Source organism: Protomyctophum parallelum (assembly GCF_964188405.1).
Source record: "Protomyctophum parallelum genome assembly, chromosome: 11".
NCBI classification, from domain to species: Eukaryota; Metazoa; Chordata; class Actinopteri; order Myctophiformes; family Myctophidae; genus Protomyctophum; species Protomyctophum parallelum.
In genome coordinates this window covers 4,787,567-4,931,745 of record NC_139707.1, presented here as the reverse complement: position 1 = coordinate 4,931,745, position 144,179 = coordinate 4,787,567, and the positions used below count along the sequence as shown (strand labels likewise).

General features: G+C 43.3%; 3 protein-coding genes and 1 long non-coding RNA gene across 7 annotated transcripts; 2 read left to right on the top strand and 2 right to left on the bottom strand.

The window, feature by feature from the left end:
* Positions 1-33,532: 33,532 nt before the first annotated feature.
* LOC310867363 (1-phosphatidylinositol 4,5-bisphosphate phosphodiesterase delta-4-like) lies at positions 33,533-73,158 on the bottom strand. Of its 4 annotated transcripts, none has more exons than XM_083777367.1 (17): positions 72,809-73,158; positions 67,440-67,484; positions 67,113-67,208; positions 66,750-66,908; positions 63,303-63,531; positions 62,381-62,510; positions 60,876-61,107; positions 58,670-58,871; positions 56,898-57,042; positions 55,605-55,757; positions 52,510-52,668; positions 51,083-51,236; positions 44,564-44,680; positions 43,872-44,050; positions 43,119-43,251; positions 35,343-35,492; positions 33,533-34,975 (listed from the first exon to the last, which is right to left on the bottom strand). In XM_083777367.1, exons 2-17 carry the CDS (start codon positions 67,450-67,452, stop codon positions 34,869-34,871), a joined length of 2,358 nt encoding a protein of 785 aa, XP_083633493.1. In that variant the 5' UTR covers positions 67,453-67,484; positions 72,809-73,158; the 3' UTR covers positions 33,533-34,868. The 4 variants fall into 4 exon arrangements, with proteins under 4 accessions (XP_083633493.1, XP_083633491.1, XP_083633492.1 ...); XM_083777365.1 differs by having other exon boundaries at positions 51,083-51,239; positions 72,809-73,157; XM_083777366.1 differs by lacking the exon at positions 72,809-73,158 and adding an exon at positions 68,921-69,080 and having other exon boundaries at positions 51,083-51,239.
* Positions 73,159-83,691: 10,533 nt separating this feature from the next.
* cnot9 (CCR4-NOT transcription complex subunit 9) lies at positions 83,692-93,058 on the bottom strand. The gene is made up of 8 exons (XM_083776381.1): positions 92,613-93,058; positions 91,774-91,953; positions 90,806-90,921; positions 89,710-89,819; positions 88,474-88,583; positions 87,897-87,995; positions 86,956-87,047; positions 83,692-85,006 (listed from the first exon to the last, which is right to left on the bottom strand). Exons 1-8 carry the CDS (start codon positions 92,628-92,630, stop codon positions 84,838-84,840), a joined length of 894 nt encoding a protein of 297 aa, XP_083632507.1. The 5' UTR covers positions 92,631-93,058; the 3' UTR covers positions 83,692-84,837.
* Positions 93,059-93,964: 906 nt separating this feature from the next.
* On the top strand, positions 93,965-124,944 carry cwc22 (CWC22 spliceosome associated protein homolog; the record flags this gene model as incomplete). The annotated part of the gene is made up of 20 exons (XM_083776077.1): positions 93,965-94,014; positions 95,889-95,940; positions 96,487-96,725; positions 98,149-98,405; positions 99,825-100,025; positions 100,131-100,259; positions 101,131-101,299; positions 104,417-104,470; positions 105,550-105,685; positions 106,174-106,380; positions 107,885-107,947; positions 108,047-108,148; positions 109,637-109,718; positions 111,077-111,137; positions 114,319-114,396; positions 114,744-114,896; positions 116,635-116,762; positions 117,113-117,214; positions 117,791-117,960; positions 123,728-124,944. Exons 2-20 carry the CDS (start codon positions 95,889-95,891, stop codon positions 124,942-124,944), a joined length of 3,600 nt encoding a protein of 1,199 aa, XP_083632203.1. The 5' UTR covers positions 93,965-94,014.
* A 786-nt stretch (positions 124,945-125,730) lies between these two features.
* LOC310867368 lies at positions 125,731-126,571 on the top strand. Its single transcript, XR_014570001.1, has 2 exons — positions 125,731-125,930; positions 125,963-126,571. It is a non-coding gene; the product is annotated as an uncharacterized lncRNA (long non-coding RNA).
* The last annotated feature ends 17,608 nt before the right edge of the window (positions 126,572-144,179 follow it).

Genomic DNA, 144,179 nt, shown 5'->3' with positions numbered 1-144,179 from the left:
CTCTTTTTTCTCTTTCTCCCTTTCTCTCTTCTCTCTTTTTCTTTTTCCTACGATTACGCTCAACATCTCATCACAATCCACATGATTGGAGAAAGAATCTGGAGCACTAGTAGATTGCCAGGGCATGAATGAATGGGGCACCGAGTTGCCATGTTGGAGGAGACAAGCGCCAGGTCCGCAAAAACAAGTCACGAAAACTAACTTGAATCATTATGAAAACGATCCGACAGCGTCAGATAATTTACCAACATGTAACACTGAGGGTGCTTCGAATGAACCGTGGGTTTAAACAACGGCGTCCACCTGGTAAGTGATTAAATAAAACAAGCCTGAGACGCTTATAATGAGCGGACGTGGCAACCTGACGGCACCGGACATGCTCAGAGTAGTCTAGGAGTCTAAGATACGATAGTGGTGACGCTAGTGTAGCGCCGGCCGCAGCTAGAAGAAAATGCAGGCTTTAGACTCTCTTTATAAGGATAGATGACGAGGAGTTTATCATTGGAACGCCACCGGTCGCTCCGTTTATTATTATTCCATCCAACAGCTCATCACAGCCAACACTGGCGCATCACAACACTGCGTCATCAAAGCACGCCAGCCTTCAGGCAAAAGCAAACGATCCTCGAGCCTACACTAGTGTTGACTCTCGTGGCAACAATGGAATGCGGAAGTGCTCGTTCTATCTCGGGGGAAAGTTCCGCCAAGGAACAAAAAGTTTGGAACTAGACAAAGCGTGTCGCCACTCTACACTGTGGACGAACTAAAACGCCGTGTATGATTTTAGACCTGCAGCCTGATCTATGCTACGTTCACAGGATGACCAGTAGCTTACTGCCGTGAAAGCAACGTTTAATGCATGATCGCCCAGACGCCACCTGAAGCAGTGCGAGACTGGTGGCATGAGGCATTAGCAGCAGTATACACTATACAGCATAAGCAGCCTTGTAACGGCAACGCACGACGTACAAAGCACTGAGCAGCAGCAAGCAAGCAGGGTAAAAAGTGGCTAGTGCGGAGGCAGCATCGGAACGGAATCGAAATTAGGCTGTTAGCAGTTACGTTTGTTTTGAAGGTTGAACCATTCAGGTGGATAAATAGCAGTGACGAGCAATTAGAATGATACTGTATCTGATGGAGGCATGCAGGGCCTGGGACGCTGGCGAAACACCCGACGGTGTGTCCTGGGATGAAAGCTGCGGCCGTGGAGGAGTTTGTTGACTCTTGAACTTGGATGGAAATGACGAATGAAGAAGGTGAGCTGTGAGCTCTCGAACGTGTCTGTGTGCTACCTGAACGGAAGCACAGATGAGCGAAGGGAAGTGAGGACCGTTTATAAAGGGGTGCGGACAAGGTAACGCAGATCTGATTGGAGCAGACGGATGATGGAGCATTACAGCTCTAAGTTGAACTATCGTTAACAACTAAAACTTCAAAGTAATAAGGTGACGCCACGGTTCAGGTAGATACAGTCCATAGAACAGATAGAGTCCATAGAACAGATAGAGTCCATAGAACAGATACAGTCCATAGAACAGACTACCAGCACTCACATTGTATCCACTATAGGATGCTTGTTCATTTTTTCATTTTTCCCCAGCAGCAACATTTTATACCATTATGCGCAGTGTGCACTGCACACAGAATGCTCTGTGTGTGTGTGTGTGTGTGTGTGTGTGTGTGTGTGTGTGTGTGTGTGTGTGTGTGTGCGTGTGCGTGTGCGTGTGCGTGTGTGCGTGTCATGCTGCAAGCTTGTATGTAGACAAGCTTAACACTGGTGCTCCACAGGGAACCATCTTATCCCCCTTACTTTAACACTGGTGCTCCACAGGGAACCATCTTATCCCCCTTACTTTAACACTGGTGCTCCACAGGGAACCATCTTATCCCCCTTACTTTAACACTGGTGCTCCACAGGGAACCATCTTATCCCCCTTACTTTTCTCCTTATACACAAATTAATTCCAGTTAGACCAGGATATGTTTAGTTTGTAAATTAAATTTACTAAATTTACATAGATTGTGCATTACATTCACCCACTCACACACACATTCACACATGCACCTTTACATAAAGAGATTGTGCATTACATTCACCCACTCACACACACATTCACATGCACATGCACCTTTACATACAGTAGATTGTGCATTACATTCACCCATTCACACACATTCACACACCGATGGCAGCGGAAACCATGCAAGGCACCAACCAGCACATCAGGAGCAATTAGGGGTTCAGTGTCTTGCTCAAGGACACTTTGACACTAACTCTGGGGGAGCCCAGGTTCGAACTAACAACCTTGCGGTTACCATCCAACCACTCTATCCCTGATCCACTGACCGCCCCTGTTTAATATGCGGATCACTGTATTAAATAGAGGAAATCAACCGTTATCAGGATGTTGGAATACAGCCAATATGGCCATACTGGGCATACTAGACATTGTGGTGTTTGGCCGAACGTGTCATTTCCAACTCTATGGTGGCCGTCGCAACACTCGGCGCGGCGCCTCGCTCGGCGGTGCCTCACGTGGCTCAAGGCCATCAGACACGGCGCGCCTCCGTCATTGACATCATTGACACAAAAATACCATTATCACCACCGTCACAATAGCTGATAATGACATACTGATATGTGGAAAATGTCCATACTGGGCCCATTGCATGGTCCTGATGACGCATATTCTATGCACTGAAACAGTGGAATGGGGGTGATAATATGGCCTTGGTTCAGCCTTACTGAAGAAGGGGGACACAGAGGAAGCATACAGAGTACAAGTGATCTTAGAACTGGTGTGATAAAAGCTCCTTAGAGGGATCAAAGGGACTTGTCATTCATGAAAAAGAACCTGCAGTCCATTAGGATTAGTGGACAAATAGTGGAGGTAGTCGACCATTTTAAATACTTAGGCACATATATTGACAGCAAACTCAATTTCAGTGAAAATACTGACCAGATTTTTTAAAAACTTGTAACCAACGTGTGTGTGTGTGTGTGTGCCTGTGCGTGCTTGCTTGTGTGCCTGTGCAAGTGCCTGTGTGTGCGTGCGTGCGTGCGTGCGTGCAGCACATCTCATCTACATTGGAGAACGTGACGTTTTCTGTTATGATTCGTACATCAGTGACCAACCACGGATCGTCAGGGCAAGGTCACACTTTTTTGTTTGGTTAAGTGTTCATAAGTCCAACTCCTTATTCTATATTGCATCAGGTTTACATTCATCTCAGAAGCAACGAGCCAACAGGACAACAACTTTGAAGCGGTGAGTCCTGCATTTTCTGTCCACTTTAATGTTATTTTATATAATGTTGTTATGATTCAGCAAGCCATATAGTTGATTGTAGTTTGCCATACAGTACACCACCACCACCACCACTATTCTCGTCTCAAAGGGCTCCTACGGACGGCTGCAATTCCAAAAAGGCCCCCGTAAAGTCCCCTTTTTCCCCTGACTGTATACGTTTCTTTTCCCTTTTTAAAGGGAAGGGTCTCTAAATGTTTTGATGAATTGAACAGGGTGGAGCCTCTTGTAAACAATTGTGTAATGCTTAAATGGGTCGTCCACTCACAGTTAACAGTTTTTGTATAGAGTTGTGCTTGAAATGTATACTGTAATTCTGCAAACGTCATCAATACTTAAGTACATCAATACTGTAAGTAGCCTTGCCGAGTCATGAGGCCCATAAGGGCCTATCTCCTGTTTCTGTAGAGTGAGGCAGCTTGATGTACAAGTACACCCCCTGGACATGACGCTAGTATGTCGCAGGGACTTACCCCCAATCCAACCCTTGATGCTGAGTGTCAAGCAGGGAGGCACTGGGTCCCATTTTTAGAGTCTTTGGTATGACCCGGCCGGGGATCGAACCCCGACCTCCCCCAGTCTCAGCTGGGCGGACACTCTAACCACAAGGCCACTGAGCTGGTATAGACATCAATACTGTACTTAAGTACAATTTTTAGGTATTTGTACTTTACTTGAGTATTTCCAATTTCCAGTACTTTTACTTCTTCTCCACAATACATCTCAGAGGCAAATTTTACTTTTACTCAACTACAATTGTTTGAATTTTTTAGTTACTGTAGTTACTTTGGAGATTTAAAATTTGATTAGAAAACATGCATTATCCACTTCAACGCTATAGATTTTGGCAATTTGGAAATATTTGCGCCGCATTGAGAGCTTGTAGATTGGCAATTTTCAATAGATTTTGTACATCTTTTGAACTTGTGAAGTGGGACATTCTGCAAGATGAGAACTTTTAACATTTTGATGCTGATACTTTTGTACTTTTACTCAAGTAGATTTTCAATTCCGTACTTTTACTTGTAACGAAGTAGTTCTAAATTGCAGTATTGGTACTTTTTACTTAAAGGGATAGTTCAGATTTTTTGAACTTAAGTTGTATGAAATACTTGCCATTAATATAGTGGTTGCAACTGTATTAATTGATTGCCTGAGTCCTGTGGTGGGAGTTCTGCTCTGGTTTTGGTCAATTTTAAGTAGTTCCGGTCATTTTGTGGGGGGCACAGTAAAAGTAAATAATCCACAAAACGAACGTAATTTGTATTGTTGACCTATTTCTAAAATATTAGTGCGACTTTTGTTCAACTTTGACCCCTCTATCACATTGAACTATTTTTTGGGCGTAGTGATATGGACACAAAAAACATAGTTCTGGGTGATAGAGGGGTAAAAAAAGAACGAAAGTTGCACTCATATTTTAGAAATAGGTCAACAATACAAATGACCGGAACTACTTAATATTGACCAAAACCAGAGCAGAACTCCCACCACGGGACTCGGGCAATCAATTAATACAGTTGCAACCACTAATGGCAAGTCTTTCATACAACTTACCGGTAAGTTAAAAAAAATCTGAACTATCCCTTTAAGTCAAACTTTTTCCACCTCTGGCCTGCTCTTCATGCCTACTTTCAGCAGATGAAGCTGTGTCTCCTGATCTGCGTGGCCTCCATGTTGGCTCCAGTTGTGCCGGCTCCAGGATTAACAGATTATGAGGTGTACTTGATCAACAGCGCAATTGTGAGTCAATAATGCTGGTCTTCAGTTTTTAATAACTAGTCCTTACCCGTTCTGATATATTTCAACTTGTATAATATATTTGTGTGTGTGTGTGTGTGTGTGTGTGTGTGTGTGTGTGTGTGTGTGTGTGTGTGTGTATGTGTGTGTGTGTGTGTGTGTGTGTGTGTGTGTGTGTGTGTGTGTGTGTGTGTGTTTTTTTATGAATAAAAACAGCAGTATAACATTAAAGTATTCTTCCAAATGCATGGTAGGGAAACGTTTTCATGGCAAGAGCAAGGACCGCAACATTTACACTAATTAGCCCACAGAGCCCCATTTGAAAAGTATCAAGGACCCCCAGTTTGACATGCACCTATATATGGACAGTCGCACAGATCCAATTTGCAGGTGGATTTGCGTCCAAAACGGTCTCAATTGTGAGCTTTGGCTTGAGAGAACTCATGGCTTTTGCAACCTGTGATGTTGTGAGCTTGTAGATTAGCTGTTTTCACCAGAGCGTGCGCTGTAGCCTCTTCACGCTGTGTGTGTGTGTGTGTGGCTCATGTTCAAGACTGCAGTTGTATCTCGTGTTGTGTTTATAGCGAACTGAAAACGGCCACGCGCACACATACGCACGTGCGCACACACAGCTTAAGTAGTTTACACACACACGTTCACAGCGAAAGTAGTCTACACACACACTGACACACGGGTCACACGCACGCACGCACACACACACACACACAACCTCCGTGTTGGCTGGGGGCGGTGTGAAAAAGGGTAGGTGCGTGGAATAATGCGCTAGGGTCCTTGAGGCTGTTCTTCGTGGCATGTTGTTTATTGTATGTATAGTAATTGTGTCGATGCGTAGGCTACTGTTGGGTCCGAGTTGTTTTCCTCGGGCCCCCTTGAGGATTGATCAAACTCTTCGGCTCTGATGTTGAGCCTTTATAACTCCAACTCTTCATTCTGTTCTCAGGGGCAGATCAATGCTAATGTGGTGAGTCAATAATGCTGCTGTTATTATTACATTTATTATTATTATTATTATTATTATTATTATTATTACCCTTATTGCTGTATTATGTTGAGCCTTTATAACTCCAACTCTTCATTCTGTTCTCAGGGGCAGATCAATGCTAATGTGGTGAGTCAATAATGCTGCTGTTATTATTACATTTATTATTATTATTATTATTATTATTACCCTTATTGCTGTATTATGTTGAGCCTTTATAACTCCAACTCTTCATTCTGTTCTCAGGTGGAGATCGAGATCCTTAAGGTGAGTCAATAATGCTGCTGTTATTACATTTATTATTATTATTACCCTTATTGCTGTATTATGTTGAGCCTTTATAACTCCAACTCTTCATTCTGTTCTCAGGGGGTGATCGAGACCCTTTATGTGAGTCAATAATGCTGCTGTTATTATTACATTTATTATTATTATTATTATTATTATTATTATTATTATTACCCTTATTGCTGTATTATGTTGAGCCTTTATAACTCCAACTCTTCATTCTGTTCTCAGGGGGTGATCAATGCGAATGTGGTGAGTCAATAATGCTGCTGTTATTATTACATTTATTATTATTGTCTCCACCAGGCCGAAGGCATGTGGGGAGAGTATGTTTTGCACTCCGTCCGTCCGTTTGTGTGTTCGTTTGTGTGTCCGTCCGTGTGTCCGTGAACAGCTAATCTCGGCCACCGTTAACCCGGTCGATGCCAAATTTTGCACACACACTCCCTGGATGCCAACGATGAACCTCTGCCCCAAACTTTCCAGAACGGCCTGTTATAGCGCCACCAGGAGGCCTCTTTGTGCAAAACAAGTTTTTGCACAGTACACCTACAGATTTTGTCCAAACATCACGCAAATTGGTACACAGTCTCTCTAGAGCCATTCAACCAAACCGGTCTTTCAGATTTCTCAGACTCCATCCTGATTGGTTAAGATTGGCTTCCAAAGTTCACAGGAGTGCTCAGTTTCAAACAAAATGCTGCAAATCATGAACACATCGCGTGATTTCCGTCAAATTGTGCACCCACATTCCCACTAGGCCCAGGACAAAATGCCACATGAACAATTTCAACTCAGCCTCAAGGTGGCGCTATAACTGGCCGAAAAGTGTTTTTACCTCTAACTGCACGGATCTGTGGATAACCTGGTGGAGACCTGTGCCCAGAAGGGCACTTTTTCTAGTTACATTTATTATTATTATTAATATTATTATTATTATTATTACCCTTATTGCTGTATTATGTTCAGCCTTTATAACTCCAACTCTTCATTCTGTTCTCAGGGGGTGATCGAGACCCTTAATGTGAGTCAATAATGCTGCTGTTATTATTACATTTATTATTATTATTATTATTATTATTACCCTTATTGCTGTATTATGTTGAGCCTTTATAACTCCAACTCTTCATTCTGTTCTCAGGGGCAGATCAATGCTAATGCGGTGAGTCAATAATGCTGCTGTTATTATTACATTTATTATTATTATTATTATTATTATTATTATTACCCTTATTGCTGTATTATGTTGAGCCTTTATAACTCCAACTCTTCATTCTGTTCTCAGGGGGTGATCGAGACCCTTTATGTGAGTCAATAATGCTGCTGTTATTATTACATTTATTATTATTATTACCCTTATTGCTGTATTATGTTGAGCCTTTATAACTCCAACTCTTCATTCTGTTCTCAGGGGAAGCTCCAGACCCTTGAGGAGGTGAGTCAATAATGCTGCTGTTATTATTACATTTATTATTATTATTACCCTTATTGCTGTATTATGTTCAGCCTTTATAACTCCAACTCTTCATTCTGTTCTCAGGAGGTGATCGAGACCCTTAATGTGAGTCAATAATGCTGCTGTTATTACATTTATTATTATTATTATTATTACCCTTATTGCTGTATTATGTTGAGCCTTTATAACTCCAACTCTTCATTCTGTTCTCAGGGGGTGATCAATGCTAATGTGGTGAGTCAATAATGCTGCTGTTATTATTACATTTATTATTATTATTATTATTACCCTTATTGCTGTATTATGTTCAGCTTTTATAACTCCAACTCTTCATTCTGTTCTCAGGTGGAGATCGAGACCCTTAAGGTGAGTCAATAATGCTGCTGTTATTATTACATTTATTATTATTATTAATATTATTATTATTATTATTATTATTACCCTTATTGCTGTATTATGTTGAGCCTTTATACTCCAACTCTTCATTCTGTTCTCAGAAGGAGATCAGTTTTCTGCTGACTCCGCTCAAGATCAAAGCTAATGAGGTGAGTCAATAATGCTGCTGTCCAGTTGTTACGAATGACTATCAACTAACTACTTCAAGAACCGTGTATAGTCATGTAAATTATTATACTACTAATAATAATAATAATAATATATATATTTTTTATTAGCATATGCATTCCATGCACTCCATAGGCCCTAGACCATCTGGACATATGACATCATTAACTTGCGACAGGGACAGGTCCTATTGAGTGAAATTTGCTTCATTTATTATTTTATCTTTAGGAATAGCCTACCCCATTGAGATATAGTATGTCGTTTTTGAGAGGGTCCTAACTGTACAATCAGTATTTTAGTTTTAGTTGTAGAGAGCAAGTAATGTTTTAAGGCATATTTGTCTTATTAGCTGCAGGGTTCCTTTTAAACTCTACCAACGAGACAAGGGAATTAAAGCATCCAGCTAAGGCCTATAACACCACAAACACAACTAACTGACATCAGTAGCACACAGTGAACTGACACAGCAACACAACACAACACAACTAACTGACATCAGTAGCACACAGTGAACTGACACAGCAACACAACACAACTAACTGACTGACATCAGTAGCACACAGTGAACTGACACAGCAACACAACACAACACAACTAACTGATTGACTTCAGTAATTATTATTATTATTGCTGGATTCTGTTCAGCTTTTATAACTCCAACTCTTCATTCTGTTCTCAGGAGAGGATCAAGAACCTTGAGGTGAGTCAATAATGCTGCTGTTATTATTACATTTATTATTATTATTTTTTTATTATTACCACCCTTATATTGCTGTATTATGTTGAGCCTTTATAACTCCAACTCTTCATTCTGTTCTCAGGGGAGGCTCAAGACCCTTGAGGAGGTGAGTCAATAATGCTGCTGTTATTATTACATTTATTATTATTATTTTTTTATTATTACCACCCTTATTGCTGTATTATGTTGAGCCTTTATAACTCCAACTCTTCATTCTGTTCTCAGGGGCAGCTCGATATCAATAATGAGGTGAGTCAATAACGCTGCTGTCCAGTTGTTACGAATGACTATCAACTAACTACTTCAAGAACCGTGTATAGTCATGTAAAATATTATACTACTAATAATAATAATTATTATTATTGTTATTATTATTATTATTATTTTTATTAGCATATGCATTCCATGCACTCCATAGGCCCTAGACCATCTGGACATATGACATCATTAACTTGCGACAGGAACAGGTCCTATTGAGTGAAATTTGCTTTATTTATTATGTTATCTTTAGGAATAGCCTACCCCATTGAGATATAGTATGTCGTTTTTGAGAGGGTCCTAACTGTACAATCAGTATTTTAGTTTTAGTTGTGGAGAGCAAGTAATGTTTTAAGGCATATTTGTCTTATTAGCTGCAGGGTTCCTTTTAAACTCTACCAACGAGACAAGGGAATTAAAGCATCCAGCTAAGGCCTATAACACAACACAACTAACTGACATCAGTAGCACACAGTGAACTGACACAGCAACACAACACAACACAACACAACACAACACAACTAACTGACATCAGTAGCACACAGTGAACTGACACAGCAACACAACACAACACAACACAACACAACACAACTAACTGACATCAGTAGCACACAGTGAACTGACACAGCAACACAACACAACACACTGACTTCAGTACCACACAGTGAACTGACACAGCAACACAACACAACACAACTAACTGACATCAGTACCACACAGTGAACTGACACAGCGCACAACACAACACAACACAACTAACTGACATCAGTAGCACACAGTGAACTGACACAGCAACACAACACAACACAACTAACTGACATCAGTAGCACACAGTGAACTGACACAGCAACACAACACAACACAACTAACTGACTGACTTCAGTACCACACAGTGAACTGACACAGCAACACAACACAACTAACTGACATCAGTACCACACAGTGAACTGACACAGCGCACAACACAACACAACACAACTAACTGACATCAGTAGCACACAGTGAACTGACACAGCGCACAACACAACACAACTAACTGACATCAGTAGCACACAGTGAACTGACACAGCAACACAACACAACACAACACAACTAACTGACATCAGTACCACACAGTGAACTGACACAGCAACACAACACAACACAACACAACTAACTGACATCAGTACCACACAGTGAACTGACACAGCAACACAACACAACTAACTGACTGACTTCAGTAATTATTATTATTGCTGGATTCTGTTCAGCTTTTATAACTCCAACTCTTCATTCTGTTCTCAGGAGATCGAGACCCTTCAGGTGAGTCAATAATGCTGCTGTTATTATTACATTTATTATTATTATTAATATTATTATTATTATTATTATTACCCTTATTGCTGTATTATGTTGAGCCTTTATGACTCCAACTCTTCATTCTGTTCTCAGGGGCAGATCAGTGATCTGCAGGAAAGCATTGCTAATTTGGTGAGTCAATAATGCTGCTGTCCAGTTGTTACGAATGACTATCAACTAACTACTTCAAGAACCGTGTATAGTCATGTAAATTATTATACTACTACTACTAATAATAATAATATATATTTTTTTATTAGCATATGCATTCCATGCACTCCATAGGCCCTAGACCATCTGGACATATGACATCATTAACTTGCGACAGGGACAGGTCCTATTGAGTGAAATTTGCTTTATTTATTATGTTATCTTTAGGAATAGCCTACCCCATTGAGATATAGTATGTCGTTTTTGAGAGGGTCCTAACTGTACAATCAGTATTTTAGTTTTAGTTGTAGAGAGCAAGTATAATGTTTTAAGGCATATTTGTCTTATTAGCTGCAGGGTTCCTTTTAAACTCTACCAACGAGACAAGGGAATTAAAGCATCCAGCTAAGGCCTATAACACCACAAACACAACTAACTGACATCAGTAGCACACAGTGAACTGACACAGCAACACAACACAACACAACTAACTGACTGACATCAGTAGCACACAGTGAACCGACACTAGCCTGGTTAATAAACCAGACCGAATCAGCCGTTGGCAAAACATTTTTTGCCTGTGCGATATTAGTCTGGTTTATTAACCAGGCTAAACTGACACACAACACAACACAACTAACTGACTGACTTCAGTAATTATTATTATTATTATTGTTGTTGGATTCTGTTCAGCCTTTATAACTCCAACTCTTCTTTCTGTTCTCAGAGGGGCGTGCCGTTCATCGCATGATCTTAACGCACCTCAACATTAAGGTGAGTCAATAATGCTGCTGTTCAGTTTTTATGAATGACTTAAAAAACCATGTACAGTCATGTAAATTATTACAGGGTAATGGGGCACGGTGGCACAGTTGGTAGTGCTATTGCCTCACAGCTAGAAGGTCCTGGTTTTGATTCCCGCTTGGGACGCTGTGGCCGCTGGCGGAGTGTTTCCTCCTCCGCGTCATCAGTGCCTTTCTGTGTGGAGTTTGCATGTTCTCCCCGTGTCCCCTATAGGGTAGGTAGTGTGGTACCCTCACAAAAAACATGCAGTAATCCTGGGCTGCATCCGAATTGCTAGGGTTGTTCCCTACTCCCTACTCCCCATACGGGGATCCAGACTCTAGTGGACTCTATAGTGATGATTTCGGACAATACTCCCTGTTTGGGGAGCACCGACTCTGACGTCAATATGTTTGCAGGCATTTAGGCCTATATATGTCTATGATAAAAAGGTTATTTTAAAATAACATAGGCCTATGATTATTATCAATAAATTAATATTATATCCATTATCCAGCAATATGAAAACAGTGCACCCACCTTGACAATATGAAAATATCAGCAGCATGATTGATATTAACCACATGAACCCCCGCTAATCCTGGGGCGGGGGGATACGGCAAAAATAGCCGATCTGTAAGCAACGCGACGTCCGTGTTGTGAGCTTGTATCGGGTTAGCTCTGATTCATAGCCATCCTGATACGATTCTGCGAATTCGCAGAATCGTATCAGGATCGCTATGAATCAGAGCTAGTATCGGGTACTTTTGGTAAAGAATTACCAAAAGTAGCCGATCTACAAGCTCTGCTCACAATACGGACGTTTGGTGTTAACAGAAACAGCAGTCCAATAAATGACTGCCTACATAATGAAGTTTTAATGTATTTATCGCAATTCAATGAAATAATGTTAGATAGCATATTTTTCATGGCAGGAATTAATTAATATTAATAAAACATATGTTCGGACACAATTAATATGTTGCAAATACATGCATGTATACATGCATGTATTTAGCCTACGTTTGTGATAAAGAATCTCACAAATATATTCTACAGCAAGCAACTCCCAACGTCATGCACTGGGCTTAGTCCAGTTACCCTGGGTAAACATAGTACCTTTCCTTTCCTTTGGGCCTGGGTGACAATGAATCAGATTAGTAATAGCCTAGATTTATTATAAATAAAATAAAACAATTTCAAATAAATGCACAGATCATTTGTCTCGAGATCTGTAGCTTCGAGATCCGCCAGGGAAGAAAAGAGGGGAAAACGAAAGTTTAAAAAGTACATTTGTGTTGAGTTCTTTCGCTGGTTCAACTTCTGCCTGTTCTTCTGAGTTGGAGCGCTCCGAGCGCAATGAGCGCATGCATGCAGAAGCAGCGCACGTGCGCAAACGCGTGCATGTGCGCTCAAGAGCGAGCTTGCGCAATGCATTATGGGGCAGATTTGCTTCGCTGCATTTTTGTAGTGACCATCGGGTGCTCCCTACAATTCCCGGTGCATTGTGGGATACTTCAGTCCACTACGTTAGGGTGCAAAAATGCTCACTACATATTCGGACACTATAACAAAATGGCGGAACCCCAAAGTAGTGCACTATATGGGGCATAGGGAATGAATTCGGACGCAGCCCTGGTCTCTAAACTGCCTCCCCCTGGCCAGCCGGGACGCCTGATGGAGGGGAAAGGAACTGGTTGGAATAACGTGTTCCTTCCACGTGCTACGTCCAACCAGGGAAACTCCCCCCTGTCAGGTGTAAAGGAGCAACTTGGACACTCAGGCATGAAGGAAGCATGAGTTCATGGGGACTAGGCTGGCGGAGGGTGTGTAGAGCCCAGGATCACATTAGAATCACATTAGAAATGGGTTACAAAATCGTGGGATAAAAATTATAAATTTATTATAAATAATGTTTTTTTATATTAATAAGGGTAATAATAATATTGTATCTTAAATCTTATATTATCTTATTTTTTGCTGGATTCTGTTGAGCCTTAACTCCAACTCTTCATTCTGTTCTCAGAGCAAGATCGAAGACATAATCCAGAGCCTTATTTAATGTGGTGAGTCAACAAGGTTGTGCTGTTCAGTTTTTACCAATGACTATCAACTAGTACTTGTACACATGTACGGTTAACATGTTTTAGTACTTCTAATACCATGTACACATGTACGGTTAACATGTTTTAGTACTTCTAATACCATGCCTTTTCGTGGAGGGGTCAGAATACATTTTTAACTTGAACATGCAAACTCCACACAGAAACCTGAGGACGATTCTACGAATGTCTTCTAAATCCTGAGTTTTTCAGTACAATATAATCTATCAAACTACTACAATGTGACCTATATCACACATGCATGTCATTCAGTACAATATATATATAATATTTATTTCAGTCCATATCACATAAGATCAACGTACAAAAAACATAAAGACAAACAACATGGGGAAAGGATAAAAGCGAGCAATTAGTACAAAACAAAGTACAGTGGTGCATATAAAAGTACTGACCTACCTAATCAGCAGAAATGTTAGCTATATCACACAAATGGTTGTCATTCTGTACAATGTTAGCTACACGTTTTAGTGGTTGTTGAACCAGCATGGAGGCACAACGTATCAGTGGTGGGAAAAGTACTCGGGTAGAAGTATCAATACTGCACTATAGATTTTACTGGGACCAGTTTCGAATTGCAGCCGTCCTTTGTGAGCGGTTTTGAAGGAGTCAAGTGATTCGCACGTCTTAATGACTGTTGGTAGGGCGTTCCACATTTTGTTGGCATAGAAGCGAAAATGATTTAGTCCTTTGTTTGTGCCGAATCTGGGTTGTACATGGTTTGTTGCACTTCCTCTGGTGTTGTAGGTGTGGACTTCGTTAACATTAAGGAAGTATTTAGACAGGTACATGGGTATCTCAGTGAAGTATTTAGACAGGTACATGGGTATCTTAGTGAAGTATTTAGACAGGTACATGGGTATCTGTCTAAATACTTCCTTAATGTCAACGAAGTCCACAGATATCTACTGTAGTTGTCTTTATTTCTCTTTAAATGTATTATGTATCTAAAACACTTTGAATTGTCTTTGTGTACCAATAGATGAACAAAGCCATAGTGCTCCTGACCTGTGCTGACCTCATGAGACCCCTAGTGGACACCAACCAGATGACCACGAGGGACGAGGAGGATGGATTGCAGTGATAACTGAATTGATCTAAGTGTTATCTCACAGTGTTCTGTCAAGACAGCTCAATAAATGAGAAATTCACAGAAGAGTTTTTTTTTAATATATATAGTTAGTGTGTGAATAATCCCCCCCCCCCCCCCCCCCTTAGCTACTTTAGCTATTGAAAAACAGCAGATCTACAAACTCGTACTACGAGCTTGTAGAAAATGTGGCACAAATCTTTGAATACATTATATATTCAAAGATTTGTGCCACATCTTCGAAAAACGTTCACCGTGAAAGAATATATAGAATATATATTCTTATATTATATATATTCTTTCACGGTGAACATTTTTAACTCAAATCTTTGCTTCTGGGGGGGGGGGGGTCTCTGGAACAACATATTTTCAGATGGGGGTCCGTGGCCAAATACGGATAATTCTGGGGGTCCTTAGTTTGACATGAAAATGTTTGAGAACGACTGACAGAAACATGAGGTATTTCAGAACGACTGACAGAAACATGAGGTATTTCAGAACGACTGACAGAAACATGAGGTATTTCAGAACGACTGACAGAAACATGAGGTATTTCAGAACGACTGACAGAAACATGAGGTATTTCAGAACGACTGACAGAAACATGAGGTATTTCAGAACGACTGACAGAAACATGAGGTATTTCAGAACGACTGACAGAAACATGAGGTATTTCAGAAAACTGTCATGATTTGTAGAATCGTCCTCAGGTCAAAACGGGTTAAGAGTAAAGGGCTGTATTTACTTAAGACCTGGAGGCGTGATCAATGCCATTTGGCTATTCTGAGTGGCCAAAGAGCATTGACCACGCCTCCAGGTCTTAAGTTAAGTAATAAGAACTGGTACTTAAGACACGCAAAATACAGCCCATATGTCATGTTCAAACGTACTGCATGTCATCATCAAATGATCGGGTTAGGAATAGGACAAAAACAAACAAAGAAATCTCCAAGAATTCAAGGCTTCGTGGGGCGTGTAACTGATAGAAAATCACTACCTTTTTGGGCGAACTATCCCTTTAAGAAACATATTGATGAAATGTGTACATATGATTGTACTTTGGAGATTTAAATTTTTATATGCGTTGTGACACACATTGTGAGCTTGTAGATCGTCTCTTTTCAAATGATTTCGTGCACATTTTGACCTTATGCAACTACAGCTACATTGCAGTATTGATACTAACATTTGGGACACTGCCCCAAATGTTTAAAGTTTAAATTCACATTCGGTTGTATCGATAATTGTATATTTGTTGTATTGGTCAATTAGGTCTTATATATTACCACCACGTTCTGACCAGCAGTGTTGTTTTCGTCGACTAAAACTAAGACAAAAAATGTTCGTCATCTACCTTTTTAGTACTGAATGGAAACTACATTGCATGGAGGAGGTAGCCTGTGTCCATACATGATGATCGGCCAACAAAAGACATTAATCTCCCTCCCAGTGAGTGAAGAGCACTGATGCCTGATTTATTCTTCGTCGTACAAAGTGTGTGCTGAAAATGGCTGATCTACAAGCTCACAACGCGTTGCGTGCGCGACATGTTGTGAGCTTGTAGATCAGCTATTTTCAGCACACAGAGATATGCAGGCTCTGAGAGCATTCAGAAACATTTGCCTTCACAATAAACGTATGCAGCTTTCACAACTTGGCCAACTTGGCCCATGAAGACAAGGAAAAGGATTAAGAATTCGGTGGCATTTCACATTGCAAAAGATTTTTTCCAAAATGTAAAAATATTATAATAAGGAATTGATTTGGATAATGGTAATGGGATATTGTACAAATTGTCACTTTATTAATCCCAAAGGTTTGGACTGCATTTAATTTTCAACACAAAACCTTAAACTGACTTTCTGTGTGTGGAATATAAATATTGCCTTTATTGACTGAGTTACTTTGTGTTGGGTTCAAACCATCTACAGTGTTTTGAAGTATAACCAGGTAGGTTGCTGTTTTTCACACAGTGACCTTTGTAGGGGGGTTTTATGATTCAAACCACTACGAAAATAAATGGCGCCCTATGTGTAATACCACGCTATACAAAGAAAAAAAATGGTGCTACCTAATTTCTGGTGGCGCTACCAAATGAAAAGGTAGGTGGCACCAGTGCTACCTGTGAAAAGGTTAGTCTGGAGCCCTGTGTCTGTGTGTGCACGTTCCTGTTGGTGGTGAACAGTGTCTCACCTCTCTTTGTGATCCACGCCTCCTAGGATGTAGATCTGTCCGTCCACCACAAGGTAGGAGGGACTGATGAGAGGAAGACGGATGTGCTCTAGTACCTTAAAAATAAAATAAAGTGGAACACCCATTATTTATTAGTTCAACTTGGGTAAAACAACAATTATTCAAATGATTGTTATAAGACACAAAATCTTGTGTCAAAGGTTTAAAAAAAAAGGTTAAAAAAAAAAAAAAATGTTCCAAGACGGGCGCCGTCCAAGTAATAAAAATAATAACAATAAAAAAATTAATAATAATAATACATATTATCAATAAGTAGTAGTAACAGGGGGCACGGTGGCACAGTCGGTAGTGCTGTCACAGTGCCTCACAGCTAGAAGGTCCTGGGTTCGATTCCCGCTGGGAACGCTGTGGGCGTGTCCTCTCCTCCGCGTCATCAGTGCCCATAACCGAGGTGGGGTTGGCAAAAGGGCCTTTCTGTGTGGAGTTTGCATGTTCTCCCCGTGTCCCCTAGGGTAGGTACTCTCACAAAAAAGTAATGCAGTAATCCTGGTCTCTAAACTACCTCCCCCTGGCCAGCCGGGGCGCCTGAAAGGACCTTCCTGTTCCTACCACGCGCTACGTCCGTCCGGGGAAATCCCCCCCTGTCAGGTGAAAAGAAGCAGCTTGGACATAGAAGGAAGCATGAGGTCAGTCCGCTGCCCCCCCAGGTTGGCAGAGGAAGTGTAGCGCCCAGGATTACATTAGATAATTGACACTGGGTGAAAAGAAATGGGATAAAGATTATAGGTAAAAAAAAGTAGTAGTAGTAGTAGAAGTAGTATCAATATTATATAGGTCCAGGATGTGAGAATAAGAAAAGACTGACCTTTCCAAAGCTGTGCCTGCAGGTAGCAGGACACTTGTCTAACCACATCATAGCAGCCTCAAACACCATGTCCTCCTTGGGAACACTCAGGTGATCACTGGAGAGGATCTCTGTCAGTCTCTCCACAGAGAGGGAGAGAAACTCTGGCTGTTGGTAGAAGAAAACACAGGTGGTTAATATCTAAAAGATGAACTGACTCTGGGACCTGTTGGTAGAAGAAAACACAGGTAGGTTAATATCTAAAAGATGAACTGACTCTGGGACCTGTTGGTAGAAGAAAACACAGGTGGTTAATATCTAAAAGATGAACTGACTCTGGGACCTGTTGGTAGAAGAAAACACAGGTAGGTTAATATCTAAAAGATGAACTGACTCTGGGACCTGTTGGTAGAAGAAAACACAGGTAGGTTAATATCTAAAAGATGAACTGACTCTGGGACCTGTTGGTAGAAGAAAACACAGGTAGGTTAATATCTAAAAGATGAACTGACTCTGGGACCTGTTGGTAGAAGAAAACACAGGTAGGTTAATATCTAAAAGATGAACTGACTCCAGGGACCTGTTGGTAGAAGAAAACACAGGTAGGTTAATATCTAAAAGATGAACTGACTCTGGGACCTGTTGGTAGAAGAAAACACAGGTAGGTTAATATCTAAAAGATGAACTGACTCCAGGGACCTGTTGGTAGAAGAAAACACAGGTAGGTTAATATCTAAAAGATGAACTGACTCTGGGACCTGTTGGTAGAAGAAAACACAGGTAGGTTAATATCTAAAAGATGAACTGACTCTGGGACCTGTTGGTAGAAGAAAACACAGGTAGTTAATATCTAAAAGATGAACTGACTCCAGGGACCTGTTGGTAGAAGAAAACACAGGTAGGTTAATATCTAAAAGATGAACTGACTCTGGGACCTGTTGGTAGAAGAAAACACAGGTAGGTTAATATCTAAAAGATGAACTGACTCTGGGACCTGTTGGTAGAAGAAAACACAGGTAGTTAATATCTAAAAGATGAACTGACTCTGGGACCTGTTGGTAGAAGAAAACACAGGTAGTTAATATCTAAAAGATGAACTGACTCTGGGACCTGTTGGTAGAAGAAAACACAGGTAGGTTAATATCTAAAAGATGAACTGACTCCAGGGACCTGTTGGTAGAAGAAAACACAGGTAGGTTAATATCTAAAAGATGAACTGACTCTGGGACCTGTTGGTAGAAGAAAACACAGGTAGGTTAATATCTAAAAGATGAACTGACTCTGGGACCTGTTGGTAGAAGAAAACACAGGTAGTTAATATCTAAAAGATGAACTGACTCCAGGGACCTGTTGGTAGAAGAAAACACAGGTAGGTTAATATCTAAAAGATGAACTGACTCTGGGACCTGTTGGTAGAAGAAAACACAGGTAGGTTAATATCTAAAAGATGAACTGACTCTGGGACCTGTTGGTAGAAGAAAACACAGGTAGGTTAATATCTAAAAGATGAACTGACTCTGGGACCTGTTGGTAGAAGAAAACACAGGTAGGTTAATATCTAAAAGATGAACTGACTCTGGGACCTGTTGGTAGAAGAAAACACAGGTAGGTTAATATCTAAAAGATGAACTGACTCCAGGGACCTGTTGGTAGAAGAAAACACAGGTAGGTTAATATCTAAAAGATGAACTGACTCTGGGACCTGTTGGTAGAAGAAAACACAGGTAGGTTAATATCTAAAAGATGAACTGACTCTGGGACCTGTTGGTAGAAGAAAACACAGGTAGGTTAATATCTAAAAGATGAACTGACTCTGGGACCTGTTGGTAGAAGAAAACACAGGTAGGTTAATATCTAAAAGATGAACTGACTCTGGGACCTGTTGGTAGAAGAAAACACAGGTAGGTTAATATCTAAAAGATGAACTGACTCTGGGACCTGTTGGTAGAAGAAAACACAGGTAGGTTAATATCTAAAAGATGAACTGACTCCAGGGACCTGTTGGTAGAAGAAAACACAGGTAGGTTAATATCTAAAAGATGAACTGACTCTGGGACCTGTTGGTAGAAGAAAACACAGGTAGTTAATATCTAAAAGATGAACTGACTCTGGGACCTGTTGGTAGAAGAAAACACAGGTAGGTTAATATCTAAAAGATGAACTGACTCTGGGACCTGTTGGTAGAAGAAAACACAGGTAGGTTAATATCTAAAAGATGAACTGACTCCAGGGACCTGTTGGTAGAAGAAAACACAGGTAGGTTCATATCTAAAAGATGAACTGACTCTGGGACCTGTTGGTAGAAGAAAACACAGGTAGGTTAATATCTAAAAGATGAACTGACTCTGGGACCTGTTGGTAGAAGAAAACACAGGTAGGTTAATATCTAAAAGATGAACTGACTCCAGGGACCTGTTGGTAGAAGAAAACACAGGTAGGTTAATATCTAAAAGATGAACTGACTCTGGGACCTGTTGGTAGAAGAAAACACAGGTAGGTTAATATCTAAAAGATGAACTGACTCTGGGACCTGTTGGTAGAAGAAAACACAGGTAGTTAATATCTAAAAGATGAACTGACTCTGGGACCTGTTGGTAGAAGAAAACACAGGTAGGTTAATATCTAAAAGATGAACTGACTCCAGGGACCTGTTGGTAGAAGAAAACACAGGTAGGTTAATATCTAAAAGATGAACTGACTCTGGGACCTGTTGGTAGAAGAAAACACAGGTAGGTTAATATCTAAAAGATGAACTGACTCCAGGGACCTTTCCTCCTCTGAGGTGCTCACAGTCAGTGTTGTTTTTGGCAGCAAATTTAGATTTTTAGTTTTAGTCATTAGTCTCTTGAATAGTTTTCATTTCGTTTTAGTCCCATTTTAGTCACCTGGAATGTGTCTAGTTTTAGTCGACAAAATATCATAAGATTTTAGTCGACTAAATCTACAGTTGATATAGTCGAAGAAAATGTATTTTGGTGGGCCTTGATGCCGTCGTAAGACTGTTTTGATGCCGTCGTAAGACCACGAGCTTGTAGATCGTCTATTTTCAGAACGCAACCAATTGTAAAATTACTTTATTTGTTGACGAAATTGTCAGTATATTTAGTCATAGCCTCAATAGAGCACCGAAGTCTGACGTAAATATCGGTAGAGGGAGCAAATCCACGGGTTCATGTACTTTTTATTTGCATTGTAATCCCCATAGGTGGATTTTAGATCGCCTCATATAAGAACTGTGAAAAATAAACAGGCCGTTTCACTCATATGGATATGAAGAATCAACTGACTGAGAGAAAACGCTACTGTTGTACTGCTGCTGAATTAGTTACATTTTCGCTAGAAACAGACTATCATAATGAGTGACTGACTGTCATAAACCTCCCTGACAATAACGCAGAGACAGCTTGTATATTTTTGGACCACAATGCTTATAGAGCGTCGCAGTCCTGCCCCCTACCAGGGCCCAGAAAATGATTCCCCGTTCATTTTCCAAAAAGTATTTATTTAAGATTAAGTGTCGTACAATGCCAACTCTTGTGGCGACAAATCATGACAACAAACACAATTTTTTGGGCCGAACAAAGAATTAGAAAGAAGAAAAAAAACAGCAGTTTTTGTTGTTTTTCTTCTTTGTATTATTTGTTTGGTCCAAAATATTGTGTTTATTGTCATGATTTGAGGAAAATGCATTGGGAATCATTTCCTGGCCCTGGCGTCGTCATGAAAGGGGGCGGGACTGCGACGCACGACATTAAGATCACCCCATGCTATTCTCCATAGAGAAATTACTTCCGTGAACCAGGGGGATGGAGGGGATGAGCGACTGGCGTCAGGACTTCGGCGCTCTATGACTGACCTGTTGGTAGAGAACACAGAAGTGTTCCAGAATGTAGCCCAGGCGGTGGCGTAACCGTCTGGGCACCCGACTGGCAATCCAGTCGCAGTGTGCCGCGGGTTCGACTCCCGAGCCCGACACGGCCTTTGCTGCATGTCTTCCCCCATCTCTCTCCCGTTTCCTGTCAGCCTACTGTCTGTCCCTTCAAAAAAAAAAACAATAAAAGGCGTAAGCCGCAAAAAAATATCTAAAAAAAAAAAAAAAAAAGAAATGTTCCAGAATGTAGTCCATGCTGTGTTTCTTCAACGTGTCACAGCAGTGGTCCTCAGAGAAGCAGAACATCTCTACACAGTTCTTCCTGTCGATGTGAGGCTTCATGAAGTCACCGCAGGCGTTTCCAACGGCCGTGATGTCCCACAGGTTGGCTGCTGCCAGCAGGGCCTAGAGTAGACCAAACACACATGTGTTTATTAACCCATTTAGACCTGAGAACAGATTCTACAAATGTTTCCTAATCCTGATGTTTCTATGTCAGTGGTTCTCAAACATTTTCATGTCACAAGGACCCCCAAATATATATGTAATTGGCCGCCAACCCCCATCTGAACATTATGTCATTCCAGGGACCTCATCCACCAGAAGCAAAGATTTGAGTTAAAAATGGTCGCTCTGAAAGAATATATATTCAAAGGTTTGCGCCACATTTTCACGATTTAAAATAAATAGCAGATCTACAAGCTCGAACAAATGAATAAGGTTCAAGATGATGATGATAATAATGCAGTACCTGCACATTTGCTGTGGAGATGGACACCTTTGCAGTGTAGGCGTAGTTCACCAACATACCAACAAGCTCAGGTTCCACGCCACTGAGGGACACCCGGTCCTGTGTGAACTCCATCATGCCAGATGTAAACATGGCCTGTGCAGGGTGAAAAGGTGATGTTTTCAGGGTTTAGGCCTTTCTCATTTCAATTGTGTCAACAATGAATACATTAGATATAGCATGTTAGGTTCACTTTATAGTATAGTATAGTATAGTATAGTATAGTATAGTATACATGTATAGCTTATATGTATAGTTTAATTATATAGATACTCCACTGTTACGTTCTTAGCTTACGCATGTTTCATGATAACTACTTTTTATGTATGTGATGTATGCCATGCTTTTTGTTATTGCTCAATGTAAATCGCTCTGGATTAAGAGCGTCTGCTAAATTGTAAATGTTGTGAATGCCAAGGTAAAATTTAGCAAATGTGTGAAATGACCTCAAAGTATGAGCAAAAGGAGGCCAGTACGTATCGATGGCAGGGGAACTCCTGTCCCTCACAGCACAGAATCACATCACACAACAAGGCCCTCTCTACGTCCTTCGGCCTTTGCTTGGGTCTCGGTCTCTGGGTGTTGGGGGAGGCAGAGGGACTTCGTAACGCAGCCATGCGGATAAGCTGCCTCCATCCTCCACCTGCCTTCACCACCCCCCGCACAACTTTATCAGCCTCTGCAACTCCCTCCTTGATCCCCGACGTGTGTGTTGAGCCTGGAGTACGGCACAGCCTGTTGAGGCCCTTTAACACCTTCTGGGGATGGACGGAGTCCTCAAACATCTCAGCCTCCTGTGAGGAGGTGCTGGACTCCTGAAATGCAACGACAACATCCCAGAGGGAGATTTATAAAGCAGACAAATTACAACTATTCACCTGTGATTGTTAATGTTGATCTGTTAACGTGGCTTTTTAAAACTGCCCTTGCGTACCATGTTGAAATGCCATTTTCCCTTGTATAGAGGGTATGCGCGTGACATCGTACCTGGAAGTTATGCGGGAACGCCCACTGAGTGGCAAAAAAACTAATTTCTGGCCTTGACAGCCCATCCATCCAAACAGAAAAGTCCCGTCTGATTGCATTAAACAATGTTAAACTCACCAACATTGCAGCTGTACGAAAAGCTTCAATTATCCTCTTTCTACCTGCAAAGTTTTTGTTTCATAAAAATCCACCATAGAAATGTTATGAGCTACTTTCTGTCAAGAAATACGCTTCCAAACTCCAACACTCCATGCTGCTCTCTAGGTCGTCCTCAGACGAGCCCTCCATCGTCGTTTCCAGTCATCTCGATTCTCCATACATCCGGCCAGTTCGTTGGTACTTTGCACTCCTGCATCGCTCTTGAGTACATCCACGTATGTTAGCGTGGGGCGTCCTCGTGATCGATGCCCGTGTGTTGGTTCCCAGAGCACCAGTTTGCTGGCTGGCAGTTCTTGATGCCTTTGGCAGTGTCCTGCTATAGTCTCATTCTCTTGGTGTCTTTGGCAGTGTCCTGCTAGACTCATTCTCCTGGCTTCTATTTTCTGGCTCACTCTTGGTAATCCCTCATACAGAGTCTTGTTAGTGACATGTACAGTCATGCTGATGTTAAGCACTGCACGCAGCATTCTGGTGTAGCACCCGTCAAGGGACTTCTGCAGGGTTGGTTTCAGGGTCCAGCATTCACTGCCGTATAGGAGAACAGACTCCACTGTTGCGTAGAAGAAGCTGAGTTTGATTTGTCGGGGGCTCAATGTTTTGCCACTCAGTCTAAATGAGGGGCATATCAGGTGTCCTGATGGGAAAATCATGCATGTGCATAGTCAGTGACAGCTTAATAGAAATATTAAACACATTGGTTTCCTATTGCTATCGTCAAGATAAGATTGTTGGTTTTCCAGCTAGCATGTTGACCTGTCTGGGTCCGGGTGAGTTTCTCCAACATTCTAAAAGGAGTGGTCCTCCTCAGAAAAGCAGTAAATCCCTACACAGCTACTCACATCCATGCCACGCTTCAGGAAGTCGCGGCAGGCATTTCCAACAGCCGTGACGCCCAACATGCTTGATGCTGCCAGCAGGGCCTAGAGTAGACCAAATAAACAACAATATCTGTCATGCATCACCAATGTTATGTAGAGCAGGGCTTCTCAACCCGTGGGTCGCCAAATTATTTTTGGGGGGTCCCCAAATTATTTTAAAAAAAAAGTTGTTTTCTTTTTGCAACTGAATGGCTGAAAAATGGAAATGTGTTATGCATAGTGCACATAGAGTACATGCATAACCTTTCCTTAATGATTATATCTGCTTTCGGTATTCATTTATGATATATTTTGGAGGGGTCGCGAGATATGGCCAAAGCATTTCCGGGGGTTTCCCCAGCCAAAAACGTTGAGAACCCCTGATGTAGAGGGGAGACAACGGAGACAATGAATAAGGTTCATGATGATAATGCAGTACCTGCACATTCGCTGTGGAGACGGACACCTTTGAAGTATAGGCGTAGTTCACCAACACACCAATCATCGGAGGTTCCACTCCACTGATGGTCACCCTCTCCGCTGTGGACTCCCTCGGGGCAGATGTAAACATGGCCTGTGCAGGGTTTGCCTGTAGTGTTCAGGGTTTATTAGGACTATCTTATTTACATTGTGTCAGCAATATTAATTAGACATATATAGCATGTTAGGTTCATGTGAAGCAGTGTCGTTTACGTCGACTAAAACTAAGACGAAAAGTGTTCGTCGACTACCTTTTTTCACTGACTAAAACTAAATAAAAACAAAATAAAAATGAATCTATGATGACTAAAACTAAGACTAAATATATTGACAATTTCATCAACAAATAAAAACTAGACTTAAACGTTAGGGAGGAACTAGTGCACAAGAGAACCACTTTTATGCTAGGTTGCATGCTGAAAATAGCAGATCTACAATCTCACAACGTGCTGCGACGCTGTTATTTTCAGCATGCAACCAAAGTGTAAAATCTGCCATTACGGCGACATCAGGGCCTGTCAAAACATCTTTTAGTCGACTGAATCAACTGTAGATTTAGTCGACTAAAATAGTTGACACGTGATGTGAAGCCAAGATAGAATTGAAATACCATTCCCTAAACAGCAGGTGAGTGTGTGCTTGTCTTACCTCAAAGTGTGAGCTGAAGCAGGCCAGTACGTATCGATGGCAGGGGAAACTCCTGTGCCTCGCAGCAGAGAATCACATCACACAACAAGGCACCGTTGAGCCGCAGCCTGTTCCGGCCCGCTAAGACCTTCTGGGGATGGCCGGAGTCCTTAAACATCTCAGTCTCCTAGTGAGGACGGTGGTACGCTGGTGGTGCCGGTCCTCCTGAGATGCAACGACAACATCCAAGAGGGAGATTTAGTAATCAACAGACAAATTACAGTAACAACTATTCACCGGTGATTGTGAATAATGTTGTTGATGTGGCTTTAAAACAACTGCCCTTGTGTACCATGATGTGAAATGCCATTATTTCCATGAGTCTGAGGAAGACTAACTTGATATGTTAGTTACACTTGCATAGTAGCGGTACATGCAGTAGCAGTGATGTAAATCGGTTTTCAATGTAATGAGTCCCAGGAGGCAGGGATGGTCTTTTAGAAATGAGTCCCAGGAACATTTGATGAGTCCCACTTCTAGGAGTCACATTTTGCCATTTTTACAAATCGCAGCATTTAACTCCCATTTAATTTGATATGGTTATAATGTGGTTATATTCATGTAGAAAGCAGAAGAAGAAATGATTATTATAACTAAAGCTAGCAAAATAAACTAGAATTAAAAACAGTACAGTATAGTGCATCCTGTGGATGCAGAGGTTGTTTTAATGCATCCCTTAACTATAAACTGTGTTTTGGGATGTAACATGCACCCTATTTTAATCTCTGCAGTAGTGTGCAAAAAGGGTGAAGTTTCCCTTTAACAGTATGCAGAATAGTTACATTTCAAAAGCTGTTAACTGTGGACGACACCATAAAGCATTACACTTGTTTCCAATAGGGTCCACACATGCAGTTTTCAATTCATCAGAATGAAATGTATTGAATGTTTAAATCCAATCCAGGCTGAGCATTATCAGCCCCCAACTGGTTCCCAAAGTGGGGTCCGGGGACCCCCAGGGGTCTTTGAGGGAGTTCCAGGGGGTCCCCAGCTAAATGATAGTTTGGAAACCAAATGGACCCTTATGGGTCTGTAACTCTTGAGAGTGTACAAATGGAACCAAATGGACCCTTATGGGTCTGCAACTCTGAGTGTACAAATGGAACCTAAATTAACATTGATTTTACAATATAAATGGGGGGTCCCAGAGATAGAAATGCCATTAAATGGGGGTCCGTAGACTATAATGCATGTCCAAACTGGGGGGTCCTTTTTATAATTAAACGACTTGAGAATCACTGCTAGAGCCATAACATTATTCTCTTGTGGGGGTCCCTCCCTGCATGGCATATCTTTTTCAAATGGGGGTCCGAATTAGTGTCAATTTGGGGGTCCTTGATGTGAACAAGTTTGGGAACTAACTGCACAATACAAAGCAAACATGAATAGCCACAACAAAATACTGTACAACAACAAACCGTTGCATTGATTGATTGAAGTATTTATTAACAGCTGTTAAGTTGTGCTTGAAATGTTCTGTAATTCTGCAAACTAGTTTGCAGAATTACAGTACATTTCAAGCACAACTCAATACAAAGACTGTTAACTGTGAGTGGACGACACCATAAAGCATTAGGCCTACACTTGTTTACAAGAGGGTCCACCTTGTTCAATTCATCAAAACATTTAGAGACGTACATATACACTTCTATTTAGTCAAAGAGCAGAACAGGAATTCATCATAAAGGAGGTAAAAAGCACTAAAAAGTAAACATACCTCGTCGTTGTCTGCATACAGAAACAACTCTAAAGGAAATGAGTCCAATTCAAACAGTGTACACAACAACGCAGTCACACACAAACCAAACGGTAATGGTATTATAGTCCGTCAACCAATACTAATGATTTAATATAGACATTTGGACGTTTAAACTGAAGAACAACAACAAACTGTCCGCGTCGCCCGCTTCTGCTCTTTAAAGGGACAGTGTCACCACTAACTGTGTGACAATATCCCCTCCAAATTTCTCAGAGACTCAGCCTTTCCCATAGCTCCAGTCATCACCCACATAGTTAACCTCTCCATCAAACAGGGACAGGTCCCCCAAGATTTTAAACTGGCCAAAGTAACCCCCTTGTACAAAAAAGGGAGTAAATTAGAACCCGGCAACTACCGCCCTATTTCTATTCTAAGCTCCATCTCGAAAGTGATGGAAAAAATAGTCTATGAACAGGTTGAAAAGTATCTTGCCACTAATAAATTGCTGTACGAGTTCCAATCTGGTTTCAGAACATCCCACTCCACTGACACATGCCTCCTCTATTTGAGCGACCACATCAAACACGAGGTGGACGCTGGAAAATACTGCGGCATGGTCATGCTGGACCTCCAAAAGGCTTTTGACACCGTGAACCACTCCATACTGGTTAACAAGCTTAAAGCTATTGGTTTTGATAGCACATCAGTGAGCTGGATGCAATCCTACCTGGAGGGGAGAGAACAGATGGTGGAGGTGAACGGAACACTGTCCCCTCCCCTCCCAGTGAGCTGTGGCGTCCCACAAGGAAGCATACTAGGGCCTTTACTGTTCCTAATATATGTTAACGACATGACTTCAGCTTGTGACTGCAACTTGTTCCTGTTCGCAGATGACTCAGCACTGCTGGTCTCGGACAGGACTGCAGGTTGAAAAGACCCTCAGCTCTGAACTCGGTAGAATCTGCACCTGGCTCGCTGATAACAAACTATCCTTACACCTGGGAAAAACTGAATCCATCCTCTTCGGATCAAATAGTAATCTCAGCAAGGCAGATGGCTTCTTGGTTAGAGTGGGTGACAATATTATCACACGAAAAGATCAAATTACCTACCTAGGTTCCATCCTGGAGGCCAATCTTTCCGGTGATAAGATGGCCACCAACGTAATCAAAAAAGTCAATCAAAGAACAAGATTCCTTTACAGGATCTCCTCACTGGTCAGCAAAAACACCTTGAAGACCTTAACAGGAGCCCTCGTACAAGGTTTCTTTGACTATGCATCCACCTCTTGGTACCACAGCACATCAGCGCTGGAAGGGGGGTGCGGAGGGTGCTCCAGCACCCCCTGCTGGTGGAGAGGAGAATTTTTTGACATGTCTATCAGAGCGTGCTGAATGCAGAATGCACAGTGAGTTGACAGATAAACACAACATGACGAGACAGCAAAAACCTATTGTAGTTTTACTTTCACCTGCACCAGGTTTAAAGAAATCTAACCCAAACAACAACACAATAAGAGTCACATACTGTTATTATGATTAACTTGCTTAACTAGGTCCTAAATAAGTCATTATTAGGCCAATTATACCCGAATAAGACCCGAAATCTTTCGCGCGGCCTCGCTGTGCTCGGCCGCGATTTCCCTCCCACCCTTCAGCCCCCCCTGGTATAAATACCTTCCAGCGCCCCTGCCACAGCACCTCAAAGGCCCTTAAAACAAGGCTCCAGACCTCCCAAAACAAACTGGTCAGGCTCCTACTTGGCCTCACCCCCCGAACCCACCTCACCCCTGCCCACTTTGACTGGCTGGGATGGCTTAGGGTCGACGACAGAGTACAGCATCTTGCAATGGGTCTGGTCCACAAGATTCGATACACCACCAAGATACCCATGTACCTGTCTAAATACTTCCTTAATGTAAACGAAGTCCACACCCACAACACCAGAGGGAGTGCAACAAACCATGTACAACCCAGATTCGGCACAAACAAGGGACTAAATTCTTTTCGCTCCTATGCCACCAAAATGTGGAACGCCCTACCAACAGTCATTAAGACATGTGAATCCCTTGACTCCTTCAAAACCGCTCTCAAAGGGCACCTACGGATGGCTGCAATTCGAAACTGGCCTCTGTAAAATCTGAATCCCCCCCCCCCACCCCATTTCCCCTCACTGTATATGTATCTTTTCCCTTTTTGCTTCCTATATGATGAATTCCTGTTCTGTTCTTTAGCTACATAGAAGTGTCTATTTGTATGTCTCTAAATGTTTTGATGAATTGAACAATGTGGACCCTGTTGTAAACAAGTGTAATGCTTAATTGGGTCGTCCACTCACAGTTGACAGTCTTTGTATTGAGTTTGTGCTTAAAATGTACTGTAAATTCTACAAACTGTTAATAAATATTTCAATCAATCAATCAATTTGTTTTGGTTATTTCCTATGTGATTTATTTCATGGACTTTGTTTTGTTAGCACCGTAACGTGGCGGGATTGGGAAGAGTATTAGTTTAGTTTGTGCCTGGGTTAGTGTGCTAGGGCGTACCTTAGGGTTTGGCGGCTGGCGCCCCCTTGTGGCCCCTGGGAGAATTAAAAAAATAAAATAAAAAAAGCTTTTTTTAAGATCCCAGATATAAATGGCGTCAGTATAGCCTAATGCATGTCAAACTGGGCATCCTTCAAATTAAAATGAGAATCACTGCTAGAGCCCTGGCATCATATTCAAGGATTTTTGGCACACACACACACACACACACACACACACACACACACACACACACACACACACACACACACACACACACACAAACACACACACACACACACACACACACACACACACACACACACACACACACACACACACACACACACACACACACACACACACACACAAACACATGATAGTATTTATCGTCATTTACAATGACTATCAAATTAAAATCTCAGACCGAACAGTCTTGCCAATAAAGTGGTGTTCATTTAATGTTACATTCTCAGTGTGGGAGGCTCTCACTCAGTGGTGGGAAAACTCAAGTACCATACAGTATGTATGAATACATTCAATTTTGAGGTATTTTTTGAGTGGTGCAACCACTCCAAGGAACAGCAATGTCTGTGTTCTTAACCTATGTGACTTTAATGAGTACCAGTAGGGGCGCTGTTGTGCCAGAAACAGAGAGAGAGAGAGAGAGAGAGAGAGATAGTGCTGCACTGTTGCCTGCTAATGAGAGAGAGAGAGAGGGGTGGAGGGGGAGTTGCACCACTCAGTTCACAGGTGTGGTTTTTACTTTACTGGAGTGAAAAGGAAGGGATGTCCGCCCACTCTTTCTCTGCTCCCAGGGAAATTATTTATTGACCTTTTGACCCTTGTGGGTCTTCGTCAGGTATGAAGACACACGGGTCGAAACGTTGTTCAATAAATAAATAAATAAAGATCCTGGGAGCAGAGGAACGGTGTGCGGACGTCCCTTCCTTTTCATTGAACGTATATCTTTGACCAGCAGAATTGTGCGTGCTTCCTGTTGGATCTTACTTTACTGGAGTACCTCACATTTTTTTAATAATTCTCATCTCAAACTAAGGCAAATATTGTATATATATATTTTACTTCACTAAAACTTTAGTCACAAAACCACTTCAGACGAGGCTATTTTCAAATCTAGCCTATATCTACAAGCTCACAACTCGTTCACAACTGTGAGCTTGTAGACCTGCTAATTTCAAAGGATTTGTATACAATTGATACCAATTTGAAAATGTGTGAAATGGGACATTCTGCATAAGGATTACTTGTACTTTTGGTACTATAATGTTGATGCTAAATAATAGTAATACAGTGTACATTTTGAATACCGAACTTGTACTTGTAGCAGACTATTTCTACAATAGGGTATTACTTTTACTTAAAGACCTTGTCTGAGTTGAGCGTGCCTTTTCCCCTGAAGTGAGCGAGCAGACAAAAGGAAAGGAAAGGTACTATGTTTACCCAGGGTAACTGGACTAAGCTCAAGAACTTGTTTACAGCCAGGCCCTGCTCATAGAACATTTCATGGTAGAGGTTCAATGCCTTGTCCAAGGGCCCTTCAGCGGTGACAATGCTTGTAGGACTAGGAACCATTAGAAGAGAGGCATTATTTAGATTATTTCCACTTCCAGTATTATTTTTGACCACTTGGTGGCAGGCTTGAGAAGCACAGCACTGGATGTGCATTTATAAAGTGACACAGGTGCACTGAGCAGGGCTAGACACACACAGGGATTGGGGTGCCAAACCGTTCCTACCAGCAGCACTCGACAACCACAGAAAGGAAAGAACCATTCAATGTAACTGCATGGTATGTTTGGTATGTTTATGATTTCAACTGCTCACTTCTGTTCAATAAATAACACTCAAACTGGATCAAAGACTGGACATCCATCTGTTACTGCTTTCTGTTATTTGTCTAACCTCTTTAAGGCTTCTAAGTAAAAAACCATTGGATATTAAGGGCCCATCTTTTAGTATGTTATATAGCTTGTCAAGACGAACAATCTGATATGAGGTTCATATGTGGTTCTCCACACACGGTCGTGTGGTTCCTAACCCTATAGGTTACACTTTGAGGCGCGATAGCTCCTCCCACGCATAGCTATGGATAAAGACGAACGTGCCGATATGTGTCTCCCCGCGCACGGATGTGTGGTTCTCAAATTTAGGATTTTCATTTCACTGTAGGGTTTACCATGTCTATAAGGCTTCCGGATTACAGATCAGAGTTGGAGAACTCTTGCTACGGGTGTCGCACGACAATGGTGGACCTATCGGAGCGTAGATCTCGGACAGCTGAACGCGGCCATGTCAATTACTTGGCTGACGGACCTATCGTTCTCGAGCTATCACGCGTTGAAAACTAACCAATTAACTAGCCAATTAAGATAACCGTAAGTCCGTGTGCTTGGAAACACAAAATGGTAGGCCTATCGGTTTTTTTCAGACAATTTCTGGGGGCTGGGGACAGGAAGTAGGCTTTTACACTCACTTCCTGACATCGTAGAGAGACAAGTAAGACGCGCAAACGCGGGAAGCGAACGCAGCTCGTAAATGGCAATAACAACAATTAGAATAAATTACATACTTTTTTTTAAAGTTCTCTTTTTTGTGTTTTTTAAGATTTTATTTTTAAGTTAAGTTTTTTTAAGTTAAGTTTTTTGTGTTTTTTTAAGATTTTATTTTAAAGTTAAGTTTTTTTAAAGTTAAGTTGTGTGTGTGTGTGTGTGAGTGCGTGCGTGTGTTTTGTGTGATACAGCTGCGCCCTCTGGTGGCGGGCGGGTGGTGTAACAGCGGGACAGACAGACACACACACACACACACACAGACACACAGACATGATCTGCAGGGTCTCATAGTTAGTGCTCACTGAGTTCGCAATAAGACCCCCACCGTTGGAATCGGGGCAAAAAAGTAAGTGGGAATACATGCCCCTTGATTAAAAAAAAAGGAAATATGTTGTTTTTGGATGCATTGGTGACATTTTTACAAACAAAATGAGTTACTTTGACCAACGTATTACCAATCTTGTACACCATTGCTCACGAAAGCAACACCCTTCTGATCAAGCACCCCTCTTTTCTTTAACCCATTCTGACCTGAGATCAGATTCTAAAAATGTCTATTACATCCTGACAGTTTCATTATTAACCCATTCTGACCTGAGATCAGATTCTAAAAGTGTCTTCGATTTTTCAAAAATAGCAGACCTACAAGCTCGTATCGCGCCACTCGGTGGCGCGATATGAGCTTGTAGATCTGCTATTTTTCAATAGATAAAGCATAACATGATGCTGACACCAAAATGGGTGCCCGGTCAGATAGTACCAAAAGTAGAAAGTACTCACTATGCAGAATGTCCCATTTTAAGTTTTCAAATAAAGATATTTATAAAATCTACTGTACAAGCTCATAATGTGGCTATTTTCAAATGGCCGAAATGTATAGTGTTTTAATGTATGTTTTGTAATAAAATAAAGTTTTCAAATAAATGTAGTGGGGTAAAAGTATTGGAAATTGTAAATACTCAAGTAAAATACAAATACCTCAAAATTGTAGTTACAAGACAATGCATGTTCACATGTTTTATTGTTGCTTATGTTTTCAGAAAAACAACAAAGATAGGCTACAAGTAATGCTTAAGGCATAGTTAGTATTTCAACACAAGGTGGCATGAGTTAGTCAGTTTTTCTGATGTTCAATTCAATTGCATAACATTTGTTTACCTTAGTTCTCACCTACCATATGGTTTTAAAAGAATATATGTACATGTATTTACAGTAGGCAAACTTCATGAAATATAAATATTATAGTAGATTCATCAACATGCAGTTATAGTGCAGGCATTTCATTTATAATAAGCAAGTTATTGCAGACGTTTAACTACTTCAATGGCATTAAATACTGATATTTGGCAAGTGACACTTCAGTTTTCAGCTACATCCTGTGGTAAAACTCAGTTTACAGTTTGCATGAAAATAAGCAAAACAAAATCCAGCATTTTGAGTGTAAACACTATGTGCTAGACATGCAGCTAGGCCACATGTGCTCTCGTATACAGTATAATTTAAGATTACCCGTAACTAAACGTTTTAATGCAAGATCTTGTTCTAAGAACCATACTTTTGTTTGTTTGTTAGTTTTTTGCATATTTGCTGAGTTCAAAACACATACCGTTGGCCATTTACCAAAGCATTTTCCTACTTTCCAGAAATGATTTCCATTTATTTCAGTAGAGTAAAGACACTAAGCGAAACAAAACAATTGGCATCAAAATAAACCATTGCACACATTGGTCAAATGATGCCACCCAAAAAAAAGAAAAGAAAAAAAGTTTAAGCTTATTTCAATTGTATTTATTTTGCATTCAGAAACTTGAAAATTGGTTGAGAGAGATAATCCAACACAGTGCACTGTATGTTGGCTGTATTCGTTCAAAGTTATACTATCATGCATCGTCGTGCAGTTAAAAGTGCCGTTTTAAAAGTTTTAAAAGTCTGCCTGTGTGTACTGTATATTAAGTATACAGTATTAATGTCAGCAGTAATCTGTTCACAGTGTTAAATTGCCAATCTCAGAGTTTCAAGTCTGCTTCAGAAAATGGTCAGTAAAGTAAAGTATACACAATAATTTCATATGTGCTAAAACAAAACCATGTATGGTTTTCAATTTGGTATTGAAAAATGAAATTTAAAAAAGTCTTAAATTACAGCGGTTTCCTTTAAGAGCAGGCTGCGCCAATACCTATTTTTAAGACAAAATGACAAAAACAAAAAACAAACACTCGTTCTTGTGTGAGAAAAGTAGAACAGATAGTCACTTAGCTTTGCTTTGGTTTCTAACATGTAAATGCTTTTACTGGACATATGATTTGATCAAATACTGTAATGGCTTTGACTCAACCCACTATACTGCATTCATGGCCTCCTGTATGCTTAGGTTCCGTTCCCCTGCGTGAACTCTGAGATGGTGATGTTGACAAACAGCGAGGCTGGAGGGATGGCTGTTCCATCTTTAGACAGGAGATTTATGTGACGATATCCTTGGAATTGCACAGTTCGGGAAAAAAGTGAAGTGACATTACGATGAGCTTTGAAAACACATGAGCCAGTGTGTGACATTTTCAGCACTTAAAACACAAGACGCTGTCTCACCTGAAATGCATCCACACTATGGGATTGCTGCAATACATTATTATATAGGTTGTTGCTTGTGTGATGGCTGTTATTTATGTTGCATTTATAGGGCTACTAACAGCACTCATACACTTTGAGAAACCTTAAAAACACATTCCACCATAAGGTAATTTATACATTTATGTACTGTATGTATGGCTGCCAGTGATATTTTACTCATTCAGCTACACAGGATGACAATGTTTGGCTTTAATATTTTTTATCCTTGCTTACCTGCTTGAATGCACGTGAATGGAATGGTGAATTGTCCAATAAAGTCATTCCTGGATGCTTTGTCATAGTCTTCTGCCACAAAACGAACCAGGGCTAACTCAGGGGTGTGAAGGACAAAATTCAGAGTCTCATTCCACACCGGGTTAAAACCTACAGGTAGAGGGCAGCAGATGATTACATTTGGACCTGTGTGTCTTTGTTGTCTTAAGTGCCTCTCTCGAAGAGAGTCATATGGGTCCGAGACACTTGGTGGCGCTGGAGCACAGAACAAAACATAAACTCACGAGCTAATTTATTGGTTCGTGGAGCTGTCACTCAGGGCGGCGCCCCCGGTCCCAACCCGCAGGTATAAAACCGGTGGGCGTGAACGCCGAGTCATTCCTACATTTTTCTGCGCTTGGATGCACACAGCACAGCAAGTACACCAAAGTCTCACAACCGGCTGTTGAACTTATTTTCCCGAAAGACGGACGAGTCTAGAACTGACTTGCACCGCGGGGATTCGCAGCTGCAAGACGGTGTTCTTTCTACGAGCTACTTCTGAAGATAAGGTTAATAAGACTAATAACACAAGTGAGCCTGCCCGGCGGCTTGTTGTTCTGTCTTCCCTCTACTTTCCCGCACCTCTCGTTACCCTCTAGCTAGCGTTGTTAGCTCGTAGCTAGCTTTGTTAGCTTGTCATTGGCTTAGCTTCAGCGTTGCTGCCGCTTTTTTCTCCACCGCTAGCCTCTCGTTAGTCACTGACTAACCTCCTCCTAGCCGTAGCCCGCAGCTTCGCTTCTACAACCCTCGGTAACAGTGGGCCGACGTCACCGATCTACTGCAGGCGAGACGGGCCGCATTCTCAACCCTTCCCCACTCTCTCTCAACCCTTCCCCGCTTTGGGGACAAGAAACAGGCCTCCCTGCATTACACAGTAGGCCAGCAACAACACGTGGGGAAGCCTTCAGCCGTCGACTGAAAGCTGACCACTGTGTGTGTTCCGCTTCACGTTACCCTCCTTAGTAGGGGAGTTAAGTCAGAAAAATATTTTTTATTTAGTGGAGGAGCTAAATAATAAAAATATTATTCTTTATATATTAAAATAAATAAAAATATATAAAATAAGGGGTTTGAGAATAAGCCATCTCCACCATGGCTGCAAGAGATGACCACGATGATGGACCCCTTCCGAGGCTCTGTTTCAACAGGGTTTGTAACAACCTCTTGATTCCAGGTGATGGCCACTCCATGTGTATGTACTGTCTGGGTTTAACACATGCAAGGAATGCTTTTGAGGTCGTGGGCCTCTGCCCAGGTCTGTGGAGCCAAACCCAAGACATCAGCCAGGCCTCGCCGGCTTGCTCTGGGTGCTGCTCTCCATCCAGCGGGATCTCGTCAGCCCACCGCCTCGTCCTCTCTCTTCAGACCCCTCAACCTTGACACGTCTCAGAGACACCGTGACGAGTCCTTCCTGGGCTCCTCCCCTGCCGGGAAGGCGGCTCGGACCGCCGACAACAAGCTCCACATGCTCCTCACCGCACTGGTGAACAGGCCTGTGGAGCCAGACCCAAGACATCAGCCAGGCCTCGCCGGCTTGCTCTGGGTGCTGCTCTCCATCCAGCGGGATCTCGTCAGCCCACCGCCTCGTCCTCTCTCTTCAGACCCCTCAACCTTGACGCGTCTCAGAGACACCGTGACGAGTCCTTCCTGGGCTCCTCCCCTGCCGGGAAGGCGGCTCGGACCGCCGACAACAAGCTCCACATGCTCTTCACCGCACTGGTGAACAGGCCTGTGGAGCCAGACCCAAGACATCAGCCAGGCCTCGCCGGCTTGCTCTGGGTGCTGCTCTCCCTCCAGCGGGATCTCGTCAGCCCACCAACGAGGCTCCCCTGAGCCGGGTGGTTGCGACAACGGGATGTCGGATGCAGTCCTAGGCCTCCACCGACACTACTACTACTTCACGCAGCGGCCGGAGGCACGAGTCTCACTCGACGTGGTTCCCCAACGACCCTCGACTACCGACTGCTTCCCTCAACATTACAGGTATGTACATTGTGAAGCTAGGTTTGTTTAGCTGTTTAGCTAACCTTTTCGAGGTCGGGAGTAGCAACCTCGTTGGATGGCCGATGCCACCCTAGCATGCTTAGCATTCCAGATAGGCTGCTTTCAAGGTGCCACACCAACTCGTCTATGACATAGCCATAACATCGGAGCTACTTCGGCTATTGTTTCACGCTGCTCTCATACGGTCACTGAATGCCTCACGTTGCTGTCCAACAGCCAACATGACGGCTGCCAGGATTACGACCGGCACAGCGTCTCCGGAGGGGCCAATCGGACCCTGCAACTCCGTCTCCAGGAGGAGCGTGCTCAGACGCTCTCCCATGCCTTGGGCCCCGTCCAGGGTGTAGCAGCCCCGGGCTGCACACCGGGACCGCTCCCCAAAAAAAAAAAAAAAAAAAAAAAGGCAAAAGCTCTTGACACAGATCTCCACCATGGGTGGGTCTGTGGCCAGGCTGCACAGTATGTACACGACAAAGAAAATCACTGTCGGGGGACCACTGCTTCCCCTGTCCCAGGTTTTTCAGAGCACATTACGCGGCTAGCTGGAAGGAGCCCATGACTCCCGGCTACTCCGCGACGCTCTCGTGTCCCTCCCCCCGTAGTAACGTCTGGGAGGCATCTCAATGCTTCAGCGTTACTCCAGGGCTCCCAGAGCTCCCTTCTTCAGGAGATGGGCGACGCCCCTACTCCTGAACAGTTGGCTAGAGTTCGTCACCTACATGAGAAAATTGTGACCTTCACGTACTGACTCACCGACCTGACTGGCCTTATGGCCACCTCAGAGCATGCTAGGTGGCTGGAAGCCTCACCTGGTCTGGATCCCGTTGCCCAGAGAGAGCTTTCCGAGGGTGCTATCATCCCCGGAGGCCTCTTCAGAGGCGCACTCGAGAGGATGACCCTCAACGTGGAGGTGCAGCGTCCAGGCTGCGAGGCCCTGACCAGCAGCCGAAGTGACACACACCCTACCCTCCCCCCACGCGCCGGGCCCAGCACCGGACGTAGCAGTCTCGGACTGCACGTCCGGTCCGCCCGCAATGCGCTTCTGGACCATGGCACAGGTGGGCGTCCTGGACGTCCCTGTAGCCAGGTCCCTCGATATTGTTTGCACAAGTACAGCACTCTGGTTTTTTTCTGTAGTACAGGCTATGCCACAATACAAAAAGACAACAAAACAATATCCACGGAGGGGGGGACATGAACCCACTGCCACGGGGGCCCCATGGGCCCCCCCGACGCAGTGGGGCAGGGCATAAGGTCAGTGGCGTACCAAAACGCCACTGGGGAGACGGGTCATGCCCAATTTTTCTCCGACATGCCAGGGAACACTGCCCCCAGGCAGGGCGCGCCTCCCATGGCCGGAGAGAACCCACTAGCCAAGAACCTGGCACGGTGGGAGCGGTGTGGAGCATCCACGTGGATCCTCAACACCATAGCGAAGGGCTACAGACTCCGGCGTTTTCAGAGGTCATCTCCACCAACGCCAGGGGTCAGGAGGGTCTGGTTCTCCAACAGGAGATCGCCTCCTTGCTGGAGAAGGGTGCCGTCAGAGAGGTACCCTTGGCCCAGCGTCGCAGCGGGTTCTACTCCCGCTACTTTCTGGTCAAGAAAAAGGGGGGGGGGGGGGCTACGTCCCATCCTGGACCTGCGGATACTCAACAGGCACCTCAAATCTTTTCAGTTCAAGATGCTGACGGCCATGTCTCTGGTGCGCTCCATACGCCCAGGCGACTGGTTCACATCCATAGATCTAAAAGACGCCTGCTGACGGCCAAGTCTCTAGTACGTACCATACGCCCAGGCGACTGGTTCACGTCCATAGACTTAAAAGACGCATACTTCCACATCCCCATCTACCCACCTCACAGGAAGTTCCTGCGGTTCGGGTTCCAGGAGAAAGTGTACGAGTACACGGTCCTCCCCTTCGGGATGTCCCTGAGCCCCAGGGTGTTTGTGCGCTGCACAGAAACCGCCCTCGCTCCCCTGCGTCAACAGGGGATTCGGGTGGCGAGCTATATCGACGACTGGCTCCTGATGGCCAGCTCGAGAGAAGAGGTAACGAGGGCCACAACCAGAGTGTTGACCCACGTGTCCTCCCTAGGGTTCGTTGTGAACTACACCAAGAGCATGCTGGTGCCCACGCAGTCAACAGACTTCATAGGCATCAGGCTGGATTCAGTTGCGTATACGGCGAGGCTGTCGGTAGACAGGCTCAACGAGCTACTGAAGTGTGTGTCACTGTTCACACCGGGACGCACTCTCCAGTTACGCACATGCCTACGCATGGCAGGCATTATGGCTTCGGCCATCTCATTGGTACGTCTGGGGAGACTGCACATGAGACCCTTCCAGCGATGGCTCGGGTCCCTGCACATTCCCACCAGGTGTGTGAGCCGCTGTGTGACAGTATCTCCGGCTTGCACACTGGCGCTGAGGTGGTGGTCAGACAGACACAGACTGATGGAAGGGGTGCCCTTGGGTCTTCCCCTATCCAGGAAGGTCGTCACCACGGACGCCAGCCTCTCGGGATGGGGTGCCACACACGAGGGCAGGTCAGCCAGGGGTCTGTGGGACACATACCTGAGAAGGACCGCCCACATCAATTACTTGGAATTGATGGAGGTCTTCCTCGCTCTGAGGGAGTTCGAACCATTTCTTCAGGGACACCACGTCCTGGTCCGTACGGACAACACAACGACGATGTCCTACATCAACAGACAGGGAGGTCTCACCTCCAGACGTCTGTGCACACTGGCACACAGGCTGCTGGTGTGGTGCGACAGTCGTCTCCTCTCCCTCACAGCATGTCATGTACCGGGCCTGCTGAACTCAGCGGCGGACCTCCTCTCGAGGGGTCCACTCCACTACGACAACTGGTCTCTCCACCCTCAGGTGGCGAACCAGATATGGCACAACTTCGGGTTTCCGGAGGCGGATCTGTTCGCCACAAGAGAAGACGCGAAACGTCCCCTCTTCTTCTCGCTGAGGGGCGAACCACCGCTGGGCCTGGATGCACTGGCGCACCAGTGGCCACAGGGTCTGCTCTATGCGTTTCCGCCACTGAAGCTAATCCCGCATGTGTTGGCCAGAGTGAGATTGGAGGACGTCCAAGTACTGCTGGTGGCTCCGGCCTGGGGATCATGGAGGCAGGACGTTGTCCCCCTCCTCTACCGCGAACCGTGGCAACTCCCCCTGAGGCGGGACTTGCTCACGCAGGCCGGCGGTGAGATATTCCACCCGCGCCCCCAGGACCTGGACCTATGGGTCTGGCCCATGAGGGGGCCCCTCTTGGAATAACCGGCTTGCCACAGAACGTCATCGAGACCATTCTGAGTGCTAGGGCCGCGTCTACCAGACGGCGTTACAATACAGCATGGCAGCTGTTTGTGCGCTGGTGTTTGAATAGGCCAGAGAGGATCCTCCCGTTCCAAGCTCCGGTGGCTCTCATCTTGTCCTATCTACAGGAGTTCCTGGACAGAGGTCTAGGTTTGTCCTCGGTGAAGGTCAACCTGGTGGCTATTTCCGCCTACCACTTGGGCATAAACAACGGTCAGGTGAGCGAGCTCCCATTGGTCCGACAGTTCATGAAGGGTGTCATGCATCTCAGGCCAGTTACTAGGTCCCTGGTCCCAGCCTGGGATCTGACGGTTGTACTGGATGCGCTCACAAAGGAACCCTTTGAGCCGTTGGACACGGTGGACCTGAAGTTCCTCTCTCTAAAGACCGTTTTGCTGGTCGCATTGACGACAGCTAAGAGGTCGAGCGACATTCACGCGCTCTCGGTTAACGTGAGCTGCATGAGATTCAGTGGCGATGACACTAGGGTTACGGTCAGGCCGAACCTGTCGTTCCTGCCGAAGAATTTTCCTTCTGGCTGTGAGCCAGTGGAATTGGTGGCTTTCCATCCACCGCCCTTTGCCTCGGAGGAGGATGGGCGGTTACATCGCCTGTGTCCAGTCAGGGCACTGAAACTGTACAAGGCCAGGACAGCCCCCTTCAGGAAGGGGGATCAGCTTTTCGTTGCTTGGGCCCCTCAGGCACAGCGGAAGGGGAAACCCGTCACGAAAGTACGGCTCTCACAATGGATTGTGGAGGCCATACAACTGGCTTACGCTACCGGTGGAGTGGATCTCCCCGAGGGACTGCGTGCTCACTCCACAAGGGGCATGTCAGCATCCTGGGCCTTAGCGAAGGGCGTTCCTATACAGGATGTGTGTGCGGCGGCGAGTTGGTCGACTCCGTCGACTTTCGCCACATACTACAATCTTGATGTGGCTCCCGTGAACCTGGCCCATGCAGTCCTGGGAGCTGCCGCACATTAGTCAGGTAAGACATGAACTCTGCAGACTGCGAGGAGCACATAAGGCAGCATAGCTGTCGGCTCCTCTTGGGGATCCTTTGACCACCAGGCAGAGCCTGGTGCGGGTTCCTGGGATCCCGCCCTCTTGGAGGGGTTGCGTCTGTGGGGTTGGGGAAACTTCCTGGATGGCAGCGGACAGTGGTACTGTTGGCTTCCCAGGATTTTTTGTCCCCTCACCTCTCTATCAGTGTTTTTTAGATTTTTACCTGTTAGAGGGACTCTGGGCCACCGGGTATATGACCCGGCTAGCCTTCTCAGTCTCCCTTGCGGGAGGGACGTACATTCACCTGATGGTGACGTCTCTCTGGGAAAAGGGGGACCGTGGAGCGGTCCTGTCAGCCGGGGTGATCATACGGGAGTTTTATGATGACCCATATGACTCTCTTCGAGAGAGGCACTTAAGACAACTTCGGGTTACTTCAGTAACCTCAGTTGTATAAGTGACTCGAAGAAGAGAGTCATCGAACTGCCCGTCTGCTTTGGCAGGCGGCAGAAAAATGGTTGATAGGAATGACTCGGCGTTCACGCCCACCGGTTTTATACCTGCGGGTTGGGACCGGGGGCGCCGCCCTGAGTGACAGCTCCACGAACCAATAAATTAGCTCGTGAGTTTATGTTTTGTTCTGTGCTCCAGCGCCACCAAGTGTCTCGGACCCATATGACTCTCTTCTTCGAGTCACTTATACAACTGAGGTTACTGAAGTAACCCGAAGTTACACATAATACTTTTCAGATCAATATGCTATGCATTATTGTATTATAAAGTAATACAATACATAACTACATTGTTACATATAATTTCAATGTTTGAGAGTACATATATTGTTTTCCTTTCTTTGAAGCAATGTTTAAACTTTGGTAGAACTTTGGGATGCTCCATGATAGAAGACCTAAGGCAGTCTGTCGGTGATTGGATCTCGCTCCCACTGAGCTTTTTTTTCTCCAGGCTATTAGACGTTTAAAATACATCTAAATAGAGCGCCGAAGTCCTGGCGTAACTCGCTCTAAGATCTAAGATCCCCCTATGGGGATTATAAGGTAAAAAGTACACAAACCCGTGGACTAGCGATATTGACGTCAGCCTTTTTTTTTTAGAGATCTAGGCTTAGATTAGACGTTGAAACAACGTAGTTTCAACAGCTATATATTAGAGATCTAGGCTTAGATTAGACGCTGAAACAACGTAGTTGCTATATATAGACGGTCTGTGCCAGCTAATCGATGTCTAAACTGAGACTAGCCGCTAAACAAACGTAAACTGTTAAACCAGTTATAGCCCGGTTTTAGACGGATGTCTAATTGCCGGCTATTGCTCAGTGGGCTGTCTGTCAATGTTTCATTTCACTGCTCGGGCCACTTGACGATTCTCTCACCATTGTTATTAATGTGACTGGTCTCTTCCTTGGCCTGATCCTGTGGCACTCCATACACCTCCACTCTGACCAGTGGGTCCACTATAGAGCCCTCTTTTTGGTTCACCTTGGGAAGCTGCTGTCCACTGATCACCTGAAATAACACACACACACACACACACACACACACACACACACACACACACACACACACACACACACAAAGGTTTGAGATCCAAATCCACAGACATAGTGAAATCATTTCACAGTGAAATGAAGTCACAACAACCTGGATTGACCAAAATCTTTTTTTTGTTTTTTTTTTTTAGATGAGACAAATGAAGGACAGCATTTGGATTTGAAAAACACACAAGCTTATGAAAACTTGTGAATAGAATGCGTGGCTACTGTGCACGGAAGTACAATAGAGACATTACAAACTGTGTGAATGTGTGTGCAATATATGTTTTACCATTTAATCCTAGTACATTTTCGTTTCTGCCAGAAAATATGTATTATTATTTTTCCTTCCACCCAGATAAGATTACATTTTCATCAACTTGCATACACATGCCCACGTCACAAAAAAACCTCTTTTCCAATTATACCCTATACTTCATTGACCAGAGTCGACTATTGGCCTATACTAGGCCCGTCCTTTTTCCCCTCTACACTCAATATCTCTGCCGAAAAAAGCCAACCTACAAGCTCACAACATGTTGGCACATGACACGTTGTTGGCTTATCTGCCATTATCTTAGAATGTGGTTAAACCTGGATGGAGAGGCGGAGTGGTGTGTAACCCTCGTAGTCCTCCGGTTTTTCGGGATTGAATGTTGTGCCGCTGTTCCTCATGAAGTGGGGTTTGAGGACGTAGCCACAGCCCCCGTTCTGCCTGAACAGCCCATCATTCAGATCCATGGCCAGTCCGGCTGTCTGGAAGTTAAGTGCCACTTTGAAGAGGAAGTGAGGAGGAAGGGAGGGATGAGTAACAGACAGTGCAAAGAATTGGGTTACAATCAAAACTCAGAAACACAGACAGAAAGCAGTTGGTTTGTTGTTTGTTATAGTAATACTATTGTTTAGAAGAGAAATTAAACCAAACCAAATAAATTAGCATGAGTTGTAACTCTGTTAGATTTGGCTTTGTACCACATAGCCAATACTGTACCCGAAGTATGTTATGATGCAAGTACATTACAGTATCATATCGATGTTATTGTCCAAACGTCACTTCCTGCATTCCATGGGGCTTCACAATGCCTTCAAACCATTGTAATTGAAAAGCGACTTCACTTATCATTAATGGAAACAGCAGCATTGGCAACTAAGATGCTTAAAACATTGCAACTCATGCATTAACCTGTTGCAACCAACCGCCATACATAACATTAGAAGCTGACCTGCTGCTATGAATGCTCAGTAATGGTGGATGATGTTAGTGTGACAGAGGTCTTTCTCCATACCTATCTGACAGCCCACATTCCACAGATCATGGGGGTTGTAGTTAGAGGAGTCAGTCCTCATCCCGCTGGGGTAGATCCTGCTCAGCTGCCTCGAGTTGTGTCGCACAAAGTCAGTCCCTGTTACAGCAACAGACGTTTGAGTCACTCACCCCCACCTATTCCTTATTACAGATAACATTTACCATTCACTGCAGTCAAAAACGTTAACATGGTGGTGACGGACAAGGCTTAACCGTCTTCCTGCCATTGCCGAAGCCCTTCGGCAATCAAAGCCTCAATTTGATAATACACCTTGCTGCCATTGCCGTAGCCCTTCGGCAATTATACTTTTATAGTGCATATGATCGATCGAGCCATAATGCTACTCACGTTAGCCGGTTAGCTAGCAATGTTGTTAGCACTGCACTGGATCGTTCAGATTAGATCGCGGTCGCCATAAGAATCCATTCTATCCGTTTCTTTCAATCGCCTGTATCTCCTATTCCTTGTCCCAGATGGCATTTTTGGTCAAACCAGCGTTTCTTTGACGGCACAGAGCCGACGTTGTGCAGTGCTATATGTACCGGCATTGATTCGATTATGTAAACAAAGGTTGTCTTGGCAACGTAAAGCTGGCAGGGATAAGCTCACTTCCGGTTGAGGCAAAATGTGGCTTTTCAAAATAAGAGCTCAAATTAAAAAAATGCTGGCATGAATTAGGTCCTAATTTCTCAATAAATGGCAGCAGTAAAAGGGTTAATGGAAACACTTTATACTGTATGTAAAAAGATATATAATAAAGAACCCACATTTACACGGGATCCGGTCGTAATTCTGACAATGTGGAGATGGGTAAATACATATATATGAATTATTGCACTTATAGTAGGTAATATACAGTACAGGATATGTATTCAGCATGGAAATTGTTGTATGACAATCTGGGAGTCCATTTGGTTAAAAAAAAACTAAAGCAATGTGTTGCATTGCGACGCATTGTGAGCTTGTAGATCAGCTATTTTCAAATGGCTGAAATGTATAGAGGGCTGAAGTGGTTAATGTATGTTTTGTAATAGTAACTGTTGGGGACAGGTTAGACAGCTTGATGGGTTGCTATGGTTACTATGGTCACGTGGTGTTGGGTGGTGTCAGACAGGTAGTAAAGTCAGCTGTTCACTGGTGTCATTTCATGAATGGAAGGAGAGGGGGTGAACGACGGGGAAGTCCAACTTTGCTGACCGCTTTACAAACGCAAACGCCATGCTGCTATCTGTATAAGATTCTGCACAACGCACTTTGTTACGATGTTTTAATATAACTTTAATAAATGAATAAAAACGGAGCACACTGGAGAAGTGAGTCCTTGGCATGCAGCGCGTCTGGCAGTACATTTCCCCGCTTTTAGCCTCTCGGTGGCTTAATAAGTTCGTCGCCACCTACATTGTCAGCAAATAGTGACACAAATGGAACGATTAGAGTCATGGAAGGACCCGACAAGTCACACGTTGACGCAGAGCAAACGAGCCATGCAAACAATTGAATGAACACAGCTGAATGAACACAGCCACGGACACACACAACCGGGACCCGAGCACTTCAAATGACAAGCGGTAATGTAACCCTGTCGCGTTCTGCTGTTGAACTAAAGTTGGTTCGTTTGGATCAGTTTGAGCGGGTTATGCCGCTGAGTGGAAACTGGAAACTGACATTGTCTTTGTGATGCGCTGTGGATGCAATTGTGCGCCCGCCGGGCTAAACTGTATCGTGTGCGTGACAATTAACGTGCATTGTTCTCTGAGCGATCGCCGATCGCTGTGACTGTTTTCATGTGGCTGGCTTTGCATTGGATTCTCATTGTGTAATTTGCTTGCACATTCAAAATGAGTGTAACGAAAGTGGGATCAAATGTTGGAAAACAGGACATGGAAAAAAGGAAAATGAATCTCTCTGGAAAGGCTCTTGCAAATAAAATCGAATCAATCCAAAAGGAACACAAAAGGAAAGTGAATGAAATAAAGGCTCTGATGACCTCCATCAAAGAGCTCATGAAAAATGCCAAAAACGTTTCACTGGTTAAAGAACAACTTGATGCTTTGACGCAATTGTCTCACATTTCTAATGAACTATATGTTTCTCAAATAACTCTTATTCCACACGATGAACAAGGAAAACAAAATGAATGGTTCTCAAATGTTAACAAATATAAAGATGGTCTCATTGAGGATGTTTATGCCTGGTTCTCACAAATTATAGGACCCCAAAATAAACCTCAGCTAGAGGCTCAGTGCAGGCCTATTGAAAGGCCTATGCAGCATGAGGCTGCTGAGGAGGAAAATGGAGATCATGGATACGTGGAAAATGTGGACGTGACTTTGCCCCAGTCAAATCATGTTCATGATGCTCAGGAGGATGTTAGGCCATGGGACAGCATATCAAACGCAAACAGCGAGAGTCACGGTTCAAAGGTGTCCTCCACTGCATCACAATGTGTCATGGTTGAGGCTGAAATGGCGGGTTTAGTGGCTCGGCAAAGGTTGCTTGCACAAAAACATGCTCTTGAAGAACAGGAAGCTCAACTAAGAAAACGAAAGGAACAATTTCAGCTTGAAGCAGACATAGCCGAATCAGCTGCAAAATTAAATGTTTTGAGAACCTCTGGGTCTGGAGTAGGAAGTGCTGCTTCTCAGAAATTGGACGGAATGGAATCCTACTTCGAAAGTGGCCTCAATATTAATACAGAGGCATTATCACACAAGGATGGGATAGGAAGAGGACAACCTACAGTTGTTGGAGGGGACACAAGGCCACAGGAAAGACAACATGATGGAGTCAAACATCTACAGAGGCCCTCAGCGCCCGCACAGGCACGGAGCATGGCCCCAGAGGCTAGAGACATACATACTTCTAGGAACACCACCAGTGAACAGAACAACATGACGGCCATAATGCAAAACCAAAATGAGATAACTTCAATGTTGGTGCATCAGCAATGCATTGCTTCACTACCTAAAAGAGAGATCCAACTGTTTGATGGCGATCCTCTGCAGTACCATGGTTTTATACAGTCATTTGAACAGACCATAGAAAGGAGGACTGACAACGCTGTCGATCTCTTGCACTATCTAGAGCAATTCACTAGGGGGCAGCCTCAACAGCTAGTCAGAAGTTGTCAACACATGACTGATGGCACTGGATACGCTACAGCAAAGGCTTTGCTCCAAGAACATTTTGGAAATGAACACGTCATAGCATCTGCTTACATGGATAGAATCTTCTCATGGCCAGCAATTAAGTCTGAGGATGGTAAAGCCCTACAAGCATACAGCCTATTCTTGCGAGGCTGTTGCATTGCCATGAAAAATGTGTGCAGCCTATGTGACTTGAATACATCTGCAAACATGCTCTCTGTGATTAAGAAGCTGCCCTACGAGTTAAGAGACAAGTGGAGAACAGAAGCATGTAACATCCAGGAAAGGCATCACAAACGAGCTTTGTTTGCTGATATTGTAACTTTTACTGAGCGACAGGCGAGAATCGCTACAGACCCTGTATTCGGAGACATACAAGATGCTCCAATGATGGGGGCTTTCAAGGAAACTGGCAGGGCTAAACCTGTGCCCCATTTCCAGGCAAGAGGGAGCAGTTTTGCCACAACATTATCTACTGTTGAAAGAGACATTCATTTGAAACACGAAGCCAAAGATGGACCCGAGAAGACTTGTCTTTTCTGCAAGAATAGTGCACATGCACTGGAGTCATGCATTTTATTGGAGGGGAGAGCTCACAGTGAGAAGATGGAGTTCCTGAAGAAGAATGGAGTCTGCTTTGGTTGCTTGTGTGCTGCAGGGCACATCAGCAGACTGTGTACGAAACGTCTGTCTTGCAAGACATGTGGTGCACGGCACCCCACCTTACTCCACATCCACCCTGAGAATGGAGATGCAGAGGAGGTCAGGAATGACTCAGACAGAGCAGTGGTTGAAGTCCATACCGGTGGTCTTACTGGGGCCGGTGATAGAAATTGTAAGCTTGCCATCGTACCAGTTAAGGTGAAGGAAAAGGGAGGTCAAAGGTCAGTGGAAACGTATGCCTTTCTAGACCCAGGGAGTACAGCGTCCTTCTGCACAATGGGTCTGATGGATAAACTGGGACTCTCAGGGAGGAAAACAAGGATTATTTTACGCACCATGGGCCAAGAAAGGGTGGTTGACAGTTGCATTGCATCTGACTTGGAAGTCGCTGGATTGGACAGTGACTGTTACTGCGAAATGCCTCAAACCTTTGCACAACACCAAATGCCTGTTAATAGAAGTAACGTCCCACGGCAGCAAGATTTGGAAAAATGGCCTCACCTGAAGCACGTCTATCTGCCACAGATAAATGCAGACGTGGAGATGCTGATTGGCTTGAATGTTCCCAGAGTCTTGGAACCACTGGAAGTCATCCGAGGTGTGAATGGAGGACCATATGCAGTAAAGACTATGCTCGGATGGACTGTAAATGGATCACTTGGAGGAGATGGCAGTGATGAACCTATGACCCAACCTGCCATCAGCATTAACAGAATCTCTGCTGTCACTCTTGATGAACTCTGGAACCAGCAATTTAAGTCAGAATTCCCTGAAAACAACCAGGATGAACTGCTGGAATTTCTGGAAATTGCTAACAAGACAGTGGAGCTGGTTGGATCATTACTGAAGACCATGGAGCAAACGCCTGCATTTGAGGAAGCTCGACAGCCGCAGCTGGATGCCCTAACCCAGCAGCACCTTACTACTATGGGGGACCCCAAAGAAACACATAGAGCAGAGTTGCTGAGCATCCTGAAAGAGAGAGATCTAGGACTCCAGGCACATGTGGAAGACACAAACCAGAAACCCTCGGAGAGACTGTACATAAAGCAGACTGAGTTGGAGACACTCTCTGCTGAACTGGCCGAGGTGTTGAGCAGTAAGCAGCTTCTGGAGATGAATCTCAAGATTCTTCAGATTCATGAGCATTCACAAGGCGGACTGGAGAAAGCTGTGGAGAAGGAACTCTCTGAGAAACAAAACTCTCACACTGGAGAACTGCATAATAAGCAGTTACAGAAGCCACTCGACGATCAAAAGTCTGCCCAGGAGAGCACCGTAAAGGACATAGAGCCGGTGAAGTGGAAAGCGCAGGAACGACAGAAATGGACGAAGATCAAGCAGAACTTCCTAACTTAACTCATGCCAGACAGGAATGGACTTGTGTGACAGGTTCGGATTAAGACCCGGACCAGCTTCTCTGCAGATCTGCCCTCTTCAGGAGTTGTGAGGGCGTCGCTTCTTTCCATGGATTTGGATTACAAGTGACTTTTTCTTGACATTGGAATACTTTGACTTTTTCATGACTTCGGATTATTCGTGTTTTTGCGTGTTGCTCGATTCAAGACCTGCAATGGTCTACTGAACTAGGAACTCAATCGCAAAAAGGACAAACGGTTGGAGAAAGAATGTAATGTGTTTTTCTATATGAATTAATGCCTTGATAATTATTACTGTGTATTTATGTGTAATAATTAGGGGCCGGAATGTTGGGGACAGGTTAGACAGCTTGATGGGTTGCTATGGTTACTATGGTCACGTGGTGTTGGGTGGTGTCAGACAGGTAGTAAAGTCAGCTGTTCACTGGTGTCATTTCATGAATGGAAGGAGAGGGGGTGAACGACGGGGAAGTCCAACTTTGCTGACCGCTTTACAAACGCAAACGCCATGCTGCTATCTGTATAAGATTCTGCACAACGCACTTTGTTACGATGTTTTAATATAACTTTAATAAATGAATAAAAACGGAGCACACTGGAGAAGTGAGTCCTTGGCATGCAGCGCGTCTGGCAGTACATTTCCCCGCTTTTAGCCTCTCGGTGGCTTAATAAGTTCGTCGCCACCTACAGTAACTAAAGTTTTCATATAGCCTAATTGTAGTGGAGTAAAAGTAGAATATTTGTCTCTGAGATATAGTGAAGTAAAAGTATTGGCAATTGGAATAAAATAAAGTACAAATACCTCAAAATTGTACTTTTACAATTTAGGCATTTAGCAGACGCTCTTAATCCAGAGCGATTTACAATAATCAAGAACAAAAGCATGGGAAATACATCACAAAAGCATTTATCATAAAACATGCGTAAGCTAAGAAAGTAACAGTGGAATATCTATATTATGAGACTATACATATAAACTATATATATATATATATATACTACTATGCTATACATATGTACTATGGCGTGCTATGACTATATACAATGCAATTATAGTGCCGTCTACATAACATGCTATAAGTCTGTATCAGATGCTATCTAAGTCTACAGAAATGCTATCTAAGGGGGTGGGGTAAGTGCTATGGGCCATGATGGAGTCTAAAAAGGTGGGTTTTCAGACTACGGCGGAAGATTGGGAGTGATGCTGCAGTTCTGACTGCAAGTGCAAGTGCAAGTGCAAGTGCAACTGACACAGTGCAGTAGTAACCAACAGACCTCTCAGGTGTAGTGTAGTGCTGTTTAAGATTCACCTGCATCCTTGATGAGCTTCCTGGCCTTAGACTCGGATAAAGACGACATCTCGTAGCATTTGTTGTGCAATCGGGCGTACTCAAAACCATGGAAGTGGACGCTCTTGCAGTAAACCACCAGGTCTGACAGCTCTCTGGATAACGTAGACTTGGTCTTCTGAGGAGAAATCAGCAACATAGATACACAGATAAAGCTCTTGTAGACGTCCTGCCGTTTCCCACCTTATTGAAGAGAAACCGTTTGAAAAACAAACAAAACACAATGCTCACAAATCTAACCGTTTGAAACAAAACACAATGCTCACAAATCTAAATTAGAAGAAACAAGGGATTGAGAGACAATGGAAATTTGTCTACAAGTATCCTAAGTTTGCATCTATGGAGCAGCATTCAAGACAGAACATTAACGTGAGAGTGGTGAACTCCCAGGTGAATTCATTACAGTTCACTCTGAAGGAAGAGAGGAAGGGGAACTTGAAGCCAGGTCATTGCGTCCATGTCATTGTGTCCATTTCCTGGAGAATGTTCCCATAAAAGTAATGTTTTACAAAGGTTCTGTAATTAAAATATATATAGTTTTTTGCCCAGGCTAAAATACTTTCCTTTTTTGCTTACTTTTAGATTTTCCTCCCTTCTCTGTTTTTTCCCCCCACTGTCACATAACATCCTGTCTTCTTTACCAGACTGTCCTCACTATCTCTTGCTGCAGGTTTGTGTATATACTCCTACTTGTCCTGTTTCCCATCTGTCCTCCCTCTCTGCTATCACAAAAGCTAATTAGCTATTCCGGTTAGTCCTTATTGTGAAGTGGAAGCTACAGTATTTCAGTATTACAGTATTAATCAATAATAGTTGAGCATTACTTAATCCCATTTGTAAACACTATTGTAAAGGGTTGTGCTATGTTTTTATCATATATAAACAAAGATGTAACTAATAGATTAATCTATTTGTTAACTATACTCATTCTGATGCTTTGCTCATGTGTTTGGGCATCATCCATGCTAGCAACTACGTACAAATACATAAGTACAGTACTTAAGTAAATGTACTGGAAGTTACACCACTGCCCAAACAATAGTTTTGAAGTGGCGAAAGTCACGTACTAAGTCATGTACTACGCACTTTATGTTTTTCTCTCTCTAACTTCTAGAGCCTGCACAACCAAGAATGTCGCACACGTTACTTGTAATGCGATCTGATGTGACAATAAAGATTGATTCTGATTCTGATCAACCTGTAGAAAAAAGGGTCACCATGGACACACCATGTTAACACCACAGAATCAGAATCAGAAACATCTTTATTGTCAGATCACAGTTTTACAAGTAAAAAGGTGGGTGAAATTAGCTTTTTGTGCATAGTTCCCATCGTGTTATGGGAACTATGCACAAAAACGAATTTAACTTAAGATGCTTTCATTCCACCTGCTGCTCGGTGACGTTCCGACACTCGGCGGGCGGGTGTTCCTCAGTGGGGCTCTCAGCGTCGTCGTCGTCGCTAACTTCATCTGTAAGGGACTCATCCAGACAGGACTCCAGACCACCAATCTTCTTAGCTTTCAGCAGAATCTTCCCCCGGAGTTCCTGCAAATGAGAACCCACAAAAGAGGCATTCAGAGCAGAGGCCAGAAAGTGCTGCTATGCAAACTAAGACACCATCCCCCCCCCCCTTCCCCCCGTGGCTTTTTGGTTCCACTGAAAATCGACCATTCATTTTTCCAATAGAGATTTACAAAAATATTTATATAAATTATCTTAAGCGTAGAATCAAGCCATCCAAGATCCTGGTGAATCATGCCCATAAAACCTAGCTTTGATTCTGTGAAAACAGTGTGAAACCTGAAAATGGCACGTTAGCCTAAAAATATGTTAATTGTGTAGAGTTTCTATGACATTTAAACGAGAAACTCCTCAATAGGACAAGGGCACGACATTGTCAGTTTCCTGGTCTAACATGATGTCTCTCTACACGAAGCACTAAAATGTGACATTGCATTATGTAGTGGGGTTCCGTCTCCATGTTAAATTTAGTTGTCATTTACAACTCATGTAAAAGTTTCACTTTCAGTACTAATTTGAAGGTGAGTGTCTATAGAACCATTTTGGTTCGAGTGGCAATCACCAAAATAAAATATTCATTCATAAAAAAACACTTTAGGATCCTTCATGACGTGTTTAACTTTTTTGCTTACCTTCAAAATATCAATACCACAAGAGAGCAATCAGTGCAGCTCATGCTCTTCTGCAGTATGCTTAGTCTTATAACTAACAAGCTACCAAGTCTGAACAATTAAGACACACCTGCTACTCTGCCCCCTATAGTGGCAGTACATAGTATAACTAATAAAATAAAATAAACAAATATAACACAGGAGTGGTGTATTATATTCCAATATCTAACTTTAGTTCCCCACATATGTACTGCATTGTCTCATTTGTGTGAAATATTATATATTGTCCTATTATATGTATTTTGTTTTTATACAATTAGTCATTCATGATAACATAGGTAAAGGCACCAACATCACCATTCTAGGTTCAACAGGATAGAAGTTAGGCGTAATGTAGTAATTCAATGTACATTGGCAGCCATCTTTATTTTGTTTCTATATCAGATTATTCAAAACATTAATGTTTGAAATCCAGTTCATTCCTCACACAGGAGTAACTTGATATAGCAAGAAAAACAAAGAAAAAACAGCAATATAAGAAAATTAAGACATTTTTCAAATAAACATAATTCAGATTTTGGCCATTTTGGAAGTTTGGCAAAATATTTATATCTTTTAATTTGTAGACTTGCCACTCGAACTAAAATTGCTCTATAGGTCATTATCTACAAATTAGAAGTGAAAGTTAAGCTTTTGTTGAGTTGTAAATGACGGTCTGTCTATGGACCCCACTACTAGTTTTTAGCTCGTTTTTCCTACTATTTTTGTGGATTTACACCAATACTGGGTGGAAACAAATATTATATGTGTAATAAGGTTTAAGTACCAAATGCTACTGCTGATTGTGAATCCATACATATATCATATGTTCAGATTGGATAATTTAATCAAAAGTTACAACAGTTTACATATTTTGGTAGGGCTGATGGGGGTTGGCACCTGACTACGCCCCCTATAGGCCAATTATTTTATTTTGTTGATTGCCACTCGAACCAAAATGGTTCTATAGACCCTCACCTTCAAATTAGTACTGAAAGTGAAACTTTTACATGAGTTGTAAATGACAACTAAATTTAACATGGAGACGGAACCCCACTATATGGGATAGTGCATGACCTCAGAATTAAGACCATATCCTACAAGGTAAGCATTTAGTTGCCCCACTTCCATATAATCACACGCAGCAAAGTACTGTGATTACCTTCCATTGCTACTCACAGAGCTGGCGTGCCATTCATTACCATAAACATTGATTGTTGTTAAGTGCTCTGAGCCTCTGACTGGAGAAAAGCTGATGTAAGTTATACGTATACTGCTCTTTGCATCAGTGTCAGACGAATAACAAGGCATAGACAAACCATAACGTTTTTTAGAATGCCTTTAAATTATTAATGATTCTCAAAGTCCTTGATTGCACTGAGCAGAGGAACTACCTGAAATCCACTGAGCAAAGGTTAATTTCAAGCAATGTTAAAGCTCTTTCAGTCGTATTTTAAATAAATTAATGAAACAGCGACCCCCCCCCCCACTTCTGTATCACTTCTGAAGGACATGTGAATAGTTTTATGGATTCAAATGAAAATCTCTAATGAATGCAGCCAATGGAAATGAAGAATAGATAAAAAAAGAGGCACTTTCAGGAAAACAAAATACACGGTAAAACATGTATGTATGTAACATGTATGTAGAACATGTATGTATCAAGAGTTTTAAGAAGTGAACATTTAACAAATCGTCTCTGTCGGGTGGACACCTCGTGTCTAGAACTGTTCATTTTCAGGATTCAAATTAAAAATCTAAAAGTAAGCAATCTACAGACTACAAGCTCAAAGCGTGGCGCTTGCTGCAACGTTTCGAGCTTGCAGATCTTCTACTTTTGATACTTTTGTGTGATGGGGGTAAATCAAGCATATGATCAAGCAGGGCATTGATTTGTTTAATAAAAATCACACCAGTGTGAACCAAGTGGTGCAACTCCCGTCTATTGGTTCTCTGTATCGTTCCAATTTGTATCACAGGGAAGGGGGCCTCTCGTCTGGAGGTGTGTGTGTGTGTGTGTGTGTGTGTGTGTGTGTGTGTGTGTTTATGATTTTGTTTCCCTCTTCCATGGCATTCTCTGTATCGTTTGCGTCCAGCAGGTGGCAGCCATGTCACATACTTCTCAATTTGACGCATGGGCACACCACTCATGCTCTTACAGGGGTACACACACACACAAACAGGCACACGGATATTGTAAGCTGGATGTAGAAGTGGTTTGCACCACTTAAAAACAACACAAAAAGTTAGAATGGAGATAAAAGGTTTCTGCTCATCTAAAAAAAATCCCATAATAAGCTGGAGTTCAACCTGTGGAGAGGGTAGCTGTTGGGGGTCCTGCTCGCCCAGCGGGCTCCTCAGAAGAGTGTCGCCCAGGATTTGGTCCAAATGTCGGGCCATGACAGTCTGTTGCTCCACACTGCAGTGGTTTTCCAGGGACAGAATGACAGGAAGGTCTGATGCCTGACAGGACAGAAAGGAAAGCCAAGAGAGTACATTTTTAAAGCTCAGCTCAAGACCCACTTCTACAACATTGCCTTTAATTGATCTTGTATTTTTTATTTTTCATGTCCTCACTGTACTGCATTACTGCTTGTTTTTTAATGTCGTTGCCTTGCTTTTCTTTTATTCTCCATTGTTCTGTAAAGCACGTTGAGCTGCATTTCATGTCATGAAAGGTGCTATACAAATAAAGTTTTATTATTATTATTATTATATTGGATTTTGAAGGCTCTATCTTTAGAATAGAATTGTCTCACTCTTTCTCTCTCTATAGAGTGCTAAAGTCCTGACGTCACTCGCTCATCCACTGGTTTGCGGAAGTAATTTCTCTATGGAGAATAACATTGGGTCATCTTAAAATCGTGTCATATAAGAATTGTGGTCCAAGAATAAACAAACTGGCTCTGCGATATTGTCAGGGAGGTGTCTCTGTGTCTCTGCATCGTTTACGAGTCAGTCACTCATAGGTCGGACGAAATTAGACGAGACGAGAGACAGAGAAAGTAGCACACACACACACACACACACACACACACACACACACACACACACACACACACAATACAAGAGAAGGAAAGAGAGTGTGAATGAAACAAGGGAGGTACCATAACAAAGTGATAAGATAATGTGAGGTTTTCCTGTCTTATACAGCAGGACACAATAGAACAGACCCAGTGTGTGTGTGTGCGTGTGTGTGTGTGTGTGTGTGTGTGTGTGTGTGTGTGTGTGTGTGTGTGTGTGTGTGTGTGTGTGTGTGTGTGCGTGCGTGTCTCACACACACTCCTTGTGTATTTAGTTTGTCCTTCCCTCAGCCCCCCTACCATAGATGTCTGTCATGACACACAGACACACATACGTACACACACACAGACCATGGTTATTATAGTAAAACTAAGGAAAAAGACGCACAGACGCAAACCACAGACGCACAAACAAACAAACAAGCAATCGGTTGGAAAAACAGCAAAAATAGTGAATCTACTAAGCTCAGCTTGTAGGTCATCTATTTCCGCTATTTTTTTAATATTGAGTGTGAGTACTTTTTCCGCCACTGCTAAAAAATAACCGTTAACGATCAATCTTCAACAGCCGTGCTCGCACCTTGAAGGCGTACTCCCCGACGGCGGCGACCACGTCCTTGAAGAGGATCTTGGAGGTGAGCGTGTGACCGTGATAGACCACGGGCTCGCCGTCAGCACCGTCCCAGCAGTCCACCTCCACACAGCGACAGCCCCGTTTCAGAGCCCTGGCAACACACACAGACATCATACGCTTTTAGTCGACTAAATCTACAGTTGATTTTGTTGACTGAAATGCACGTTGGCGTCGTATTTGCACTGGTTTTACACACATGTTGAAAATAGCCGATCTACCAGCTCACGACGTGAGCTAAGGAGGGGATGTGTGAAATAGACAAAATCTAATTTCATGATAAGTTCGACCAAATACCTCTGTTTTTTTAAATATATATACACAATAGAGAAAATAGCAGATCTATTATCTATTTATTATTATGGGATAATTTAGCTTTCTTTAATGTTTGAAATTTGGGGTTGCCACAGGAAAAACGTTATGCTGGTATAGAGAACGAACAGGGCAATGGCTAAACAAACTGCATCTATTTACCTGTTATTGTGCATGCCATCACAGCTGCCATGCAACATGTGAAAAGGTGAATCCCTTTTAGTGGTTTAAGTGGTTTTCAAATCAAGGACCCTCCATTCCCCAAATGAATGTATTTTGTGCTAGGGACCACGATACAAGATTTCTGTTGTTAAAATAATGTTTTCCATAACAAAGAAAACATCACGTGGATGCACCTGGGACGTATCCGCAGTGATGTATCCTGAGGTCAACGGGGTTTCGGGTCTACCAACATCATACCCCTCACTCAGGCGACCCAGCCTGGGTTGATCAAATCCCGACTTAGGTCCCAGTGGCTACCCTCGATCAGTCCATCAGGGAATGAGCAAGGCCACACAATCCGTCGAGTGTCGAGCAGTAATAATTGGCATAATGACTAAAGGGAGAAAGTGTGTCACATTGACGTGTTGTGAGCATGTAGATCTGCTATTTTCAAATAAAGTGGTTAAACCGATTGATGCTATATTATATATTATATATAATATATATATTATATATATTAACTCATTTAGCTGGGGGGACCCCCTGGAAGGACCCCTGGGGGGCGTCCCCGGACCCCACTTTGAGAACCCCTGCTTCCCTGCACTGATTCCCAAACAATGGGTGGGGACATATTTGTGGGTCACGGACCAATTTCTATGGGTCACTCACGATTAGAGTACAAAATAAATCTATTTAAAATATATATAATTTCTTTATTTTTTAAACAAAATGTAAAATTGTGTTGTCTGTCCCCAAACAAATCTAAAAATTCCATAAATAAAACAATAACTAGATAAAGTGCCCCTCGGGGCACAGGTCTCCACCAGGGCAGTTCAGGTTGTGGCCTCCTGGTGGTGCTATAATAGGCCAATGTGAAAAGGTTGGGATATATTCCTCAGCCTAGTAGCTAGGTCTGTGAAAGATTTCACGTAAATTGCACGCTGCGTTCATGATTTAGTTTAGGGTTTAGGGTTAGGCATACTTTTACTGGGGATAAATTTAGGAATAGGGTTAGCTTTTGGCACCGGTTTTCTGAGGTTAAGGTTAACGTAACCTTATTACGTAGGTTACGTTTCATTGTTTAAGCATAGCTTACTTAGGTTATGTTTAGGAATACCAGTCTTTAGCAGTTACGCCGGATGTACGCCCAGTGCGTCTTTGTTTTGAGGTGAATTCGTTTGGGTCCCAGGTCAAACGTTTAATCTCTCTTTTGGATCTCGACCTGAAAAGTTTGGGAACCAACTAACTGGATGTAGGCCTCCAGGCTGCTCTGCCCTCGGAGCTGGTCGTCCATCAGGTAGGTGTTGTGGGAGGAGGAGATGAAGTAGTGGCTCAGCGGCTGGGTCAGGTCCTGCTGGCGCTCCCGACAGCCGGGTCGAAAGATGGAACCGTCCTTGGAGCACAGGTACATCTGGAAGCCGTCCAGAGACATGGCCCCCTGCTGTTTGGCTGAGAGACATGAGAGACATGAGAGACATGAGAGACATGAGAGAAGCCGTCCAGAGACATGGCCCCCTGCTGTTTGGCTGAGAGACATGAGAGACATGAGAGACATGAGAGAAGCCGTCCAGAGACATGGCCCCCTGCTGTTTGGCTGCAGGCGAGAGAGAGAGACCTCTTATCTCCATGTTTTAGCTTTTTGTGGGGGGGGAATTAAAAAACTTCAGTGCACTGTGTCTAAACATGTTGCGACCGCACGTCGCAACATGTTTAGGCACAATGCAAGGAATAAATGCATTCGCCATGTATCTGGAGGAAGTCTGATCCAATCATTTTTAGATTTCTCCAGTTTAATCCTGCGTTTAGGTTTTGTTGTGTTCAAGATCTGATTTTAGGCATGTTTAAGCCTCCAGGGAAATCCGTGTTGAGGTTCTTAATCCACTGTTTTTCATTAAAACGTCTTTGTCCTACTGTCCAGTTGGGATTGTGTTGAAGTCCAGCGCATTTTAGAGCTTCAATGCCATGAGCCATGAAATGTTGCACAAATCTTGTGGTTGTCTTTTTTCCATTGTTAATATTGTATCTGTGTTGTCCCAGCCTTGTACCTATTGTTTTACCCGTTTCTCCGACCTATCTCCACCCTGGTCCCTGACTGAGAATGAACCTGGGGACCACCACCCTGACTGAGAATTAACCTGGGGACCACCACCCTGACTGAGAATTAACCTGGGGACCACCACCCTGGTCCCTGACTGAGAATTAACCTGGGGACCACCACCCTGACTGAGAATTAACCTGGGGACCATTGTTGTGTTGGGAGGGGGGATACCGTCGTGGTGTGGGGGAAAGAAATTAACCTTCCATATTAAACTCATGTTGCTGTTCATTGTAACTTACTCTATGAGTAAGCAGACACTTGCGGTTGATTATGGGCACATTTCTTTATAATGGTGACTCAACCAGGCAAACCGGTATGGTTTCCCTTGAGATTCTAACTCACTTTTCTGTGGAACTTCTTGACATCAGACTTCCCAGTAACTGACGACATCGACATAATTTGTCACCAGATAATTTACTGCATTGTTTCTCAACTTGTGGTCAATACAATAAATTCAAATATGAATCTTCACTTTCCTACATTACTAAATGCATGGTCAGGGACCACATGCAACACCTTCACGGACCACCAGTGGTCCACGGACCACCTGTTGAAAACCCGACATACTACAGCGTCACACACGTATCTAAAGTAACAGATCCACAAGCTCAAAGTGTGTCGCTTCGCACCGCATTTCGAGCTTGTAATTTTGGACATTATGAGGTTTCGACACATTCAGGTTACAAAGAATACTAACTGGTTCAGAGACAGTTGAGTTTTGTGGATCAATAGTTCTGCTCAATAGTTCAGCTCTGACAATTAACATAGATTCCATTACATCACGGTAGGCTAGTATTATAATTATTAGAATGTGTATTATATAAATATCTAATGATCATCTTTGGCCATATGTCATAAATAAACATGGCTTTATTTTATTTTTGGCGTTTGTTTAAATCTTCTACAAAGTCATTAAAAGATCCCTGAACTTTCCAGAATAATTGAGCGAATGTTGGTTAAATATTCATTGCATTAATAAGTCATGGACAAGCCTGTGCCAGTTTTGCATGTTGAATTAGCAATCTCAAGCAAGTTTCAAGTCTCTAGATCTTTCTATCGTACTGAAATGAATGGAATCCAGTGGCATACTCAAAAATCAAACAAGCCACCTTTTGAAAATCAACATGTCAGGTACAGTATACTGTGGGTCATGATCAACATGCCAGACCTCCAGTATGGAGACAAGCCACGAGGTGTACCTTTACCAGGGTTCTTTTATATTTAACCAGAACTAACAAAATAACCAAAAGTACAATACAAAAAGTTAGTTATGGCATTTTAATTTAAACAAACTGTGAAAATGTGTTAACATTTCACAACTATTATTAACAACCTTGACGTGTAGGCCTCTATACCTATATCAGACGGTTCGTAGCGGTCAATGAGCTCCTGGGCATACTCTGTGCTGCGCTCCCCTTCCTTCTGCTCCTGGGTGAGGAAGGACTGCAGCTCATCCAGTGTCAGCCTCTCTCCGTCTGCAGAGAAATCCTGGAACACCTTCCACACCTCGTCCCTCTGTGTCAGCATCCTGTAGAACTGCACAAACTCCTCCATCTCCAGGGAGTCGCTGTCTGACTTGTCGGCCATCTGTGGATCAATTGGTCAATAATTAACCATCACGAAGACCATGAGGCCGATTCTACAAATGCCTTCTAAATCAGTGGTTCTCACACTTTCAATTTTTTTTAGAAAATGTTAAAAAATAGCAGATGTGCAAGCTCTGCAAGCTCACAGTGCTGTGTGTGAGCTTGTACATCTGCTATTTTTGAATAATCAACGCAAACATCTAAAATGACACAAATGCATTCTCAGTTTTAACAGGACCATTTTTATTAATTTACATTTTTAAGTGGTGCAACCACTTCATTAAGGAGCTTTGTGTCCACGGGGACGCAAACACAGAGTTGCACCACTTACTTCACACGGTTGTGATTTTTATTTTGTTTTGACTTCATGTTGTCTATTTCAGTTTAATTTAGATTTGTTTCGTCAAGTTAAAATATTGTGAAAAGAACAGGCAGCCGTTTTGTCTGAATGTAATCCACATTGTAAATCACTTTGGACAAAGGCACTATATAAATGCACCATTTACCATTCATGGATAAGACATTATTAATGGACTGTCATCTGGAAACACATTTGAGGTACCGAAAAGATTGGGTGTGGTGGAAAGCAACAAGTACATTTACTTAAGTATTGTACTTAAGTACAGTAATCTTTTAGGTATTTGTACTTTAGTTACTAGTTACTTTGTAGATTTTGATTAACTATATAAAACATATAAACACTATTTGAAAATAGAAGATCTCCAAAAAAACAATGTCGACTCTAGTCTGTTTAAAGACTGTGTTTTTATTCTGGTGAATTTGCTTTATTATTTTACTCTAAAAGGATATTTATTTATTTATATAATATATATTAAAAAAGCCTGTTTTAAGACACAGCATTGTGAGCTTGTAGATCTGCTATTTACAAAAGTACATTTTGAATTCCAAACTTTTACTTGCGGATGTATTTCACCATTGCAGTATTGATACCTTTTCCACCACTGCCAAAAGGATTGGGTGTGAGGAGCTTACCGTGACGAGGTGCTTACCGTGAAGAGGAGCTTACCGTGAAGAGGAGCTTACCGTGAAGAGGAGCTTACCGTGAAGAGGAGCTTACCGTGAAGAGGAGCTTACCGTGAAGAGGAGCTTACCATGAAGAGGAGCTTGCCATGAAGAGGAGCTTACAGTGAAGATGTGCAAAGAGATTGGGTGTGAGGAGCAAAGATTGGGTGTGGGGAGCTTACCCCACCGTACACCCACACCGGGTGCGCTTAAGAGGTGCAGAGCTTACCGTGAAGAGGTGCAGAGCTTACCGTGAAGAGGTGCAAAGCGTGGCTCTCCTCCATGTCGGTGTTCATCATCTTGAGCAGTGTCCGCACCTCCTTGAAGTTCATCCGCCCATCTTTGTTCTTGTCAGCCTTCTGAAACCAGTCCCCCACCCACCTGACGTGTGGCTAAGGTCAACTCCAATGTGTGCTTCAATTGTCTATCCTGGATTTTGAATCGTCTCAAGTACTGTAAGTGGGTCAGGGCTCGGGGTGGCTTATTGTCGGTATCAGTCGGTAACTCGTGGGAGTCTGTCCCTGTTATATTGCGCTAGAGCCGACTTGCCGTACCAAAGCCGTGCTACTCATACGCTGAGTTGGCGAACAAAAATAGCAAAAATAGAAGATGTACAAGCTCACAGCATGTGACGAACTCACGATGTGACATGTTGTGAGCTTGTAGAATATATTTGAAGTTTTTCAGAAAACTTAGGTCTGGATTTAGAAGGAGTTTTTTTAGAATCGGTCTCAGGTCTAAATGGTATAAGCCTAAACAGCATGATACATTTTTTTAGCGTTAGACATGGTATTACTATTATACTCTCAGCATGATCTTGTACAGTGAGTGTCAATATTTTCATCACCTTCTGTTTTGCTGCATGAAAACAGTCACCACAGCAACACAAAAATCAAACCAGTGGAGTCCACCCATACCCTGACGAAAACAAACTCCACCCCCACATTGACCCCACTCCCTACACAATTAATAACCTAAATCCTTTCCGTACCGGCTCTGCAAAACGTACTATGCATTTATTTATCTTCTGTATTTTTTGTATTTGTGACTTCTCCACTTACTGTAATCTCTAACAATAAATTCAATCAATCCATCGAGAACAGGCCCCTGAATGAAACCCACTGCACTTATCGGGGGAGGAACACATGCTGAACACAACAACTGGAAGGATACTGGTCGAGCCTCTCTTTCTCGTCCATGTTTTCGGCCTTGTGGATCAGCTTGCGCATGCCATGGACCCAGGCCCGTGCCTCCTGGGGCGAGTCAGCCACCAGGTCCAGGTTCCCCTGGCGGCCGTGGAACACCAGGGTGAAGCAGCGCTCTGCAGGGAACTCCTCGGCGATGCTCGTCAGCAGCTCTGACTGGTGGCCCTCCCGCACCGCCTCCACATCGCTCACAGAGACTGAGAGCAAAGATAGATATAGATCAGTGCTCCTCAAATATATATATAACCCATTCTGACCTGAGATCAGATTCATACGAGGTTTCCACTGGACACACACTGGTCTGATTAACCCATTCTGACCTGAGATCAGATTCTAGAAATGTCAGTCGCTCTTCGATTTTTCAAAAATAGCAGACCTACAAGCATAACATGATGCCGACACCAAAATGGGTGCCCGGTCAGAATGGGATAAATATATATATAAATTAGCAAGCACAAAAGATGATTGATATTTTCATCTTTTGTGCTTGCTAATTGAGTATAACACTCCGATTTAGTTGATATTCAAAATGAAATATCATTGTCAGTGCCGATGTCAGCGATAGCAGTTGATTTAGGAATACGGTTATTTAGTTATAATTATTATGGTGAAATGGGCTTTATTTTCGTCCATGCAAAACCCCTTATCTCTAAACTACTTTGCCTTTTTTATTATTTTGAAAAACATTTTTGAATTTTTAAAATAGCCAATCAACAAGCTCACGTGTCAATGTAGATTGGCTATTTTAACTATTCAAAAATGTTTTTCAAAATGGTAATAAAAAACTAGGCAAAGTAGATAAGGGGTCTATGGACGAAAATAGAGCCGATATGCTTACTGTAGGTAATTATACAGCAAAATTGTTTATAAAAGTAGGATAGTCATGGTCCATGGACATGAAGGAATGAGTGTGTTGTGTGTGTGTGTGTAGCCCGCCCCAAGCCAAGACCCGGTCCGTGACAGTCCTGCCAATCGGGCTCAGCCCTATTGGTTGTGGACTGTAGCGTGGTGGGTGGTGGAGAAGTCCTGTAGGCTGTGTTGTTGCGTGGTGGTGTTTTGAACGTCCATAAAGAGTCACGTCAGTATAAACATACGGACTCTGAGCCATAGTAATGATTAGCATTGTGCGTGCGTGCGGTCTGCGCAAGGCACTTTGGTGAATTGCATTCTGGGTATTGTAGTTAATGCCTGTTGTAGTAACAGAGAAGTTGTGCATTGTTTACTTTATATATATTCCAATGTACATGATGTGTATTATATCTATGTGTATGTTTGATTATGTGTACTGCATAGTGTATATTCAGGGAATATATTTATTTCTGCCACTGCTCTCTGAGCTGTCATCCTCAGGCCTGAATGGCCATTTGGCTGCTGAAGGAACTCATGGAACTGTGACATGGCTGTCACAGTTGCTGCCTTGCTCTAACGCTGTCTTAAGTTCTCCTGATCTATTGTGTCTAAATAAGCATTTGTGTATACAGGCCCCCCCCCCCCGCCTCAACTGGACCATCTCAACCCCTCTGGTCAAAAAAACTAAAACCATTTTATTTTAATTAACAGCGTTTCGGCATCATCAAGCCTTCCTCAGCATGTTAAAGGTTTTATGACATTCATTTTCAAAATCCGGCAAATCCAATTGACATATATGGGATTTGCAGTAAGTGATGTCACTTACTGCCGGCAAATCAGAGCACCTGTTTGAGCCAGAAAACCCCAGATCACAGAAAATCTACTGAATGTTAAAAGTTCATATTTTTTGGGTGCAATTGAGATTAGAAAACCTAAAAAAAACCAAGAACAATTCCAAAACCTTTTTTTTAATGTCACAATCCCTTTAACCCATTCTGACCGGGCACCCATTTTGGTGTTGGCATCATGTTATGCTTTAGCTATTGAAAAATAGCAGATCTACAAGCTCATATCGCGCCACCGAGTGGCGCGATACGAGCTTGTAGGTCTGCTATTTTTGAAAAAAATCGAAGAACGACTGTCATTTTTTTAATCTGATCTCAGGTCAGAATGGGTTCATCAGACCAGTGTGTGTCCGGCGGAAACCTCGTATGAATCTGATCTCAGGTCAGAATGGGTTAAGAAAGTGGCCAGTGGTGTCGAGGAGGTTTGGAATAAACAGAGTCACCTTGAATTGTGTTGAGGCAGGCTGTGTGTTCCATTGTAATGCACAGGGCTTGTTCCAGTATTTGAATACTAAGTCTGAATTGTGTCTGTGTCATTATATTCTTTAATTGTGTTATAAGTGCTCCCTGATCCCATGCAGATCTCTCTTTGACAGTGGTCAGTGGCGTTGTGTGTACCGGGAGGGACTGATAGACAGAGAGACAAGGACTTCAGCTGCTGTCAGTAAAACAATATTTTTTTTTTAAGAAATCACTACGCGCGTGCGTCCACATAACACACTCGCCCGCCAACATTGTCGACTATAGCGCCGGCCCTGCAGTGTGTATTGTATGTGATTAACACACTATCTCCTGAGCATTAGTGGTTTCCCTCAATAAACAACCCCAGGCCACAAGTGCCTGGTTTATGTTTACAATATAGAGTATGACCAAATGTACTATATTGTTGCTGTCAGGCAGAAATTTCTTCTTAAATGAATGCCCTACAAGATAATACTACAGCGTCACACAAAAGCATCAAAAGTAGCAGATCTATCTACAGTACAAGCTTTGATCTTGTAGATCTGCTACTTTTCCTATTTTTTTTATTGAAATCCTGAAAAGTATGAGACGATATTAAAGGGAAGTCTGGGATTGTCTTTTGGAACTGTTACCTCCATCAACTGATTCCGGATAAGCGGAAGGATATGGATGTATTATATTAGATTAGATTTGCGGATACTTGATCCATTTTGATAATATAGTGAGTGATTCTTCCGCCTTTATTGATAGAGATAGTAGAATGATAGGAAATGGGGAGAGAGAGATGGGGAGTGAAATGCAGCAAAGGTTTGTCGGGATCGGTAGTCGAACTGGCGACACGCTGTCAGGTGGCATTAGAAGCCTATAGGTGCCAAGGCAGCTACGCCAGCCACCTTGGCCAGGGAGATGTATTGTGTTATGAGTGGTCAATATGTAATTACTGCAGAACAGCAGAATACAAGATAAACACAAATGGCCTGGGCCGGCCTAGCAATCCAGGCACCAAGGCTGGCAATCCAGTCTGACAGTGTGTTGGTTCGATCCCGACGATCTTTTCTGCGCATGCACTGGCCATATATGGAGCGTGTCTCGCCCTCAGGCGTCTTACTGGTAGTATTGGACTGTAGTAAATATAACTACTTAGTAACTTTACACCAGTGTCTTCCCCCCCATCTCTCTCCCGAATTCCTGTCGACTTACTGTGTATCTATCAAAAATATATATATTACAAAAGAAACACAGTGCTGTATACTACTCACATGTGGAGTGGCCCCTTCCTGCCCATCTGGACTTGTACCAGATAGTCGCCCTATCCTCAAGGAGACGGAAATGTCTCTGCTTCTTCCAGGAACGTGACTTGACCTTCCTCAGCGTCGAGCCCGCCATCATCACCCTGAGGTCTTCATCATCTTGGAGACCTGGGCAGTCAGTTAAACAATGAATCAATCAATCAATTAATCAATCAATCACCACAGAACATTGCATGTCACAAAAATGAACATGTAAGTGAATACAATTTGCTTAAGATATGATTCACTGCGTTGCAATCAGCAACTCATTAAACACTTTATGGTGCAATATGTTAATCAGATGTCATCTGATTAACTGAAGTTTTAAATCACTTTGGTCTGTACAATCCATGTTTGTCTGGAATCCAACAAGTAAGAGGAGGCAGAGGACAGGGTGAGATGGAGGCAGAAGATTCGCTGTGGCGACCCCTAAAGGGAACAGCCGAAAGGAAAAAAAAAGAAGATGCCTAAACAACAGCCTTTTATTTCAATATGGTATATTGCTGTATATAGCCTACACTATACAGACAGTGCACACTCGATCTTCACAACAGTAATCTGTTACAGTTCCTCTGCACCTAGCCTATAAACTGTCATCTGATAATTCAGTTTGAATCAATAATAGGAATATTTGAATATATAGGATTCAGGCCTACTCACCTGAAGGATTCATCGCTATCCTTCACTTGTGCCAAACGGAATTTGCTGCCAAAAAAGAAAGAAAAAGGAAAATGTTCTAATATTAGGATGCTTTTTCCGCTCTGAATTCAGCGTATGGCATGCATTTGTTCAGATAATACGCCAGTGGTTTTCATCCACTGCACCCCTGAATTACATTGTTATAGCACCTTATAGGCCTATAAACGGTATGTAAATATGTCAATATTTCCCAGTTTTCCCCCTGTAATACAATATGTCAGAGAATAACAGTTTCCATAAAACGGGTTTAAAATACTTAAACCCTTAATCCCATGCCATGGCATGGGATTAAGGGGATCATTCATGAGGCCAGCGTCAATTATCTTGGTGAAGAGACTTAATTGGTCTTGACTCTTCTTAATTGGTGTAGGCTACTAGGCTATACTGTAGAGTACTGAAATATAATGATAACTGATCAATTCTAACTCTAAGGCACCAGCTGTGTGTGATCAACCCTGATCTACAGTCAGTAACAGCATGTTAACAATGTACTTGGATATATGCCTATAAATTATTAGCCATGGTTCATGACTCTCGTATTCATACGAGAATATAAAGTACTCACAATTTGTCCCACGGGTGTTAGTTAGTTGCAGCTCCAGCGATTAGAATTTCTGCATCCCGCGTTGTTTAATAAAAAGCATTTTTATCCGAGGTGTTATTTTGCCATTGGCTTTCAACTACGCGCCCCTATCGGTCGGGAGGAGGGTGGCACTCGGTGTGTTCGATATAGGTACGCTGACCGCCCTGCCAATACAGACTAATAGGGAGTGCGCTCCCGGTGTGCAACAGTGAATTTCCCAAACGAACCCCGTTTGAAAAAAGTAGCCGGGGAGCTCGGACAAAAATGCTTTTTATTAAACAACGCGGGACAGGGCAAAGGGCAACGTTTCTGCATGACTGCCATGATAATCATCATGGCAGTCATGTTTCAGGGCTAATAAATTATATTCAGTAACGTAGGCCAATAGCTACTTCGCCGTACGACGGTGTCGCTCCGCTCGCCGAAGCTCACGTTGCGATGCATGAATAATATGCTACGACGCGTTGTGTCTGACTTCTACAGTAGACTACCTGAATCTCAGAAGAATCTGTCAGTGAGTCAGCAGCACGCACCATACAGTCAGCACATCAACTCCACAACATACGACCCCTATAGTCATTAAAACCTTACACATAGCTACCCGGTACTATTGTTATTTTATTATTATCTTTTATTAGTATTTTATTATTTGTATTATATTATTATTATTATTATTATTAGGCTACTATTATTATGCTTAAATCCCTGTGAAGCTAACGTTAAACGTTAGCATAATAATGACTTGCGTCCCTTAGTTAGGCTAACGGTATCCTCAAATTATGCCTATCCGGTGCACATTCAGCCTGTATTAAAGGCTATACTTACAGAATATGAAGGTGACATAATGACATTTACCCACCTGAAAGAATAAATAAAAAACAAACATGCATTCGGGCTATCTCTTGGCTTTATTCTCCGTCCGCGTCTCTGCCAAGTTCCAACTAAATGAATTCGTCTGCAGCTCACCCACCCACTAGATCAGAAATCATTAGTAGCCGACTCTGTGTAATTAATACACACAGACTGTAATAATACCTTCACCGATAAAGCTAGCAGCCATGATGCAAAAGTAGCCTGATAGGCTGACACTAGACTTCAACTGAGTTCAATTAGGGGTTCACTGACTCGCTTGGCTTGCTCATGACAGAGTCATGAGTGCCACATATACATGTATAACTTTCACTTTCAGATCTCACACACATGGTTTTCCCTGCTGGTACGGGAATTCAGTTTGGTGTTCTAGGCAAAGTCATAGATTTACATTTATGTGATTTATTGCTGGCAGCAATAAATCACATGGTGTAAATCTATGAATTTGCCTAGAATTTGCTAGAAATTTGCTGCACATACAGCCAAGATATAAAGTATCTCCCTCCCTCCCTCCCTCTCTCTCTCCCTGTGTGTGACGTGTGTGTGTGTGTGTGTGTGTGTGTGTGTGTGTGCAGCCACGAATGCACACACACACACACACACACACACACGTGCACATATACATCACATTGATTAATGTAAAGTAAGTAGCTGATGTATATTTTATACCATACAGAGGAGAAAATGTGCAAGGCAGACAGACAGCCTTGCCTCATAGCAGGAGCCTATCTCCTGTTTCTGTAGAGTGAGGCAGCTTGATGTACAAGTACATCCCCTGGACATGACGCTATGTCGCAGGGACATCCAATCCAACCCTTGATGCTGAGTGTCCATCAGGGAGGCACTGGGTCCCATTTTTAGAGTCTTTGGTATGACCCTGCCGAGGATTGAACCCCAACCTCCCAGTCTCAGGGCGGACACTCTAACCACAAGGCCACTGGGCTGGTTTGATTAATGTACAGTAGCCTATATATTCAGAATAAACAAGTAGGCCAATAAAGCCAGCAGGCTTAATTGCGGTTGTAAAACTGGATCCTTTCATTCATTTCTATGTTGTACGATATGGAACGTTGCATTTGTGTTTGGTGATGTTTTTGGCATCTGATGTGGTCAGTTTGCTGAATCACTGAAGAAAACCACAGACAATCAGTAGACCCTGTTTCAAACCATAAATCCAACAGAAAAATGCAGAATAATCAAGTTTAGGTACTGTATCCGACGATGTTGGACAGGCTAATGATCTCAATTTAGCTGAACCTGTTATAATACATTTTACTAGGAAATAATGGTCTTGATTGTATTTCTCTTTATATATTTGCTAAAAAAAAGAGAGAGAGAATTAAATAGCAGCCACAACCTGCAGTGTTGCTGCGACTTCGAGCTTGTAGATTGATTGACTACGAAGCAATTTTGGAGGGAAGTCAAAGAGCAGACCAAATAAAATACAGAGCCCCCTCAAGTCAAGTGAACTGGGCTTAAGTTTAAGACAATTGGTTGCATTTTTACTTTTCATGGATTAACATTTGAGTAAATGCAAGTGATTTATTCAACAGGTTATATCCCAAATAATGTATATTGTAATAGCATGAGTGTTGCAACATTCTGTACCTTTATTCTTTATCATAGCTAGCCAAATATAGAAAGTATTGTTTCCCAGCTGATCTAATAGGACCGTGGCATTTTAGAACATAATACTGAATTATCTCTATGGAACAGGACTGGACTGGGACAAAAATTCGGCCTGGTCATTTTCGGGCGAATTTGGCCCAGACCGGCCCACCACAACCAGCGCACAGATAGTAGAAACTCTACCGCCCGCTCCGTCGAGGCACACACAAACAAACAAGCCCTAATACCACCACTTTTACAGAACAACATAAATGATACACACCAACAGACAACTCTACAACCCTTTGTTGCTCTCACAAGAATTCTGGCAAAAGGATTTAAGATAGAAGAGGGTTTATTTGTCACTTTGCCGGCCTGTCAATTTTATTTATTTATTTTTTAATCATCATAACTTGAGCGCCCCCCCCTACAGTCGCGGCCCACCGGGCGGTAATATGACCGGTACGTCCTGTGGCCAGTCCACCCAGTATGGAAACACTTCTCAGGAACATGCATAACTCAAGTGGAAAATGATAACCACAACCTAGATTTGGCTATCATGGTCAACTGCATCTATCTGAGGCAGCGGTGGCCGAACGGTTTGCGGAGCGGTCTTGATACCGGAAGGTCGCCAGTTCGAATCCCCGGACCGGCACGTTAAAATTACCACTGCTGAAGTGCCCTTGAGCAAGGCATTGAACCCCTACCATGAAATGTTCTATGAGCAGGGTGTGGCTGTAAACAAACATCTTGAGCTTAGTCCACTTCCCTGGGTAAACAAAGAACTTTGCTTTGCTTTGAATGATAACCACAACATAGATTTGGCTATCATGGTCAACTGCAGCTATCTGAAAAAGGTTTGGCTATCATGGTCAACTGCAGCTATCTGAAAAAGGTTTGGCTATCATGGTCAACTGCAGCTATCTGAAAAAGGTTTGGCTATCATGGTCAACTGTAGCTATCTGAAAAAGGTTTGGCTATCATGGTCAACTGCAGCTATCTGAAAAAGGTTTGGCTATCATGGTCAACTGTAGCTATCTGAAAAAGGTTTTGTGGATGAATAACAATGAAATCCTGAAAAGAAAGTCTTCCTGTGGCCTGTGAAGCCTGTCTCCATGAGTTCCTGTCTCGCAGCAATCTTTTTCCTTTTATTGTCCAAACGGATGGCCGTATAATCTAATGAACGCCTGTGTATGTATGGTTGTGTGTGTGTGTGTGTGTGTGTGTGGGGGGGGGGGGGTTCTGGGGGGTGTTCCCAATAACCTCTGATAACCCTCACTCCTTACAGCCCCCCCCCCCACCCCTCTCCACACACACACACACACACACACACACACACACACACACACACACACACACACACACACACACACACAAAGTGAGAATTACAAAATGTTTCCAGAGCTATGCAACTGCTATGCTCTGCTATGCCAGTGAGGAATGATAGAGGGAAGGGAACACATTCATCATCTTTGTGTTTTGTTCTAACACCACAACTGCGGCTAGCCCACCACCGTTTTCCATCACCCCTCCCTTTATATTCTCTCTTCTTTTAAGTATATCATGCTTTTCTATTTGGTGTCTTTCAGTCAGGTGAAAGTGTCAGACAGTGGAGTGGAGTGAGGCTATTTTGTTTCTTGGGCAATAATTTGGTTATGCACTAGATAAATTAAACACACCCTGCTCCTCTGGACAGATCATATGCTTTCAGAGTTATTTTGAGGACAATGATGAATGCTCCTGGACACTTGCTTTGGGGGAGATGAGTCACGCAGGGCTACATACTGGACACACACACACACACACACTCGCGTGCATGTATGTATCACAGAATAGACAAGTAAGTCATCAGGAGTGGCTTGCATTTGTAACACTGTATGTTTTCATTCATTTCTATGTTGCACGGACCGGTATGGAATGTTGCATTTACTGTTTGGTGATGTGATGTGAGTATGTTATGGTTCCCTTGTTCTTAACCAAGGCTATTTCTTTGTGCACACAAACCCAAACATAAAGTAGCATGCCCCTATTGCCCACTGGTCCAATAAACTCAAGTATCATAAGAATGATGATGATCCAGCCCTAGGAAGCAAGCAAGCTTTGCTTTCAGCTAATTGGAACCAGAGAGTGAAATATGAGACAGAATCAAAACAGCCAGCACTACCCCATCAACAGAAGAAACACAAAGGTCGTCAATGAATCACTGCTAAAACTTCAAAGATTCAAACCCAAACTTTGTATTTTTTAAAGGGGAAAGAGTCGTACTTACCAAAAACGAAGGGATCTTACTATGTCTGAGCATGGAAGTGTTGCAAAGATTTCCAGAGAAGGCTATGCTGTGATAGAGAGCTCTCCCAGAGAGTGCCTCAGAATGACTGGGGGTGGTACCACCCTGTTTAGGCTGGCCTACAAGGTGGTCCGGAGTGGTGTGTAATATGCTGCGCTGGTGTATGTATGGTTGGTCCTATGCTGAGCTCCAGACATTGGGAGTAATGCCTGGGGACTGCAATCCCAGCACGAAGCCTTAAGAGACTGGGAGCGTCCAAAGGAAAATCTGGCTCAGCCTCTCTCCACCCCACCAGGCTGGGACAGGGAAACTTGACTCCCAGTCAACATTGCTGCATGCTGGTACACTCCTCCCCCCCCCCCCCCTCCCAGCCTTCCTTCCTTCCTCTGCTGTATGGCCACACCCACACTCCCACAGTACTGCCATCCCTATTCCCTGCAACCTCCCTGGCTCTGCCTTCAAATAATTGCACCGCCTCTCTGCTCTGATCCAACTGGATTCTCCACTCTCCCTTGTTGCTCGAAGGGCAGTGCCTCAAGCAGAATCTCTGTGTATTATGTATTAGACCAGATTACACAAGAGGACTGCACTCATGTACATAATACATATAGGTACTTTATATGTGTGTATTTGTTTTATTTTTGTTTCGTCTGTGCTACGTTGATATGCAGTTGTCATATTATATGAGGGTTTTATTACATGTGTATACATGCGTTTCCAACAGGGTTGGAGGGAGGTGTAGGTTATTGTAATCTGTTAATACTTTGCATGATGCATAATTTATATGATCTGAATTTAAAAAAAACTTACAAAAGACATTTGCACTTGAGGAAAATAATTAAGTAGGCATGAAGAGAGGAAACAAAACAAGGGAAAAGAAAATCAATCATGTCTGGCATTATATGTTATGCTGCTTGACACTAGGATACCATTCTGTGTCAATTTAGTTTCTGCTTTAAATGTCTGGTTGAATATCTGAGCATATATAGTGCAGTGTGTTTATCTACATTAAGTGGGGAGACCAATCAATGCTGATCAATAACACTAGAACGTGCATGGCTATGTCATAGCCTATGTGCCAAATAATTTAGATAGATTATTATGTTTTTGTTCTTCATTTGCTCCATGTGCATTGCAAACATAAAGGCTGGGACATAATTCAATTCATATAAATTCAATACATGGAATTCCTTCACGAGTCCACATTGGCTTTCATGGCACACATTGATATGGAGCTATGGTGGTGTTTGGTCAAATGATTGATAGAGCATGTGGAAGGTATTCACATTTTTCTGCATTATACATTTTGGGTTAAACAAGCCTAAATGCTAAATGCTGTCCACTAACAGTATTTGCTGAGTCCACACAGTCCACTTCCTTGCTGGTCAATGGCTAGCAGCTTTAATTAATTAGATTTTGAGATATTGTGTAGAAGTACAGGAAAGGCCGGTCACCAAAATCAGTGGTGCATGTTCATCCTTGAGGGAGATGGTTAGTATTTCTGTTACATGTATTTGAAATATGTATTTCCATTATCTTTGAGTATAGAAAATCACACCCGTGTGAAGTGAGGGGCACTCTTATCATCATACATCATCATACCTCATTCCGGCCAACCACAATTTGCGTCCTCACTTTTGTCTCGTTTTTACGCAATGTTAAAGGACCACTTCACCACTTTTCAACCTATCTTCATATAATAGGTCCTCACTAATAATCATGAAAAAAATGGCGCAATTCTTTTTCTACTCAGTCTGTGTCTCATAGGAGGGCTGTGGGCAGTTCAGAAACCGTCTTCCAGTGACATCATCGATGGGGAATACAAGCTAATAGAAACTGCAGGCTTTCTAGTCCTGAAAAGTTGCAATGTGAAAATGGAAGCCATCGTTCTCACGATAATGAAAATCTAAACATTTTTGTAAAAAAATATTGTTTAAAAAAAGTAGAGAAACAACAGTAGAAAACAATCGTGCCATTTTTTCATGATTATTAGTGAGGACCTATTATATGAAGATAGGTTGAAAAGGGGTGAAGTGGTCCTTTAAACACTCAAAAGTGGCCATTCATTGTCAATGGCATACAATGTTTGAGACAAAACAATAAGTAAATCTAATATTTATCCGAAAGAAGCGATATAGTTCTTGTTCATTTTCAATTGGAGAACCGGCTAGTTCATACAATTAAATAGGACGCATCTTTGTCAATACATATTGTACCAGAACCAAAGTTCTTCCTGCTCGGTCTATACCCAGAGGGACAGAAGATAAAGCGTAATGAACAAATATTTATAGATATATGTCTTTTACAAGCTAAGAGAATGATAGCATTGACCTGGAAGAGACCAGACAAACCAAGTATCACACAGTGGTTCAGGGAACTGTCTATATGTTTACCTTTGGAAAAGATTGCATATATTCTCAAGGACAAACAAGAAGTGTTTCAGGAGGTGTGGGGCCGTTTTATTAGATACATAAAGAACAATAATTTGTCACACTTAATGGATGGAGCTGAAGAGGAGTAGTGCTGTTGTTGTTGTTTTTTGTTTTGTTTTTTTGGTTATTGTTGTTTTGCTTTCTTTATATTAGTAATTGTATTGTCTTGTAATGCTCATTGTTGCTTTCTGTATGTTTGTATTGTCATTTGTGTGTAAAAAAGGAAAATAAATACATTGTTTAAAAAAAAGAAAATAGGACGCATCTTCCTTACATTATGCATGTTCCCAGAGTAAGTTCTTATGACATGTACCCAGTTTACATCACCTGACAAGTCTGTGACATGCAGCTCCGAACATTGAGCACACGCATCAGTGGTGTAAATCTAGGAGGTGCAAAGGATGTGCCTGGATGTGCAGGTTCATTATTGTTAATGTTCATTTTCAGTAAAGGTAATCAAAAGGTTCCTAAAACGTTTTCTTTTTTAGAACATTATTATTATTTAATTTATTTGTAATAAGTTTTTTTGGAAAATGAAAAGCATCAGTGAAAAACATAATAAATAGAAATTAATGAAAAGGGTAATTAAAAAACATGGGCACCTCATGTATTAGGAAGGCAGTATGAGTCATCAGAAAAAAGGCTGTGTGTTTTCAATGAATCTAACATGGTTAAATGGAAATTGCAAGTTACTAATTACAGTCTTAATGTGATATTTTATTTGTAATCGCAAATTAACTAAAACAAACAAAAATGTTTTAAGGATAGATCCATTCATGATTACGATAGACAGACAGACAGACAGTCCTGGAAATGCCAAAATGTTCCGTTTGACTAGAAAGAAAGAAAGATAATTAATTCACTATTTAAATGAAGTCAGAAAAAGGAAGCAGTATAAATTCAGCTCAGAAACAAACAACTATCACCTGCAGTCCTCGATCCACTCCCCCTGATGATAACATCCTGGCCTTCTGTCACAAAGACTTGTGTACCACTACCCTGTGGTTTTCCTGTTTCCGGTCTTCTCTTGTTTTGCGGCACTGCTCTAACTGTAACACATATAGTCCAGGCAAAGTAGCATTTCCAGACAGACTAATTAAAATAGATTTTTTTTCACCATAGATCATCTCTATGAGGTGTCTAGAACAACATACTAAAAGTCCTAAGAAATCCTAGATGCGGAAATATGTTTAATTCTCATCAATTCAAGATGTGTGCTAATACCTCGAGAAAACTAAACACCCTAATGGGCATTATTTTTTCTTTTGTCCTATCACAATGAAACTTTCCACAATTAATCTTAACATGAAAACTAAACTTTTTTGTATTACAAGTTTCTCTGAAACTTAATTTGAATATGCAAATTAGCTTAATATATATTGAATATGCCCACATTTGCATATCACGGAAATTACTTTTCCCCAAAATGTATAATATTTACATTGTTTGTTTGTTAATGATATCAAACACACTGATCAGACTTTCATGAACCATTTCATCGAAATATTGTGACTTCATAGAATAACATCAAAAACACCATTCATATGTATGACAAACTTATGTATGACAAATGCATAAATCCGTCAAAACTTCCTCCAACCATCCTACTGCTAATGGTTGATGGCAATGCTGCTTTTGGACTGGCCTCTAACCTGAAACCTGCCGGGCTTGGTTGTACCTACCGGGGGCATAACCCCCACCGGTATAGTCCTCAGGGTCACAGAGGCCAGGTGACCTACCTCTGGGAGGACATCCAATGGCTGCAGCTCTCCCACCTCCAGGTAGACTCCATCACACAGCTCTGTCACCTCCAGGTAGACTCCATCACACAGCTCTGTCACCTCCAGGTAGACTCCATCACACAGCTCTGTCACCTCCAGGTAGACTCCATCACACAGCTCTCCCACCTACAGGTAGACTTCATCACACAGCTCTGTCACCTCCAGGTCCAGGTAGACTCGATCACACAGCTCTGTCACCTCCAGGTAGACTCCATCACACAGCTCTGTCACCTCCAGGTAGACTCCATCACACAGCTCTCCCACCTCCAGGTAGACGCCATCACACAGCTCTGTCACCTCCAGGTAGACTCCATCACACAGCTCTGTCACCTCCAGGTAGACTCCATCACACAGCTATGTCACCTCCAGGTAGACTCCATCACACAGCTCTGTCACCTCCAGGTAGACTCCATCACACAGCTATGTCACCTCCAGGTAGACTCCATCACACAGCTCTGTCTCTTCCAGGTAGACTCCATCACACAGCTCTGTCTCCTCCAGGTAGACTCCATCACACAGCTCTCCCACCTCCAGGTAGACTCCATCACACAGCTCTCCCACCTCCAGGTAGACTCCATCACACAGCTCTGTCACCTCCAGGTAGACTCCATCACACAGCTCTGTCTCCTCCAGGTAGACTCCATCACACAGCTCTGTCACCTCCAGGTAGACTCCATCACACAGCTCTGTCACCTCCAGGTCCAGGTAGACTTCATCACACAGCTCTGTCACCTCCAGGTCCAGGTAGACTCGATCACACAGCTCTGTCACCTCCAGGTAGACTCCATCACACAGCTCTGTCACCTCCAGGTAGACTCCATCATACAGCTCTCCCACCTCCAGGTAGACGCCATCACACAGCTCTGTCACCTCCAGGTAGACTCCATCACACAGCTCTGTCACCTCCACGTAGACTCCATCACACAGCTATGTCACCTCCAGGTAGACTCCATCACACAGCTCTGTCTCCTCCAGGTAGACTCCATCACACAGCTCTGTCTCCTCCAGGTAGACTCCATCACACAGCTCTCCCACCTCCAGGTAGACTCCATCACACATCTCCCACCTCCACAGCTCTGTCTCCTCCAGGTAGACTCCATCACACAGCTCTCCCACCTCCAGGTAGACTCCATCACGCCTCTCCCACCTCCAGGTAGACTCCATCACACAGCTCTGTCACCTCCAGGTAGACTCCATCACACAGCTCTGTCACCTCCAGGTAGACTCCATCACACAGCTCTGTCTCCTCCAGGTTAGTCTAGGAAAATTGGCCTCAGATCCTGTGCAGCAGGGGCGTGGCCCAGTGCGTTACGTTCCAAATGAAATGCGAATCAAAAGACAGGGGCGGGTTCCACATGGAGTGGGCGCTACATCTAAATAAGACGGAAGGGAAACAATTGCTCCTTGAGCGGTGGTGGCCTACTACAATTCAATTTGGAATTGGATTCCCTTCGGACTATTTTCATGGTATGCACAGTGCTTCAGACCGGAAAGGGGAGTGTCCGCTCAGATTCTGAGCGCAACGTACTTCCCTCACATGGATACGGTCCTTTTTTCCCAGAAGTCTTTCTCGCCCGCCTAGTGGCGAAAAATAAAACTTCTGGGAACTCAGATTACCTCCAGGTAGACTCCATCACACATCTCTGTCGCTACAATTATGTTGTGTGTTTCCTACTCCTTAAAGGTTTCACATGTGACATTAATTCATTTATTTTTAATGTCACAATCCCTTTAATGTGTTGCAAATTCATCCATCCATTCATCTTCATCCGCTCATCTGAAGTCGGGTTGCAGAGAGTTCCAGACTTCTCTTTCCTGGGCCACGTTAGCAGGGGAACCTCCCCTGTTGTTGCTACCTTGTCGTGGTGGGGAGGCTTGTGTGCCTCTGTGACCCTGAGGACTATACCGGTGGGGGTTATGCCCCCGGTAGGTACAACCAAGCCCGGCAGGTTTCAGGTTAGAGGCCAGTCCAAAAGCAGCATTGCCATCAACCATTAGCAGTAGGATGGTTGGAGGAAGATTTTACGGATTTATGCATTTGTCATACATATGAATGGTGTTATTCTATGAAGTCACAATATTTCGATGAAATGGTTCATGGAAGTCTGATCAGTGTGTTTGATATCATTAACAAACAACAATGTAAATATTATACATTTTGGGGAAAAGTAATTTTCGTGATATGCAAATGTGGGCATATTCAATATATATTAAGCTAATTTGCATATTCAAATTAATGTTCAGAGAAACTTGTAATACAAAAAAGTTTAGTTTTCATGTTAAAATTCATTGTGGAAAGTTTCATTGTGATAGGACAAAATAAAAATAAAAGCCCATTAGGGTGTTTAGTTTTCTCGAGGTATTAGCACACATCTTGAATTGATGAGAATTAAACATATTTCCGCATCTAGGATTTCTTAGGACTTTTAGTATGTTATTCTAGACACCTCATAGAAATGATATCTGTTGAAAAAAAAACTATTTTAATTAGTCTGATTTTTGGGTCTAAAATGGGCTAGATTGCCTGGACTAATAGGGGTGCAAGCTGACAATTGAGCAATTGACAATTTATAGAGAATAGATGCACCATAATTGTATACGTTTTTGAATGGTGCCTATCTTCTCCAATGAACAGCTATGTTTGTCACTAGGTATATTGTATGTATGTTTGTATGTGTGTGTATGTATGTATGTATGATAGGAAGATGGCGGGGCAGCTAAAATGTATATAAAATATCTAAATACTAACCTCACATCACCAGGCTTTTATCTAAAACATTTTTAAAGTGAAATATCCCTTAGTATTTTGAACATACACAACAAATGTATTTTAAATATACATTCTTTGGTATTTTAATCATGAAAACCTCCTAGTTTGACACGTCACATGCTACTTAAAGCATAATCAAATTTAGAAATGTTTGTCTTATACAGTATACCGGTAGGTTCATGGCCAAATGGATTTGGCCGCTGTTGCGACCCCGGAGGTCGCTGGTTCGGGCGCCCTAGCTAAATTAGAGCATATGCCCTGTGCACCAATTTGGCGCTTTTAGACGAATTCATGCAAAAATATTCCTACGCTCCTCCACTATAGGCCTACTGCCACCACAATGTGAAATGTCCTGACATCTTCCATTAAAGTGTGTGAATCTCACTGGTTTCTTTCAAAACTGGCCTGTAAAAATCATCAGATTTTAATTGCAATAGAAAGGAGGTGTCGTTCACTGCCGCCGGGAAATATTGTACAATTATATTTTACATGTGCATGTATTAATCTGTTAATACATGGGTTTTCAACTGGTGGTTCGTGGACCACTGGTGGTCTGTGAAGATATATATTGCATGTGGGGCCTGACCATGCATTTAGTATGTAGGATAGTGTTACAGTATGTAGGCGTATCCACAGAAAAGGGAGAGGGAAACTGTACCTGTGTACCAGATTGCCTGTTTTAGTCACCATGGAAAGGTGCCCATAATCGATGTAACTGCCCTTTCACCTTCACCTCCATTCACCTTCCAGCCAAAGCAAAGCAAAGTTCTTTGTTTACCCAGGGAAGTGGACTAAGCTCGAGATGCTTGTTTACAGCCACACCCTGCCTATCGTGGCCTTTCTCACTAAACAAATAAGGCCACTGTTTTATCGGGGTGGTGTTGCAGTCTATTGTTGCTGTATAACTCGCGTCGCCTCTCCTCTTGCAGATCCAAATACTCACGGAGATCGGATTGTTTTGTCAGAACAAATCATATTTATTTCTCCGTCACATAACATAAACTTGTATTCAAATAAAACATAAAGAGCCTGTGAGCGCGGTCAACAAACTGTGAGCTTCCCCGTCTATGCCACATTCTCTCCCAGCAGGGAGTCCATTCTATCTCCCAGCAGGGAGTCACCTGTCTGTCATCAGGTGCCTAGCACCTAGATATCCTTTCTCAAAAGGGGAGGGGAAACCTCCATTCAGTCCATCAAATTCATAGCGTAATTATAATAATTTAAATGACCACAAAATAAATACATATCATAAAGCAGGCAATAATAATCAGAACTAGAAAAAGTGCCCTTCTGGGCACAGGTCTCCACCAGGTTATCCACAGATCCGTGCAGTTAGAGGTAAAAACACTTTTCGGCCAGTTATAGCGCCACCTTGAGGCTGAGTTGAAATTGTTCATGTGGCATTTCGTCCTCGGCCTAGTGGGAATGTGCGTGCACAATTTCACGGAAATCACGCGATGTGTTCATGATTTGCAGCATTTTGTTTGAAACTGAGCACTCCTGTGAACTTTGGAAGCCAATCTTAACCAATCAGGATGGAGTCTGAGAAATCTGAAAGACCCGTTTCGTTGAATGGCTCTAGAGAGACTGTGTACCAATTTGCGTGATGTTTGGACAAAATCTGTAGGTGTACTGTGCAAAAACTTGTTTTGCACAAAGCGGCCTCCTGGTGGCGCTATAACAGGCCGTTCTGGAAAGCTTGGGGCAGAGGTTCATGGTTGGCATCCAGGGAGTGTGTGTGCAAAATTTGGCATCGACCGGGTTAACGGTGGCTGAGATTAGCTGGTCACGGACGGACACACGGACACACGGACACACGGACGGACGGACGGACGGAGTGCAAAACATACTCTCCCCATGCCTTCGGCTGGTGGAGACAATAAATATAAATCATCATAAATAGAAAATGGCTCTAACACTGCCACTGGTCCTATTGTCTCCTTTGCAGTTACTTCACAGGTGGGAGTGATCCTATGCAGTACACACACAGAAAACAGTAACAGATGGATGTCCAGTCTTTGATCCAGTTTGAGTGTTATTTATTGAACAGAAGTGAGCAGTTGAAACCATAAACATACCAAACATACCATGCAGTTACATTGAATGGTTCTTTCCTTTCTGTGGTTGTCGAGTGCTGCTGGTAGGAACGGTTTGGCACCCCAATCCCTGTGTGTGTCTAGCCCTGCTCAGTGCACCTGTGTCACTTTATAAATGCACATCCAGTGCTGTGCTTCTCAAGCCTGCCACCAAGTGGTCAAAAATAATACTGGAAGTGGAAATAATCTAAATAATGCCTCTCTTCTAATGGTTCCTAGTCCTACAATCATTGTCACCGCTGAAGGGCCCTTGGACAGTCACAAGGCATTGAACCTCTACCATGAAATGTTCTATGAGCAGGGCCTGGCTGTAAACAAGTTATTGAGCTTAGTCCAGTTACCCTGTGTAAACATAGTACCTTTCCTTTCCTTTTGTCTGCTCGCTCACTTCAGGGGAAAAGGCACGCTCAACTCAGACAAGGTCCCTAGTTTGTAAAGTGTGTATATAAATACATTTACAAAATAATACGTTCACAACTTGACGTCAGCGTTTTCCCTATTGACTGCATAAAATATTGCGTACCATCCTAATGTACTCTTGAAAGCTGGTTCAACTTCATAATTACATTACATTGCACTTTCCTGTCAGGAAAGCCGACAAAACGCAATTTACACACTTAAGCACAGCTCATCTGTGGATCCATTTTGCTCACAAATGCAGGGTTTGGTAGTGAATCTTCCTTTGAAGCCGGCATACTGGCATGGCCGACTCATTTGTACCTTACTCACTAATGTACCGTTTGAAGTAAACATATCGTTGAATGTAGTCTGAACACTCCATTGGTGCATGTGAGAATGAGTGAGGCATGTTGTCAGCATACTCAATGATCAAAATACAGTAAAAGATCATTTACATTCACCTTTGCACTTTGCAGCTATTCTTTTCAATGAAGTATTTAATCAGAATAGTGATTAAACATAGACATGTACAGCTTGGAATTGGAAAGAAAAATATTTTTATTTTTATTCTTATTTCGAGAGCAGAATTATTGGCAGAAAATGTGGTATAAAAAGAAATACAGCTGTCCAAAACCATATATCAACCTTTTATACAACTGCATACTAATTTTGTGTACACCTCCATTATCTTTAAGATTTCTGCACAACCATGGTTCCATGCTTGAGCCCAAGTCAGACAAGTCCTGTTAATGTCTCTGTGAGAGCATCGTTCTGAGGTTTATGACAGACTGGAGACTGACATAATCATAATGTAAATTATACAGTCTGAGACTCCCATTATGTTAGTCTGCCACTATTGAGGTGTGTGCGTGAGAGAGGGAGACAGTGGCCCCAATTTGAGGGTACCAAGTGTTCTCCAAATGAAAGAGAAGGATATTTATTTTGCCGGTATTTCTCCGGTTATGGCAGTCACGGACACAGGAGTAGAAAAATATGTACATCGTCAATGGAATACTGCTGACAGATTCAAATCAGCATGCCACATCCACAGTGACTGTTCGGTTCACAATTCGCTGACATGAGATCTCATATGAGCCTGTGTTGAACTGGGAGAAAACACTATGGGGTAGTTATTACATTTAAGTGTGAGAGAGAGAGAGGGGGGGGGGGGGGGAGTGTGTGTTGTGTGCTGTTTCAGAAACCTTGTATCTCCATATTTCAATGTTTTCCCCCCAAAATTAATGTCCTACTTCCTTATACTAAGTCAGTGTCACACTTGAGTATATGCTTTTGGTTTTCTTTTCTTTAGGTGGTTAAGTGTGTCTGTAGGTTTTATAAATACTGAACCAATTTAAGTATTAACAAGAGCTTGAGATTAAATAAAAAATTACATTGGATCAATTGGAACATGGGTTCCTTTCCCCTCCATCTTCTGAAAAGTAGCAGTTTTGGACATACAAGGTTTCCACCCGACGGCACCAAAATATAAAACCGAAGGTCAGTTTACACCACTTACAATAGTGTTTCCAATTATTGATTCATAATATTGTTTTTAATTAACATGTTGCCTTTTCTCTAGCAAATAGAAATCTTAATACTATAGCTACAATGACATTTTAGACAATTTATTTATTATTAGTGCAGAGGAACTTGACTGGCCTGCACTGAGGCTAACATTTTCCACTATTCTGGAATGGCTTCCCACTTTCCTATTGAGCGGTTATGCCAATACTTGATTGGCCAATCAAGTATTGGCATAACAACTAAATTGGGGGGGAGGGGGAAATAAAAATAAATCCCAAGCACACCATTGTCTAGAATGTCATTGTAGGGGCTCACATCAACTGTTAAGAGCACATACCACACAAATAGGGCTAGTACTTTACACAGCTGGCTCCAGTTCAAATCAAACCCCAGGCTCATTTCTTCATGCCCAGTCCCCCCCCCCCCCCCCCACACACACACACACTTTTCCTGTCCGTCTTTTCAGTCTCTATCCAAACAAAGCCAAAAATTCAGAAACATAGTCTCACCAACCAATCTGCGTCTGCAATGCCTTTTCACTTCAGCTTTGCGTAGCTATGTAATAATGGCACTAATTAGGGGTGATCACACTGAGACACTTTGCTAGAAACGCGTTGCAAGCAAAACCACATTTCTAGCGTTTTTTTTAACTTGAACGTTTAAAATACTATTCCAATTTGCAACACTCCTTCCTGTTTTGATGCAGATAGATACAGCAGGAATGGTAGGAAAATGCATAAAGGATATTAGACTCAAGACTTAAATGTCTACTTGAATCCATTTTCATTGATTATATATTTACTCGTTATGAATGCAGGTCCACTCCATAGACGCACAGCAATGTTTTGCTCTGAACGGTTTCGCTAAGGCGTATTTGAAGCGTCTCTAACTGTAATCACCCCCTTTAGAAACACTCATTACAAAAGGTGTCCATCCATTGACCTTTGGTCATGTAGGGTATGTGTATGGGTAACAGTTTGTGCATCGTCAACATGCATCCACGTCGTCATCATTGTGTGGCCAGAGGGATGCCACGGGCGTCTGTGACCTGGCCTTCTTGGAGGTTCTTTACCAGCTGGGCCAGCCAGCGCTTGGTGGTGGTGTCGTCCTTTAGCACCTGGGCGAACGTACTGTCCTTCAGCTGGTCTGGCAAACACTGGCGCAAGGCTTCTCTGGCTCTGTGCAAGAAGGAAAGACACAACAACGTGTCAATGTGTGCAGAGATCAAAGTGCAAGGTGTATATCCCATTCTGACCTGAGATCAGATTCATACGAGGTTTCCGCCGGACACACACTGGTCTGATGAACCCATTCTGACTGAATGTCAGTCGCTCTTTCGATTTTTCAAAAATAGCAGACCTACAAGCTCGTATCGCGCCACTCGGTGGCGCGATATGAGCTTGTAGATCTGCTATTTTTAAATAGCTAAAGCATAACATGATGCTGACACCAAAATGGGTGCCCGGTCAGAATGGGATATTTTCTAAGTAACACATTTCAATATTATGTGCTTTTTTCGGAGTATTCTGAACATAGTCAGACTGTTTTGAATTACAATTTTGTATTTGTAGTGTGTATAGTCTGTGGGCTGTATTTTGCGTGTCTTAAGTACCAGGTCTTATTCCCTAACTTGAGTAAACTAAAGACCTGGAGGCGTGATCAATGCTCTTTGGCCACTCAGAATAGCCAAAGAGCATTGATCACGCCTCCATGTCTTTAGTTTACTCAAGTTAGGGAATAAGACCTGGTACTTAAGACACGTAAAATACAGCCCTGTGTCTCATAAATTATGGTTTGCATCAAAACATTCTGCACCAATGTTACAGCTCTAGGACCAATTCCTAGAGTAATATGAATCATGGATACAATGTATACATTAAAACCGGGAAAGCATCTGTGTCATTTTTAGATCGATGCGTTGGCTATATTAAAAAATAGCAGATATACAAGCTCACCGCGTGTGAGAACTACTGACTTAGAAAGCATTTGTATCATCTGCCTCAGGTCGTAATGTGTTAATCACCATTCACATCAACTCTTAAATCAAATAAATTGTAATAAACCGTTCAGAGGGAAACCAGGTTAGAGCAGTGAGGGCAGGACACTACAGCAGCATGGAAGGTTGAAGGAATATTGTACACTAGCGTGGTGACAAAACTAACACTGCACGCATGGCTGCCTCCTAGTGGCACAATAACACCACCTCTGGATGGACACAAACCTTCTTCACCTTAATGACAACAAAACTGAAATCATCATCTTTGGACAACACCCCATCCCCTCTGTCACCAACCTCGGCCCCCTTACATCTAACCATCCATACCAGTGCAAAGGATCTTGGCGATATATTCGACAACCACTTCAACTTCGACAAACGGATCAGCTCGGTTGTTAAAACTAGTTTCTACCAATCTATGTCTACTTGCCAAGATCAAACCTTACCTTCCCCTCAAACAATTCGAAGCAGTCATCCACTCATTCATCTCCTCTAGACTAGACTACTGTAACGCCCTTCATCATGGTATCCCCCAATCCTCTCTCAGACGACTCCAATTGGTACAAAATGCTGCTGCCCGCCTCCTCACCGGTACCAGAAAATATGACCACATCACACCAGTCTTAATCTCACTCCATTGGCTCCCCATAAAACAGAGAATCGATTTTAAGATTATTTTATTCACCTTTAAATCCCTCAACGGCCTGGCCCCGAACTCATACATCAATACAACCCCACCAGAGCTCTGAGGTCTGCGGACCAGTCATTGCTGACCGTGCCAACATCACGAACCCTCAGAACAAGAGGTGACCGCGCTTTTGCGGTGGCAGCCCCTAAGCTCTGGAACAACCTCCCCCCCCCCCATATTAGAGCTGCTCAAACAATTAACATTTTCAAATCCCTTCTCAAAACACACCTTTTCTCCCTGGCTTTTAATGTGAACTGATTTAGTGATTTTAACCTTTTTAGGCACTGTATAGTATTTGAATTTGTTTATTGTTGTCTTTTTGTTGTGAAGCACTTTGGTCAACTTTGGTTGTTTTATACGTGCTATATAAATAAAGATTGATTGATTGATTGATTGATTGACCTCAATCAGATGAGCAGATTCAGCGTGAGTAACGGTTCTACCTGAGGTTATCTGAGAGGCGGAGGTAGCAGCGCACAACGTGCTTTAACAGACGTGCAGACGGCTCTTTGGAAAGCTGAAGCACCATTTTCCCCTAAAGACAAAGACAAAGAAAGAACCAACAGATCAAATATACAGTAGGTACCTCGCCATCTGTATCGCTATCACCATATATATATACAAGTAAGACGCGCAAACGCGTGAAGCGAACGCAGCTCGTGTGTGTGTGGTTGTGTGTGTGTGTGTGTGTGTGTGCTACAGCTGCGCCCTGTGTGTGTGTGTGCTACAGCTGCGCCCTCTGGTGGCGGGCGGGTGGTGTAACAGCGGGACAGACACACAGACATTCAGCCCTTGCTGTCATAGTAAGTGGCTCACTGCGTTCGCAATAATACCGGTATATATCAAAATAAGCTTTTAGCTTCAGCCTACACCTTTTTGGACAGTTTAAAAACATTGCCTTAATGCTATGTACTGTACTACATTGTTTTTAAAAGGACCGAAATAAATAAAACTACACTGTCAAGTTGGCGCACAAAGACGAAGGCATGCAAACTGTGACTTTCCACAAGCCGTTCTTAAGTATGGCTGCCTGTCACAATCAGAACATTTTTAGTTGACAGTTAATTGTCATACAAATAATTGTGATTAACGATTTAATTGTGTTTTGGGCATTACACATTTGAAATGATGAATAAAAAAATACATTTGTTTGCCTTTCAGGCTTTGTGAACCCAAATTTCACAGATTTGCCAAACTTAAATTTGCCCATTTAGTTTATATTATTACAAACCTATTTTGCCCTAAATGTATGTAAGTATGAAGTTCATCCCGCTGTACTGAACAGATGAATGGATATTCAAATGATTATGCAAAGAATAACTGCGATTAGATCAAATAACTACAGTCGATGCGATTATGTGTAATAATCAACAGGCCCACTTACGAGGATCATTGCCACATGGGAGAAGCGCTCATATGTCTGACAAATGTAGGCCAGCCCTGTGTCATCCAACAGGATCTTCTGCAGTATGAAGGTAGCAACCTGTAGCGAAATGTTCATCAGTTAGACAACAGTAAAGGCAAAAGGGTTATAGAATGGAAATGGAAAGGAAGAAGTAAATAGTTTAGTTATCATCTTTGCATATTGACAAACTAAATATTTTCTTTTTTTTGAGTGGTGCAACCACTCCAAGGAACAGCTTTGTCCTAATCTATGTGACTATGTGGCCATGTCAGTTTAGAGTACCAATAGGGGGTGCTGTTGCACCACTCGCTTCAGAATGGTCTGATATTATTTCTCTTTCCAAGGAAATGGAGAATCAGAGAATAAGTTGTATATCATGGATGATATTAAAGGCAATGTTTGAAGGAACATTGACTTATATTATTGTCCTGTAATGTCTTGTCGAATGTCATGTTTTTATATTATGTGTGGAGCCCAGGAAGATTAGCTGTCGTTAATATGCACCAGCTAATGGGGATCCTAATAAACTCAATAAACATCTGAAATAGACACTTACTGTTTTCGAGAGTTCGCTGCCTGACTCCATAATGCGTAGACAAAGTGGGATGATTTCAGTGGTGAGGAGGAAGTTAATCACTTCTTGTTCATCGGTTTTAACCAGTGCACCTATTTTCAAGAAAGAAATTAAAACTTTATGTCACTCTACTGAATGAGTGACTGAGCTAAAGGTTTTGTGATCAACCCACAATGTATTTTTTCTATAAATAAAAAAAAATACGTACAAAGCTTTGTGTATTATGATTCATATTCAGTACAGTACTCAAAAATAGAAAATGGGAGTATTATATTATTAAGCACAGAAAACAGTGGGCAAGAGCCAGGGCTTCCAAACAGGCCTCAAAGATATAATACAAGAGAGAAATATTTATTTATTAGGGCCGGGACTAATTGCGATTGATTTAGATTAATTAACTACAGAAACATTAATCGCGATTAACTACAGATAAATTAATCGCACCTTTTTTCTCACTGGGCGCTTTTCTATAGTACTGAAAACTGGAAATAATAAAAAGTCACCCCGTTTTGTGTTGCCTAGAACTGGAGGTCTGACAAAAAACAGTAACAATATGAAGTAAGTACAGCTTTGTGATGTCACTGAGATGTACTTGTTACTGTTAAAAATTTTCAGACCTCCAGTTCTAGGCAACACAGAATGGGGTGACTTTTTATTATTATTTCCACAACAGGTATATTAATGACAGTAAAATGTTGAAAATGAGTGGTATCCTGTAGTCACTATTCATTGATTCACTGGGATACCAAAAAACATTTAAAAAAAAGGTTTCTCGCTGTTCTCGGGTTGAATATTGATATGCGATTAATCTAGATTAATTAATCGCAAAGCTTCTGATTAATTAGATTAATTTTTTTAATCGAGTCCCAGCTCTAATATTTATACAAGCTATAAACTCCTCACAATATCATAGTGGCATTACTGGCTCAAGTGACATTTCAGTTACTTTGTTCTCTAATTATAGCTATAATAATTAATATAACATTTTTGCATCTAAGGAACTTCCCAATATTCTATTTTCAATATACTGTAATGCTACTCTAGCCCATTCTGACCGGGCACCCATTTTGGTGTTGGCATCATGTTATGCTTTAGCTATTGAAAAATCAAAGACACTTTTAGAATGGGTTAATAATGAAACTGTCAGGATGTAATAGACATTTTTAGAATCTGATCTCAGGTCAGAATGGGCTAGATTTGTGAAAGAGAATACTTTACCTATGACACCTAGGCTGGTGAGGCGCAGGTACTCAAATGGTCTCGTCTTGCTCACTGTGTGCAGGAAGGGGTAAAGGAAAAGTGGAATGTGAGCAGCAAGAAACGCCGACCTAGGGAAAGACGTACAGTATATATTCATTTGAACAAGATATCAAAAATACCTCATTTACATTTATTCTTGTTTCCCCTTTTTTCATTAATTTAACTGCTGCCAATTTCCCATGTCTACTGTGATCACTGTCATACCAACCCCCTAGGGGAGGGTTTAGATTAGACTATCATCCTCATCCTCTGATATACATGGGGTCCCCAGATTCGTCTTTTCATTGTGAGGAATAGAGCGGTGCAGTCTCGCCCCCCTTTCATGACAACGAGCGGCCCAGAAGAGATTTTCCCAATTAATTTGTCCCATAGACGTTTAAAAAAGTATTTATTTAACCCATTCTGAACGGGAACCCATTTTGGTGTTAGCATCATGTTATGCTTTAGCTATTGAAAAATAGCAGATCTACAAGCTCATAGCGCGCCACCGAGTGGCGCGCTACGAGCTTGTAGGTCTGCTATTTTTTCAAAAATCGAAGAACGACTGACATTTTTTAGAATCTGATCTCAGGTCAGAATGGGTTCGTCAGACCAGTGTGTGTCCCAGTGGAAACCTCGTATGAATCTGATCTCAGGTCAGAATGGGTTAAAGACCTGTAAGCCTCGGACAAAGCCAACACAATTTTTGGGGCCGAACAAATAATTAGAAAGAGGACAAGCAACAAAAAAAAGATGTTGTACCCTTTTACCACACACACACACACCTCTGTCGCTCTAATTAATTAGTCTCATGTCCAGCAGCTGCACCTAGTTTCTCCCAGCAGCTTTGCTCAGACACATGATGTAAATTCTCCATTCGTCGTCAATGGGAATTTAATGTTTGTGTTTGGGACAAAAATCTACACTATAGCTGAATCTAGGAGTCTAGCGCCCCTCAAAAATAATAATTTGAATCCTCAACAAAATACATACATGGCAAGCACATAAAGAAACAAAACTGCTAAACAATGTTCCATGGTCCCCAATCTCCCCATCATTACAAATTATTCTGTACCTGGTTTCAGGGTGTGAGGCCACACACTGAAGAAGTGCCAAGGCATTGCAGACTCTGTTTGATTGGTGAGCGGTCAGTGTGGGAGGGTTTATCGATGGATAAATGTTCACTATTTCCTAAAGAAACGAGAAACAAACATCTTGAAAAATTATACATGTGGTAATTAACAACTTATAGCTTCTAATTGCAAATTCCTAACGTGCAGCCATAACATTCAAAGATGGAGCTAAGAGGCTTCTGCCAGATATTTTAAGTGAGTCAAATTATACTGCGTCCGATATGATCCCACTGTATGTAGAGTAGACTAACATAAATCCCAGCCAGGTATTTGAAAATAAACAATTTCAAATTGTCAATTAATTAGACACTTCTGTCAGTGTCATGAACCCTGTCTGCCGAGTGTCCCTGAGGATGACATGGAATTCAGTGGGGGGGTCAACTAAAATTCCACAACTTTTCACGCCATTATTTATATTAAAGGTATATTCAGTGATTTCACTCAAAAAACCTTAGGTTTCGTTTTTGGCTGTGGGACCCGGCCTTTCGTCCAATCAGGATAGAGAGTCAAAAACGAAACCTAAGGTTTTTTGACCCCCAGGGGTTAACTGGGGACAGGGAGGAACTCCTTATACGGTCAGCACACTCTATAGTAGGGAGGATTATCACAACAAAACAAAAAAATAAGTGATATTTGAATTAAGTGAAATCACTGAATATACCTTTAACATCTGCACACCAGAATGCTGGTATGCTTTTTGGTAACGTGAGGCTTGAAACCTTACCAATAACAAATACCCACAGGACTCAGGAGCAGCATTCTGATGGGTGAATTTTTATTTGTTATTTCATGTTAAAATAAAATCCAGCCTAGCAGGACAAAATGTGCATGCCTTTATTGAAACACACGTTTTACATATAACTTATAGCTGATGGATTGGGAACACACACAGACACAGGTCCGTCCTTACCTGTAGGAGGGCAGCAATGGTACCACAGGAGTGCCAGAGCATGGGCGCCAGGTCTGGCACGGACTCCCGTTTCTTGCTGAGCTCCAGCAGGGCATTCTCTCTGGTCTCTGGGCTAGACAACTCATTGATCCATTGGTAGATCTTCTCTCTGTCCACCTGGGCCAGCGCTGTGGTTACAGCCTGTATGTACACGAAAACAAACACGTTTGTTGTGGCATGTAATTATTTTGAACCACGGAGGATTATATTATACCCATAATAATAATAATACATAAACAACGCAGCAGTGGTGGAAAGTAACTAAAGTACTTTTACTTAAGTACTGTACTTGAGTACAATTTTGAGGTATTTGTGCTTTACTTGAGTATTTCCAATTTCCAATACTTTTACTTCTACTCCACTACATCTCAGAGCCAACATTTGTACTTTTACTCCACTACAATTATTTGAAAACTTTAGTTACTTTGGCGATTTTAATTTTGATTAGAAAACATACATTAACCACTTCAACCCAATACATTTTGGCCATTTGAAAATAGCCGATCTACTTGTAGATCGGCTATTTTCAATAGACTTTGTACACATTTTGAACTTGTGAAGTGGGACATTCTGCAATATGAGTACTTTTACTTTTAGTACTTTAAGTACATTTTGATGCCGATACTTTAGCACTTTTACTCAAGTACATTTTCAATTCCGTACTTTTACTTGTAAAGGAGTAGTAGTTCTAAATTGCAGTATTGGTATTTTTACTTAAGTAAAACAATTGAGTACTTTTTCCACCACTGCAACGCAGACAAACATGTTAAGACAGCTCATTCAGCCCAGTTTCCACTCACTGCTCCTGTAGCCAGCATTCTGTGCAGCGCCTGGATATAATGGTCCCCCGGAGGTTGTTGAGACCCAATTTTAAATCTCTGCTCTCGAACAGCAACACAGCTTTACACCTCACTATTTTAAAGGTGTTTACGTTACAGTAAAAAAAACTGATTGACTGCAACAGAACACACGCCAAAGCAAATAAAATAACTATGGCTAACGTTAGCTAGCTGCTTGCTAAAGCCCAACAACACAATGCTAACAGAAACGCGCGCGTCTAAATCGGCAAAGAAGACATTTTTACCGTATATTTCCCCCAGCTCGTTACATAAATGTCTTCTTTTTGTAATTAATTCATTGAGATATATTAACCCGGCTTAAATAACGCAGTCACGACTTTTTGTTTTGTTCATATTAGCAAAGAAAGGAAGAAACAACCTAGAGGAATAGGATACCAACATGTAAACTATCCCATAGGTCGTAGGGATATACTCGCGCATTCCGCACTGTGATTTGCTGGTTTATTGTCTGCTTAACCAATCACAGCGGCCCGACCTTCCCGGTTATGGGATCCAGTGTAGAAAATAGCCAATCTACACACGCTCTCACAATGCGTTGCATCCGCGACGCACGGTTAGCTTGTAGATCGGCTATTTCTGGTCTTTGCTTTAACCCTCTAAGACCCAGCGTTGCTTTTTAGCAACAATTTTATTTTAATTAATTACTAAATTATTTTTTATTTTTTTCTGTTCTTTTTTCACCTAAACGTCATCAGTGATGTATTGCAATGCCATTTCAATGCCATTGGTCATGATATTTGCATATAAATACCCCCCACAGAGGCTGAAACTCACACAAATTGTCTGGACTCTGTGCGATTTTGAACATTTTTTAACCTAAGACTTTTGACCTTTACCCTAATAAAAATAGGTACAATAATTGTAATATATGTTTTTTTGTGATCATTAGAATGTCTAGAACATGTTTTATTCATTATTGTGAAAGATATCCCCAAAATGTTAATTATTCATTTATATAATTATTATAAATTTTTCATCAAACTTTTATTTATTTATTTTTTTAACATATTTTTTAGTCTTAGTCCTAGTAGTACAAAGTAGTAGTAAGGTTGAAATCTATTTTTTGCAAGTAGAAATTAATGCGGGTGTTAGAGGGTTAATGTACTGTAATTCTGCAAACTGTTAATACATATTTCAATCAATCAATCAATCAATCAATCAATCAAAGGACCAACTCCCATACAGTAGGTGGCGGTAGATATGCTCCCACATGGTTGCAACTACAACCCGCCAGAAGCAGAGAGAAGCGAGAGAAGACGACCCGGAAGATAATCATTTAGATTAGCATCAGGAAGCATTAGCTTTAGCATCTTCTTGGTGTGTAAACTAAAACTACTCTCGGGTAAGAAAACACCAAACAAACGCTACAACTGGTTTTCATTCATCACAAAATGTGTTTAATTAATTAAACATTCTAACCGCGGGCTGTTCCCGTTTGATAATAATAATAACGACAATAGTGTTGCTGTAGAACTATACAGCCAACTGGAGTCACACTGACGTTCATTAAAGTCACACTCTTATAGCTTTAGCATGGTTAGCATTAGCCGACACAAAAAGACACATGGCTGTTGTGTTTCTGGGACAGTTTGTTAACCAACAATAAGTTCACTGTCCGCAACTGTAGCTGTCAAAACCTGAGATAATTAATAAACCTGATTGCTTAGTTTGTTTGGGTTCATTGATTCACTCAGTGGTTCTCAAAGTGGGGTCCGCCCCCCCCCCTCTTTCCAGTAGGGGTCCTTGAGTTGGCGCCAGGGGGTCCTCACAGCCAAATTACATTTTCAATACATCTATGAGAGTATAAATAAATCTCAGGCCAAGTCAGTATTCTGCCATGAACCACTTTAACATAGCATTGATTGATTGAATACTTTATTAACAGTTTGTAGAAAGAAAGCACAGGAATGTACAGTTCAATACAAGATCCTCTTAAAGAGGATTTAAAAACAAGAAAGTATGGCTTGTTTACATTAGGGTCCTTGGTATTCAATTAACGAGAATATTGACATACAAATATACAGTACTATGCATAAACATGCAACATACATGCCATTTGAAAATCGCCAATCTACAAGCTTTATTCTTCTTTATTGTTGGAATTGTTTATTGTTTTAACAACCTACATTTGGTATGGTGGTCCCTGGCATATGGGGGTCTGCAGGTAAATTAATTTCAGATGTGGGGGGGGGGGGTCTGCAGGTAAATGCATGTTATTTTGGGGGGATTAATTGACACTCAACTATATGTGATGATGTACTCACAACAGCTGGATTAAACAGCTCTGTATGTAACATTGATTGCACGTGTTTACATAACCAAGAAAGTATATATATTTTTCCAGTCATCAGTATAGTGTGTGCTACTGCTCTGCATCAATGTTGATTTTTTGACAGCACATTTTGATTTAGTTTTGGTCATAGCCTTTATTTATTTTTAAGTGGAGCAACCACTTCATTAAGTGGAGCAACCACTTCATTAAGTAGCTTTATGTGTGCCTGGCTGGCTGGCTGGCTGTGTCTGAGCACGAAAATAGCATTTGGTTTGTTTTTCAAAACCAAGTGTCACTGTTGTGCAGCCTAACACACACACATACATGTTAACTGTATATAGGATGATTTCAGGTCTTATCAGTACATTACAGTAGAGTAGAGGGAACCCCTGGTGGACCCCCCCCAGTCTGTCATTTCTTGACCGTTTCGGACGTGGGGCGGCTCGCCGGAACCGGGCCGGCACCCTGCGTGCATTGCTGCAGGTCTGGAAGACGGGGGGGGGGGGGGGGGGGGGGGGGAGAACATGTGAGGGTATACTACCCTAGGAGACACGGGGAGAACATGTGAGGGTATACTACCCTAGGAGACACGGGGAGAACATGTGAGGGTATACTACCCTAGGAGACACGGGGAGAACATGTGAGGGTATACTACCCTAGGAGACACGGGGAGAACATGTGAGGGTATACTACCCTAGGGGACACGGGGAGAACATGTGAGGGTATACTACCCTAGGGGACACGGGGAGAACATGTGAGGGTACCTACCCTAGGAGACACGGGGAGAACATGTGAGGGTACCTACCCTAGGAGACACGGGGAGAACATGTGAGGGTATACTACCCTAGGAGACACGGGGAGAACATGTGAGTGAGGGTATACTACCCAAGACAGATGAGCGTAATGATTATTACTAACGATGGTTTAATTGTGTTGCACTGCAGATGGAGTCTCCAGAGGAAAGCAACTCCAGTCCCGACCAGCGACAACACACTGGTCAGTATAATGTCCCTCTCTCTCTCTCTCTCTCTCTCTCGTCCTAGTGCTCATAGTAGTAAGGAGCCGTGTCCAGTTGTCCACATGTCGTCCATGTATTTCTATGGTAAAGACACGCGGCGCACTCTCCTTTTTTGGGGGGCTTTTCTGCCTTTATTGGGTAGAGCACAGTGAAGAGTGAAAGGAAACCTTTTATTTACTTTTTGGGAGAGGTGATAATAACATTTTGACGTCATTCCCAATGTCTTCCTCGTACGCCCCTGCACTCCCAGATGTTCTGACGTCCCCAACTAGTTCGGAAATCCATTTATTCTCCTCTCTGTCTATCCCTTCATCTTTTTCCTCTCTCCTCACTCCTATCGGCATCCACATTTTATCAGACGGTAGAATTCCATTGTATAATATGTTTAATTTGATAGTGAAGTATGAACGTTTGGACCCCAGGAACAGTAGTCTTCACTCACTGTAGTGAGGACTACTGGGGATACCTAATAATAAACAACAAACCCTTCGTCTTCGTCCGTGAATAAATGGCTCTCTGTGCAGGCTTAGAAGAGGAGGCCAGCCCACAGAGCGATGGCTCCCGGTCCCCCCCAGAGAGAAGGCTCAGAGACAGAGCCCCGTCGTCGGACCACACGCCCAGAGCCTCTCCCCCCCAGGCTAGCCCCGGAGAGGAGAAGAAGCCGCCCTCCTCCTCTTCCTCCTCCTCTGACAGTGAGAGTGACAGTAGTGACGAAGACGAAGGGACGATGAGGAGGATAAGGAGCAGCGTGGCTCAGATCAAGGTGAGGTCCGTCGTCGATGTAATTGTAAGTAAGAGAGCAACACTTGTCAGAACAGCGGCTGGACTGGACCACTTCTAAATGGCTGCCGGCTTGCACAGATGAAAGTTCTCAGACGCCACGATTGATATCGGCTAATTTAGATTAGAAGCCAAAGAAAAACGTGGGAAAAAAGGCAAACAGTTTATCTACACGCTCTCAATGCGTCTGTGTTCTATCTTCATTTGTAGTGGTCAAACTAGCAATTATGTTCAGAAAATCTTAATGCCTATTTTGGATGTTTGATTTCAAGTTAAATCCTCAGTCTGTGATTTATTCTCCTGGTTGGCGGTAGGTAAAACGGCACGGACAATATTACTAGTACATAGTGTTACATTATTGTGTTCACTGTTTATAGGAGGGCTCCTTTTCACAATGTTTCACAAATTGCACATTAGGATTTAGGCCATGCAAACATTTCCAGTTATGAGATTTTATTTTTGCTTTAGTCCATGAGTTGGACTCTAGTATTGTAGTCTCACGTAGCCTGAGATAGGAAACCAGCTGTTAAAAAAATAATCACACCCGTGTGAAGTGAGTGCGTGCACATGGATTGTTGGTTTACTAGGAAGTAAAACAGGAGTGGTTCTTGCGCTATCTGGCAGGCAGCGTATCCCCGCTGCCAACCTACTGAACCTAGTGACCTGGAATGCACACGACAGCATTTTTAATTGTTGCGTCTCATGTAAACACAGAATGAAGATGGACAACACAACGGCTCTTTTCCGTTTTCTATGGAGACCGTCGCGGTATAATCGTGGCCTGAGATAGATGTCACCAGACTGTCTGTTGATGCGAGACTATTAGTGTCAGACTACTTGTACTTGAATGTAGCCTGTAGGAAGTGACATCTTTTAGACTCATCGTTTGTAAATACATCAAAGATGCGATTATGATCTGTAATGGATAAAGCTGTGGTGTCAGCAGTGATTAGAAAAATCACTGCACCTCTCATCCAGGCTTCTATCTTTTGCCAGAGCTAACAAGCTGTTCTTGGGGGATTGCTATTTGCAGGCACTGAGAGGTATCTAGGACTGTGGTTTGCCTCCTGCCCTATGGTCCTCCTACGTCTCACCAGACTATAGGTCTGTGTGGTGTGTATCGTGCATCTCTGTCCTTGTCCACACTTGGCCATACCCTGGTGTTTTTGAGTTAAGGGTGTTTGTTTGAGCCTTCTCTGCGTCACTGTGCGTGCTGTAGCCGTTGATAACGACCAATCGACGGGCTGCTACTGGTGGTGACTGATAATATATTGGAATGTTTCTATTCTATTTCATGCATTCCATGGGTGCCATCCTTGAAAATGTTAACATCACGGGTGTACACTTTCCCTAAATGTGTCTGGTCCTTGTTGTTGCTAGATTTACACAACTTTGTTTTGTTCCAGAGAGCTCCAGATGAACAGAGCATGGCCAGAGACTGTTCTCCACCACCACAACACAGATCCAGGGTCAGATCTCGTTCCCGGAGTCAAGACAGATCCAGGGTCAGATCCCGTTCCAGGAGCCAAGACAGATCCAGGGCCAGATCTCGTTCCCGGAGTCAAGACAGATCCAGGGCCAGATCTCGTTCCCGGAGTCAAGACAGATCCAGGGCCAGATCCCGGAGCCAAGACAGAGGAGGCTACAGAGACCGCAGTGCTTGGTAACACGCACGCACACACACACACACACACACACACACACACACGCGCACACACACCTCATCCGCACTGCAATGTTTTTCAATGAGACTGTCCTGACGTACCTCAATGAGACTGTCCTGACGTACCTCAATGAGACTGTCCTGACGTACCTCAATGAGACTGTCCTGACGTACCTCGATGAGACTGTCCTGACGTACCTCAATGAGACTGTCCTGACGTACCTCAATGAGACTGTCCTGACGTACCTCAATGAGACTGTCCTGACGTACCTCAATGAGACTGTCCTGACGTACCTCAATGAGACTGTCCTGACGTACCTCAATGAGACTGTCCTGACGTACCTCAATGAGACTGTCCTGACGTACCTCAATGAGACTGTCCTGACGTACCTCAATGAGACTGTCCTGACGTACCTCAATGAGACTGTCCTGACGTACCTCAATGAGACTGTCCTGACGTACCTCAATGAGACTGTCCTGACGTACCTCAGTGAGACTGTCCTGACGTACCTCAATGAGACTGTCCTGACGTACCTCAATGAGACTGTCCTGACGTACCTCAGTGAGACTGTCCTGACGTACCTCAATGAGACTGTCCTGACGTACCTCAATGAGACTGTCCTGACGTACCTCAATGAGACTGTCCTGACGTACCTCCAGCGTGCAGTGCGACGTCAACCACTCCTCCTATATTCGCTCTCCATTTGAGCAAGGATGGTTTTCGTACAAAAAGATGACAAAATATTTTATTAAACAGGCTTTGTGAACGCTAATTGCACAGGGCAGAATGGACAAATTGAATGACTATCATCGACCCGTACCAATAATCATATTACCGGTAATAATTGGTTTTCGTACAAAAAGATTACAAAATATTTTATAAAACATGCTTCTAGGTTATTCAGTGAATCTAAAAAGTAGTTGATAGAATACTATGACTAACATGAAAATGATGGGCATTAATGTCCAGCACTTCTCTGAAGTCGTCCCTAGGGCCGTCACGGTTACACATTTAAGTTGACGATGAATTGTCACACACATAATTGACCTTAGGAACGTTACAATTTGTATTTCTGTTTGCCTTTAGGCTGCTTCTTAATCACAAATTGCACAGGGCAGATATGTCAAATAACTTAAATATACAAAGAAACATTTAATAATTAAATAATTAGTAATATTTTGTATTCTTTCCAAAACATGTACAAAATAACAAATAGTCGACATGTAAGCTTGTAGATCTGCTATTTCTGCTATTTGTTTTGAAAAACGTGGAAACGGTTGACGATTATGCAAAAACAATTGCGATTATCTCAAATAATTAGCGATTAGATGATTATGTAATAATCTGTGACAGGTCTAGTCTTCCCCGGTGTCTGCCTACTGTTGATAATAGAGTTCTATGTCCTCGCTGTCCACTAGGGAGCGTTATGACGATCGCCGTGACAACAGGGACCACAGGAGGCGGGACCGATCGCCCTCCCCGGCAGCGCCGGCGGCAGAGGAGCCGCCCGTCAAGAAGAAGAAGGAGGAGCTTGATCCCATCTTAACGAGGACGGGCGGGGCTTACATCCCCCCCGCCAAACTGAGGATGATGCAACAGCAAATCACAGATAAGAGCAGGTGTGTGTGTGTGTGTGTGTGTGTGTGTGTCTGTCATTGAGCATAAATGCGTTCTGTATGCAGCGCGTAGCGTCCTACTCACGTTTGCCCCGCCCTCTTCCTCAGCCTGGCCTATCAGAGGATGAGCTGGGAGGCTCTGAAGAAGTCCATCAATGGGCTGATCAACAAGGTGAACGTGTCCAACATCGCCATGATCATCCAGGAGCTTCTGCAGGAGAACATAGTGAGGGGAAGGTAACTAACGTAACACACACACACACACACACACACACACACACACACACACACACATGATCATCCAGGAGCTTCTGCAGGAGAACATAGTGAGGGGAAGGTAACGTAACACACACACACACACACACACACACACACACAGGAGAACATAGTGAGGGGAAGGTAACGTAACACACACACACACACACACACACACACACACACACACACACAGGAGAACATAGTGAGGGGAAGGTAACGTAACACACACACACACACACACACACACACACACACACACACACACAGGAGAACATAGTGAGGGGAAGGTAACGTCACACACACACACACACACACACACACACACACACACACACACACACACACACACACACACACACACACACACACACACACACACACAGGAGAACATAGTGAGGGGAAGGTAACGTAACACACACACACACACACACACACACACACACACACACACACACAGGAGCTTCTGCAGGAGAACATAGTGAGGGGAAGGTATTAAACGTAACACACACACACACACACACACACACACAAATACAATGTAGGCATTTAGCAGACGCTCTTAATCCAGAGCGATTTACAGTAAGGAAGAACAAAAACATGGTAATACATCAAATACATAAAAATAGTCTACATGACCTGCTTTAATTATTTCAGTCTAAATTAGTAGCTTAATGAGTAGTAAATAAATTTGAAATTGTCAATATATTTTAGTCATAGTTTTAGTCATCATGGCTTGTTTCTTTTTATAGAGTTTTTAATTCAGTTTTCCTCTGTGTAAAAAAGGCTGTCGACGAAAGATGTTCATCTAAGTTGTAGTCTGAAATAAACACTTAACTCCGTCTCCGTGCAGAGGTCTTCTGTCCAGGTCTGTCCTGCAGGCTCAGGCAGCCTCTCCCATCTTCACCCACGTGTACGCCGGCGTGCTCGGAATCATCAACTCCAAGTTCCCTCAGATCGGAGAGCTCTGCTTGAAACGACTCATCCTGAGCTTCAGGAAGGGATACCGCAGGAACGACAAGGTTGTCTGTCTGTCTGTCTGTCTGTCTAAAATATCGGCCACTCGCTCACTCACACTCGATGACTCCAGCATTGCGGTGTTGTGGTGAAATTGGTGGCCTGCCGAAATATGTGATCATCTTGTGGAAATCACACAACTTACTTGGAGGTCTATAATTACGTGGCCTAAATTCTGTTAACTGCTAATAAACAAAACTGCAACGATTTACATTCGGACACTGACATTATGGGATTGTCTACATGATCTTCACATGTTTCAGCAGGTCACCAATTTAACCGTAACACCACCATGCTGGAGTGACCGAGTGTGAGTGAGCGAGTGGCCGAGATTTTGGCTATTGGAATTTGGCCTCTCTCTCTCTCTCTCTCTCTCTCTCTCTCTCTCTCTCTCTCTCTCTCTCGCTCGCGTGCTGTCGGCTTTTCAGAAATAGTTGTGGTGCATCCTCCACATCATAATATGATGTAATAGTTGTGGTGCATCTTCCACATCATAATATGATGAAATAGTTGTGGTGCATCTTCCACATCATAATATGATGAAATAGTTGTGGTGCATCTTCCACATCATAATATGATGAAATAGTTGTGGTGCATCTTCCACATCATCATATGATGAAATAGTTGTGGTGCATCTTCCACATCATAACATGATGAAATAGTTGTGGTGCATCTTCCACATCATAATATGATGAAATCGTTGTGGTGCATCCTCCACATCATAATATGATGAAATAGTTGTGGTGCATCTTCCACATCATAATATGATGAAATAGTTGTGGTGCATCTTCCACGTCATAATATGATGAAATAGTTGTGGTGCATCTTCCACATCATAATATGATGAAATAGTTGTGGTGCATCTTCCACATCATAATATGATGAAATAGTTGTGGTGCATCTTCCACATCATAATATGATGAAATAGTTGTGGTGCATCTTCCACATCATAATATGGTGAAATAGTTGTGGTGCATCTTCCACATCATAATATGATGAAATAGTTGTGGTGCATCTTCCACATCATAATATGATGAAATAGTTGTGGTGCATCTTCCACATCATCATATGATGAAATAGTTGTGGTGCATCTTCCACATCATAATATGATGAAATAGTTGTGGTGCATCTTCCACATCATAATATGATGAAATAGTTGTGGTGCATCTTCCACATCATAATATGATGAAATCGTTGTGGTGCATCCTCCACATCATAATATGATGAAATAGTTGTGGTGCATCTTCCACATCATAATATGATGAAATAGTTGTGGTGCATCTTCCACATCATAATATGATGAAATCGTTGTGGTGCATCCTCCACATCATAATATGATGAAATAGTTGTGGTGCATCTTCCACATCATAATATGATGAAATAGTTGTGGTGCATCTTCCACATCATAATATGATGAAATGGTTGTGGTGCATCTTCCACATCATAATATGATGAAATGGTTGTGGTTCATCTTCCACATCATAATATGATGAAATAGTTGTGGTGCATCTTCCACATCATAACATGATGAAATAGTTGTGGTGCATCTTCCACATCATAATATGATGAAATAGTTGTGGTGCATCTTCCACATCATAATATGGTGAAATAGTTGTGGTGCATCTTCCACATCATAATATGATGAAATAGTTGTGGTGCATCTTCCACATCATAATATGATGAAATAGTTGTGGTGCATCTTCCACGTCATAATATGATGAAATAGTTGTGGTGCATCTTCCACGTCATAATATGACGAAATAGTTGTGGTGCATCTTCCACATCATAATATGATGAAATAGTTGTGGTGCATCTTCCACATCATAATATGATGAAATAGTTGTGGTGCATCTTCCACATCATAATATGATGAAATAGTTGTGGTGCATCTTCCACATCATAATATGATGAAATCGTTGTGGTGCATCTTCCACATCATAATATGATGAAATAGTTGTGGTGCATCTTCCACATCATGATATGATGAAATAGTTGTGGTGCATCTTCCACATCATAATATGATGAAATAGTTGTGGTGCATCTTCCACATCATGATATGATGAAATAGTTGTGGTGCATCTTCCACGTCATAATATGATGAAATAGTTGTGGTGCATCTTCCACATCATAATATGATGAAATAGTTGTGGTGCATCTTCCACATCATAATATGATGAAATAGTTGTGGTGCATCTTCCACATCATGATATGATGAAATAGTTGTGGTGCATCTTCCACATCATAATATGATGAAATAGTTGTGGTGCATCTTCCACATCATAATATGATGAGATAGTTGTGGTGCATCTTCCACATCATAATATGATGAAATAGTTGTGGTGCATCTTCCACATCATAATATGATGTAAAAGATGCAATTGGCTCCCCGGTTCATATATAGTATATATGAACCGGGGAGCCAATTCCAGGCCAGACCAGCAATGTGTCGACGTGTCCTTGAGCAAGACACTTAAAGGACAACTTTAGTTTTTTTCAACTAAGTTTCATGTTTTAGGTTGTTATTAGAGAAACTAAAAGGTGAATGTTAATTTTCTTTCATTTGCTGCTTTCTTTCGTTTTTGGGATTTTAGCAGTTTTTGACAGGGGGGCGGGGGCATTCGAGCATGGGGCTAAATATGTGTTTTTTTACAAAATATTATGGCGATTTATTATTTTATTATTTACTATAGTCCTAATAAAGCCCAAGAAATTACATCTGACCACAAAACTGACATATTGAGCCTATACACACAGTATAAGCCTTCCCCCAGTAGGCTACCTTCACATTCAGTAGATCCTGTGATCTTCTGTGGCCAGATGTAATTTCCTGGGGTTTATTAGGACTATAGTAAATAATACAAAAATAAATCACCATAAAATGTTGTAAAAAAATACATATTTTGCCTCATGCTCGAATGCCCCCGCCCCCCTCACCTTTTAGTTTCTCTAATAACAACCTAAAACATGAACCTTGGTTGAAAAAAACTAAAGTTGTCCTTTAACCCGTTAAATAACCCAGTGAGCGAGGGGACAGACTCTAGTGGCTTCTCTATTAACATTACAATGATTTCTAATGTAATGAATATGACGTGATTCTTTTGTTTTTTGTTTTGTGTTTACAGCAACAGTGTCTCACAGCCTCCAAGTTCGTAGCTCACCTGGTCAACCAGAACGTGGTACGTTATAATATCTACTAATGTTTGCTTCACTGTATACTTCATGTATTGATCACTGTGTGATCAGTGCTTCAACTATTTCACGGCCAACAGCCCCATCTAGTGGTTTGGCGCAGTCATTAAACCACAACAGATAATGTTATATCTACCACTCGTTAAATCTCTGCTTTCACAGCATGTTCAGCTAACGGAGCTCTGAAATGACTACATTATCTCTTTGTCTCTCTTGACCTTATCTCTCTGACTGTCTCTGTGTCTCTTGACTACCTCTCTGACTCTCTCTCTCTCTCTGTCTCTCTGTGTGTCTCTCTCTGTGTCTCTCTGACTCTCTCTCTCTCTCTGTCTCTCTGTGTCTCTGTGTGTCTCTCTCTGTGTCTCTGACTCTCTCTCTCTCTCTGTCTCTCTGTCTCTCTGTGTGTCTCTCTCTGTGTGTCTCTCTCTGTGTCTCTCTGACTCTCTCTGTGTCTCTGTGTGTCTCTCTCTGTGTCTCTCTGACTCTCTGTCTCTCTCTCTCTCTCTCTCTCTCTCTGTCTCTGTGTCTCTCTCTCTCTGTCTCTCTGTGTCTCTCTGACTCTCTCTCTCTGTGTCTCTCTCTCTCTGTCTCTCTGTGTCTCTGTCTCTCTCTCTCTCTCTGTGTCTCTCTGTCTCTCTCTCTCTCTGTGTCTGTGTCTCTCTGTGTGTCTCTCTCTCTCTCTCTCTCTCTGTGTCTCTGTCTCTCTCTGTGTCTCTGTGTCTCTCTGTCTCTCTCTCTCTCTGTGTCTCTGTCTCTCTCTCTGTCTCTCTGTGTCTCTCTCTCTCTCTGTGTCTCTGTCTCTCTCTCTGTCTCTCTGTGTCTCTCTCTCTCTCTCTGTGTCTCTCTGTCTCTCTCTCTCTCTGTGTCTCTCTGTCTCTCTGTGTCTCTCTGTCTCTCTCTCTCTCTGTGTCTCTGTCTCTCTGTGTCTCTCTGTCTCTCTGTGTCTCTCTGTGTCTCTCTCTCTCTCTGTCTCTGTCTCTCTCTCTCTCTGTCTCTCTCTCTCTCTCTCTCTCTCTCTCTGTCTCTCTCTCTCTCTCTCTGTGTGTGTCTCTCTCTCTGTTTTCAGGCCCATGAAGTATTGTGTTTGGAGATGCTGACCCTGCTGCTGGAGCGTCCCACAGATGACAGTGTGGAGGTTTCCATCGCCTTCCTGAAGGAGTGTGGCCTCAAACTGACCGAGGTGTCCCCCAGAGGAATCAATGGTACTATAACATTATTTATTTATACATTATTACTCAAACTGACCGAGGACGTGTCACCCAGAGGTATTAACCCATTCTGACCTGAGATCAGATTCATACGAGGTTTCCGCTGGACACACACTGGTCTGATTAACCCATTCTGACCTGAGATCAGATTCTAGAAATGGCAGTCGTTCTTTGATTTTTCAAAAATAGCAGACCTACAAGCTCGTATCGCGCCACTCGGTGGCGCGATATGAGCTTGTAGATCTGCTATCTTTCAATAGCTAAAGCATGACATGATGCTGACACCAAAATGGGTTCCCGTTCAGAATGGGTTAATAAGGCCCGGCCCTACCTGGGCCCTCATCACGCTCCATATATGGCCAGTACAGAATTTATTCCATATGTTGATCCCCTGTCTGTCTGTCTGTCTGTCTGTGTGGTCTGTCTGTCTGTCTGTGTGTGTGTCTGTCTGTCTGTCTCTGTCTGTGCGTGCGTACTCACAGCCATCTTCGAGCGGCTGCGTAACGTGCTTCACGAGTCGTCGGTGGACAAGCGCGTCCAGTACATGATCGAGGTGATGTTCGCCATCCGTAAGGACGGCTTCAAGGACCACCCGGTCATCCCCGAGGGCCTGGACCTGGTGGACGACGAGGACCAGTTCACTCACATGCTGCCCCTGGAGGACGACTACAACATTGACGACCTGCTCAGTGAGTTAACCCCTGGGCTACAATTAACAGAAAAAACGGAATATTTCTAAAAATACAAACCTCCCGTTCACGGAATTAACGGAATGTCAATCAATGTCAGTTATCTAGGGTTCAACGGAGCAAAAATTAATATTTTTTCGCTAATATCACTAATGTTGGATGTAATTTACCAAAAAACGGCCGAAATCCGCGTGATCGTGCGCTATCGTGCACGCGCACCATCTCTACGTGCGTCGCTGTAAAAAAAATGATATTTTGTGATGTTTTGGGGTTGATTTGAGGTTAATTTGACTTAGTTATGAAAAATATAGCATTAGCTTAGCAATCCGGACCAGCCAAGCTAGTGACTAGGGTCAAAATAATACCGGATGTTGTCGATCGTTGAACCGGAAGTGACTTAGGAAGATTCGTCTATTTTGGCCAAAATCAGCATAATGGTGCGTTCCCGCCATCTGGTGGCAATTCGAGAGAATACACTAGCAATGAAAAAAAAACATCTGTTCAAACCACCAGATCTTTCTATTAATGTGAAAATGATGAATTAAAAATATGCCAATTTGTTACCCAAACAAAAAAATTGGGATTGGTAGTCCAAGGGTTAACTGAGACCAGTTTCTACAAAATGTCTTCTAAATCATGACAGTTGTCTGAAAACCCTATGTTTCTATGTCAGTGGTTCTCACAGGGTTAAACCCTATGTTTCTATGTCAGTGGATCTCAAACTATTTCATGTCAAGGACCCCCAGAATGACATGCATTTGGCCGCATATGTTGTTCCAGGGACCCCCATTCTAGCCCTCTTGTATCTGGGTTAAAAATGCTGTTCGCTGTGAAAGAATATATATATTCAAAGATTTGCACGTGTTTTAACGGTGGTTTTTCTAAAATAGCAGCTCGTAGCGCGGCACTCCGTGTGCTCACTCACTCACGAGAGCGAGTGGCCGTGATTTTGGTTATTGGAATCTGGCTCAGGGGTAGCCTCGCGGACCCAGGCATTTTGTTTAAAAAATGAAAGAAAAAGCCTGGGCGAATGACCCAGGAAATGTGCCACTGTAAGTTAACACTTGCTTTAGTGCTTTAGTTTACTAGTTTACGATTGTCAAAATAGCTTCACTGCAGGAGTGTTTCACTAACCTTTGAATAATCACCCGGTCTTGATTGTAACTCCATTTCACGGAAATCTGCCTTAAAATAGTGCCATCGTTTGTCATAGCGTCGAAAAATATTCCACTACCGTGAGCAGCAACAACAAGGGGACCAACCCCACATGGAAGCTGACATGACACCCCACATAGCCTGTGTCTGAGGGAAACCTTGTATCTCTTAATAGTTATCAAAAACGACGAACAAAACAATTAAAACACAACTCTTGTAACTCATGATTGGGAGGGAACAAATGCACAACAAATTTATTATGTGAATCTCATCTATTTATTGTAACTAAGTGTGTGTGTGTGTGTGTGTGTGTGTGTGTGTGTGTGTGTGTGTGTGTGTGTGTGTGTAGATGTTTTTAAGATGGATCCAGACTTCTTGGCCAATGAGGAGAAATATAAAACTCTGAAGAGAGGTGAGATCAAGTTAGACTACAACTTAAAACATTCATATCATAAGTAACTCTTAGTCTGTCTGTCTGTCTGACACTGTGTGTGTGTTTCTTCCCCCTCAGAGATCCTTGATGAAGGCAGCAGTGACTCTGGTGGAGACGGAGGCAGTGATGATGATGAAGATGATGAGGAGGAGGATGAGGAGCATGCAGAGGGAACAGAGGGTATGTTATTATTATTATTATTATTATTTAAGTAAATCTAATTTTATCCCACAATTTGTTTCACTCTGTTGCCAACTGCCTAAACTGTAATCCTGGGCGCTACTCTCTGCCAACCTGGGGAGAGCCCCCGAAGCCATGCTTCCTTCAATGCATGCTGCTTCTTTTCACCTGACGGAGCGGAGTATCCCCGGGTGAACGTAGCACGTGGAAGGAACACCTTGTTCCAACCAGTTCCAGGGGGAGGCAGTATAGAGAACAGGATTACAGGATTACCAACCCAACCCTAGGGGACACGGGGGGGAACATGCCAACTCCACACAGAAAGGCCCTTTCGCCAACCCCACCCAGGGTATGGGCACTGATAACGCAGAGGAGAGAACACGCCCACATAACAGCGGCCCCAGCGGGAATCAAACCCAGAACCTTCTAGCTGTTAAGCCCTAACCACACCAGAGGGTCTACAACTACTTGCAGCCATTATTCATAATGGCAGTTGCATTGGTGTGGTTTGTTTTGTAACAAGGAGTTGGTGTGGTTTGGGTCTTAGGCGACAGTGCTACCGACTGCACCACCGTGTCCGACACCTGACGGATGTTGATTAGACTTTATAGTGATGCTAGAGAGAGAGAGATTTTATGCATATTAATTAGACTTGTTACTTGTAAAGACTCTGTAGCTCCCAGTGGAAAACGTTACTCAAGAACAACGTTTCGAGCCGTATGGGGGGTCTTCGTCAGCGTGCTTCCATCTTGGACTTTATTTCAGACGTAATAAAGACTCAACATTTCTTTTTTTTTTGTTATCAAATGTTTTTTATTTTAAGACAAAAATCACAATAAGACACGTTAACATCATGAATGACTTAAAGAAAACAAAACACATAACAGCAAAAGCAAGGAACACAAAAACAAACAGTCCCACCCACCCTTCCCCCCCCCCCCCCCCCCCCCCCCCCCGAGACCAAAGATGCCACAAAATGTCATTACTCCTACTACTGTGCAATGGAAACAATAAATAAATAAATAATGATAATAATAATAATGATTAAACCATGCCCTTAACCAAATCTGCAATACCAGACCAAATCTCAATGTTTTCCTCTTTTGCACCATGCAATCTTGCTGTAGACATTTCTAGATAAATGATGTCTAGAAAGGTCAAAGCCCATTGGCGAAATGACAATGTATGAGGCGGTTTCCAGTGCGAAGCAACCATCTTCTTTGCGGCCGTTACACCAGCAAAGAAGACACGAATACGGGTGTTATTTAATGGCAACTGGGATACATCATTTAATAAGAATAGAGATGGGGAGGGTGTGATGTTAACTTGTAGAATAGTCGAAAGGTTAGTAGCAACCGAATTCCAAAATGTGAGGACACTCGGACACTCCCACACCATATGAAAGAATGTACCTATGGTGTTTAACGTGCAGAAAGTGCAGTTGTGATTATTTAAAATCGACTCAACATTTCTTTGTATGTGTTTCAGGAGAAGCGATGACTATATTTGATCAGACGGAAGTGAACCTGGTGGCATTTAGACGAACTATCTATCTCGCTATCCAGTCCAGGTAAACACAAACACACACACACACACACACACAGACACACACACACAGGCGGCACAGATACTGCAGTGTGATTCGCAATTTATACCCGGCCTGAACCTACTTTGTCTCTGATAGTCCCACAGATGAAATAAATGTGTTTATCCCATTCTGACCTGAGATCAGATTCTAAAAATGTCTATTACATCCTGACAGTTTCATTATTAACCCATTCTGACCTGAGATCAGATTCTAAAAATGTCAGTCGTTCTTCGATTTTTTTCAAAAATAGCAGACCTACAAGCTCGTATCGCGCCACTCGGTGGCGCGATATTAGCTTGTAGATCTGCTATTTTTCAATAGCTAAAGCATAACATGATGCCAACACCAAAATGGGTGCCCGGTCAGAATGGGTTATACCACAATCAGGAGTTTGTCGTAAGAGTCTGGCATTTTGGGTTGACGGTGTTCATCGACTCTGTTTCACTCGACTCATTTTCACTAGAGTTCTATTTGAAGACTCTCAGAGCTATGGGTTCCATGTGAACACCCAGTTATGAGTTCTACTTCTATTTGAACACACAGTTATAAAGGTCCTTGAAATCACAAATTCTGGCAAATACTGCCTTAGTGAGTACTTTAACACAATGCTGCTGGGACCATGCATTTCCCTCATTGACACAGTTTATAATGTAATGCAGGGGTAGGCAACCTTAGGCACCAGTGCCAACATTGGCACAAAGGAGGGTGATCACTGGCACACTGGCAAGTGTGTGAGAGAGTATTTTTGGTTTTAAATAAACTTAAAAAAAAAAATGCAGTCAAAAAAATGTCCCTCACATTAGTGTGTAAATTACATCCTGCATTCTACATTCATTAAAACTGAACTCTGCCCTGAGTCTAATGATCATTATAACAACGTGAAAGAAAATATTTAAAAAGAAGGAAAAAGGAAAAAATAGTTGACAAGCAAAATATGTTGGAATTTTTCCTGTGGTGTCATTAAAATTAATTAATGTTGATATGGCACACTGACGATCTAGAAAATAAAAACATGGCACTTCATTTAAAAAAGGTTGCAGACCCCTGATGTAATGTATACACCTTAGTTTTTCTATTTTTCTAATGTGTCTGCAATAAGCGTCATAGTGTCTACTGTCTATAAATTATGTACTACTGTATATTACTACTGTTAGTCAGACCAATTTATTCCCTGAAGGAAACGGGATTTAATGCACACCTTTCACAACACATTGTCGATTGGTATAATTTCCAACATGTTTTCGAATAGATGTACAATATGTGGTAACGTATTGCATGCAACTAACTGACTAGTATTGCATGTGTAGACCAATGATGAACATTGATTGATTCATCCGTAGCTTGGACTTTGAGGAATGCGCCCACAAACTGATCAAGATGGATTTTCCTGACAGTCAGACGGTAAGACACGCACATTATATAATGTACAATGACTGTAATTTAGGCATTTAGCAGACGCTCTTATTCCAGAGCCACTTACAATAAGCAAGGTAAACACCAGGTAATGCATCAAATGCATGGATCAAATTAATCTGGGATCATAAGTAAACCAAGTCTAAACGGTATAGTATTAACACATAATTAATCTCTACATTGAAACTATACACACTATAGGATGCCAGGTCAGCAAATGAACCTGGCATCTGTCTAAACAACATGCTATCTAAATTTAATGTTAAGCTTTGCATAAGCCTGCACGGTCGTCAATATTCAAACGGTTCACAGTCCCAAAGGTTTTGCTTTAGTCAATAGTTGTTTATGTCTCACGTTAAAGTTGATAAATCAATATAGATATTTGAACGAATTGAAAACAACAAAGAGAACTCTCTGTACTGTTAACGGCCTGTATTTAGACCGTGTACTTTGTGCAAGTGCTGCTGACTGACAACTCCTCCACTTCCAGTTCCAGGGAGTCTGGGACTGCATCGCGCTACTGTACATGCTGTCTAAACAGAGTCCATTCTGGCACTCATAACTCGGATATGAAATGTTCTTCACGGTGCGATCCACAGCTCCACAACACGCACAGCTCCGTCTCCACAGCTCCACAACACGCACAGCTCCGTCTCCGGCTCTCAGGAATTATTTATGAATGGCTGCTTTTGGGCAGCACGAGTAGTAGGGCAGACAGAACCCACTGGGAGAGCGCGTCGTTGTCATTTAAAGTCGTTGCAGTCACCCCTGTTTTTGTTAACCCATTCTGACCTGAGATCAGATTCATACGAGGTTTCCATTGGACACACATTGGTCTGATTGACCCATTCTGACCTGAGATCAGATTCTAAAAATGTCAGTCGTTCTTCAATAAAAAGAAAAATAGCAGACCTACAAGCTCGTAGGCGCGATATGAGCTTGTAGGTCTGCTATTTTTCAATAGCTAAAGCACAACATGATGCTGACACCAAAATGGGTTCCCGTTCAGAATGGGTTAAGGACTCGTTGGAGTCGTTGCTAATCAATTAGGGTTGGGCCAATATGCACGTTGTCACGCTGATTAGCATTTTGCACACGTTAATTAGGCTCCATCAATTTGTTTTGACCAGTAACAAGTCTTGGTTGCTAGGCCCATCATTGACCAGCAGATGGAGATGTTTTCTCACACACACACACCCTATTTGAATTGGTTTGAATTCAAGGTTTTACACGCATGTAAACTTTAAACAGCGTTTACATACATGGGCTCATACCATGTTTATGTTCATCTTCAGTTTGTGATTAGTATACTGTGCAAAATGAAATGACGTAAAATACGGTGCAAAACCTTTTTGTTATTACCATCATTATTATTGGTGGTATTCCCAATCTCTGCCTCCAGTGTCTCTGTCTACCTGCCTGTCTGTCTACCTGCCTGTCTGTCTACCTGCCTGTCTCCAGTGTCTCTGTCTACCTGCCTGTCTGTCTGCCTGCCTGTCTCCCGTTTTTCTTCTATAGTTGATTTAACCCATTCTGACCTGAGATCAGATTCATACGAGGTTTCCGCTGGACACACACTGGTCTGATTGACCCATTCTGACCTGAGATCAGATTTAAAAAAATGTCAGTCGTTCTTCGATTGTTCAAAAATAGCAGACCTACAAGCTCATAGCGCGCCACTCGGTGGCGCGCTATGAGCTTGTAGATCTGCTATTTTTCAATAGCTAAAGCATAACATGATGCTGACACCAAAATGCGTTCCCGTTCAGAATGGGTTAAAAGGTTCACTGAGGTGTTACTATAGTGTGTGTGTGTGTGTGTGTGTGTGTTTGTTCGCGAGTGCATGTCCATGTGCGTGTGATTGTCCTGAGGGCGTGTGTGTGTGTGTTCCCCTAATGGTTGCTTTTATCGTCTCTGAGCATCCAGCCGTGTGTGTGTGTGTGTGTGTGTGTGTGCGTGTGTGTGTGTGCGTGTGTGTGCGTGTGTGTGTGCGTGTGTGTGTGTGTGTGTGTGCGCGTGTGTGCGTGTGTGCGTGAGCGTTGGATGTGGGTCAGATAAAGAGTACTCTCTATCTGTGTACTCAGGCTGTGCTCTGTATTTATTTTGTTGTTTATTTATTTATTTAGTTTTAGTTGTGTTGTGTATAACAGTATTTTGTGTGGTCACAACGCCATGCTTCGCGCCACGTTGTGAGCTTGTGGATGAGCTTTAATGTGAACACAGGATTTCTCAAAGAGGATCCCTTTGAAAATCCACCTCTTCAGACTCCCATCTTAGCCCGTAGCCCTTGCACTGGTCTGGCCTCGACGATCTTACAGGCGTATGCAAAAGCTAATAATATGACATGAGGTGCTGTACAGTAACAATGTACAGTAATTAAGGAGGTGCCGTGGATGAAAACGGGTGTTTACCGGAAGGTCACCTGAGCTAAACATGTTTGAGAACCTCCTGTGTAGCAGTGTATCGTTTGTTGCTAGGTTACTAGTGTTAACAGCATGTTGTTGTACTTGAAGCAGGAGTTGTGTAATACTAGGGATGGACCTCCTCGAAAGCGGACACCCGAAATTACCCGATAACAAGCTTATTGAGTAGTATCTTTTTCAAATGTTTTTTTGTGGCTTTCGCCTTTTATTTTATACAAACATGTCTGTATTAAAGCGTATTGATACCTGCCAACCAGCGCTGCCCGGGTAAACGCAATTAAGCTTTTAACCCATTCTGAACGGGCACCCATTTTGGTGTTGGCATCATGTTATGCTTTATCTATTGACAAATAGAAGAACGACTGACATTTTTTAGAATCTGATCTCAGGTCAGAATGGGTTAATCAGACCAGTGTGTGTCCAGTCGGAAACCTCGTATGAATCTGATCTCAGGTCAGAATGGGTTAATGTGACTGTACACATTCATTCCGTCTGTTGGAATATAACTTTATTTGAAGGCCCACCAAGTAATATTACTGGTTCTGTTCAGAATTGATTCGCGTCTTTCCACAAAATAATAGAAAAACCCTCGCCAGTGGGCTCGATAAGAACCTGGATCGATAAGCCAGTTCGATAAGGTGCTCGTTATCAATGCAAATTAAATTAGCGCTCTACTCCATCCCTAGTAATATGTATTTATTGTGTTGTTATTATAACCGTGTGTGTGTGTGTTTGTGTATTTACAGAAGGAGTTGTGTAACATGATCCTGGACTGCTGCGCTCAACAGAGAACTTACGAGAAGTTCTTTGGTCTTCTGGCTGGGGTAAGACACGCACACACACATGCGCGCGCGCACGCGCGCGCGCGCACGCACACACACACACACACACACACACACACACACACACACACACACACACACACACACACACACACACACACACACACACACACACACACACACACACACACACACACACACACACACACAGAGAGAGAGAAGTCACGTATTCTCATGTGACTTGATACTGACTTTGTGCTGACGTCATTCCTCTGCCGAGTATGTTCTTGTGCCTCTGACGTTGCTGATTTGATGACTGATAAGTGTGTGTGTGTGTGTGTGTGTGTGTGTGTGTGTGTGTGTGTGTCTGTGTGCGTGCGTGCATGAAGAGGTTCTGCGTGCTGAAGAAGGACTACATGGAGTGTTTTGAGATGATCTTCTCAGAGCAGTATGAAACCATCCACCGTCTGGAGACCAACAAACTACGCAACGTCGCCAGAATGTTCGCCCATCTCCTCTACACCGACTCTGTGCCCTGGAGCGTATGTACACACATGCGCACGCAATACACACACACGCACACACACACACGCACGCACGCGCACACACTTCACTTATCCGGAAGTCCACTGAGTTGCAAAAAAACTACTTTCTGGCCTCGACGTCCAAACAGAAAAGTCCTGTCCGGTTGCATTAACCCATTCAGCATTGTGTTGAAAAATAGCAGATCTACAAGCTCATACAAGCTTGTAGATCTGCTATTTTTGAGAAATCGTGAATATGTGGCACAAGTCTTTGAATATGTTCTTTCAAAGCAACGTTTTTAAACAACATTTAACTCACTTTATTTGCCACTCGCTTTATGCATGCACATACCCTCTATTAGTCCTCGCTAATGCTCATTATAAGATGGTTACACTCACTGTAAATGGAGGACCAATTATACGAGCAGATTGCACCATTTTTGTCTACTGGTGATGTCTCATTGGTGGGCTGTGGACAGTTCAGAGAACTGCCGGCCAATTATATCATCGATGGGGATTCCTCCAAGCTAATAATAATAAAACTTTATTTGTATAGCACCTTTCATGACATGAAATGCAGCTCAAAGTGCTTTACAGAACAATGGAGAATAAAAGAAAAGCAAGGCAACGACATTAAAAAACAAGCAGTAATGCAGTACAGTGAGGACATGAATAACAAAAAATAAAAGATCAATTAAAGGCAATGTTGTAGAAGTGGGTCTTGAGCTGAGCTTTAAAAATGTCTACAGAGGCTGCCTGACGAAGGTACAATGGGAGTTTGTTCCATGCCGACGGCCCGTAGAAGCAAAAAGCTGCTTCCCCGTATTTTTTAGTTGCCATTTTTTTAGGCAAAGCGAGCAGGCCGGCGGTGGAAGACCTTAGGGGGGGGGCGGTTTGGGACATATTTAGGCAGGCAGTCATGTAGGTAGGAAGGTGCGAGACCATTGAGAGCTTTATAGACAAGTAAAAGAAACTAGAGCCTTTCTATTCCTGTAAACTTGACCGAAAGAATAAGGTCGCAAATACAAGCGGCCGGAATGAGTTTTCACAGACGGGTAGCTGGCATCTCCCTTAGAGATGGGGTGAGAAGAGAGGTTCAGTCAGACGTGAGAGACTCGGAGTAGAGTCACTGCTTCTTCTAAGGAGCCAGCTTAGGTGGTTCGGGGAATCCGGTTAGGATGCCTCTGGAGCGTCTCCCTTAGCGAGGTCCTCACTGCACGTCCCACTGGGAGGAGGAGACCCCGGGGGGGCAGACCAAGGACCACATGGAGGGATTATATCTCCAAAATGGTCTTGGAAACGCCTCATGATCCTCCCAGAATGTTTCTCTGGAGAGGGAAGTCTTTGCTTCATGTTTCTACTCAAAATAAATCACACTTGTGTGAAGTAAGGGGCTCCCACTGTGGCTGTGCCACATGGCGTCACGTCTGAGAGCCAGACGTCGGAGGAACTAGCGCCCTGTGGAGCGTCACCTTTTAACCCATTCTGAACGGGAACCCATTTTGGTGTCAGCATCGTGTTATGCTTTAGCTATTGAAAAATAGCAGATCTACAAGCTCATATCGCGCCACCGAGTGGCGCGATACGAGCTTGTAGGTCTGCTATTTTTTTTTAATCGAAGAACGACTGACACAGAAACATAGCTTTATCAGAAAACTGTCAGGATGTAGAAGACGTTTATAGAATCTGATCTAAGGTCAGAATGGGTTAAAAAGGTGTCTCTCTCTCTCTCTCTCTCTCTCTGTCTGTCTCTCAGGTGTTAGAGTGCATTAAAATCAGTGAAGAGACGACCACATCGTCCAGTCGCATCTTTGTGAAGATTCTCTTCCAGGAGCTCTGTGCCTATCTGGGCCTGCCCAAACTCAACGACCGGCTCAAAGACCCGTATGTACACACACACACACACACACACACACACGCACGCGCACACGCACACGCACACGCACACACATGCATGAGCTCTGTGCCCTATCTGACTCAAAGACCTGTATGCAACACAGACAAATGGAGAAGATGCTTATGTAAAAACAAATCTGTATGAAATTGTATAATTATAAAATATATTCACTAATATGTGTGTGTGTGTGTGTGTGTGTGTGTGTGTGTGTGTGTGTGTGTGTGTGTGTGTGTGTGTGTGTGTGTGTGTGTGTGTGTGTGTGTGTGTGTGTGTGTGTGTGTGTGTGTGTGTGTGTGTGTGTGTGTGTGTGTGTGTGTGTGTGTGTGTGCGTGTGCAGAACGTTGCAGTGCTTCTTTGAAGGCATGTTTCCCAGAGACAATCCCAGAAACACTCGTTTTGCGATCAACTTCTTCACTTCTATCGGCCTGGGAGGACTGACGTAAGACAACAGACACACACACACACACATATATATGAGGACTGACGTAAGACAACACTCACACACACATATATATCTATAGCCACATAATGTACATGAAATATATATATATATATAAATGTGCGATGTGACGGGGGGCGGGGCTCATTGACCGCCCACATTGTCATCTGGTGTCGGAAAAGTGTACTCCAGGACCCGCCGCCCAGTCTTTTAATATGGCGAGACTCTTACTTTAAAAGCCGCTTCAATCGGAAACCGAGAGTCAGGAAGTGAATTATCGCTATGTAACGGGTGCCGCGATTGTCATTTTATTTATTTATCCAAAACATTTTTTTTTTTAACCAAGGTTAAACTTGTTTAGAGAAATGAGCCGCAAGCAAGCTTGTTTTGGTCCAAAAAGAAGAATCCGAGAGATTACGATTTAGGATTCTAAAAACTGCGTTCCCACACTAACATAGGTGGATGTACGCAAAGCACCGACCTGACTGTGTCTCTGTCCGTCCGTCTGTCTGTCTGTCTGTGTCTGCCTGTCTGTGTCTCTACCGACCTGTCTGTCTGTCTGTCTGTCTGTCTCAGTGATGAGTTGAGGGAACACCTGAAGAACGCTCCTAAGATGATCATGACTCAGAACCAGGACGTGGAGTCGTCTGACTCGTCCGACTCCGGGTCGGATTCGGACTCGTCCAGCGATTCAGACTCCTCCTCCTCCTCCAGCAGCAGCAGCAGCAGTAGTAGCAGCAGCTCAGGTAAACGCACACACACACACACATGCACACGCACACGCACACGCACACACACACACACACACACACACACACACACACACACACACACACACACACACAGGGACGTGCAGAGAATGTTGGAGAGGAAGGCAGGGGCTGAATAAAAAGAGAGAAACAGCGGATCTACAAACCCTCTGACTGTAGATCAGCTATTTCCTGGGCGTGACCCTGCACTACTGGAGGTGTGGTGCACGACACAGAGGACAAAATCTTAACCCATTCTGACCTGAGATCAGATTCATACGAGGTTTCCACTGGACACACACTGGTCTGACGAACCCATTCTGACCTGAGATCAGATTCATACGAGGTTTCCACTGGACACACACTGGTCTGACGAACCCATTCTGACCTGAGATCAGATTCTAAAAATGTCAGTCGTTCTTCGATTTTTCAAAAATAGCAGACCTACAAGCTCGTAGCGCGCCACTCGGTGGCGCGCTATGAGCTTGTAGGTCTGCTATTTTTAAATAGCTAAAGCATAACATGATGCTGCCACCAAAATGGGTTCCCGTTCAGAATGGGCTAAAATGTAAAAATGTAGCGTTCAAGTTCAGGAGAGTTCAGAAAAAAAGGCAATTCTCCTCAATGCTGCTTTCGGGTACGGCATGGATTTGCATCTCTTTCACCATGTAGTAAATGCTGCGTTCATGGTCTGGAAAGGGCAGTTTTTTTACAGACGGGTAAAAGGGCAGGGGGTTGAAGTCCCCTGTCTACGGTATGTGTGCACCAGAGCCATAGAGTAAGACAGAGTTAGGACAACTCCCTTGTCGTAACTCACTTCATGGGGCTTCAGTCCAATGGCGGCTCTTCTACATAGACTTCTATTGGTACTCATTGCGAAGAGTGACAATGTCCTGGACAGGAGGTTGGCAGAATGCACTGGACTCTGGCAACAGCCCAGCTTTAATGATTTTTTAGTAATAGTACAACATAAACATTACAGAGACTTTAGTTGTCACTGAGCAATACTTTAAAACAGTTGTCATGTTGCACACATGCCTAGAATTAATGATATATTGCGCCTGTGACGCATGACTGTCATATAACACGACGTCGGACATTCACTCGGGAGGTGGTGATGTCACTGCCTGATGTCATAAATATCCTTTATAGAGCCTCTCTGCAGAACGTGAAACAGAGGCTCTACTGAACGTGAAAATTGATACCTTTGAAGAACGGAGTCCGCTGAAGTGAAATGGCCATCGACAGGGCTACAGCCAGGGCACTGAATACCGTCTGCTGAACTGAATACAGTCTGCTGAAGTGAAATGGCCATCGACAGGGCTACAGCCAGGGCACTGAATACCGTCCGCGAAACCAATGTCTACAAGGAGGAGGTCGGGAAGGAGCGCAAGTGGCAGGCCATCCACAGGCGCTTCAACGACTTATTGAGAAATAAGCAGCGCGAGATGGAACAACAAGAGTGCCTGTCCGAAGAGGAGGAGGAGGAGAACCCCCCGTTCTCTTTAGCCATCGAGGGGCCTCGAATGCATTGTGGAGACATGAGAAGGTCTCGGATGGATTCAGGAGCCATGGAAGGGCCTCGGATGCACTCAGGAGCCATGGAAGGGCCTCGGATGCACTCAGGAGCCATGGAAGGGCCTCGGATGCACTCAGGAGCCATGGAAGGGCCTCGGATGCATTCAGGAGTCGTGGATGACCCTCGGATGCACTCAGGAGCCGTGGATGACCCTCGGATGCACTCAGGAGTCGTGGATGACCCTCGGATGCACTCAGGAGTCGTGGATGACCCTCGGATGCATTCAGGAGTCGTGGATGACCCTCGGATGCATTCAGGAGTCGTGGATGACCCTCGGATGCGTTCAGGAGTCGTGGATGACCCTCGGATGTGTTCGGGAGACGTGGACGGACCTCGGATGCATTCAGGAGACCCGGACGGGCCTCAAACGGGTTCAGGAGCCACGGACGTCGTGGCTCGCACGAAGACTAGTCGGAGGAGGGGGCTAAAAGAACGTCCGCTGACGAGCGGCCAGGAGATAGGATGGCTGCTCTCGGACAAGACGCTGAACCGGACGGACCGCTACATCGACCTCCATGTGTGGAAGAACACGGACGGATGGGAAGAAGAGGAAGAAGAAGAAGAGCCCTTCGACTTCTCGCTGTTTGACAGCGACCTGTCGGACCGGCTCCCCCCCGGGCGGCGTCGACACACCAAACCTAGGCTGTAGTTTTGGACGTTTGTTTAGATTTTTGTTTTTGTTTTTCATGTTTTAGTTTTGATTTTTTTTTTTTCTAAAGCGGATTTGTTTGTTCAGTTTAGTTTAACCCATTCTGACCGGGCACCCATTTTGGTGTCGGCATCATGTTATGCTTTCGCTATTTAAAAATAGCAGACCTACAACATTTTTAGAATCTGATCTCAGGTCAGAATGGGTTCATCAGACCAGTGTGTGTCCGGCGGAAACCTCGTATGAATCTGATCTCAGGTCAGAATGGGTTAATGTTTTATAGTTCTTTGAAAAGGATTTATTCTAGTTAACTTTGTGTTGCTTTTAGTCATTCTTGAGTGCCGCTCCAACACGTATGCGTATGTGTGTTGCAGCACGAGTCTGTGTCCATTAGTCTATTTCAGTTGCGATTGTTCGATTACGTAATCATTACGTCATTAACTCATTTTATTATCTATATATTCTAACTTTTTTTTCCCCCCCATGTAAATTAGCATCCTACAAAAGCATAAAATGTTGCAGATCCACAAGCTTGAAATGTGGCGGAAAACTGTGTGTTGAGATTTACATGTGCTATTTATGAACATTTTATTTCCTCTCTAAACCACTGGTACAGTAACTCAGACCACCATCGGTCCATATTGACCTATTTACAGCACGATTATTATGGCACAAATAATTATTTTGGTCAGTTATTCACTGAGTTTAGTGGCGTAGACGGACACACTGCTTTCACATTCATGGTATAGGTATTTCAGAAAACTGTTCTGATTTAGAATATTTTTTTAATTATCTGCCTCAGGTCTAAGTGGGTTAAAAATGTTTTTTGTGAGCTTGTAGATCTGCTATTTCCATTCAAAATGGCGAAATCGAATAAAATAATTAATCCCCATCATGGAATTTGGACTGAAATTCAGGAACCTGAAGGCAGGAGCCTAGGGCAGGAGCCTAGGGAGCGCTTGACTTGGCATTTTGCAGTGAAGCATTCTACAGGCTGAGCACACAAAAATGAAAATAATTGGACAATTACGTGAATTGAATCCTGGCATGCCAAAATTGTGCCGATACAGAGTACCGATCCGATACCCCCCACAAAGAAACGTAATAACCTATTAAGCTGTATGCCTCACTGTGTGGAGTCTGGAATCATTCTTTTGTGTAAGGCAACATCAAGGCTTGACTTAAACATTACTTTACCAACTTTGTAAAACAAAATGTAACAAACACAGATATAAATGCACTGAATTATTTATTAAATAACTGTGCAACAATTAGACCAGGTTAATGTGTGCGCAGGCTAGCCTGGCTGCATTCCACATGTTATACTGTCAATACTACACTGCTGTGTCACAGAGGAGGTAGAGTTGTTTTCATACTGTAATTACACATAATTATCGGATCGGATCGGATCGGATAATGGATCGGCCACCGATCCGATACCCAATCTAGAATTTTAGCCTGGATCGGCGCCGATCTCCGATACGAGTATCGGATCGGTGCATCCCTACGCTAAACCCAAACCCAAAAGTGATTGTCCAATGCCAATCCAAATAGTTTAGCATATATCCATAGCTGTGACCATAGCTATGATGCATGTTGGATTAGCATGTATAACCCATTCTGACCTGAGATCAGATTCATACGAGGTTTCCACCGGACACACACTGGTCTGATGAACCCAATCTGACCTGAGATCAGATTATAAAAATGTCAGTCGTTCTTCGATTTTATTCAAAAATAGCAGACCTACAAGCTCGTATCGCGCCACTCGGTGGCGCGATATGAGCTTGTAGATCTGCTATTTTTCAATAGCTAAAGCATAACATGATGCCAACACCAAAATGGGTGCCCGGTCAGAATGGGATAAAGACCATAATTTGGACAACAGAGTGACAAGTTTCACACAGTTGTCTTTATTTTTCAATGCTCACACAAATGGAAACAAGCCATAGTGTTTTCTTGCCTCCTTGGGCTCAATTCTTGTATTTGTATTAAACCGTACTTTTCCTTACAAACTGTTATAAAGTATTAAATTAAAAGAAAAAACCTCAAACTTCTTAGTGAGTGCAAATGGACGTGAAAACAAAAACATCCTCAAATACCAATACAATGCTGCTGATACTTTATCATCAATAAACAATTAACGCATCGTGATATGCACGCATGCATCTCATAGATGCACGCATGCATCTCATAGATGCACGCATGCATCTCATAGATGCATCTGCATGTCTAACAGCTATATGGGGTCCGCTGAGCCTGAGTCCAAAACATAAATACAACGCTGTCGTGTCCAGTCCAGATGTGAGCAACCTACCTACTGTATAAAGCCACTGGCCGCTTGGGCAATTAACGCTTGTCAACGTGTTCTGTTGTTGACTTTTCGCTGACGAGAAAACCCTCTCAGTCCCTCTGGTGCCGCCGGGTAAACAAAACACAGATGGCTGGCTAACTTGTTAGCCGTGCCAGTGGAGGAGGAGGAGGCTGTAAACTTAATTTCTCCAGGCCAATAATGGATTCAATAATTCCAATAACTCTGCAGGCTACAGCAGCCAGCACTGCCTACTGTAGCAGCAGTCAAGTTTGAGCACTTGAGCAGCGAGCGCTGAGACCACTTCCGTCGGTACACATAAAACGTGCGCGTGCGGAGAAAGACAGTTATTTAATGAAACTCAAGATTATAACGTCCTGTCTCGCTGGCGCCGTGTATAGGCTGCACGGCTATTCCTGTGTGTGTGTGTGTGTGTGTGTGTGTGTGTGTGTGTGTGTGTGTGTGTGTGTGTGTGTGTGTGTGTGTGTGTGTGTGTGTGTGTGTGTGTGTGTGTGTGCGTGTGCGTGTGCGTGTGCGTGTGCGTGTGCGTGTGCGTGTGCGTGTGCGTGTGCGTGTGCGCGTGCGCGTGCGCGCGTGTGTGTGTGCGCGCGCGCGCGCAATGAAAAGTACTCGGCAGGCGAAATGGCGAATTCGAATTTCGAACGGTGTAATTGTAATAGTTTGGAACAAACCAAGTAGTGTGGAAGAACAATGTTGACTTAACTAAGAGATTCGCTGAGTAAGCGATATTTTATGTACAGTGATTTAGAAGGAATAAGCAAAATCGTGAGGCGAAGATTCCTCTCCTTGTGTTTTTCTCCTGCGGACAGGACTGTCAGGGAGACTCGGAGATCAGAGCAGCACAGGGGAGTGGCTTAAAAGACAGGGTAGTAGTTGCCAGGTTGGCGAATTGTAAGCGAGTCGTACTGTGTGTTGAATGGCATTTGTGGGCTTGTGAATGAATTTTCTCACATGTAATTTGTGCTCACTTGCATACCGAGTGGCGCGCTACGAGCTTGTAGGTCTGCTATTTTTGAAAAATCGAAGAACGACTGACATTTCTTAGAATCTGATCTCAGGTCAGAATGGGTTAATCAGACCAGTGTGTGTCCAGTGGAAACCTCGTATCAAATCTGATCTCAGGTCAGAATGGGTTAAGGGTGGAAAAAATCACGGCACCCCATCTTTAAGTAAAGTAAACACAAAACATTTTAATGTTTTCCAGACTCCGACTCCAAACGTAAGAAGAAACGCAAAGAGAAAAAAACGGAAAGCAAGAAGAGCAAGAAGACGACCAAGAAGAAGAGCAAGAAGAAGCAGGCCGTCCGTCCGGCCGTCCGTCGGCGCGAAGACGGCAGAATCGTGGAGGACGAGGGTGGCGAGGGAGCCAAGCCCGAGGCCCGCCCCCCGCGGAAGGAGCGCGCACGTGACCCCGAGGAGCACGAGGTCACACACACGGACGTCCGGGGGAGGGAAAGGAACGGAGAGAGAGACAGGGGGAGGGACGGAGAGAGAGACAAAGGCAGAGACGGAGAGAGAGACAAAGGGGACAAAGGGAGGGACGGGGAGAGAGAAAGGGGGAGGGAGGGAGAGAGAGACAAGGGCAGGGACGGAGAAAAAGACAAAGTGAGGGACGGAGAGAGGGACAAAGGGAGGGACGGACAGAGAGATCAGAGGCCCAATATCAGGGACAAAGAGAGGGAGCAGACTCCAGAGGAGAGGGGAAGAGGAGAGAGAGACAGGAGAGCGAGGGACGGAGACAGAGAGAACGTGAGGGACGCAGAGAGAGACAGAGGCAGGGACGCAGAGAGAGACAGGCCAAAGGTCAGGGACAAAGCCAGAGAGCCGTCCCCAGAGGAGAGAGGCAGGGACGGAGAGAGAGACAGGCCAAAGGTCAGGGACAAAGCCAGAGAGCCGTCCCCAGAGGAGAGAGGCAGGGACGCAGAGAGAGACAGGCCAAAGGTCAGGGACAAAGCCAGAGAGCCGTCCCCAGAGGAGAGAGGCAGGGACGCAGAGAGAGACAGGCCAAAGGTCAGGGACAAAGCCAGAGAGCCGTCCCCAGAGGAGAGAGGCAGAGGACAGAGGGAAAGGTCCCGGGAGAGAGACGGACAGAGAGACAGAGCCAAGGATGGAGGGAGGGACGGAGAGAGAGACAGGGGGAGGGACGGAGAGAGGGACAGGGGGAGGGACAGGCCAAATATCAGGGACGAAGAGAGGGAGCGGTCCTCAGAGGAGAGGGGGAGAGGAGGAGAGCGAGACAGGTCCCAGGAGAGAGGAGGAGGAGGAGGAGGAGGAGGAGGAGGGAGAGACGGATGTAAGGAGGGGGAGAAGGGAGAGGACGACAGGAAAGAGAAGAGAGACAGGAGGGAGGAGAAGGAGAGAGACAAGGAGAACCGTGAGAGGAACCGACGCAGGGAGGTGTCGCCTCACCGGCGGAGATGAAACACATCCATCTTTCTTTTTTACATTATTTTCTAGAAGGAAAAAAAAAATCTGTGGTTCTCAAAACGATTCAATGTCATGAATAAAGACGCCCATGACTCTGAGCACGGTGTGTGCGTTACGGTGGTAACGTCGTTGTGTACTGTACAGTACGCTCTCAAGAGTTGTATGAACTGTAAAAAAACATAAAGGGTTCATTTGGAACCTCCTCGAGGGTCCCCGCCCCCCCGGACCACACTGTTGAGACCTACTGCTCTAAGTGTTTGTCCTTTTCCATCCCATCATGCAGTCCGTCTGGTCTGTTCTAGTCTAGTCTTAGTCTTAGTCTTAGCATAGCATTAGTTCTAGCTTTTAGGACAGTATATAAATTAGTACAATCTCAACCTCTTGCACTTTGAGGACCCTCAGGCCCCTTTACCAACCAGGAAAGAACCGCTTCCGTTCTTTTTTTTCCCGAAGGAATATTGAACTCGCTGAAGCTCAGTCTTGGAACCTTTGGTGCTTTCACAGAACGGGCAGCCAAGCATTTCCATTGAACCAGTTCAGAGTGTTTCCACTGAAAATTAAATATAAAACCCCCAAAAAATCCCACTCGTGTGAAGTGAGGGGCGCTAATATTAAAGTCTGACTCATGTTGATTAGGTGATGTAATGGTGACAAACGGTGCAAACATTAAACGCCGTTAACAATAAAGATATGACGTAAATGACACATTATGACGTAAATTTTCCCTTCCAATCGTCAATGCGTTTACAAAACAAACATTGTACTAAAGACGAACATTAAACCTGTTTATAGCAGGGGGCTAGCACCCCTCAAAAAGGCTGCCGTTTCCGTGAAAAAGCACCAAGGTTCCAACAAGAATCTAGAACGGAACCAGTTCAAGAACCAAAGTTATGTTTTGTTGTAAAAGGAGGCCTCAGTGTGATGTGCATTAGGCTACGGACCCCCCATTTGATACAAATGTTCCAGACCCCTAAGGGTCTGTTTGGACCTGATTGAACACCCATGGTTGTAGTATCAGTGTATTGTTGGTGATAGATTAAAATCTCTGCGATACGAGTATTGTGGGTGTTTGTTTTGGGGTTTTTTTTTTATCGTGATAAATGATTATTATCGTCCCATCCCATTCCGTGAACAGGATACGGGGTTTGCCAAACCCAGGACTATGCTTCTGTCTGCAAGGAGCCCATACAGTAGATTCCTATAGTCGTATAGTTTAGAATCAGTGTAGTGTAGTTTAGACAAAGACTAGAATTAACCACTTCAACCCCAGCATTCATATTCTGGGGGGGGGGGGGGGGGGGTGGATTAGCCACAAAATAGCAGATCTACAAGGTCAAAACACGTGCTGTGTGGCGTGTTTTGAGCTTGTAGATTGGTTATTCTGTGATGAGATTTGGTTTCGATGGAAAGTTTACAGTTTACTCTAAGTCTAGAGGGTTTCAGTGGTTACGGACCGTTCACGTTCTCTCTCTCACACACAGTATCTCTGTCTGTAGTATGTCAGTCATTTTTGTATCCGATAGCATCACTTTATTGCCGTCTTTGTCGATATATTTTGTTTTGTAATGATTAAATTGTTACGCTTTGGTGCAGAAAAAAATAAATAAACGTTAAAATTATTTCCACTGTCGTGTGTGTGTGTGTGTGTGTGTGTGTGTGTGTGTGTGTGTGTGTGTGTGTGTGTGTGTGTGTGTGTGTGTGTGTGTGTGTGTGTGTGTGTGTGTGTGTGTGTGTGTGTGTGTGTGTGTGTGTGTGTGTGTGTGTGTGTGTGTGTGTGTGTGTGTGTGTGTGTGTGTGTGTGTCACGGACAAAAATAAATACTTTAAATACATTTCAATAAGTTTGAGCTTGAAGATGTGCACGCAACGTAAAGAAATGGAGATACAAGGTTTCTGCCAGACAGCTTCTATGTAAAGAAATGGAGATACAAGGTTTCTGCCAGACAGCTTCTATGTAAACGTAAAGAAATGGAGATACAAGGTTTCTGCCAGACAGCTTCTATGTAAACGTAAAGAAATGGAGATACAAGGTTTCTGCCAGACAGCTTCTATGTAAAGAAATGGAGATACAAGGTTTCTGCCAGACAGCTTCTATGTAAACGTAAAGAAATGGAGATACAAGGTTTCTGCCAGACAGCTTCTATGTAAACGTAAAGAAATGGAGATACAAGGTTTCTGCCAGACAGCTTCTATGTAAACGTAAAGAAATGGAGATACAAGGTTTCTGCCAGACAGCTTCTATGTAAACGTAAAGAAATGGAGATACAAGGTTTCTGCCAGACAGCTTCTATGCATTCTATTTCTATGTTGAATCTAGAGTTGCTTGCGGCTCCCACCAGTGGTGGAAAGTATTACTAAGTACTTACTACTTTTACTTAAGTACAATTTTGAGGTATTTGTACTTTACGTCAGTATTTACAAACATTTGTACTTTTACTTCACTAGAATTATTTGGAAACTTTAGTTACTTTGACGATTTTGATTAGAAAACATACATTAACCACTTCAACCCTATACATTTTGGCCATTTGAAAATAACCGATCTACAAGCTCGCAATGCGTCGCGTTGCGACGCATTGTGAGCTTGTAGATCGGCTATTTTCAATAGACTTTGTACACATTTTGAACTTCTGAAGTGGGACATTCTGCAATATGAGTACTTTTACTTGCAGTACTTTTAAGTACATTTTGATGCTGATACTTTTGTACTTTTACTTGTAACGTAGTAAAAAAGTAGTTCTAAATTGCAGTATTTGTACTTTTACTTAACCCATTCTGACCGGGCACCCATTTTGGTGTCGGCATCATGTTATGCTTTAGCTATTGAAAAATAGCAGATCTACAAGCTTGTAGGTCTGCTATTTTTGAAAAATCGAAGAGCGACTGACATTTTTTAGAATCTGATCTCAGGTCAGAATGGGTTCATCAGACCAGCGTGTGTCCAGTGCGGAAACCTCGTATGAATCTGATCTCAGGTCAGAATGGGTTCATCAGACCAGCATGTGTCCAGTGCGGAAACCTCGTATGAATCTGATCTCAAGTCAGAACGGGTTAAGTAAAACAATTGAGTACTTTTTCCACCACTGACTCACACACTTGCAGTTTGTCCCGTTTGCTGCAGCTCCTCTCTTATCCTCTTTCGACCCCGGGGTTATATTTTTGGGCATGTCATCAAACAGGAGAGAATATAAAAACTAGCAGATTTATTACAAGCTCTTCTTCTATAATGTCTCCAACCTATCTCTCTGACCTTTTACAGCCAGTCACATGTCCCAGTAGACATGGTCCATGGAGTTCAGGTCCTGGCTCTGTCCCCGCTCGGATAAGGTTGTGTGTATAGGCCTACGTGAGGACAGGACATCCATATGGAGGTGAGGTGTGGTGTGGATATACAACCTAGATTCTCTGTGGGGTTCAGGGCAGGCCAGTTGGCTGGTCAGTTAAGCACAGTAATACCAAGGTCAGTAGTAGACTAATTATGAGTATTTTTGGTACTGTGGGCAGTTGCCAAATCCAGCTGGAAAGGAAAATCTGCTTAACCCTAAGACCCAGCGTTGCTTTTTAGCAACAATTTTATTTTATTTAATTACTAAATTATTATTTTTTTCTGTTATTTTTTCACCTAAACGTCATCAGTGATGTTCATTGCAATGCCATTGGTCATGATATTTGCATATAAATACCCCCACAGAGGTAACCTGACGCTGCCAGATGAGGGCGGTATTGGGTAACCATGTTCCCCAACACAGCCTTCATCTGGGATCTCTCAGGGAGTTGAGCTGACAAAAAAGGGCGGGATATGTGCGAAACCGGATGTGAAACTATATAGACACGTCAATATGATTGGTTGTGTTTGCACGCCCACATGGTGATAGACAGACGGTCCCATCCAATCATCTACCAAATATCTTGAAAAAAAGAACAGCCCCGTCATCGAATTTGCTTCCGCGATTCCAGATCCCAATAAGCTGTGAAACAAATTTGTGTAGCAAGCTTCTTGGATCTGGCAGCGTCAGGTTACCACAGAGGCTGAAATTCACACAAATAAAAAATGTCTGGACTCTGTGCAATTTTGAACATTTTTTAACCTAAGACTTTTGACCTTTACCCTAATAAAAGTAGGTAAAATAATTGCAATATGTTTTTTTGTGATAATTAGAATGTCTAGACTCTAGAACATGTTTTATTCATTATTGTGAAAGATATCCCCAAAATGTAAATTATTAATTTATTATATTATATAATTATACATTTCATCAAACTTAATTTTTTTTAACATATTCTTTAGTCCTAGTAGTACAAAGTAGTAGTAAGGTTTAAATCTATTTTTTGCAAGTAGAAATTAATGCGGGTGTTAGAGGGTTAAAGCTTGTCAACATACAGTAGTCGAGATCGTGTTACGATAGGCAGGTAGGACCCAAATGCAGGACAAGAGCAGGAATGTTCAAATTAAATGATTTATTAAGCCAAAAGACTGTTAAGCTTACAAAACTCAGGGAATTCCAAAAAGCAAAGAACTCTTCCAAAAGGTACAAAAACAGGAACAAAACAGGAAACAGGAATGCAAACCTTAGAAGAGTAATCACAAGTCCAATAACGCAGAACCACTCAGAAAACTAGGAACACGGGACAGCTCGGGGACAAGGAAGTATGATCTGACAGTTTGTTTGTGGAATGAGTCCAGTCTTATAGGGAGCAGGGTAATTGCAGGAGTGTTCACAGGTGTGGAATGGGCATGGCACTGTAGGGCTGAAGAGGGGGTGGAAACAGGCCTGTGACAATGACTGAGAGAGGGAATGGAGAGTGGGAGTGGCTGACAAGGAAAACATGGTCTGTAGGGAGACAGACCATGACAGATCGGTTATCTTGATGGAATGCACTTATCTTGTAATGTAACTTTTATCCATGGCTTTTGCATTCTCTTTATGCATTGGATCAATATATTTATTTCCTAATACCGCCTGACTTAAAGGATCCTTAATCAGTGACTATTCAATGTCTCTCCACCTGGATTCATTAACGCAGTGCTTCTCACAGTGGGCTCAAGGACTATTGGGGGTCCTTGATGGGGATCCAGAGGGTCGACAGCAAAATAATATGGCACACAAATCTATTTGAAAATAGCAAATCTACCAAGCTTGAAAAAATAATATATAATTTATTTTCAGATGGGGGTCCGCGGCCTAATGCATGGGGTCCTTTGACATGGAAGCGCTGCATTGATGGCTTAATTTGAGCTAAGCAGACAGAATGTCGTGCAGCCATATCCCCTTCATTTGAGCTAAGCAGACAGAATGTCGTGCAGCCATATCCCCTTCCTCCTCTGGGAGTTCTAGGGTTATAAAGTTGACTCTGGGATTTTTTTCCCCTTCTCAAATGATGCTGGAAATAATTTGAGCCTCAGAGAGTTTATTTTTAGATATTTCTATGGGGAGAGCTTCCTTCACTAAAACAGCCGGGACAACTCTCCACACGTCCCAGAGTCTTTTCCCTTCTGGCTCCAAAACTATGGAATGAACTTCCCATTACAGTCAGAACTGCAGACTCACTCCCAATCTTCCGCCGTAGTCTGAAAACTCACCTCTTCAGACTCTATCTTAGCCCGTAGCACTTGCCATAGCACTTGCCATAGCACTTGCCATAGCCTCGATAACCTTGTAGGCGTATGCAAAGCTAAACTTATGTAATTTAGATGACATATTGTGTAGACATAGCACGTCGCGTCGCGACGCGTTTTGAGCTTGTAGATCGGCTATTTTTGCTACGACAATAATATGCACTGTGGCCCTCTGGAGTGAGTGTGGAAATATAGTGGCCCTCACCATCGTCAAAGTTGCCCAGCCCTGCTATAGTGTATACTACTGTTCTACTGTTATCGACAGATGTTCTTACCTTACTTAATATGATCCTTGATGACTATTTCTATGTATTTTGATCAAGATCAAGTTCAAGTCATACTTGCGAGACTCCCTTTTTGAGGGACGCTAGCAACTCCTATGCCCAGCGTTGAGTGTTTGTTCACAAACATTGAAGACGAAAGTGTGTAAACACAAACATTGAAGCAACAACATGATATGTATTTTGATGTGTACCTTGTGTTGTTATTGCCTACTGCATGTACTGTACGTCGCTCTGGATTAAGAGCGTCTGCCAAACGCCTACATTGTAAACAGAAAAATCACACCCGTGTGAAGTGAGGGCCGCTCTTATCATCATACAGTACGTCATCATATACTGTACATCATCTCATTCTCAACCAATGGCACATCTCCCACCCAATCATGCCGGCCAATCACAATTTGCGTCCTCACTTTTGTCTTCAATGTTTGTGTTTACACACTTTCGTCTTCAAACACTCAAAGCTGGGTATAGGAGAGGCTAGGAGGAGCTAACGTCCCTCAAAAAGGGGGTCTCGCAAGTATCCTGGGTCCTATAGCTTTCGTTCCTGCACAGACCTATCAAATGCCATTGCATTTCATCTAAAGAAAAGTGAGGGTCGCGCTTATCATCATACATCATCTTTACATCACATTCTGTGTCATCACAAATGTCACTCCAGCCAATTACTTTTGGCGTCTTCACTTTTATGCCCTCACTTTTCTCTTCAATTTGTACTTTGCTCAGCCAATCAAATCATCGCTATGGGGTGATCAGCCAATCATCAGCCAATGTTTGTGTTCACACAGAGGGCGCGTCCAGGAGTCTCTCCTGGTTTTTAAACAGCTGGTGGATGGAAATGAAGCTCACGTGCGGCTTCAACTTTTTCATTTTTTGCCGATGCTACAAGTTGAAGCCACGTCGCGCAAGCGTCATTTCCACCACCAGCTGTTGAGAAACCCAGAAGAGACGCCTGGACTAGGCATTTTTGTCTCCACCAGGCCGAAGGCATGTGGGGAGAGTATGTTTTGCACTCCGTCCGTCCGCGTGTGTGTCCGTGTGTGTGTCCGTGTGTGTGTCCGTGAACAGCTAATCTCGGCCACCGTTAACCCGGTCGATGCCATATTTTGCACACACACTCCCTGGATGCCAACCATGAACCTCTGCCCCAAACTTTCCAGAACGGCCTGTTATAGCGCCACCAGGAGGCCGCTTTGTGCAAAACAAGTTTTTGCACAGTACACCTACAGATTTTGTCCAAACATCGCGCAAATTGGTACACAGTCTCTCTAGAGCCATTCAACGAAACGGGTCTTTCAGATTTCTCAGACTCCATCCTGATTGGTTAAGATTGGCTTCCAAAGTTCACAGGAGTGCTCAGTTTCAAACAAAATGCTGCAAATCATGAACACATCGCGTGATTTCCGTGAAATTGTGCACCCACATTCCCACTAGACCGAGGAAGAAATGCCACATGAACAATTTCAACTCAGCCTCAAGGTGGCGCTATAACTGGCCGAAAAGTGTTTTTACCTCTAACTGCACGGATCTGTGGATAACTTTGTATGCCAACTCCCTAGTTTACTTTTGTTGCCCTTTTATCCAACCACCAGATGAAGGCAAGCTGCAATGTCCTACATTCCTATCCTGGTGGAGACCTGTGCCCAGAAGGGCACTTTTTCTAGTTATCATTGATCTTGAAGAATCTGCACCCATCGGCCACAGAGACTATACTAAAGACAGAGACTCCCACGAGTAGAGCGCGCCTTCACCTATAACGCTTCTGTTATTCTAAATCAAACCATCCATAAAACGTCTATTCACATCACATCAATGGATTTGTTCTATAGGCAAAAGATATGTTTATTGGGAACCAGCATCAAGGAGAGAGGAGAGGAGATGGGATGGGAGGAGGGTTCATCAAGGAGAGGAGAGAGGAGAGGAGATGGGATGGGAGGAGGGTTCATCAAGGAGAGGAGAGAGGAGATGGGATGGGAGGAGGGTTCAGTAGGAGAGGAGAGGAGATGGGATGGGAGGAGGGTTCAGTAGGAGAGGAGAGAGGAGAGGAGAGGAGACACACACACACACACACACACACACACACACACACACACACACACACACACACACACACACACACACACACACACACACACACACACACACACACACACACACACACACACACACACACACACACACAGCTATCAGTTCTATGCTGCTTGACCTTGAATTCAAGGCTTCATCAAGGTTGAGAAAGAGTGTGTGTGACTGTGTGTGTGTGTGTGTGTGTGTGTGTGTGTGTGTGTGTGTGCGTGCGTGCGTGCGTGCGTGCGTGCGTGCGTGCGTGCGTGCGTGCGTGCGTGCGTGTGTGCGTGCATGCGTGCGTGCGTGCGTGCGTGTGTGCGTGCGTATGTGCATATGTGTGAGAAGTGGGTCATAGCAATATGCTGTGTTGCGATTGGTTAGCTATGTAGAGGAGTGGAAGGACCTGATTGGTCCACTAGCTAGCTGGCAATTGAAAGATTGGCTCCATTGGGACTCCTGGTGCTGCATGGAATCCTGGGAAATCACGGCAAGGCCCTCTAGTGTGGTGCGTGCGTGCGTGCGTGCGTGCGTGCGTGCGTGCGTGCGTGCGTGCGTGCGTGCGTGCGTGTGCAGGCGCATGTGTGTGTGTGTGCGTGTGTGTGTGCGTGTGCGGAGAGAGAGAAGGACAGAGAAGGAGAGAGGAGAGGTGTTTTGAAGGGAAAGGATGAAACCATGGCAACCATCCTGAGTGAAAACTCTCACAGCTTGGGGTGTTAATCTATATCGATGAAGAATGATTCATATCATTGAACTGGAGGAGAGTATACTGAGATCACCTTTACTGAGGTCTGTGATCTCCTCCTCTCTACTGAGGTCTGTGATCTCCTCCTCTCTACTGAGGTCTGTGATCTCCTCCTCTCTACTGAGGTCTGTGATCTCCTCCTCTCTGATCTCCTCTCTTCACTGAGGTCTGTGATCTCCTCCTCTCTTCACTGAGGTCTGTGATCTCCTCCTCTCTCTACTGAGGTCTGTGATCTCCTCCTCTCTACTGAGGTCTGTGATCTCCTCCTCTCTACTGAGGTCTGTGATCTCCTCCTCTCTGATCTCCTCTCTTCACTGAGGTCTGTGATCTCCTCCTCTCTTCACTGAGGTCTGTGATCTCCTCCTCTCTCTACTGAGGTCTGTGATCTCCTCCTCTCTACTGAGGTCTGTGATCTCCTCCTCTCTACTGAGGTCTGTGATCTCCTCTCTCACTGAGGTCTGTGATCTCCTCCTCTCTCACTGAGGTCTGTGATCTCCTCTCCTCTCTACTGAGGTCTGTGATCTCCTCCTCTCTCACTGAGGTCTGTGATCTCCTCCTCTCTCACTGAGGTCTGTGATCTCCTCCTCTCTCTACTGAGGTCTGTGATCTCCTCCTCTCTCTACTGAGGTCTGTGATCTCCTCCTCTCTTTACTGAGGTCTGTGATCTCCTCCTCTCTTTACTGAGGTCTGTGATCTCCTCCTCTCTTTACTGAGGTCTGTGATCTCCTCCTCTCTCTACTGAGGTCTGTGATCTCCTCCTCTCTCTACTGAGGTCTGTGATCTCCTCCTCTCTCTACTGAGGTCTGTGATCTCCTCCTCTCTTCACTGAGGTCTGTGATCTCCTCCTCTCTACTGAGGTCTGTGATCTCCTCCTCTCTACTGAGGTCTGTGATCTCCTCCTCTCTCTACTGAGGTCTGTGATCTCCTCCTCTCTACTGAGGTCTGTGATCTCCTCCTCTCTCTACTGAGGTCTTTGATCTCCTCCTCTCTACTGAGGTCTGTGATCTCCTCTTCTCTCTTTACTGAGGTCTGTGATCTCCTCCTCTCTACTGAGGTCTGTGATCTCCTCCTCTCTTCACTGAGGTCTGTGATCTCCTCCTCTCTCTTCACTGAGGTCTGTGATCTCCTCCTCTCTACTGAGGTCTGTGATCTCCTCCTCTCTCTACTGAGGTCTGTGATCTCCTCCTCTCTCTACTGAGGTCTGTGATCTCCTCCTCTCTACTGAGGTCTGTGATCTCCTCCTCTCTACTGAGGTCTGTGATCTCCTCCTCTCTACTGAGGTCTGTGATCTCCTCCTCTCTACTGAGGTCTGTGATCTCCTCCTCTCTACTGAGGTCTGTGATCTCCTCCTCTCTACTGAGGTCTGTGATCTCCTCCTCTCTACTGAGGTCTGTGATCTCCTCCTCTCTACTGAGGTCTGTGATCTCCTCCTCTCTCTACTGAGGTCTGTGATCTCCTCTCTCTACTGAGGTCTGTGATCTCCTCCTCTCTTTACTGAGGTCTGTGATCTCCTCCTCTCTCTACTGAGGTCTGTGATCTCCTCCTCTCTCTTCACTGAGGTCTGTGATCTCCTCCTCTCTACTGAGGTCTGTGATCTCCTCCTCCCTTCACTGAGGTCTGTGATCTCCTCCTCTCTTCACTGAGGTCTGTGATCTCCTCCTCTCTCTACTGAGGTCTGTGATCTCCTCCTCTCTTTACTGAGGTCTGTGATCTCCTCCTCTCTCTACTGAGGTCTGTGATCTCCTCCTCTCTTTACTGAGGTCTGTGATCTCCTCCTCTCTTCACTGAGGTCTGTGATCTCCTCCTCTCTACTGAGGTCTGTGATCTCCTCTCTTCACTGAGGTCTGTGATCTCCTCCTCTCTCCTCTCCTCTCTTTACTGAGGTCTGTGATCTCCTCCTCTCTTTACTGAGGTCTGTGATCTCCTCTCCACTGAGGTCTGTGATCTCCTCTCTACTGAGGTCTGTGATCTCCTCCTCTCTACTGAGGTCTGTGATCTCCTCCTCTCTTCACTGAGGTCTGTGATCTCCTCCTCTCTACTGAGGTCTGTGATCTCCTCCTCTCTACTGAGGTCTGTGATCTCCTCCTCTCTACTGAGGTCTGTGATCTCCTCCTCTCTACTGAGGTCTGTGATCTCCTCCTCTCTACTGAGGTCTGTGATCTCCTCCTCTCTACTGAGGTCTGTGATCTCCTCCTCTCTTTACTGAGGTCTGTGATCTCCTCCTCTCTTTACTGAGGTCTGTGATCTCCTCTCTTTACTGAGGTCTGTGATCTCCTCCTCTCTCCTCACTGAGGTCTGTGATCTCCTCCTCTCTCCTCTCCTCTCTTTACTGAGGTCTGTGATCTCCTCCTCTCTCCTCTCCTCTCTTTACTGAGGTCTGTGATCTCCTCCTCTCTCCTCTCCTCTCTTTACTGAGGTCTGTGATCTCCTCCTCTCTCCTCTCCTCTCTCTCTACTGAGGTCTGTGATCTCCTCCTCTCTCCTCTCCTCTCTTTACTGAGGTCTGTGATCTCCTCCTCTCTCCTCTCCTCTCTTTACTGAGGTCTGTGATCTCCTCCTCTCCTCTCCTCTCTTCACTGAGGTCTGTGATCTCCTCCTCTCCTCTCCTCTCTTCACTGAGGTCTGTGATCTCCTCCTCTCTCCTCTCCTCTCTCTCTACTGAGGTCTGTGATCTCCTCCTCTCTCCTCTCCTCTCTTTACTGAGGTCTGTGATCTCCTCCTCTCTACTGAGGTCTGTGATCTCCTCCCCTCTCCTCTTCTCTGGAGGACCAACAAGCTTTGGCTTTTCTTGGGGGGTATAAAACCATGTTGGTATTGTTTGTATGGTGACACTGTTGCGTGTCTTTAAAATTGCTATAAGAAAGGTATTCTATCCTATCCTATCCCTCTCCTCTCTCTGGTTACTTATCAGGTGAGTTCTTCCTTTATTTACATTTTATTTTTACACTTCATTTATATGGCACGACATTTCACGTCATGACATGAAATGCAGCTCAAAGTGGGGCCGGAGTGGCTCAGGGGTAGAGTGGCCGTTAGAGGAGCTGCATGGTGGGAACCATGAGGTTCCCGGTTCGATCCCTGTTATATGTTCACGTTCTAGTCTTCATACATGCAGGTAGATCTATGGTCATGTCTTCTAGTCTTCATACAGGTACAGTAGATCTATGGTCATGTCTTCTAGTCTTCATACATGCAGGTAGATCTATGGTCATGTCTTCTAGTCTTCATACATGCAGGTAGATCTATGGTCATGTCTTCTAGTCTTCATACAGGTACAGTAGATCTATGGTCATGTCTTCTAGTCTTCATACAGGTACAGTAGATCTATGGTCATGTCTTCTAGTCTTCATACAGGTACAGTAGATCTATGGTCATGTCTTCTAGTCTTCATACAGGTACAGTAGATCTATGGTCATGTCTTCTAGTCTTCATACAGGTACAGTAGATCTATGGTCATGTCTTCTAGTCTTCATACAGGTACAGTAGATCTATGGTCATGTCTTCTAGTCTTCATACAGGTACAGTAGATCTATGGTCATGTCTTCTAGTCTTCATACAGGTACAGTAGATCTATGGTCATGTCTTCTAGTCTTCATACAGGTACAGTAGATCTATGGTCATGTCTTCCCCGTCTGTATCTCATTTGTAATCACGGCCATGACTCAGTGCTGTTCCCCAGTCCGTCCTTGTCGGGGTCATTTTTTTGTATTGCATCATGTCGGTTTCAGAGGTCAGTGGACATTTTTGTCAAAATTACATTTTTTTGCCATGTACTGTACATATAGAACATTACCAGAAACACAAAGAGCCAACCCTGAATGACCATAACAGGTCTTAAACTCTGAGAGTGTACATTTGTCCTTATGAGGGGGTCCGTGCAAATTTTGCTAAACTTTGCATGGAAACGTGAGAACCACTAGTACTGGTAAGATGTGCTCTCTCTCTCTCTCTCTCTCTCTCTCTCTCTCTCTCGTGGCGTGCGCAAAACCTGGAGATTTGACATTCAAGTAGTTGGGTCTTATGATCAAAATAAGAACATTATAGTGGTTTGTAAAAGAGATCAAATCATAGCAACATGAGTTAGACTTTAATATTTTAGCGCCCCTCACTTCACACGGGTGTGATTATTTTGTGTCCATATCACTATATGCCGCAAAAATAGTTCCATGTGATGTGAGGGGTCAAAGTTGAACAAAAGTCGCGCTAATATTTTAGAAATAGGTCAACAATACAAATGACGCTAGTTTCGTGGATACATTTACTTTTACTGTGCCCCCCCACAAAATGACTACTTAATATTCACCAAAACCAGAGCAGAACTCCCACCACGGGACTCGGGGCAATCAATGAAGTTGCAACCACTAATGGCAAGTATGTCATAGCCTTTAAGACCTGGAAAACCTATACTATGTTATACTGTACCTTTACAATTAACTGGGAGAGCATCTGTATCATTTCAGATGTTGCTATGTACATAGCAACATGACTTTGAACATGAATTACATTTTTTTAATAAAATAAAACAAAATAAAATGTTCTACGGTCTTAAAATGGCTTTTAATGTGATCTTTATAATGGTGTTTGTTGTTATTTAAAGCATGTGACCTGTGTGGTTGTTGTTTTCTCCCTCAGCGTGGGAGCCAGGAGGGAGAGAGGAGTCGAGGACGCCTAGTGGAGCGCTGTTGGCCGCCGTGTCGCGGTGAAGGGAAGGTCAGAGACGGTACGTGCGTGACGACGTGTCTGCTCATCTATGAAAGTGGCAAAGCGGTGTACTGTATATCGGATGGACCCAGGGACGTACAGTATACACACATAGACATCAAAGGGGGCTTGAGCCCCGGCCCTGCCCTTTTACCCGTCTGTAAAGCAATTCAGATTTTACAGAGGCCAGTTTCGAATTGCAGCCATCCGTAGGTGCCCTATAGACTATAGGCCTTGTCTGTCCGTGGCAAATTTTAGATTAACTTTTCTTATTTCTTTACACACCATTAAATGTGCTTATTTTGATCAAATGCCCAATGACTGAATGTCAAGTCTCAAAGGCTTTCATCAGAATATGTTATGACACTTATTTACTGTACGACACTATGGCCTCTTATCTTATGAGTCCAAGTGGTTCTCAGATGTTTTATCTGCAAGGACCCCCATAACTCTGACAGAGTACAAATTGAACCAAATGGATCTGTAAGTAAGGTTCCATTTACTTCCATTTGTACACTCTCAGAGTTACAGACTGTTATGGTAATCCAGCTCAGTGGCCTTAGTGGTGGTTAGAGTGTCCGCCCTGAGACTGGGAGTTCGGGCTTCAATCCCTGGCCCGGGTCATACCAAAGACTCTAAAAATGGGACCCATGCAGTGCCTCCCTGCTGGACACTCAGCATCAAGGGTTGGATTGGGGGGTAAGTCCCTGCGACATACGGCGGGTGTACTTGTACATCAAGCTGCCTCACGCTACAGAAACAGGAGATAGGCTCCTGCCCTATGGGCCTCATGGCTACAGAAACAGGAGATAGGCTCCTGCCCTATGGGCCTCATGGCTACAGAAACAGGAGATAGGCTCCTGCCCTATGGGCCTCATGGCTACAGAAACAGGAGATAGGCTCCTGCCCTATGGGCCTCATGGCTACAGAAACAGGAGATAGGCTCCTGCCCTATGGGCCTCATGGCTACAGAAACAGGAGATAGGCTCCTGCCCTATGGGCCTCATGGCTACAGAAACAGGAGATAGGCTCCTGCCCTATGGGCCTCATGGCTACAGAAACAGGAGATAGGCTCCTGCCCTATGGGCCTCATGGCTACAGAAACAGGAGATAGGCTCCTGCCCTATGGGCCTCATGGCTACAGAAACAGGAGATAGGCTCCTGCCCTATGGGCCTCATGGCTCGGCAAGGCTACTTAACTGTGGTAAATCAGGGCTATAATTATAGCTCTTTATGTGTTTCTGGTAATATTATTGTCCACTCATTTTGTATGTCGATGGCAAAAATGTAATTTTGTCAAAAATGGAGGAATGTCCACCACAAGTCGGCATGGCGATGATCATCAGCACCAGTGATTTGAATTGTATTCAACCAGAAGGGAACACTCAGAAAGGGAGAGATGTGGACAGTGTATGGGGGGTTGCAGAGTTGCAGACCAGGGGGTGTGCTGTTTTCATTGTGGATCAGTTGAAGAGGTTTGACTGTCCAAGACCATCACTACGCCATGCCGTTTCTGTGGCAGTTAGAACAGGACAGGAGGCTCCAGGGAGTTGTCGATGCACCATTGGACAGAGACGCTCTCACAAAACCCACACGGTCCAGGTTTTAATGATGAAATACTTGGCTTTGGCTTTTGATAAGACTACACTTTATTCTCTCTCTCTCTCTCTCTCTCTCTCTCTCGTGTAGGCAGCGAAAAGCAAGACACATTTTTAAATTGTGCAATCTTTGTTTAACAGAACACTAAATGGACAAAAGGAATTAGGCCTAACGTTCTATTTAAGTGTGGGACGTACAAATTAAACTCTCACGGAACACGGATGTCACACAATACATCATGTGTTTTAGTTTAGTTCATTTAAAATAATCATTTTCTAAAATGTTTTCTTTTGTTAACCTACCCTAGTCCCATTAGTGTTAACATAACATAACATAACATATGAATAACGACAATATCCGTTCATTCTCTCAACCTCTTCGGTGAGGATGCAGCACCTGTGTGTGTGTGTGTGTGTGTGTGTGTGCGTGCGTGCGTGCGTGCGTGCGTGCGTGCGTGCGTGCATGTGTTGGGGGTGTCTATGAGGCTGGCCTCAGCAACCCTACTGTATATAGTTTCCACAGACGGATACGGCTGTGTTTGCACATTGCTGTACTACTTATTCACCCAGCAGTAGCACATGGGCTACACCGCTACAGTATGGGAGTTGTAGTTGTTTGTTAGTCATGTTTTCAAACTCTTTTTTTTGGGGTGTTTGTGTAATCTGTGCGAAGTACGTACACTCGTACAGCATGTGTTTGTGATCTGGTACAGTTGGCAGGTAACAAGCATAGCCCTGTTTGTTGTGTGCAGTGGGATGATGCACAGTCTGTCTCCTCTTGGGAGCCAGGTCTGCCTATGGCGTCCTGTCTTTCTCCACGGTGACTGTGAGACAGTGAGTGTACTGCTGCTCACTGTGTCTGTATATCAGTGGTTCCCAAACATTTTCATGTCAAGGACCCCCACATTGACACTAATTAGCCCACGGACCCCCCGTTTGAAGAGATACACCTGCATGCAGGGACCCCCATATAAGAGAAGATTTGTACGGCTCTAGCAGTGATTGTCAACCCGTTTAATCGCAGGGACCCCCAGTTTGACACGCATTAGGCTACGGACCCCCATTTAATGGCATTTCTATCTCTGGGACCCGAATTTATATTGTAAAAATCAATGTTAATTTAACTCTGAGAGTGTACAAATGGAACCAAATGGACCCCTTTGGTTCCATTTGTACACTCTCAGAGTTACAGACCCATAAGGGTCCATTTGTATACTCTCAGAGTTACAGTCCCTTAACCATAAGGGTCCATTTGGGACTATCATTTAGCTGGGGACCCCCTGGAACTCCCTCAAGGACCCCTGGGGGTCGCCGGACCCCACTATGGGAACCACTGCTGTGTACATAGTGCAAGCTTTGCTTAGTTCTGGATCGGTCGCAGTGCTACGGTATTCTGCTACCATGTATTGTCTGTTCATGAACAAATTCATGAACAGACAGTCCTCACCGACATACCTTGGAGTGAAGCTCGACAGAACACTGTCCTATAAACAACACCTCCTGGACAATGTTAACCAATTCTGAACGGGAACACATTTTGGTGTTAGCATCATGTTGTGCTTTAGCTATTGAAAAATAGCAGATCTACAAGCTCATAGCGCGCCACCGAGTGGCGCGCTATGAGCTTGTAGGTCTGCTATTTTTGAAAAATTGAAGAACGACTGACATTTTTTAAATCTGATCTCAGGTCAGAATGGGTTAATCAGACCAGTGTGTGTCCAGTGGAAACCTCATATGAATCTGATCTCAGGTCAGAATGGGTTAAGGGTCGAGACACACACACACACACACACACACACACACACACACACACACACACACACACACACACACACACACCCGCACACACGGTCGAGACACACACACAGTGGAGTGTGCACCTCTCTGCTGCAGGATGCACCTTGTGAAGTATCTGTGGAACGGGCCTAGAGGGAGCGTCATGACATTTAGGGCACAGACAACGCAGCGCTTAGTCTCTCCAAGGATGAACTGATTAGATGATGTTAGGTAGAGGCAAAGGTCAACATCGCTGTCCGTAAAGAAAGAATAGGTCAAGGTCAAGTTTATTTGCATCTCCCAAATTAGGCTGTTCATGTTACAGAAGGTAAACATATACGAAAGTCAAGAACAGACAAATACATACAGTACAAATACATACATAGACACATATAGTCACAAGATCCAGATAAAAACAGCTATACCTCCTCCTGCTTCCCTTATTAATGGTACAAATGGAAGTGGGTGAATGAAAATGTGTACCATAGTTTTTCATTACAGGGGTCTTCAACCATTGGCCAGAAGGCAATTTATGTTGATATTCACAACTCTGCCATCTTGCCAGCAAGGTGATACCTAGGTGACACTTCCCATAGAGAGCCCATTCATCCAAACAGAAAAGTCCTCTCTAATTATATTAAACAACGTCAAAATCACCAACATTGCAGCTGTAGGGAAAGCTTGAATTATCCTCTTTCAATCTGTAAAGTTTTTGTTTAATAAAAATCCACCGTAGACATTTTATTAGCTACTTCCTCTCAATAAATTCCTTGCAGATGATTATTGATAAGTATCAGAGTATGGAAGCGCTCGTTATCAGTAAAGCAACCTCCTGCTGCCTCCTGCATTATGTGCACATTCTAAACAGGTGGTATGCATGGGCCGTTGAGTGATAGTCAACGAGCACTATAGCTTCCAAACTCCAGCACTTAGAAAAAAATCATCTGCAAGGAATTTCCTTACAGGAAGTACAGTAGCTCATAAAATGTCTACGGTGGATTTTTATGAAACAAACACTTTACAGATTGAAAGAGGATTTGATGTTGTTTAATACAATTAGAGAGGACTCTTCTGTTTGGATGAATGGGCTGTCTATGGGGAAGTGTCACCTAGGTATCACCTTGGCACGATGGCTGCGGTCTGAATAAAGATAATTATACTAATTAATATTCCTGATTCAGGGGGTGAGAGTCAGAGGTGTCTGCTCTGATAGAAGACGGCTCGTCACATATGTGACTCAGGCAGGTGAACTGATCTGTACCCATCTTGCAATGCTCGCCACCTTGACAATCCCGTTGAGGGCATTTTTAAGGCTGAGGTTTTTATCCCCTTTTCTCTTCAATGTCTATATGGATGATTTATCCACGGAATTAAATGCTTGTGGTACAGGGTGTAGGGTTGGAAACCTGCTAATTAATCACCTCATGTACGCTGATGATTTGGTCATCTTTAGTCCTTATAGTGCTGGCCTTCAACAGCTGCTGAGTGCATGCTCACAATACGGTGCTGACTTTGATATCAAATATAATGCAAAAAAGAGCAAGATTATGATTGTCCGTAGCAGGGAAGACAGACATTTAACCTTTCCTGACTTTCATCTCTCTGGCTCTATCCTTAGTGTCTGCAGTGAGATTAAATATTTGGGCCACATCATCTCGGATGACCTCTCTGATGACAAGGATATATTTAGACAGCGTCGGATGCTGTATGCACAAGGACACATGCTGTGTAGAAAATTTAGCATGTGCTCAGTACCAGTGAAGACCTCACTTTTTAAATCCTTCTGTACACCCCTGTACACCGCCCACCTGTGGTGCTGCTACAAGCAGGCCAGTATAAGACGATTGACAGTGGCATACAATGACTGTATGAGGCTGCTTATGAGAGCTCCAAGAAGCTCCAGTGCAAGCCAAATGTTTGTCAGTGTTGGGGTTCCCACCTGCTCTGCTGTACTACGAAATCTTATGTAGGGTATCTGAGTCAGTAAATGACATCATTAATGTCATCACTAACACAATACGTAGTTCTGTCAGGTTCTCCTCCAGACTATGGAACCATTGGCAAACTTGTCTGTAAACTGAATATGATTGAACTCTTTTTATTGTATATTTCTTTCTACTTTTTATTATTATTTTTATCTATTGTGTTGTTGTACTGTACTGTGATATGGATTCCCCTGAGTCTGCAATAAATAATCAATCAATCAATCAATCAATCAATCATACCAACAAAAATGACGGCAAAGGTATGCTAACAGACTCTGTGAAAGCCCTGTAGAACTGGCCCATCCACTGGACGGCAGGGGCAGAACCAATAGCGGATAAATAAGGTGAGATAACAAAATAGAAGTCTGCACAGTTTGCACACTGTAACTTTGTAAAGCTCCCTTGGCCTGGGCCGTGGCTCAGCGGTCCAGGCACCTTGGCCGGTATAGCCCAAGCCTGGCAGT

What these genes read in the sequence shown, in the direction of transcription:
- LOC310867363 (XM_083777365.1), bottom strand. An exon ending in GAGAAAGAGAGGCTCGACCA is followed by an intron (nt 62,511 to 63,302) that starts GTATCCTTCCAG and finishes GCCACACGTCAG; the next exon opens with GTGGGTGGGGGACTGGTTTC. An exon ending in ATTCACGTGCATTCAAGCAG is followed by an intron (nt 34,976 to 35,342) that starts GTAAGCAAGGAT and finishes TGCAATTCCAAG; the next exon opens with GATATCGTCACATAAATCTC.
- cnot9 (XM_083776381.1), bottom strand. An exon ending in GCCTCACACCCTGAAACCAG is followed by an intron (nt 89,820 to 90,805) that starts GTACAGAATAAT and finishes GTCTTTCCCTAG; the next exon opens with GTCGGCGTTTCTTGCTGCTC. An exon ending in CCCATGTGGCAATGATCCTC is followed by an intron (nt 87,048 to 87,896) that starts GTAAGTGGGCCT and finishes CTTTGTCTTTAG; the next exon opens with GGGAAAATGGTGCTTCAGCT.